The sequence below is a fragment of the Dermacentor silvarum genome, chromosome 7, assembly GCF_013339745.2.
Source record: "Dermacentor silvarum isolate Dsil-2018 chromosome 7, BIME_Dsil_1.4, whole genome shotgun sequence".
Lineage (NCBI taxonomy): Eukaryota > Metazoa > Arthropoda > Arachnida > Ixodida > Ixodidae > Dermacentor > Dermacentor silvarum.
In genome coordinates this window covers 76,824,977-76,969,155 of record NC_051160.1, presented here as the reverse complement: position 1 = coordinate 76,969,155, position 144,179 = coordinate 76,824,977, and the positions used below count along the sequence as shown (strand labels likewise).

General features: G+C 45.5%; 1 protein-coding gene across 1 annotated transcript; it reads left to right on the top strand.

Annotated features, from left to right (window-relative positions):
- The first annotated feature begins 28,617 nt into the window (after nucleotides 1-28,617).
- Nucleotides 28,618-103,568, top strand: LOC125946814 (uncharacterized). Its single transcript, XM_049670896.1, has 10 exons — nucleotides 28,618-28,696; nucleotides 36,666-36,802; nucleotides 36,881-36,969; nucleotides 47,490-47,576; nucleotides 69,216-69,315; nucleotides 69,388-70,022; nucleotides 89,594-89,730; nucleotides 89,801-89,892; nucleotides 94,914-95,003; nucleotides 103,417-103,568. Exons 6-10 carry the CDS (start codon nucleotides 69,825-69,827, stop codon nucleotides 103,566-103,568), a joined length of 669 nt encoding a protein of 222 aa, XP_049526853.1. The 5' UTR covers nucleotides 28,618-28,696; nucleotides 36,666-36,802; nucleotides 36,881-36,969; nucleotides 47,490-47,576; nucleotides 69,216-69,315; nucleotides 69,388-69,824.
- Nucleotides 103,569-144,179: the final 40,611 nt, after the last annotated feature.

The following is a 144,179-nucleotide window of genomic DNA, read 5'->3' as shown; positions in this document are numbered from 1 at the left end:
CATCACACGCAGTGACAACAAGCACTGCAAAATTTTGTTCCGAAAAACCCCTGCATATTGATCGGCCAACTGTTCCTCAAGTGCAAAAGTCTCGGACAGCATTTCTGCAAGCCAAGACAAGGGATTCAGGATAACAGCTATCGGGTATAAACATACGTTAACAAATTCCACCAGTGTAGAGTTTAGGATGTTTCCGTATCCCTATAGGAACACACGTGTTACCTTTGTAATTTGAATGTTGTGTATATAACTTTCACGAAATATCCTTCGAAATTTTCATTTGCACATGGTCTTTTCTTGAAGCACATTCCTTTGGCTACAAGTAAGGACGCATGTGTTTGTCGCAGGTGGAATTTCACATTTGTATAATGGCAGTATATGATGTTTTAAGAGTCAGTGTGTGTATAAGAAAACAAAATCGCTAAGGAATGCGGCAAAGGCTGCCCTATTACTTTCACTACGCCCTACACCGTCTTCTCTATGTGGAGACTGTAATTCATTCTGATACGGCGGATCAGCATCAGGAGTAGCATCGAAAGGTTTCCATATAACTTTTGAATATCATTGCTTCCGCTTGGAATTCAGAACACTCAAGGCAAAGCAAATTTCTATCCAGCGTAGTGTTCTACGAAACTCGCATTAAAACCACGGAGCAGAATTTTTTTTCAAATGTCAAGCATTGCTTCTTGGGACTCTTAACAATTTTTCTTTGTAGCTTCGTTTTACAGTCGATAGATGAAAATATGCAAATTTCTTGATTTCATAAACCTTCCTCCTGCTTGCCGGCTTCTGCAGAACTGATTCACCTCACCCTTGCGTTGATTTAGATTGACCCATTAAGACCCAAGAAAAATGTACCAGTTACATTTTGTAGATTTTTTTGTATGAGATGATTTTTTCACACTGTAAATAGATTGTGAAAGTTTCATGAGTGCCGCTTTATTCTTTAATACGCTTAAACTAGTGTGGTTTATTTTACTATTTATTACATGCTGCAGACCCTTCGGTCCAAATGGGTGGGTAGTTTCAAAAAACATTCATAATACAAAAAGCCACTCATAAAGTACGCTGGGCCTTTGTGGCAGCAAAACCTTATATATATGTACGTCACCAAATGTACATGCTAAGTTTTGGAGCTGCCAAAAAAAAAAACGTCTTCCAGCGAAGAGTAAAATTAAACATTGAGCAACCCAGCATCACCTTCTGGTAGTAAAATGAACATTTTAGCGCGAAATATTCTTTGCTGCGAGCTGTTTTTAATATTCAAGTGTGTAGCACGACTTCATCAAGTAGCGGAAACTGACTTTGATGTTTTCAGAGGTGCGCGCGATGAAAATATATTATTGACGCAGATCTAGACGCGATGTTTTGCGACGAATGCTGGTATTTAATATTAAAGTATTCAGCATTTGGTTCAGTGGTAGTTGAAACATTCGACAAACTTGGCATCGCCTCCAATAACAATCGGTTCTACCATTAGTATCCTGTTGTATGATTTGCTCGGCAACGTTTTCGTTAGAATTTTCTGACCTTTCAAGGGACGGGGTCTACGCCTGGTTCCCCACTGTGGGTTGGCCTGGTTTTATTGCATAATTTGTCTCAATTGACAGAGGAATATAGATCGTCTTTTTTGTCTTTTGTTTCCTTCCACCTATTTTCCAATTTGTAATAAAATCCTGCATGAATAATCTGTCTATTTAAATAACGTTCATATGGTATCTAAATGAATTTATTTTTACCTAAATTTACTGTAATGCTGCTCGCAATTTTATGGACTGAGAAGATAAGGGTGTCGTTATCTTTCTCCTCAGCAAGAAAGGAACCACGAGCAATAATAGCAATGTTGGCACAATCCCTAATATATTTTCACCTGCAACGACGTCTGAAGTTTAGGTATTCAGGAAAAATACTTTATTGAAATACAGGCAAAAAACATCATCGTGTGTGCTTCGAGAACAAGCACACCCCTCTAGCATACGCTTTGGCTAGTGTACTTTACAGAGTACACCTACATTCATTTTCTTGGGAGGCTGTAAATATGTATTGTATATGGAATGTCATTCATTCATTGTTTACGTCATTCTTTTTTAAAATTTCCACACAAACCTCAGCTTCGAGATGCACGTGACCTGCCGTGGTTTCTTAGTGGCTATGGTGTTGGGCTGCTAAGCACAAGGTCACGGGATTGAATCCCGGCCACGGCGGCCGCATTTCCATGGGGGCGAAATGCGAAAACACCTGTGTACTTAATCAGATCATGGTATTGGAACGTAAAACCCCATAATGTTTTTAATTTTTGGAGAAGCACGTGCTATGCTTGACAAAAAATGAAGACGGTGCATGCACAGAAGCACCTGCTATGTTCAGCACTTCTCCAAGTTTGGCGATGAATAGAGCAAATACGTCATGCAGCTGGCAAAAAAAAAACTACAATGTGGTCATCTTGGCAGGACCCTTCTTAGCAAAACGGCGTACTATGGAACACAGTATATTTCTTCTTTAAATGTTTACAAATTAAAATATCACGGTACTATTGAAAATACGCTAGCATCTAGTGGGTTAATATCACGTAATGTAGTATTAGATTATGGAGTGACATAGTACATCACGATATTTTTAACATAAGAATTTTTCATTAAGAATACGGATAATCGTAGCACAAAATTTTTTTAATAAAGCAGTTCTTTAGATTGCGGGTAGTAAACAAGTAAGCGCTAAAAACAGATATATGGCAGGGGCCAGTTTGAAGTATGGTAAATGTGGGAATTTGTGCCCGAACACAGGACAAAGTCGGACAGTGTTTTAGTACAGGAAACATGCTCAGGATAATATGTCCAAGGTCCTGAAAGCTATGAAAATAAAAGAGATTTAGATAAAAAATTACAATTTTATCAAAGGTGTTCTTTAAACACAAGAGCTGATCAGTGGACATTATCTGCTATTTTGTTTATTGTGTACTTTTATTAGCAAAAAATAACATTGCATCGCTGACTGAAAAATAACATTCCAACATTTCTTATCTCCTATACACATTTTAACTCGTCAAAACGTGTGCATAAATAAAAGAACAAAACCAGAGCAGCGGAGTGCAACATTCAAAAAGTTAAGCAGGAAATATTTTTGCAAAAGTGCAACACAGACTTGCAGAGGGTGCCACAAAAAACGCGACATTATTTTCAATAATACTGCAGAAATCTCTTTACTGGCTTATTATAGCCTTTACTGAACTTTAAAAGAAATACATTGTAGGTAGCCAAAAGCAGGAGTAGGAATAGGCCATCTACTAGTATGCGGAGATAAGGATGCATAGCTCTGAGGCGCAGCTTATGAAGTTTTCAAGATTTTCAGTAACATGTTGCGGTGTCATCAGATAGAGCCTCTGATGATAAGTCGATACTCTGTCCGCCTGCTCTTTAGAGATCTAATAATACCACTGCCATAGCACTTCAGAGCAAGGAGCGTAAAAACACACGTGCGTTTTAAAGAAAAGTGTGACGAAATACTGAAATTATAGTCGACGGCTTATTCTGAAATTATAGGCAACATATTTTGATCCAACTCACACACGTTTTAACCCTTATAATAGTGCCAATCTATAATATATTGAGCAAAACATTATTCTCTGTACGTGTGGAAATAGTTGCAGCACCCAGTGTAAGCTCTGCTAGATTATAAGCAGTGCAGTGATATCACTCGGAGCACAAAGCGAATCATTCTTACTTTAAAGGTATTTCAATGACTTTGTCATTACCAGAGTATTGGAGGAAGAAATTTCAATGAGCGTTCACGGTGAAGAAAGAACTGCGCATTGCTGCAGTGCAGTTCGCGCTTGATGTATCACAAACTGCTCCTGCAATTATGGTATCATTATGATATCAATTATGGTAAGCACAAAGGTATCTGGCTACAAGGTCAGCAAGACGCGTCACAGAGCCCCAGGAAAGTTAGATATAAACCCTTCCGGAAGCTTTTACGTGGGAACATCTAGAATATTCCTGTAAAAAAACTTTAAAACAAACTAGGGCAGAATCAACCTACTGTGAATGGTCATACGGTGCGTAGCATTGCTTATAATCATAAATTACGAAACTTATACTCTGCGCTTGAAACGAAGACAGCCGTATTTTAGGGGATAAGCAATTCCAAAAAATGTGGTTGATCCCTCTTATATAGGAATCGGTATAGAACACGAAAGTGAAACGTGTCTTCACAGAAGTAGTGTAATGTTTATTGCACATTGATATATAATGTCTATTGGTGTTTTGTGGCTAAAGCGCCCTTAGGCGTTGATGCACCCACGCTGACGCCTGGTGGCACGTCTCCTCCATCACGACTACCAACGTCGATGACCATGAGCAACCGTCGTGCATATGGAAGCTGCACTACGCTGCACACGCTAGCACAACGCGAAAGACGAAGCACGTAACTGACACACTAATACAACGCGCAAGACAAAGCACGTAACTGAATCGTCACCGAGTCAAATCAGCGCGTACAGCGCGTCGTAATTGCAGCCTCCGCGATCAACTTCAGAAACATTTTCAGAGCTAATTGTGGAGGCCACGCTCCGCTGTGCTGAGTACGGTGAACGCCACCTAGGTGGCGTTGGTAGTGCTTCTTGATGCCAGCGTCCCTTCGAATGCTGGCATCGAGGCGTCGTAGTGCTGAGACCACCGAAGCGTTCACTGTCGGTGCGCGTTAGTGTCATAATGCAGTACTTCTCTTTTCTGCTCGTAGGCGGCGGCACCGCCCCGAGCAAGAGCGTGGGTACACGGAGGAGTGTTAGATATATAAGGCGCGTCTGTGTAGCTCTCTGCAAATGCGTTTGTGGCGCAATGGGTTAAACGCTCGGCGATCTATCGTCGCGGACCGAGAGGTCGTGGGTTCGATTTCCAAATTTTCCATGTTTGTGGAACTTTTTCTTCTGGTTTCTTTCTTTGTATTATGTTCGTGTACATTGTAAGCTGACGTATTTCCGTGACGGAAATACGTCAGTGAAGTCTTGGTGGACCCCTGCATAAAACACTTTCGTGTTAAAAATACGACGCTCACTATGACGGTATCTGTAGTTAACTCATTGTTACTACAATTCTTGTGTTTGGTTAATGAAAGGAATGGTGGTCCGGCGGTACGAGTTTTTGGGAGACGAAACGGAAGGACAAACGGTACGGAGCAGGAAATGACCCTGCGCTCACAGCCAAATAATGCTGCGCATTAAAAGAACAGCCTTCGGTCTGCGCATGCATTCTTGAGAGTATTGCAGCCCGTGCGCAGAAGCGCGTATGAGACGTCATTATTTTTTTTTCGATGTGAGCAGAGCTCACAGAGCTACGTCAAACTTACGCATGACCACTCCAGTTTGTCGCATTAAATATACGGCGGAATGGTGGATCCATAAGGAGAACGACTTTCCGCTAGCGCATTCCGCGAACATTCGAATTGCCTACAAAATACAATGGTTAAAATACGTACAGAGCTGCATATCATACACGAATTCCTTCCCCTGATTACTTATACGAGCTAGCCACCTGCAGAAACATTAGAGAGGTGTACGAGCAGTATAGCGCACTTGGATGACAGCCAGTGCTTGCGCAGCGAAGAGCTCGCTATTCTAAGAAAAGAGACCTTTAGAACCGGCCCTAGGTGCTAAGTAAGCAATAGGACAAGAGGTTAGAGCAGAACGTGCGTAAAGCACTCGAAAATTCTCCTTCGAAATGCCGAAATCAAAAAAACTAATGTGGCAGAGGCCGGACACCGCTGGTGTTAGCCAGTTCGCCAGTTCGCTTTCCTAATTGTATATTAACTACTGACTCAAAACTAGTTCGGCTTCTGCCGCATTAGTTTTGTTGGTTTCGGCATTTCGAAGGTGAATTTTCGAGTGCTTTACGTACGTTCTGCTCTATCCTCTTGTCCTATAGCTTACTTAGCGCCTAGTGACGCGTCTAAAGTTCTCTTTTCTTAGAATAGCGAGCTCTTCCCTGCGCCAGCACTGGCTGTCATCCAAGTGTGATATACCGCCCGTAAACCTCCCGAATGTTTGTGCAGGTGGCTAGCTCGCATAAGTAATGAGGGGAAGGAATTCGTGCATATGACATGCAGCTCTGTACGTATTTAACCACTGTATTTTGATAATTGTTCATGGTATTTTGAGAATTTTGAGGCGCATTCCGCGAACATTGTAATGTTCGCGGAAAGCGCCACCGGAAAGTCGTTCTCCTTATGGATCCACAATTCCGCCATATATTTAATGCGACAAACTGGAGTGGTCACGCGTACGTTTGGGCGAAAGGGTACGCCTGCTGCGGCTTTAGCGCTTGGTGTTGCATGAGGGGAGAGGGCGCTGACGCGACGCGTCGCGTGATGAATATCGGCGTTAATTGGCAGCGCAAGTTGCGGCTGCTCTCTTGCTCGGACAGCGCGTACCGCAATGGCACATTACTCGCCACGTAAAACCCGAAGCACTCCTCAGCGCCGTTCAATTGGACATTAATGGTATCGCATTCACAACTCATAAGAGGTGCTAGGTGTACTCAGATTATTTTACAGCGAAGCTGTTTAGGGCACAGTCTCCGATGGTCGCGTCCGGATGTAGAAAAAAACTCTCATCGGCCGTATGCTTTATGTGCGAGTGAAAGCGCACGAGGGCCGCGCGCTTTCACAGGAAGCTAACGCACGGCGGAGAGCAAACGCGACTTCTTGCGTCGCGCGAGAGGCCGTTGGGGGGGGGGGGCAGGAGGGAGGGAGGGAGGGGAGGGGACATTTAGCTGCGGCACCAAATGCGTATCTTGTGACCGGGGGCAAGGGGAACTAGTGACTCAATCTCCCACGCGAAAGGAGGACAGCGGGAAGGCAGCGCGGGAGGGAGGGTTTGCGGCTTCTGCTCTGCGAGCAACATGTACTTTGTGTGGCGCAGGGCGGTTGCGCGCGCCGTTCCTTGAAAGCGATTTGCAAGACGGCTACCTTTGTATGTGATATGCTTTAGCCGCTCAGTTTCCGTTAAAGCGATAGACCGCATGAACCTTCGCTCGCTGCTGTTAGCGCGCTTGCTCACGCCAGTGTTTTGACAGCGGTTGCGTGCGGTCATCGAGTGTGATCTATTTGTTTCGCACTTTTAATATTTCAGTCCGAGAGGATTTACCATAAAAGGCATGCGCTGCTGGTGTTTTGTTTCATGACACTTGTTTATAGGCTGCCATTCTCAAAATTCTGAGGACCTGTAATAACTTGGGCATGTAGCTGCACCAGCGACGCCCAGAACTGTTGTCGACGGCGGCGGCGTTTTACCCGCGTTAGTACCGAACGCGCGCGGCATTGGCGACGTGTTTATGAAGAACGTGCAAACCTTTGCCATACACCCTATGGAGGCGTACCGTAGCGACCATAAGGCCATGGTCCTTGTGGTCAAATAAATAAATGAAAACCACCGGATCATATATATTTCTCATTCTTTATTAGTTCAAATAAAGCATCACATCTTAATAGTCATAACTGGAAATACATAATTCCCACCATAGTACAGCTTCGCTGGTCTTCCATCTCCCACCCAGGGGAAGGGCTCACACTTTTTTTCTTCTTTTTCTCTATTTTTTCGGCTGTGTTCATCGAGAAAAAAAGATCTTGACCAATTACATTAGACAATGGCAAGTAGCAGCAAGTCACGTGTCCTCACGAATGTTCGAAAGCCAGTTAACGTGTCGTCAGCGACACACAAAAGTACGTTTATTGCAATACGTAGTAGGACACCTTTCTGCAATACGTTATTGCAGCATTTTTACCAAGTGCTCTGTATTGCATGTAAGAAAAACATCTTACCCAAACGCGTGACCTGAAGTCCGAAGTGTGTGGCAGTCTGGCAGCCATGATGGTGCACTGCGTCCCGTCATCTTCGTTTGACAGATGTGAGTGGCAAAAGAGCTTTCACCAAGCCAGACAAGAAAATCGCAGACAAAAAAAAAGAAAAAAAGATCACCAATTTTGTGAATTGGTATGCAACCCAGAGACACAGCGTAGCAAAAGGACAACTTGCAATAGTTTAGGCACTTCGCTGCAAACTGTTCAGCTTTCTACCACATCATCATTTTTGAATTCGGGATGTCTAAGTACAAATTCTTGAGGGCTTTACGTACGTTTTACTCTAACATTTAATGTAAAACTTATTGAACACTAACAGCCGCTGCACGTTTCGTTAAAAAAGGGAGCCTTCAGCCGCATTGGCCCTCGTTACCATCGAAGTAAGCTACTATATAGGTAAGTACGTGTCTCACGTACATATTGAAAATCACGTTTGCCCAGAAGCCTATCTGTTCAGCATTCACCACTTTCAATAGACGAATCAGAATCAAATTAGACGTGTGAATATTCTACCGACACTACCGGAATGCTTTTGAACATGAACATAACCACGAAGTCTGATACGACGTCATTCCTCACGCTTTTATTAGTGGTCTGCCTAGAGGTACGATTGAAGCAGTTTCCCGAAGAAGCTTCAAGAAATGAATACTTGGAGCGATAAAGCAAATGGTACCACTAGAGTCACTCGCGCCTGTTCACGAGCAAGAACTGAAGGCGACTTGAAGATCGGTCATCGGATCTAACTGTAGAAGCGATCAGCAGATGCAACGGTTGAGAGCTAACTGTTGAATTTACGTAACTGTTCAAGAAGAGTTGCGCTTCTCGGCTTTAGCTAATTAGCCATTCTCTTTGTTGGAATGCAGTTTTCACTTCGATGTTTTCGTATTTTTTTTAATCCTGCCACACGAGCCACGAGCGGATTTCAACCAGTCATTTAGTGAATCCTTAACAAGCGTAATTGCATCAGTGCTCTAGTTGCTATAAAGCACGCGTTCTCCTAGTATCCCTTACTGGGGCACCAAATTGAGCGAGTTTTTTTGTTGTTGTTGTGGTGATGGTGGTTGTTGTGAAAGCGCGCATCAACACTATGAAAGCTGATGCGACAGTTGTTACAGCAATGATGAGCATGCCGATCTGCACAGCTGCACGGCCACAGGCCCGCTGCTCCACAACACACACACAGACAAGGGCTGACACGAGGGAAACAAGTATTTAACTGTTCAGCTTGTTCGTGCGCAATGTACCTTTACGCGAAAAATAGAAAAGTCGATGAGAAACGTTGGACCTACTTGTGTAAAAAAACACAGTCGGATCCGTCTAACGTACTTGCAAAGAAAGTTCGAAATAGGGCGTCAGACGTAGGTGCCGCCACAGTTTTCTTTTATTCATGACCTTTTTTGATAATATTTTGAAAGCTGTAATGGCTCTCTCAGAGAAATCTGCCCAACGTGGTTTAGTTATGTTTACATGTTCCCTGCCACACTGTGGGTAAGCGGATCTGAACAACTTTACCGAGAAAAGCGCCAAAAAATACACTCAGCAAATCGTACAAGATATATAGCAAACTTGGAAACTAAGAAATCAATAATAGTGCTTACATTACAAAAAATGAATAAGCAACCTAATGTTCTCATCGAAAGGTACAGTTATTCAGAGTTCTAGGTAAAGCACCATGAATAATCTCGACCTCGTGTGAATGATCTCGACTCACGGTTCTCTCTCTCTCGCTTCCACTCCCCCAACCTTCCCCATGTGTAGCGTACCAAACTAGACCAAAGTTTTTGTTAAGTTCCCAGTCTTTCCTTATTTTGCTCTCTCTCTCTCTACCGACTGATGAAGCATCTCGTACTATAGTAGTTTGTTTATAGTTATTATATGGTATTAGCCAAATTTGCTGAAAGATCACTAGCTTTTCAGTGTGGTATTGGCTTTCCTAAATGTATTTCTGTTTGATAGTTTCTTCGGTGTGGAAGTTACACAAGATGACACGTGGCACTGCTGTAACCTTCTACGGTAATTAATGCGAATGTATATATATATATATATATATATATATATATATATATACGCACATATATCACACCTAATGACTCTCCTTGAATTATGGGTGTTTTACATTGCATGGCCTGTATCTTTGAGCGAGTGCCGCATTTTGTTGTAATTAGTAATTATTTGAATTTCGTAAAATATTCCACTAGACGTAAAGTTATGGAATCCAGAGCCTTACACAACAGTCCAGCTATACCACGGGAAATTTTTACCACTTTTTCCAGCCCACAGTTAGACTTTTTGAATTGACTCGGCAATATATATATATATATATATATATATATATATATATATATATATATATGCCTCGAAGAAAGCAGTAGTTGTGGTGGCCGCGAGCGTTTTATCGACAAGTTGATCCACCACAAAAGAAGCAACTCTTTGTTGTGGACGTTTCAACGGCCGAAACGGGGACATAATAAACAGTTTTTTTAAGTGCATCAACTTTTCGAATACATAATTATACACGGGGCATGATCTTTAGGTTTCATAGAGTTTAAAAAAAATGCCAGTGGCAGATAGCATATTTCTTGCCTTTCAGCTGGATTCTTCGAAGAGGCATACATTGCGAGTACAAGAAATCCACACACATATCTAATACATCAAGAAAATTTCACTAATTAATTTCCGACCTATTTATTTACGGCACATGTTGCAATCCACAAATTGTAGTCGGTGAGCTTGCAAGGCCCCGTGCCCACTTTTAATTAATTTCCAAAACGACACCAGTTTCGAGATATTCGGGAAAATTAGAGGGCTTTGTGCAATATTTGTGCTTCAACAGAGGCTCAGACTTCAGTGACTACATCAATTCATGTAATCCATCTCCTTGCACGTAAGTTTCAAGTTTGTCTTGAATCACGTCAATTCGCTACCCAGTGAGAATGGCTGCAGAAACTCTGATATCATATGTAGTAGGCTTTCGCACTCAATTTCTCTGCTGCAGTAACAACGTAAACTGCGTTTTTAAAGCACTTGCATTCTTTGGGTACTTCATGCATTTCCCGGGGGCTATCTGTATATGTGTCTACCTATGTTCTCATGTAAATGTTTTTCACCTACCTGGGTCGCTACTTAGTGAGTGGTCGAATGTTTAGTGCATCGGGCTGCCATGCTGAGGTAACAGGGTTCGAAAGAAACCATCGGATCAATTTGGGTAACTTAGTATGTGCCGACGAGTACATACGTGCCTCCCTTCAACGAAGCTCTTTCACGCAGACCTGCGTCACTGCTGACGCGGTATTAGGTAGGCACCGCTGTTCGAAGGAACTCTTTGACGCCGACCTGAAGTACTAAATAGGCGTCACTGGGTCTGTGCTGCTCCTGAGTGAACGTCTTTCATACCTACTTGGGTCACTTGGTATGTGCCAGAAGGTGTGTGCCGCTCTTCAATTAACGTATTTGACGCAAACTTGGGTAACTAAGTATGTGCCACTGCGAATGTGCCGCTCTACGCTGACAAGAAAGATGCCTTAAATTTCTCCGACGCTTAGCCGAATCGCAACCACGTCACAAGGATTCCTCAAGGACTGCAACCCGATGCGTAAGCAGGCTGCGAAAAATTGCACTGGGTATGTGCCGCCGTTCGATATTTGCCTTTCACGCCAACGCATTAACGAGCTGCGCCCGGAATGTACCGGTTATGTACCGCTCTTCAATGAACCTCTCGCCAGCTTGGGTCACTGAGCATGCGCCACTCAGTGTGTACAAAGCGTGGAAATAATTCTCAGCGTTCGCAGGCACCGGAATGCAGCGCTTCTTGTCTCGGAGGCCACACGCGGGCTTCTCCGCAGTGGCACTAGATGGCGCAACGTGTCCAGAATGGAGCGAGAGAGAGAAGGCTGTTTGCCGCATGACGCGTTGCTAAGCAATAGCACGCACCGGCGCGCCATGCACTTCTGAGGCCACGCGGAGGCTTCACGGCGGCGGTGATAGAAGGCACCGAGTGTTCTTAAGGAATCCTGAAAAGGCAGCCCCGCCGGAGCAAACGTCTGACACAAAAGTGATTACGACGGGGACAATACGTTGTTTTGCTGTATTGATTCAATACTAATGGTTTGCCGTCAACCGTCATTGGAACAGGGGTTTAGCAGCATTTTTTTCTTTCAAAGAATTTTCAGTTTATATGAGCCACTAGACAGTTTTAGTATAGCGTACGCAACTAATAGCGTACGCTATACGCTATAGTACAGCGTACGCTAAACAGCGTACGTTTATTACAGTTTTAGTTGGCCTGCGAGATCTTCCGATCTCAGAGGCCACATGTCATCGTCGCGCCTATCTCTCGACTTCACCGATAGTTGGCGCTGACATATTAGCTTATAGCTAATATAGAGTTTTAGAATAGGGGCCCCAAATGTTTGGGGCCCCAAAGAGCTTTGCGGGTGTTAGCGTTGGGGCATGCAAGAGTCAAGAGTTTTAGAATAGGGCTTTGCGTTTGCGAATAGCGTCTTGCGCTTGCAGCGCCTCTACGGTGTCAAAGAAAAACTATTATAAATATTAAAATAAACTATACCATTTTATGATAGAAAGAGTAGTTTTGACTTTCGTGGTTTTACGTTTAATAACAATTGAGAGGTTATTCTATAAGCAGCAAACGATTTGTTGTGCCTAATTTTGAGTAACCAACTTGACGTGCCTTCACCAGCCAAGCTAATCCACGTTAGGCCTACGAGCCATTATATCGACAATAGAATTCGGAATCAGCGGCGTCTAATGAATCAATCTTCATTACACAAGTTAGTTGAGAGAAAGCGATAACCGCAGTCACTTCTCCTAGCTTACGAACTTCACGCGTTACCACGAATCAAGCCGAGTTTGGCACATGGAGAGCCGTCGCTTCGATGGGTGCCGCCATGTTTGTTGACGCCAAGCTTTTGGGGCTGCTTTTGGGGCTCCCGCTAAATCGGTGAAATAGCGTGCCCAACGCAAAACCCAAACGCAGTTAGCATCTCGCGCATGCGCAATGGTGTCGACGCTATTTCTTTGGGGCCCCAAAACGTTTGGGGCCCCTATTCTAAAACTCTCTAACATGTCTGCTTCGTTTCGTTAGCTTCGTGTCGTTCGAAACTAGAAGCGATCTCGAAAACTCAACAAGGTTATCCGTAATATACTGTCGTCGAAGCGGCCTGAGCCTAACTAAAGCCATTTACGCAGTCATTTGCTACGAACAAAGCGAATTCTACAAAAGCCCCGCCAAATTCAATTCGAAGCGGGCAGCGGGGACCACCGCAATAGACAGTTTTAGTTTCACGTACGTAGAGGCTTTGCGTACGTAGAGCCTCTACGTGTAAGCAGTGCGCATGCGCAGAACGTAGCGGCCGCGCGCTGGTCTCACGGACGTACGTGAGATTCGATTCTTTGCGTGCGTTTCTTGCGCACGTAGACAGCTTCACGTGGGCGTTTCGCGAGATCACGAACAAGCGATAGCGTGCCGAGCGCGCGCAGACGGCTTGCATCGAAATACGGCGACAAGATGACTGGTCATCTTTTTTATTCCAAGACAACGATGACAGCAGGTAACGCTTGTACAACACACTTCCAGGCATTGCGGAGACCATCGCCGGCACGCATCAATGCACATCACCGGCTTGGCTGAAATACTCATATTGGATTGAATTGGCTACCGCAGTGTTCATATTTCCCGATAGATGGAGCTACGTGGTTCCTCTTGGCGCGCGTCGCGTACGTGTAGCTAAAAGCGTTTTAGATTGCGTGCACGTAAGGTACGCAGACTTTTAACGTTTGCGTACGTGAAGTCCCTACGTACGTGTAACTAAAACTGTCTAATGTTTTACGTAAACTGCGCAAGCCACGCAAAGACGGTAACGCTAAATCAGATAAATAGCGTGCCTGCGCTATACGCTATCGGTCGGATAGAGTTCTGCGCATCCGCAGTGATGACCCGCTATTTTATAGTGTACGCAATGGCATAGCGTACGCTAAACTAAATCTGTCTACTGTCTCCGCAATATCGTGAGGTGCGGCTCCTCACTTGAAAATTCTGCCTGCAATTTTAGGTTTCTGAATAGCTTCGCTGTACGGCGTTCCGATATGTCAGCAACGGCCAATAACTCAACCTTAAGCTACTTAGATTCCTCCAGCCAGCTACGGCCACGAAAAGAAACTCCCAGCCGCCCTTCCTGTTTTCTTTTTAAGAAAATAACAACAGAGTGTCAGAATGCCAAGCAAAAGTTTCACCAGCAGTTGAAGCAAAGATTCTGGAGTCTGCCATCTTTGTCCGGAAACATCGTGCCGCTGCAACCAGCTCTTACATTTTCCACTGAGCAATGCTGCAGGCCGGTTCAAGACAATTCCGGGAACACAAAGAAGCTTTCAATACGGTATACTGGCCGACCAAAAGGAACAACAAAAAGTGAAAACTATGCTAATGACCACTTCTTGCTTTGCAAAGCAGAGATTTGCTGACTCAAGCAGCGAAAGCTCAACAGCCTGAAGAAGATTTGAATACGTGTGTCCTTTCAACCACACGTAATCATGATCATTACATCAACGTGATAACAACGGTTTTGTTTGTGCTACACTTTTATACAATACTTGAACATGTGCTTAATAAAAGCTAAACGGTGGATATATATTTTTAGGCAAGAAATGCAAACATCAAGAAGGCGATGTTTTTTGTTTTTTTTATGTGTTGCCATGTACAATACTGCCGGCTTCGATGTGACGCAGCGTCATTTCTTGCGAGCGGCAACAGTCTTCGAGATTCCTGCTTTTACCGTGACGTAGCGTCTCCGTTAAGAGACGTGCTCTTATTTTCAAGGGAATGCATATTTGCTGACTCTTACGCGTGCTGATAGGCTGTTAGGTCTTGCGTAATGTATCACCAACAAACTTCATGATTCGTTGAGAGTAAAGTCCAGAGGCGCGATCATTTTGATTTTTCATTGCTATAGCCAAAACGAAAGGTAGTTCCTTGACAACGTGCAATGGTGGTCAAGGAACTTGAATGAATAAAGTGAATATTCCACTTGAAATCTATCGCGTGAAGAAATGATTCACTAAGCCGCTAGAGGCTCTACAACCACCTAAATTGGCAAATAAAGCAAATGGTGGCTGTATGAGTTGTTCTCACAACTAGCCTTTGCACCAAAAATGTATTTGTTGCGTGTTTACTGCGTGACGTTGCCGACACACTTCGTGCAATCACTTAAGGTAGCTGCGATGCTTACATCGATTACATAAAACTACTAGATAATGTAACGCACTTTTTTTTTCAAGATGATTGGTATTTCGTGCATAGTTTCGATGACAAAATAAAAATTTTTGTTTATGTACACAAAAAAAACCGACCCAACGCCAGGTTCTCCTGCAGTGATTTTTATAAATTTGGCATTAAAAAATCCTTCCAAGTGGAAGTGTTTTACACCCCTTACGATTTTCCATAGTTTAATAATATTATGTTTCATTTGGTAATGTTTAATGTATTCATAATAATATGTCATATTGAATTTGAAAATAATATGTTCCTTCATAACAAGGTTGAAGATTAAAATGATATCACAGCTATTTCTGTACGCGTGTTGCAGTTCTTGAACACAAGTGAAAAAAATGTAGGTTTAGAACTCCAGTCAAGCTACCCAAATATCATGCAAGGTGGATGTCGTTCATAATGTAAACGAGAATAGCAGCTACATTACTAGATATTACTTACTGAACCTCACCGTATAAGCATACCTTTTTTTTTACAAAACTTGCTAACTCTCTACTTAACACAAGCGTTTCATGCTGCTTTTATGCCAGAAAGCACGATAACTTTCAGATGGATTTCCTGAATGATACACATTACAATGACAACAGTGGCAGGCCAAACGAAATGATGATTAGAGATCGAGGTAAGTAAACACTGATTTTTATGAACAATTTAGTATAATTGCACTGAGTGAATCTGTTTCCTTTCAAATTAACAAATATTCACGGTGTTCAAAAGGCAGAAACCTACAATCCAGGACACAACAATATACGTGTATACGAGAATAGTAACAGTGTCTTTATTTGCGACGAGGCAGTGCCCCAAACTACTGAACGATTTTATTTCCTTTGAAAGGACGCCAGAAACCCCGGGAGAGGAAACAAACGTAGCATTAGTGAAAGATGGAGGTAGCTTGTTCACATGAACAAGAGGTGGCCGATGTAAGAGATATGTTAATAGTGCTAACAGTATATAGCCGGCAGTTTTGATTGGAGGGAAGGCACCAAGAAATGAAAATGACAATCACTTTAAGTGACTTAGGGCCTTTCAAATAAACGATAAAATATAACAGCCTCAAACATCATGTATCAGGAGGTTGCAGCGGTTGAAATATCAAAAATAATCAATAGAAGCAATATAAGAGACAATAAAGATTAGAACAGTCGGAGAATTGAGCAATCAGTAAATGTTAGAGGAAGCATGAAAACCGCAACAAGGCTTGAACCAGGCAACAATACATATCCTCCCAAGCATGGAGTACAACAAACTTTATTCGGTAAAAAAAAAGAAGACAAGACAATCAGATTTCAGGAGTCCTTAGCCCAAGACTCCTGAAGCCCGAGTGCTCTTACTGGCCCGTCACACCTGCCTAAAATCATATGAAGATATTGTTATCACCATTTCGAAAGGTGCAATAAAGGCAAATCAGTTCTGCGTAAGTATACAAGAAGGAGGAAGACTTATGAAAAAAAAATATGCTGATCCACCAGTCTTTAGTGCGAAGCTACGCAAGAAACCCATACGGGTTCGCTGCAAAGAACGCTCCGCGTTTTAGAATGTTAAAATCAACTGCGGAGATTTCTTACTGAAAAACGCATATCTGTTCCTTTTATTGGTTCAGGCTACAGACGGCTGGATGACAATTGCTTTTTATTTCATAAACATACATGCACCAGCTAATCCACAAAGAATTATAGCTACGTCGCAAAAGAAAAGAGCCATGTCACCGGTTATGTAATTAAAAACTCTGACAACAGCGATTCAGCAAGTACTCAGCGCAAACATCTATCTGTCACATAGAATCTGTTGTCTAGGAACAATAACGATAACATTCAAAGCTCGCACGAATGCTCATACCCACGTGCAGTTCCCTGCAAATGACGCTTGATCATGCGAGCATGGCGGTACGACGGCACCATTTTTTTAAATTTCATGTTCCTCGTAGTAAAGTGTGCGCTGCACACTGTTCACTGCCGTAACTTCTTGGTCTCATGTATGTGTTTATGCGTGTAGGTTCGTAAGCTGATGCCACGTGGGAGGCATTTTCCCACAATTTTTAGATGTACGTAGTCATTGCTCTTTCACCGAGCATGCGCTGCTATATTCTTTTAATATTTTTTTATCGTCCCGTTCTTCCGAACAAAAACAGCTTTCATGTTTTGTGGGTCTGGCAGGTTACTAGTTTGCAGATTCTCCGCCACAGAACTCCGTCACCTAAGGAACGGTGTGGTCCACTGGGACGCAATCAGTGTATTTTATGTGTACAGCAACGTTATGGTGTCCCCCGGAAATCTTGAAATACTCCTTTCTGCCATCAGCCAACCGAATTCTGTGCAGGAAAAATAGCTAATTTTATCACTATGGTATATCTGCTGCCACACACAATTGGGTTTTCTTTCTCCATAGTCAGCCGAAACCTTGCGCTGATAACCAGCGGTTATCGAGCTCTACACCTTAAGTAACCTATCTGTCTTCACTCATTCCTCTTATTCTCTGCTTGAGTATGAAAAAGTCATTATTTTCCACGCCTAATACTCTGGCATTGCCTTGTCCGATAGCTAGATCGTGATGACACAAAATACACCGGTTTATTTCCTGGCCTAATCTTGCTTGCAGAAAGCTGAGTTGATATTGCAAAAGATAACAACGCTGACATTAAGCGTTCATTTTTTCTTGCGTAGTAACTTATCTTTGTTTTATTTTTTACGGTCTGCGTTTTGCATTTTAGAGGAATGCCCTTAAAGGATCCTGCAGCAACCACATTGTTTAATGTGTGAAATGAAGTCCAAAATATAGAGAAATACATTTGCCATAGTATTAGATATATATACCGTGTTTGCATTGCTCATTGCTGGCAGCATAAAGTAAGGAGATCACAGCAATTTTGAGATTGCCTATTGTATGTTAAATTGCAAACATAGGCTTGAAATGCTTTATTTATTTGGTAACGTTGAAGATACTAGTTGGTTGGAATAGTGGCTTTGTACTGGTATTAAGGCTCTAAAAATTTAGACGAAGCGATACACACAAACAGGTGGCGCTTGTCATATCTATGTGTGTCTCTTCGTCTCCTTGTTTTGCCGCCTCTACATAGGAAATCATATGTGCACAACGACCTCAAACAGCTCTGCAGATTTGTAAACCGCAGCCATCCTTACAATCCACTTTGCTTACTGGAACTTTACAAAACTAAACGTAGTGTACATGTGTAATTGTGGAGCAATGGAAATGCTATTTCTAGGTTTATATTACGCAACATATTTGTAATCTAATGCTACTATAGCATTTGGTGAGAGAGAGAGAGAGAAACTTTAATGAATAAAATGAAATTTGAGGTCCCGTGGTTGGGGCCCCTAGTCCAGGGCTTCACTGACACGATCGGTTCGCTGGGCTTGGTCCAGGAGAGCCAGTTGGCTATCCTGGTCCTCGTCCGCAAGCCGCGCCTCCCACTGCCTGTTAAAATCTTGTGTTTTTTATATGTTTCGGTCAGTTTGGGCATATCCACGTGATGTGCGGTAACGTTGGCATGTCCCCGCACCACGGGCATTCGTCAGTGTATCGTGCTTAGTGAATACGGCTAAGTGTATGTAGGTTTGGGTATGTGTGTGCTTGAAGTCGGCGCAAATTCCTCGCCTGTTGACTGTTTAACTTAGGATGAGGGCGTCCATATTGCCTCCGCTCCAGTCTTTGGTGTTCGAGGATGTCGCGCGGTGTAAAGGGAGGCTCGTCACTGGGTCGGTCCGCAGCTCGGATGCTTAGTACGCGAGCTAGCCGGTCCGCCCTTGTGTTGCCCTCCATGCCCTCGTGTGCGGGGCACCAAGTGAGGTTGTGGAATCCGGTAATTTGACTCCCTAGAATTTTTAGTACTAAGCGCGGCGCCGTCCCGGAGAGATACAGGCGACAGGCGGTTTGTGAGTCCGTGAGTATGGCAGCAGATACGTTCCTATTCTCCGCGTCCCTAAATGCAAGTGCAATCGCTGCCGCTTCTGCTGTGCTGGCAGATTTTGCCCTGACCGATGCAGCTATCACACGATCTTGGCTCGTGGCATTTGGTGAACTTTGCTGAAATTTAGTGGTTTGTTTTAACACATGTATAACCAGGGTCTTCCTGGTAATTTTAGTATTATTTGGTGAAGCCTGTTTCTTTACAAATTACAGTTAACAATGCTCCATTTGAGACACTGACTTACCAAAGCCCTGACAACGATTGCGCTGTTTTCTTTGTGAACTTCTTGACAAGCGTCTCAGTTATGCATATGCGCCTGTATCCTAAACAAATCAAGCACAACATTCAGAAACTTTTAAACGACATCGATAATAGTTAGATAATTATTGTGGATAAAATTCAAATTAAATGAATAAATTGTTCAGGCATTTTCAAGTCCACCCCAAATAAGGCGTGTTTGTCTAAGTAATAGAAATATACGAGAAGTGCAAAAAAAAAAGCTTGCCAACGAGTTTGCGCATGGGTGTGAAAATTACTTGAGTTGGATTATCTGTCTCGGAAAACATACTACTAGGTATTGCAGTCACAAAGACGCCCGCTGAAACGAATGTGGAGAACAGCGTCGAAATTAATGCTTTTCTTTAGCAACGAACGCTACATCAAAAACGTCTTTTTGCTCATGAGAAGGTGTACAGATCAAAAGAAATCATTAGAGAGCACGTATTGATTATTACTGATTACTTTATTGATTATTCCCGCATTACTCATCCTTTGTTTTTTTTTTCAGATTTTTCAGATTTTCAGATCTTCATGGTATGAACTTCGACTAAAAAAGCCTTCTTTAGCAAGTTGTCCTGATTCAGATTCCAGGCAGAATTATCTTGATAATCTTGCTCATGTAGAAGCCACGCATTTTAAGCATACGTCTCACTGCCAATGCATATTTCTATACGAGACTTACTAGACGTATATAATATTTATGTATTTATGTGTTGTGTATGACTTAACTCAAGCTTAAACTTCAACCAACTTCAATATTGAAATTTTTACACGCTCACCTCAATGAATCCATTCATGGGCTTTCATTCATGAATACCTCCTGCGTCTCAGAAAAACATTCAGCATGCTATAACGTAGCGTATAAACGAGACAACAAGACGACATGTGCACGGACAGCTAAATTGTCTCAACGATTAAACAAACAAATTCAGTAATTTTAACGGAATATCGCAGGTTCCGGCACATACTAAGCACCTATCAGGGTTTCAAAAGGCTGACAACCGTGCTTTAAAGAGACAGTTTACGCAGTCGTCCCAAGAGACAAGTGCCTTGTTGTTGGATTCTGGGTTGCGGAAGGCGCTTTCCGAGAGGGATGGCGTGCAAGAGCGCTCCTGTACATAGGCTTAGGCGCACGTTAGAGAATACCACATCATCCAGATAAATTCGGAGCCGCCGCACTACCGCATCCCTAATTAACGTGTTCTTAAATTCAAGTACACGAACGTTTTTTTTTTTTCGGCATTCCGCCAGCACCGAAATGCGTCCGCCACAACTCAGCATCTCAACGACGGCCGCGAGTACTACTGCAGTGCTACTGTGGTATGGCGGGTACGGAAAGCAAGGAGCACTGCGACCATGGAACAGGTAAAAATTGGACCTTATTTAAGTTAATAAAGTGTACGTATACAACTTACATACTGCTGTCTATGACCACCGCAGTACTGCCAGAGCACATAAATATAGCGCAGGATACTGTCTTCGGTGCTTCTTTTGTGCATACTGCTTATTATAATACTTGCACAATTGCAAATAAAATCTGTCCAGACTAAAGGCGACACAAAATTTGCTGCAACTACAAAGCGAAGAATGATTAGCACCAGGTAATAAACTAATCAAATGGCGCCAAAAGAAGGCTAACATTTTTATTTCAGAGAACGTTAAGTGCATTTATAGAACTCATATTTCGTATAAGACGATGATATTTCAGCTCAACTACTCCCTGGAAGCCCCACTGCCATGTTAATGCGGCCTCTGTGTGGAAGAAAACGGTTAATATTTTGCGCCAATTTGTATACACTCATAAAAAATACAAAAGAAGAAAAACAAAAAGTACACTAAATTACTCCTGCTACAATACGGCACAGATAGTAAGTTACAAGAATGAATGCTTGAGCTTGTTGGTATAGCGACGTACTCTGGTGTTCAGCTCTCTCTCGGTGCTTATGTATTTTGCTATCATAGTTTAGGAATTGGTAATTTATATCTTGAGTATATCTTATTTAGACACGTTGACAGTTTCACTTGTATGCCGTAAAACTTACACTTATACATGCAGTAAGGGCCCGCTAATCCATTTTTAATGTTATTTCAGAACATGCGCTGATGAAAAAGGTAATCACAAAATCTAAAACACAAGACGCTATTCGGATTAAAACTCCGGCTACGTGGATACCAACCATTGAATGTTGATGTACAGCGAAGATGTTGCCGACGTTAGACAAGCAGAACCGACGTTAGACAAGTAGCACCACCCCAACTGACGTTAGACAAGCACCACCACCACAAGCGACGTTAGACAGCCACAAACTGCTGACGTAATACCTTTACTTTGACAGTGTTTACCATAATGTCGATTACGGTCGCAGCAGGTTCTGTGCGACAGATGCAACGGGCAGAGCACCTACGCATCAAGGACAGATACATTGTGCGCGCACGTAGACCTGCAGAGGAAAAAGATTAGCACCAGTGACTGATCACCCGATCAGATAAATTGCGGCACGCGACGGTGTTCTCTAGCACGCCGAAAACGAGAGTGTAACATTAATCATGTGGAAATTTAGATACTAGTGTGCACGGGAACAAGAGCGTCGTGTACCGCAATGCACCTGCTCCAGCCATTGGCCACTTGTGCTAATCTGTTTTCCGCTGCAGCTGTACGTCAGCGCGGAAGCACGTGTGCAGAAGTGCATCAGACATCCTCATTCTACAAGGTCCTCCGCCAAGCGCAGGCGCCTTATTGAACTTATTGAATTTTCCAAAGTGCATTTCGTTCAACAATTCGTAATGTACGACTTACACACATACTGCAGACGTGATAGCGTCGGGTGGTAACTCAAATACACGAGAAAACGTAATTTTGTCCCCCATGTTCAAAACCGACCAGGGTCACTCCCAAGATTTACTTGACCCACTCCCTAAACTGACTCTGCAGAATTCGAAAAATTGAGTTGACCCACGTTCAAAACCGATATGGACCACTCCTACAATTTACTTGGCCCACCGCCAAAATTTGGGTGGCCCATCCTCAGAACTGACCGCCCGATTTGAGCACGTGACTAAGTGATAACGTCATGTGACCGAGTCATGTGACCAATTAAGAACGTTAAGCTGCAAGGCCACATGACCAAGGGATGACGTGTTGTGACAATGTCACGTGACATGGACGTCGGAATAGCATGAACCTCGATATAGTCGACACGTCCAGAATGCTTTCAGATTCACAACACGTAAGGACACTTAAGTGTCTTCGCAACTTTATCCTGTAAAGATTACGGCACTATGCCTGTACTGAGAGATAACGGCGAGATACCGTTTATTAAGCCACGCGCATGCGGGCTGTGTCAAAGAGAGAAAGAAAAGGCGAGCGACAGGATGAGAGGGCAAACCATGCCGCAAAATTTGCAACGGCTCGTGCAAAGCGCATGCGCAGCATGCGAAGATTTCCCGCCGCCTGCCCTAATAAGACTATGTTCCACTGTAGCCGATGCAGCAGCAAGCGTGTTGCACTGTCTGCTCTTGGGTGAAAAGGTGAGTGACTGAGCGTGCAAGCGATGACGGGGGCAAGCTTTTTCCATTGTTTCACCATTTCACTGAACCTAGGATTGTGCCTTCTAGGTCTGCAGAGTAGCTATAGTTCGGTGAGTAGGCTTTCAGTTTGATGATGTTTTGTGAGTTGCGATTACCTGAAAAACTCGGCGCTATTGCAGTTAATTTTGGCGCTAAAGAAAGGGCACAGCACCGCTTCAAACAACGACTTCGACGAAAGGCTCGAACATGAACATCATTCCCTGCACATCGGCTAATAGCATGCAGAAATGGCACATTCTCAGAAGGGTTCATTGGATTGTGTTGAATGACTTTCTCACTGTCCTGCCTGCCCGCGTTGACTCGGAACAGCCGCAAACAGAGGTTGGCTTCATTTTCGACAACACTCCTGCTCACAAGCGCGTCGAACAGGTAAATCTGGTCAGCTCGAACCAGTTCACCAATCATCTGCCGCCATACAGTCATTTCTTAACCCGACTGACGCTTTCTGCGGGTTCAAATCTCAAGTTAAAGAGTACCTCAGTGAGCGGTGAGACGCAGCGCTGGTGACCTCTCAAGGAGGCACACAAAAGGAGCACAGGCACTCGTTGCTTGCGAATGCTGCACAACACGCAATGCCACTTGTTCTACGCGTGGATGGCGCGGTATTCTATAGGCACAACTTCTCTTTTGTTTAGGCTGCGCAGTATTGTTTAGCTCGTTGAAAGCGTCAACCTGTGCAGTCGTGACGCATCGCAACAACCTCAAAGTCAGGGGCGCTGCTGGCGTGTGTTAACAGGAGGGCGAGAAACGCGCATGGACTCTCTCTGTCGTTTTCAACTACTCTCGTCATATAAATTAACATGCAGTTAACGCTTACTTTTCGGAAGGTTGCGCTGGCACGGGGTGAATAGGTGTCCCCAGAGTGTAAGCTGTCGGGATAGCACAAGCTACCCGGTAGCTATAATCGTGACAATTCTAACACTAGTGATTCCGCCAAACAACAGACTCACATTGATCGGGTAATGACACTCTGAGAACCGCTTCTCTGTATATGAATAGAGGACTGTGGGCTAAATTGTAACTACCGTGTCGTAGTTGGCTTACTAGCGGTTCAGTCGTTGATAAACTCAACAGCAAAATCAGCTCTTTACATTTTGGGCGGTCTACATGTAAAAAAGGTATGGGAGTGCAAGCCAAGGCAATCGCGAGGTGATTTCCCGTGAACCACTAGTGATAACGCCATGCGACGCTGTAACAGTAAGCACCAATTATTCTTCGTCGTTGAAAACAAAAGTGTGCAATCATTGCATTCTACCGGCATATGGGGCAGAAACTTGGAGGTTAACAAAGAAGTTCGAGGACAAGTTGAGGACCGCACAAATAGCGATGGAACGAATGATGTTAGGTCTAACGTTTAGAGACAGGAAAAGAGTGGTGTGGATCAGTGAGCAAGCGGGGATAACAGATATTCTAATTGACATTAAGAGGAAAAAATTAAGCTGGGCAGGCTATGTAATGCATAGGATGGGGAACCGGTGGACCATTAGAGTTACAGAATGGATACCAAGAGAAGGGAAGCGCAGTCGAGGACGGCAGGGAACTAGGTAGGGTGATGAAGTTAGGAAATTTTCATGTTAGAGTTAGAATCAGCTAACGCAAGACAGGGGTAATGGGAGATCGCAAGGAGAGGCGTTCGTCCTGCAGTGGACACAAATATAGGCTGATGATGATGACTCTTCGAAAACCATTTAATTTCTAATGCATGGCAGCATTGCATAAATAGTGCACCTCACGGTATGTGACTTCACGTGTATCACCAGCGAATTAATAATACTACTAAATAACATCGAGCAACCAATCATAATTTGAAAACTATTTTTTATATGCACATCGGCAGGTTACAAGAGTGCATGCTTGATAATGACCGTGGTGACGTCGCGTGATTCACTATTGATCACGTCATGGCACTGACTGATAGTGAGAATGTGGTTATGCTTTGAAAGCCATCTTACTTGATATGCATGTCGGTATGTTAGGAGCGTGCATGCTTAGGCATAGGTCGGCGCACTCACTCATAAGTTCACTCACTCACAATCACTCACACTCATATTAAATGCGTGAGTGCGAGTGCGAGTGTGTGCCAGTGAGTGTCAGTGCAGGTGGGTGTGAGTACAGGTGAGTGCGAGTGCGAGTGCGAGTGAGTGCCTGTGAGTGTGAGTGGAGGTGAGTGCTAGTGCGAGTAATGCCAGCGAGTGTTAGTGCAGGCGAGTGCGAGTGAGTGCTGTGAGTGTGAGTGGAGGTGAGCGTGAACGCGAGTGAGTGCGGGGCCTGGAAAAAATAATGGTGAGTGAGTGTGAGTGAGTATTCTCCCTACACTGCTGACCTAAGCAGCTTAGGTAGAAACCGTGGTGACGGGTATTAGTGTGCAGTTCGTTACGCTTTGAAATACATTTCATTTTATATGCATGTCGGTATGTTACGAGAGTGCAGTTTGGGTACGACGGGGGTGACGTCGACTGAGTCACTAGTGACTTAATTATGTGACAATAATATTGAGCAAACAGTTTGTCTCCGAACCCTTTCGTTTGATATGCATGTCGGGAGCATAGGAGTGCGTGCTAAGATGCAAGCTTAGTGACCTATCATGAGTCACTTAGTTTATGTCAAGTGGCTGGGTAATTGTGCGCAACTTTATACCCTTGCGAATCATATCGATCGATATGCACGACCATAGGGAAGGAAATCCTATGCCATGACGCAACCTCGGTCGCGCACTGTGTGTCATGATTGCGACTCACTTATATTACACTCTTGTCACTCGGAAAGGTGACTCGAAAAGAAGCAAATGAGTGATATACCACAAGAAAGTGTTTGTGAAGCGGCCGTGAATACACTGGTAGCGTGGAGACCGTGTCCTAAAGCAATGATCCCTTCAGTGATGATATCAATAAATAGACAGAGTCCATGACGCCTGCTGGGACCTATTATTGCAATATTTATTATTCCCGGATCATTTTGCATAAGAATAGAATTAAGTGGCACTGGACTTAAAATGTATCACACTGGGATTAAAGTGGCTGGCGCAAGGATCAATAAAATAAGTTGGCGCGCATATTATTCCCGATGGCGCTGGGATTAAACGTGGTTGCACCTGGATTAAAGTATTCATACTTGGATTAAAAATGAATGCACTCAGATTTATTTAGCTTGCGCCTAGATTATCCTCCATGGCGCTTGGATTAAACTGAGCGGGAAAACCTGTAGTCACCTGCGTCGTTCGGAAGTATAAACGAGCAATTTATAGTTTGGACGCTCAGGAGTATATGTTGCGAACGTAAGGGCAGTGAACTTTCGAGATGCCGGGATGGAAACTGCAATCTTCAAATGCGACAAGCAGATATCAATTAGCGCAAGCAGGAGAATTTGGCGGCGCTAAGAGGCTTACAGGTATAAACTCTACCATGCAACAACGTGTATTTCATGTAATTCAACACCCCTTGTACATAGTGAGAGAGGGAAAGCAGGTAAAGACCGGCATCAGGGGAAGTTATCTTATGAAGGCTGACTACTTGACGTTTATCTCCCTGCTGAGTTCGCTTTCTCCCCCCCCCCCCCCCCAAGCTTTCGCACTCCAAAGTGACGCTTTCTCATCCACACCATGGCATTTCTAGAAGGGAGAAATGTTATCGCCGAAATGCCGCGTCTTCAGGATTCCTCGAGAGGCTTCTGTAATCTTCTACATCGCGGCCGACGCTATGTATATGTCCGATGGTAGTTTTCTCGAGAAGACATTTTCCCCTATTAGTATGGATAAGTCTGCAAAATACCAATACATACGTAGAACTCCTACAACAAATTAACCTTGATATATTACTCATTCGTTCGGAGCGTTCAACGAGCCGTGCTATTCGTGCTATGTGACCATCCGAAATGCATAATAAAAAGTACAGTACTGTGACATTGCTGCTAGGGCACCATTGGCGTCAATCCACCCTTTGACGCAGCACCGTTCCACCGACGCGCTTTGACGTCATTTCAACAAAAGCATGCCAGGATGCAGCGAACTTAGTTATTTTTCCGAGAATTTAAGTAACATTCACTTTCAATGAATTCGTAGGCTTGTTGGAAATGTACTGCACCGGAAGCAAGGAATATTTTGATTCTGAGAGAGCAAAGTAATATTATTCACAACGTCATTAGTTTTTATTGCCCGGATATTTTGGATGATGGTTACTCCTTAGCAAGGTTGACTTGAATTGAATTCTGGGGTTTTACGTGTAAAAACCACGATTTGATTATGAGGCACGCCGTAGTGGGGGACTCCGGAATAATTCTGACCACCAGGGTATATTAACTTGCCCCCAATGGAGGTGATACGGGCGTTCTTGCATTTCGCCCCCTTCGAAATGCGACCGCCGCGGCCGGGATTTGGTCACGCGACCACCATGGCCGCTAAGCAAACGCGGCGGGTCCCCATAGCGAGGTATTCTTCTTCACCAGCTACTTGCGCAGCATACTTAGTTGTTTTTGGGAATGTGTCTTGTACCCGATATGCCGTCTTTGCTTTTTGCTGAAGAGAAGTACCGCATTTTCTCGACTGTAGTCCACAGGCCATACAAGTTGAGCCATACAAGTTCCAATTTGAAGGAGTGAATACCCTATATAGGGCCGACTATACATGATTTAATTTCGCAAGATTGGTCGCGTGTCTTGAGAGAACCAGGCCAGACTGCGCCTTAAATGTATTTGCGGTCTAAATCGCAAAGCGGTGTCACCTCCACAGTGAGCGTGGGTGGACATGAGTAATATTTCCAGCTCATACTGGCAGTTCATAAACGGCACATTATAATGCTGATAGAAATATTTCAAGTGACTTGTTTTCAGTGCTTGAATTCGTGTGCGCGCGCGCAAATGTTTCCTGCAAAATGTTGATCGTAATTATACGTACTTTTATACACGCAAAAAACACAACAGTTGTGCTTGGGAAAAAAATTAAGATTCTGGAGGCAATGAAGACACTGGGGATCTAGTTTGACATGGTTGACTTGTTATTGTCAATGGAGCCCCTACATTGGAGCTCCCAAAAAAATAGTAGAAAACCAAACATCTGCAGACATGCCGCTATACAAAGGTGTACCTAATCATTCCCTTTCCTGCACAACATACATACATAGAAACCTAAGAAAGTGCTTCCACTGTCCCGGGAAACTTAAAATATATGTAATGTAGTTTCCTTACTGAATGTGCCCGAAAAAAGTCATTTGTATGTTTACTGGCGGCGTCTTTCTACGGTCGTATAGAAGACATTTATGTCGTCTTGTTTTATTTCACCGAGCACAATATTAAAGATGTTTTAAGTGAAATTAAACTCAACGCAAATGCGTAGCCATGCCGAGATGGACCGCTAACAGGAAAACACCGGCAACTGTTTCTTCAATTGCTGCACGGCAAGGTCAACAACCCCATTCTATGGCAAAAACTTATAAGCAAAAAAAAGGACGCATAACGAATAGTTAAAGTAGAGAAATGTCGCGGTATATTTCGTCAACATAGAAATGGCAATATTCGGTTTCGCACAGGCGTTAACTGATATAAAGGTCTTCAGGATCCCATACCACTTAAGACCTCTGTGGAACGCAGCAATGTCATTACATCGCCTGTGTATAGCTTTTTTCTTGTGTATGGTAGTGACAACAGTCATTTGCAGCGACGGTGATGATGGGTATGATTACTATGACGAGACAAGTACATCGGAAAATCTATCTGCAGGCCATCAAACGAATAACGGAAACAATCGCAAAGAAGCCGACGTAGCCCTTGATATAGTGAAGGTAAATATATACATATATATGTATTGTTAAGGAGATAACAGACACAACACCCGTTCACTGGGCCAGCTGTTCTATTCTCTGCCTCGTCGTCTTCTGTCTCTGCCCACGCCCGCAGTGCCAGCGCACGTGCCCCAGTGCGTGTTTCTCTTCATTATACTCGGCCACGCTGCGGAAGATAGCTCAGGTGGTTGCGAGGGCGCGCTGGTGATGGAAATCTATAATCGACAAGACTTGGGAATGGAAGTCGTCATCGTTAGGCCATTCTGTGCTCAACCAGCTTCTCTGGGGGTCGGTACTGATTGTTACGCTCGGGTCGCATGTCTCGCCACCTACGCTCGCGTGCTCTTTTACGTAAAGTTTCTTCTGCTCTCTCTCTCACACCGATGATTATCACGTCGCATTTGGTAAAACATGGTAGGTGCTGAACCTGAACACTGAAGCGCCGTCTGTCTCGCTAAACGGGCATGGTTGCATTCACTGGTCGCCGTCATTCGTAGTGCGTCGGGTTGGTGTGCCAGGTGTCCGAGCTAATGGCGGGGCGAGCTTCCATGCCAGTGCGCGACGCGACTTGTGCTTGCGCAGCGTTGCAGCTGCCGGTCGAAGGCACTCTGAGGTGCTCGACCTGGCAAATCTCGGCAGAACGTCATGTGCAACCGAACTCTCCTGGCCAGAAGCCGTGCCATCGGAAGGAGATACCTGGCCTGCGATTTGGGTCGCGAAAGTAGAAGTTGCGCGTATTTTAATGCTGCGCCGTGTGTCTTTTTTAGTGTCTGTGCCGAAAACGATGGTATCTTGCGCGTGTGGTGTCTTGTCGGCCTCTTGCTGTTTCTCAGCGGTGTTTGAAAGTACCCGAATTCGGCTAATGGCTGCTTTGAAGTCATGAGGTGTGGTTCTTGTGTGGATCTTTGAGATTGTGTCACCAACTGCTGCGTATGGAATGTGATCTCGGGCTCTGGCAGTGATAGTAGGGCGCAGGATGCCGAAGCAGAGTCCGAGAACCACGGCGAGAAAAGTAGCTCGCTTCCGGGGTATACGGCGGGGAGGCCGCGAGCCTGTGGACCAAAACGTTGTTGTGTGCAGCTGCAGAGGCGAGATGGTGCTGCTCTCGAGCTTCGTGGAGTTGCAGTTGCATAAGCTCTGTTGGCGTAGATGGCCATGTCCAAGGAGGAGCGGTGGTCTCTATGCGCTTCCTACCATCATCGGTAGAGCCGCCGGCGACACCCGGGGAGCCGGTGTATGCGGTGGGGCAGCCTGCAGACCTCTCTATCCAGGAGTGGCTGGGCACCACTGGCTAGTCAAAGTGGTGCTCCTCAGAATTTCCGGCCGCAGAGCAGTGCTGGCAGGCAGTGGTCGTCGCAGGCCTCAGGAAGCCGGCCAAGAGAGCTATCAGGGCTGCGCTCCATGCAGGCCAGGACCGCTGCTCGATGCCTTCGAAGTTTTCCCATGCGTTGGCGGCACCGCAAAGTCGCTTTGCAGCAATCAGCCATCTCGTTTGTTCAGGCCAAGCATGATGATCACCCAAGACAATGATAGCTTCAATCCAAAGGATGACGTCGTCTTGAAAGCCGCGGAACACTGGTATTTCCACGAAAGCAGGCTGCAGGGAAGCGTGGACGGCGTTGCCAGGCAGGACGCAACCGCTGACGAATGCCAAGGTGGTCGTCATAACCTGGAGCGGATGTGTCAGCTTGGCGATGGCGTGGACGAGGTTATCGGAACATACCTGTCCGAGAGCCATCGAGGAGGCTTGGACGCCGTCCCCGGATGGTACAGCAGGTACTTGCGACGGTGGTAAGGTGGCGGGCTCCATACCTGAGGAATCGTGTACGGCGTTCTTGGGCGGGAGAGACCCAGCACGACGAAGAACCATGCGTGTAAACACTTAAGGCTGGAACGCCCTAAGGCAGGTTCATTGTAGACTGGGCCATTGTAAAGGAGAGAACAGAGACAGCACCCGTTAACTGCGTGGGCCGGCTGTTCTATTCTCTGCCTCGTCGTCTTCTCTTTCTGCCCGCGCCCGCAGTGCGAGCGCGTGAGCCCCAGTGCATCTTTCTCTTCATTACAACATATATATATATATATATATATATATATATATATATATAGTATATATACAGTATACAGTATATATATATATATACAGTATATATAGTTATATACTGTATTTTGTACTTACTCGTTTTCTGAGATATTGTTTGTATATACTGATGTCTGCGTAATGGGGCTGGGAGGGAGGGGGGCGGGCGTCAAATGAATTTTTTTAATTCCCTTGAAATGTACAAGGTATATCAGTTTTTTCAGCAGTCATAATTATTTAGTGCACTTCTCGTTTGCATATCGTCTTCCGCGCAGTGAACCTTTGGCACTCGAGTATAAGTGAAGGCGAATGCGGCTCTTCCTTCGCCCTGGTCTGAATTTCAATTTGACTTCTCTAGTAAGTCTACTTCATTCACGTGTCTAGATGCATCACTGCTCATTGCCACTACTAGGTCTCATTGCCTGCATTTGCTGTTTTTCCCATCCCTGCTGAGGACTCACAAATCTTGCCAGAGCTGTTCCAGTCGTAAAAGCTGCCTTTCGTTGGGATGTTATAATTTCTGCCGAGTGCATGCCAGTGTCTTCCTTTACAACATGTTTCACCACATCGGTTTTGGTATTCTTTCCGTTCGATCTCGCGAACGTGCTTTAGAGCACAAATACAAAGGGAGCCACCCCAAACCTCAAAAACAGCGTGTGTAGGCTATTGCCTTGCAAGGGCTCGGGCTTTTAAAAAAATTGTGGCAGAAGCCGTTTAACGATGAATGTAGACGTGCGTGTCCGACTTCGTCCGCTTTAAGCATGTCCATGTGGACATTGCGTCCCAGATCCAACACATCCAGCATATAGATGTATGGCTCTCTGCGTGTTTCGGCTCAAATTGGGAGTTCGTTCTTGACTGCTTGTTGTCGTGCGATAGGTTTCTGAAATAGGTCGCTCAACCTAAACACAACCCTCTCGACCCAAGCCCTGATTGCACCGAGATGGTGTTTCTGCCACCGTTGGGTGATGTCACCAGCGGTGATTCAGTGCTTGGTTCTTCGACAATGATGAAGACGATGTTATGGAAATCTGGTGTGCATCACGCTAACCCTACCATTGCAGCAACATTACGTGCCTTAGGTTGTAAATATATTGTTGCCATATAGTTTCTTCCCGTAACAATATATTCTACCAACATTGTCTTAATGTATATTCGCAAGTTCAATTGCGCCGAGCACTAGATAAATAATTTTTTTTGTCGTCATTGAAGAATGCAGCATTCCGATTGAAGCAAGTCTGTGTCTAATGACTTGATTGAAGAGCGGCAGGGGCGTCGCCGGTAAATGTTTTCAGGGGGGGGGGGGGGTTTCTCTGATCCGACCGGAGGGGGGGGGGGGGGGGGAGGGCAAGTGTCAGCTTTCAGCTACGTGACGTTATCGATAAATACTGGTAGTTTGAGCAGACTCTATACATGTATATCAACGACATGGGACCTCCCCCCTCCCCCTCCCCCGCGGGCGCGTGTGCTTGTGACGACATTCAGTAAAAAGTGAAGTAAGCGCTGTAAAATACAGTAAGTACGACAGCTAAGGTATGTGTTTGGAGCAACAGCGCCTTATCACGCCACCGAATGGACCAGTCTTCGAAAGCACATCATTGAGGGCACCCGCCCGGTCGGAGAAGACATCGTTAATCAGTAAACTCCATTAGGCGTAGATGGCGTCGTCCTCGTCGGGGCGAAGTGCGTTTCACAAGTCAAGGACGGCTATACACGTGAAAATGCACGTGTGACCAGGCTATACCTACTCACATAGCAATAGCTTGTTCGCTGCATCTTTGCGCTAGAAAACTCAAATGCGCGCAAAAACGTGCAATGCTTTTTTTTTTTCGAAGCTTTCGTCACCCTGTTCCCTCTAACAAGATTGTTGCATTTCCTGCGGCAAGTGCACAGGCCGCTGTCTCTTCCGCTGTGTACGAGCGTGCAGCCGTCATTTGCCTTTACGTCAACAGATTCAGAATTGTACGGAATATTTCACCGCACGGCATAGATATGGCATGTGTACGCAGTTTTAAGTAGTACGTGCAACTCATTACTACTTCAATTACGCCGGCGCGAACCGTAAGCGGCCTCATACCTCACCGAATCTCGACTGATCGGTCAAGATTCTGTGAGAAGAACAAATGAAATATTGGTTGTAATCGCTCTTCTAAACATCCACCGTGAAATTCAAGTCTGCCTGGAAGACGTTCTCTCTGTTCTCTACCGGGAACGTAGACGGCTTCAACTGAATGTGTAGTATGAACCACAGGCGCCTGCTGAAAATCAAGCAAGAAAGTTAAGTGAAATTATTCCCGGATTGTGATTTTTCGAACAGTCGTAAAAAAACAGTTCTTAATTGTTAACTGCGTGTTGGGGTACAACGTCCCAAAACCATGATATGGTTATGAGAGACGCCGTAGTAGAGGGCTCCGGAAAGTTCGACCACCTGGGGTCTATAACTTGCACCAAAATGTAAGTAAACGGGCCTCGAGCATTTTCGCCCCCATCTAAGATGCGGCCACCGCATTTGTTGCTTCCGAATTCGGTGGCCACAATGCGGCTCCCGCATTCTCGCCCGAAACCTCACAGAGTGCCAAAGCCTTGACATACGCCGCGACACGTTTTTTCGTATGCAGACTGTAAATTACCAACCCAAGCGGAAGTGCCAAGGAATGATATTGTTAAAGTAGCACCGGTTTCTGGAATCATGTCAGCGCGAAGCGACGAGACAAAAAGAGTAGGTGAGGGAGGGGGGGTGTTGCGAAAAAAATTTCGGCGAGAGGGGTTGAGACCCCCCTTGCTACGCCCCTGAAGAGCCGCACATTCCAGTAACTCAAGTTGGCGTCAAAATGTTGATTAAGGAACATCAAATACGCAGATGCGATGCCTAATGATCAAAGTTGATGTCTAAGAGGTTCATTAAACGTTGATCCAAAGGTTGGTGTAGAACATGGTTGTCTCTACAGAGCATTCGATACGCTACATACTGATTCAGAATGGGCCGACACGGCACCGATTTGGGTCTGCAGACTGTTAGCAACAGCGTTTTCTTTCCTTTAAACCGTTGGCTACAGCGTTTTCTCTGCTGTAAACTGCATCAATCGGCAGACCAATATCGTTCTCGTGTCGGCATAGTGTGAATCAGCCTATAGTGTGAATAGTGTGTGATAGTGTGAATCAGGTTAGACAACCCAGTGACAGAACAGCCAACCGTGTTCAGTCCTGCTTTACCTCTTCGCCTTTAAGTTCTCCTTTTACAGCGAAGCTGTGAGCCCATAGTTGTTCGGCATTTTTTGTGGGCTCGTCTGTGCTCACCCCAAATACCTAGCGGCAGCGGCCACTCAGACAGACCTCAAACGGCAGCTAGAGGAGGGCTTTGCCTTGGAGTTTCCGCGTAACAGAATTATGTTTTCTCGTATATTGGAAATACTCCCCAAGCTCTCAGGTGTGCAGGTTCAGTGTAAGTAGAACTTTATGAATTGTCTGACGCACTTTGAAAAATTCAGTTAATTCAATAAGTCCCTTGTGTTTTACGGAGGGCCTGTAAGAACAAGGACGCATGTTGCACTTCCGCACACATGCGGCCGCGTGTGACGTACTTCACCTGTGGTGGTGGCGCTTGTGTAACGTCATCTAACGTCAGCTGTGCTTATCTAACGTCGACAACAGCTTCACTGTCCATCCACTGTCACAGGGTGCAGAGTTTTGTGTGTGCGTGAAAGAAGTTAGATGGACAACGAGACAAACAAACCGACAGACTCATCCCAAACTAAGTTCAGCCGCTTGTACACACGCGACTGTCTATGGGCTTCGTATATCCCGACCACTGTAAAGTCAAGGCTTGGCTCTACTCGCCGGTTCTAAAATGGGGCTTGTGTCGAGGTTGCGCCTCATTTTTGTCCGTATTAGGTTTGGATATTGAATTTGTAAGTTCACATAACTGCGGACTATAAAAATTGGTACCGTTTCAGAAATTGCAGTTGTTGACGCATTTCCTTGGCGGGGAAAACCGGGTAGGCAGGCTATAACTCTGCGGTGACAAAATCAACATACGAGGGCGCATTATCAGCGTCTCTAGGTCTCTGTGAAAACAGCCCCGTGGACATACACACCCATATATTTCAAACTCTCTTTTTTGTGTTCGCGACGCTGTATAACTCTCATCATCGCAGTTGTCAGGCTATTCAAGACTTCGGATTGCTGGACGCAAGCTGCGCTCTCACATGAAAGCAGATGAACCGACGTTCGAACACATTTGGCGCGATGAATTTGATAATGACCTTGACCGATAACGATGGGATGCGAGTGGATAAATGAAAAAAGAAATTAAGTACACGTGCACACATTATTCGCTGCTGGACCATCTAGAAAACAGTTGCTCGTAATAAAACAATCCAGGTGACTTAGGCATCGGACGTCGTCAATTGGTTGATTTTACTAGATGCCAACATGAGCTGGTGTTGGCGCCGGTGCCAGCTACTGTCGGGGCGTGTTCACCCCAGTGTTAGTGTGCTGCCTGGTACGAATCCATATGGACTATGGAATGGCGAGCAAGATACTCTATGACTACCATGCCATGACGTTGACGGGTCGACAGCGCAGGACTGAAGTAGACGATATGACAACGAAGGAGTCATGATGATAGAGAAAAAAATTGAATATCCTGCTTGAAATCTATCGCTTACAAATTGATTCAAGCAGCCGCTAGTGGGTTCACAACCACCTATACAGGCAAATAAATGAAATGACGGTTGTATCAGTTGTTCTCACAACTAGCCTTTGCAAGAAAAAACGTATTTGTTGCGTGTTTACGGCGTGACGTTGCTGACACACTTCGTGCAATCACATAGAGTAGCTGCGACACTTACACCGATTAAATAGCACTCCTTTAATATTTATTGTCGTCTTTTTCAATTATAGATATTTCGTGCATAGTTTCAATTTGTGTCGTAATATTGATCACGAAGTTTTAGTATATAATAGAAAAAAAAACATCGAGTGCCACGTACTTCAGTGCTTTTTCTAAATTTCACAACAAACAATCCATCCAAGTGGAAGAGCTTTATAGCTTATAAATATATTCGTAATATTCAATAGTAGTATGAACGAGAAGAAAGGGTACCGAGGGGCCCGATTTTTATTATCATATCATAAGAAGCCAACCAACAATGACACCATGGAGAACATAGGGGAAATTACTTGTACTTACTAATTGAATTAAAGAAATGATAAATTCATGGAAAATAAAAACGGCTGAAAAAACAACTGTCCGCAGGTGGGGAACGAACCCACGTCTTCGCATTACGCGTGCGATGCTCCCACCATTGAGCTACCGCGAAGCCGCTTTCCCATCCAATTTCTGGGTTATGTTTTTACAACTAGAACTAACCCTGGGAGTGTTAGCCAGTGCCACCGCCCACAAACCTAGGGGCGGATGTGGAACATCCTTTCTGCCGCAGGCGTCACGAGCACGTGATCTATTTGGGTGATGGCAACTGGTCAATAAACCCACATATGTTACCTGAAGGCATCAATGTTGCCGGATTTGAGCCCTCGTTATATAATGAACGAGAAGAAAAGGAACCGCGGGGCCCGATTTTTATTATCATCTCATAAGAAGCCAACAAATAATGACACCAATGACAACATAGGGGAAATTACTTGTACTTACTAATTGAATTAAAGAAATAATAAACTCATGGAAATGAAAACGGATGAAAAAACGACAGTCCGCAGGTGGGGAACAAACCCAATAGTAGTATGTTACATATTATAATGTTTCATGTATTCATAATTATATGTCACAATGTATTTCATAATGACATGTTCATTCATAATGTATTTGGTTGCTGAAATAGAGCAACACAACCCTCCAAAAATATAACAGCTATTTCTGTATGCGTGTTGCAGTTTTTGAACACAACTGAAAAAATATGGGTTTATAACTCTAGTGAAACGACCCACTTATCATGCAAGGTGGATGTCGTTCATAATGTAACAAATAATAGCAGCTACATCACCAGGTATTATTTATTGAACCTCACCGTGTAAGTATATTTTTTCTTCTAAATTTACTGGCCGTCCCGTCCATGTTACACAAGCGTTTTATGCCGTTTGTATGCCAGATATAACGACACCTTTATAGCAGATCTTCTGGAAAATGAATATACTGGAGACATTGGCATGCCAAACGAAATGAAAATTAGGAATTGAGGTAAGTACACATTGCTTTTTATCGATAATTTAGTATAACTGCACTGAGTGCATCTGTTTTCTATTAAACTAACAAATATACACGGAGTTGAAAAGGCGAAATTTGCCAATCCAGGATGGAGCAATACAAGCATATCCAAGAACAGCAGCTGTGTCTTTATTTGCGAAGATGCATTGCTACAATTTGTACGATTCTATTCTCTTTGAAAGGACACCAGAAAACATCAGGAAGACACGCGTAGCATTGGTGAAAAATCGAGGTCGGTTGATCACATGAACAAGAGGGTACATATATAATAGATAATGTAATAAAGATAAAAGTATATATCCAACACTTTAAGTTGGAGGGAAGGCACCAAGAAATCAAAGTGACAATGTCCTTAGGCGACTTAGGGCCTTCAGAAGAAACGAGAAAGTACAAAAGCCTCAAACCTCATGTATCAGGCTGCATCGGTTGAACTGACAAAAATATTGAATAGGATCAAATTACCTGACAATAAAGTTTAGAACATTCGAATCGATGAATAAACTTTTATTTCCCTTTTTAAGAAAGTAGAGGGGGCGGCAGGGGGGGGGGAGATAGGGAGGGTCATGTGCTTCAGCCCCAGCAAGCGTCCATCGCCACCTCATTATGTGGCTAGATGTTTGTGTACCAGTAGTGGTAGGCCTCCGCTAGCTCCTCAGCCTTCCTCAACACTCGATCCTGTAGGGTGAGATCGGAGCTGTGCAGGGCAGTCTCCCACAGCTCCACGCTGTTAGTTAGTTAATGGATTGAGGGTGCGAGGGGGAGATTTGATCGAGCATTGCCACATGATATTGGAGAGATCTGCTGTCTGGACAGGGTAGCAGTGACACTTGGGTGTCCTGTATGAGATGGAAAGGAATAAGTGGAAAGTGCGCGGGGTAGGAATAGTTCGAGCTTCTAGTTGGCGCCACAATATTTCTCTCTGGCAAAGTGCTAGGCATAGAGAGAGGTGGATGCATTAGGCATTGGTCTCTGTAATCTGTGCAAATTTGATGGAATGTGATAAGTGTGTCTTTATTGGTGTGTTGTAGGGATTCATTGGGCTCTAGAGTTAGGCCCACATTTGGCCCACTCGGTCCCTGAATCCTCGAGCAGTGGCATGAGCCATTTCAATGCCTTGGAGTCGTTGAGGTGCTGGAGTCCAGATGAGAGACATGCCACCTCCTGGATGGGTGAGCGACAAGTAAGAGTGCGTGGGGTTGGTGATGTAGCCGCCACTGAAGTTCCCGATAGCAGTCTTAGAGTCACTGATGAGGACATCGCAATCAGGTAGCCATAAATGCGAGTGCAATAGCGGCCTCTTCAGCGTGACCCGCCGAGGTGGTCTTCATTCATGCTGATCGAACAGTGTTGCCCTGGTTGTCTACGACGGCTAGAGTAAAACGATGTTTAGTGGTGCAGGCTGCGGCGTGCACATAGTAGACTCCTTCTGCGTGTCCTTAGCGGCGTTGTTGCGGCTTGGCCCGAAGTTTCGGGCATTTGACGTTAAAGTCGGGGTGCAAGTTTCTGGGTAGGCGTTGGACGTCGTATTGGCCTTGTATGTTCGGAGGAAATTGATGTCGCTTGCTCTCGTTCATTGGTGGAGCGTAGTGAAGTTGTCTCAGGATCTCACACCCAGCTTCCGTGGTGGTGTGTCCGTGGTATTGCGATGATAGATGTGCTTCGGTTATGAAGTTCAGTAATGTGGAAAGTTGGGCTAGTTGGTGATTAATCATCATACTGTATTGGTGTAGCAGCGCACTGACAAGGACAAAGTGGAGAGACACAAGAATAAGAGACACAAGAGACACAAGACACGAGAATATAAAGATGAAGTGTTCCTTCTAAAATAAAATAGTTGCGAGTGCAGCGAGTGTCGTGTATTCTTGTGTCTCTCCACTTTGTCCTTGTCAGTGTGCTGTTACACCAATACGGTATGATGCTTCGGTTAATTCTTGAGGGTCTTGATTGTGGCTGTGGCCATCACCCTTTGTGTGGATGCTCTAATTGGAACACCAAGAGTTATTTTGTGTATCTTGCTGATCAAGCAATTTATAGTATCCTCTTCCTTACCAGAGAGCGAGAGAGATGGTAGTGCGAAGCTGATTTTGCTTAGGACAAAATCCTGGATGAGCTGAATTAGCTAGCTCCTTCTCTCGAAGAGCTCCGGCGTTGGGTACCTGGTCATGCTGGGATCGAGGGAAATGAGTATGTTCCTCAATAGGCCCGCGAAGTTAACGCCCCGGTGCCCTCGATTCCTGGCTAAATCCAACGACAGTGAATAACGCCGCCCCGTACAAAGAGCAAATAACTGAACACCACAAGAATATCGGGGAAAACTGCACTATTTTACCCCAACCTCACCCTTCACTAAACTTGGAACAAGCACATGTCGTTCGCACAGTTCAAACTAACACTCTCATCACCCCACTAATGTTCTACAACTTCGGATGGCGTAGCACAGCTGGCTGCCCAAACTGTCCCGAGATAATAGAGATAGAGAACACATCTTGTACAATGCCACAATGTAATTACCGCTCCTGATTTCCCTTATCCTTCCCCTCCTTCCTGGAATACTTATCTTCACTCGGACTCGGCGGATCATCAGCGGGCCTTAGCGGAGCGAGCGCTCTTCTTTACTAGGCCTTAGTGCTGGCCTTAGGTAAAGTTTTTTTCCTCCTCCTCTTCCATGCTTATTGGATGTCCTCCCTATGAGGCGGAGCGTATTATCTACTGTTGTTTGTGGTGCTTGCAGGGTATGCGGATTTGCTCGGTTGCGTTGGAGGTGTAGACCTAGTAGCCTTATCCTATGTACTTGGGGTATAGAGTGCCCTTCAACCACCAGTTGGATATTCGGGGGCGACGTCCTGGAGCGTCTCGTTGGTGGCAGAAGGAGAACCTCGGATTTTGTGTTGGAGCACCTGAGATTTAAGTCGTGACGTACGTGCTCGACCTGGTAAATGGCTACTAACCTATAACCCGTCAGAACCTCCGGTCATCCAAAAAGTAATATCATCCCCGTACATTGTGAATCGGAGGTCAGGAATCTTCTTGACAGTTAAAGCTTAACGTAGCATAGCCAAATTGAAAACGATGGCGGAGAGTCTTGGAAAAGTACTGAAAGTTGGGCGAGTTGGTATCTATTCATCTTGTAACTGCAGCGCGCACACGAGAAACGAGGACAAAAAGGTGAAAGTGACAGACAGGCGCTGACTCGCAATTCAGTTTATTTTGGAGGGAAATTACACACATATATATAAACCCAGTCTGACTAAAGTCAGCATGTGCAAGAGCATGCGGAAAAAATAATAAAAACATTATGAAAAAATGTAAACACAGAACTTTTACTTATCTTAACATCAGGTGGTGCTCAAAAAGGCAAATTCTTTGTTAGTTAGGGTTATAGATGGTTCACTTACGCACACATCAGCACGCTTTTTGATATGGAATGCCTCTGTTATTTCGCGTGTTAGTTTATCTCTATGAGTAAACAAAATCATGGTATCTGAATAGACAGGTTTACAATGACAGCTTTTGCAATGATTGGCTAGGTGTAAGTGGTTATCATTGTCAAGTGAATTTTGATGCTCCCTTAGACGAGTATTAACACACCGGCCGGTCTGGCCTATGTAAACTTTACCGCATGTTAGGGGCAACATGTATACTACACCAACTTTGCATTGTACAAGCTTGGAATGTTCTTTTAAGGCGCAGATGCACTTATTCTTGTTAGTCTGATCAATTTTTTTAGACACCGCTTGACATATTCGTTGCAGCTTGTCAGGGGCGCTGAAAACAACTTCAACACCAAACCTGCTGGCAACGTTTTTCAGTCCGTGGGAAAGGCGATGAACATAGGGCACGACAGCAATGCGTTTTCTCTGCGTGTGTTCTCTGCTTCTAGACTGCCCTGGTTCGACATTTGTTATTAGCCTAATAGTTTTTTCAGCTGCTCTACAAATAGTGTGATCTGGGAATCCTACTGATCTTAGTCTTGCAATCTGACGTGAAAATCCCAGGTTCATTGTGTGAAAGCACGATTTGAATAAAGAGGCCCTAAGGCACGATACTGCTATTCCACTTTTGACAATTTTTGAATGGCCTGAGCTGTAGTGAAGAATTGGTTTTACTGATCTAGCGTTATACATCCAGCAAGTGTGTTCAGATTGTAGTTGCAATGTTAGGTCGAGGAATTGCAATTCATTATGTAGTGCTACCTCGTGGGTAAATTTGAGGCCCAATCCACATTCTCGGAAAACTTTCTGAAAAGCTGGCTGCATCTAGAGCCATCTCCAGGCTGGTTCCTGAAGAAGAACGCCAAAGGTGTGTGTCTGAATGCGTAGATGTAGTAGCCAAGGCGAGGACTGCACGCACAAAACCTCAAAAGGTCAGGTCAGTAGCCACTGATCTCGCTTCTAGAGGACTGCGTGTTGTCACTGCCGACAAAGAAGCTTGTTTTGTGATAATGCCAGATGGTATGTTTGGTATAAAAGCGAGCGAGGCTATAGAAAAGAATTTCAGAAAAATAGAAGTTAAACCGGCTAAAACTAAGCAGCATGCCATAAGATTAGTGCAATCGCTCAATTTAGAAAGTTTGTCTTCTTCAGTTAAGAGAGCAAAAGGCTTACATCTCGAAGTGTTCTTTTCTTGTAAAACGCACAAGCAGGGTGATCCTTTTCGAGCCATTGTCACTGAGAGAAACACGTGGCAACAACAGATAGCATGCTTTCTTCAGAAACAGCTTTCAACACTAAAGATTTGTGACCCCTTAGGTATTCCTAATTCTGAAGTGGTTCTTTCATATTTAAGAAAAGAAATCCAGGGGGTTGTGGCGCTTTCAGTATCGATGTACAGGATTTATACTACTCGATTCCTCACGCAGAACTAATGAAAAGCGTCAAGATGTGCATTTGTGACGACTATGGTTCAGGAACCATAGTGGAACATCTGTTGAAAACTTTTTGGAAATTCTGTCTCTTTATCTAAAATCTACATTTATCGGATGGGAACGGGCTATGTATGTGCAGAATTCTGGGGTATGCATTGGCTCGAAGGTTGCCCCAATCCTCAGTGATATTTTTCTTGCCCGAGTGGATAGAAACATTCACAGTGGCTTACTAGGTATAGTTAAAAAGGTTTTCCGATTTGTCGATGACTATTTAGTCATATATGATAAAGCAGAACGTGGCTGCAGTGTTATTAATGTTTTGAAAGTTTTCCGAGAATGTTGATTGGGCCTCAAATTTACCCACGAGGTAGCACTACATAATGAATTGCAATTCCTCGACCTAACATTGCAACTACAATCTGAACACACTTGCTGGATGTATAATGCTAGATCAGTAAAACCAATTCTTCACTACAGCTCAGGCCATTCAAAAAATGTCAAAAGTTGAATAGCAGTATCGTTCCTTAGGGCCTCTTTATTCGAATCGTGCTTTCACACAATGAACCTAGGATTTTCACGTCAGATCGCAAGACTAAGATCAGTAGGATTCCCAGATCACACTATTTGTAGAGCAGCTGAAAAAACTATTAGGCTAATAACAAATGTCGAACCAGGGCAGTCTAGAAGCAGAGAAGACACGCAGAGCAAACACATTGCTGTCGTGCCCTATGTTCATCGCCTTTCCCACGGACTGAAAAACGTTGCCAGCAGGTTTGGTGTTGAAGTTGTTTTCAGCGCCCCTGACAAGCTGCAACGAATATGTCAAGCGGTGTCTAAAAAAATTGATCAGACTAACAAGAATAAGTGCATCTGCGCCTTAAAAGAAAATTCCAAGCTTGTACAATGCAAAGTTGATGTAGTATGCATGTTGCCCCTAACTTGCGGTAAAGTTTACATAGGCCAGACCGGCCGGTGTGTTAATAGTCGTCTAAGAGAGCATCAAAATTCACTTGACAAAGATAACCACTTACACCTAGCCAATCATTGCAAAAGCTGTCATTGTAAACCTGTCTATTCAGATACCATGATTTTGTTTACTCATAGAGATAAACTAACACGCGAAATAACTGAGGCATTCCATATCAAAAAGCGTGCTGATGTGTACGTAAGTGAACCATCTATAACCCTAACTAACAAATAATTTGCCTTTTTGAGCAGCACCTGATGTTAAGATAAGTAAAAGTTCTGTGTTTACATTTTTTCCTAATGTTTTTATTATTTTTTCCGCATGCTCTTGCACATGCTCACTTTAGTCAGACTGGGTTTATATATGTGTGTGTAATTTCCCTCCAAAATAAACTGAGTTTCGAGTCAGCGCCTGTCTGTCACTTTCACCTTTTTGTCCTCGTTTCTCGTGTGCGCGCTGCAGTTACAAGATGGAGAGTCTTGGTCCTTGGAGCGTGCCAGTGCTTCCTCAAATTATAAGACTAGATTCAACGCAGCCTAATTGGAGGGCCACAGTGCGCTTCCTGCGGAACCTGCGTATATAGCAGTAGATTCACTCTCCGCAGTTTCTACTCCTAACTTCGCATAGAATGGCCAAGTGGGACACTTTATTGCAGGCTCTCTTGAGGTCGAGGCTGAGCAATCCTTTCGTGTAACGTGCATCGCTCGGTTCGATAATGTCTTGTTGGAGCCTTAGCATCACATCCCGACAAGAAAGAGAGTTCCGAAAGCCAGCCATTTCCGAGGAGAACAAGTGATTATGTTCGAGGTATTTGGAGAGGCGTTGGTGGATTACGTGCTCCTGGATCTACCCTATGCATGATGTGAGTGATGTGAATTGGCTTACTCTTCTTGGAAATGAAGATCACCTTGGCTGCTTTCCATCGTTAGGGTATCTCGCTGTCTTCGTGACCGTGGTTGTAAGACTCGGGAGAGTTGCGTATGGTTTGCTCATCGAGGTAGCGAAGCGTCTTATTGGTCACAGATTCTGGGCCTGGTGTCGTCGGGGTTCGCCCTTGATTGAGGGCATGTCCAACCTCCGCTTCTGTGATGCGGCTGCACAGTTCCTCGTTGGTTTCACCAGCATAGTCGGGCATGGGGATTTGCGCTGGAGGGGGCATACGTTTGGAGGCCAGGTTGCTGAACATGGTCGGCAGGTCCACTGCATATTCATGTAGCAGTTTACTTATCTGATGCTTATTGTGCGTCCTTGACGTGGTGGGGTCGAGCAGGTGTCGGAGCAATTGGCAGGTCTTTTTAGTGCTAAGATGACTATGCGCTCCTTTGCAAACCTGAGTTCATTGCTGTGCCGCCGATTTCACAGAGAGTGTAATTTGGCGATTCTGCTTCGTAAATTTGTGATTGTAACGGGCTGTTAACCATTTCCTTAGTAAAGCTTGCTTTGCTTCCCACGTGCGTAGGAGCTTCGAATCAATTGTGGAAAAATATGTATTCAGCGGGAGAGTGGTGGTATGGGCCTCTACATCTGCTTGAAAGGCCTTCGCCCATTGCTCTATGTCGGTAATGTCTTCTTGGTTAGTAGTGCAGTGAGATTTTCTGAATTCCGTCCAATTGGTAAGCCTTGGTGGTTTCTTGGCTAGCGGTATGCGCTTAAAATCTACACTGAGTTCGAGGATGCAATAGTGACTTCCTGAGTGGTTTTGGAGGTTTTGCCACGTCATCTGAGTGATGCGGTGAGTAAGGGTAAGGTCGGGGGATGTATCCCTGCTGACGATATTTTCTAGCCGGGTACTAAATAGCAAAGTCATTGTGGATAATGAAACCTTGATTCTGTATGTGCTGCCACAGAGCTCTTCGTTTAAGGGTGGATGGGTAGTGGCCCCACATTTGATAGGGGGCACTGAAATTGTACATTACTAGAGGCTGTTTATTGGCGTTAGCTTTCGTTTGAGCAAGCCTGTGCTCAAAGTGGTGTTGTCGAGCATTGGGAGGGACATTCAACAGGTATAGGATGGGTTTGAGGTTTTGAAGTAGAATTTTGATGAAATCATAGGCGATGAGGAATCTCTAAACGCTACGGGAAACATAAAATCAGTCACAAGGCTTGCAACAGGCAACAATACATATTTTCCCAAGCAGGAGGACGAAGAAATTTTAATCGGTAACAAAAAAAAATTTAACGCACAATAAGGCTTCAGGAGACCTTAGTCCAACACTCCTGAAGCCTGAGCTGTCCCCCTGGCCCACCACACCTGCCAAAAGCAACAACATAATGTTATGGACATTTCAACAGGTAAAATACAGGCAAATAAGTTCAGAGCAAGTAAAAAAGGTTGAGGAAGATTTATGAAAAAAATATGGCTATCCACCCATATTTAGCGCGAAGATACAGAGTAAACCTTTAGGATTTACCAGAAAGAAAGCTCCGTATTTTAAAATGATAACTGCAACTGCGGAGATTTCTTACTGAAAAACCCATATCTGCTCTTTTTATTGCTTCATGCTATGGACGGCTGGTTGACTTTTTTTTTTTTGCTTTCATACACATACATGCACCTTGCCCGATACCACAGAACTGCTTTGCCATATTCAGTGCCTTTGTCCTTTGACTTTTCGATCAATTCGTACCCGCCCGGGAATGTCCTTGCCTCCTAGTTCGCTAATATATTAGAGCGACCGCCGTGGAAAGGTGTTGGTTCCGTGTTCAATCCCTCGACCAGGACAAATTTTTCTTCAAGATAAATTTTTAATAAAATCGTAGTAAAATAGAGAAATCATGAGCCAATAGAGTCTGAATCCGGATTTTACAACATAATTGTTTAAATTACTGTAACAATTCATGTAGCTAGAAAGAAACTATGGCTATAGACAGCTATTCCACAAAGAATGATTTCCATGTCGCAAAAGATAGCAGCCATCTCACTAGTTATATAATCGATAACTTGGATAACAGCGACTCAGCAAGTACTCAGCGTAAAGATATAGGTGTTACATAGAATTTGGTGTCTAACAACGATAAGATTCAAAGACGAAAAAAATCCTCTCCTGCACGCGTTTTCTGCAAATGACATTTGAGAACGCGAGCATGGCGGTACAACAGCACCAATTTTTGTCCTTCTCATGTTCCTCGTAGTAGAGAGTGTGCTGCGCACTGTTCACTGCCGTAGCTGCTTGGTCGCTTGCATGTGTTTCTACGTTTACATTCGTAAGCTGATCCCACCCGGCGGATGTTTCACCGAAATTTTTCGATGTACAGAGTCATTGCTCTTTCACCGAGCATGCGCTGCTACATTCTTCTTTTCAAATGTCCCGTTCTTCCGAACCTAAACAGCTTTTTCTATGTTCTTGGTCTCGCATGTTACTCGTCCGGAGATTATCCGTCACAGAACTCCGTCAACTAAACATGTGGTCCGCTGGGTCACAATCAGTCTAGATTGTGTGTACAGCAACGTTATGCAGTCCCTCGAAAATTTGAATACTCCTTTCTGCCATCAGCTCACCGAATTCTGTGCATCAACAATCGCTAATTTCATCACTATGATATGTCTCCTACCACACATGGTTGGGTTTTCTTTTTCCATGGGCAGCCGAAACCTTCCACTGATAACCACCGGTTAACCGAGCTCTACACCTTGAGTAACCTATCTGCCTTCACTCATTCCTCATATTCACTGCTTCAATATTAAAAAGTCACATTTTCTCACACTTTACACTCTGACATTGCCTTGTCCAATAGCTAGATCACGATGACACAAAATACACCTGTTTTCATCCTGACCTAATTTTGCTTGTAGAGAGCTTAGTTGAGATTCCAAAAGATAACAACGCTCACAATACCCGTTGATTATCTCTTGTATACTAACGTTTCTTTTTTAAAATTTTCAACGGTCTGTTTTTGCGCTTTAAGAGGCAGAACCACGGGCTCTCGTGGCTGCTCGTGGCGAGCATAGGTTAATCAACAGAAAACCTGTAAAGGAGTCTACAGCAACCAGATGTTTTTTTTATTTGTGCAGTAAAGTCCAAAATATAGGGAAAATATATTTGTCACACTAATATATCTATAATCCGCGTTCGCATTGCTTATTGCCAGTTGTATAGAGTAAGGAGCTCATAGCAGCTTCATGGTTAATTAATTGTATAATAAAGTGCAATCATAGGCTTGAAGTGATTTGCTTATTTTGTAATGTTCAAGATAATAAGTTAATAAACAATAACACATTACTAGCTAGTTGGAATGCGTCGTTGTAGTGGTGTTAGGGCGCGGAAAAATACAGACGAAGCAATACACACAAACAGGTGGAACTTATAATATTTTTGGGTGTATCTTCGTCTCCTTGTTTCCTATCCTATAGTTTGGAAGGCATGTCTGTACAACTACCTCAAACAAAAACAATGCCGATATGTAAACCCGCAGCCATTCTTACAATCCACGTTGCTTATTGGCACTTTACGAAATTAAACGTACTGTACATGTGTAAATGTGGAGTACTGGAAATGTTATTTTTAGGTTTCTTTTGCGCAACCTATTTGTAGTGTGAATGCAACTATCGCGGTAGGTGAAATATGCTGAAATAAATTGGTATTGTTTTATCACATGCTTAACCAAGGTCTGCGAGGTAATTTTAGTAACATTTGATAAAGCCTGTTTCTTAACAAATTACAGAGCACAAAACTAAATTTGAAACACTAACTTACCAAAGCCCTGACAACAAATGCGCTGTTTTCTTTGTGAGCTTCTTTAACGACTCAGGTATGTATATGCGCATGTATCCTGAACTAATCAAGCTTGATATTCGAAACTTCTAACGGCATCGATGATGGTTAGATAACTAAAGTGGATAAAAAGCTTAGGATCCAATGAATAAATTGTTCAGGGAGAGGTACAGGCGTTTTCATGTCCACCTTGAATAAACTGTCTTCGTCTAAGGAATATAAGTCTACAGGAAGTGAAAAAAAATTAAGTTTGAACATGTGTGTAAAAAGTACGTGAATACTGATCTCTTTCGAAAACATACTAATGCGGCATAGAAGTATTTCAGCCACAAAGACGTGGAGAGAATGTTGCGAACAGCGTCACAACTAATGCTTTCCTTTAGCAACGAACTCTACATAAAATCCACGGCTTTGTCCTCGTGAGAACGTGTAGAGATAAAAATAAAACGATAGAGAGGAGATTTTATTACTTTATTGATTATTCTCACATTTGTTATCCTTTATTTATTTTCAGATTTACCATCATGGAATGAACTTCGACTTAAAAATTCTTCTTTAGCAAGTGGTCCTAAATCAGAATGCACGCAAAGTTATGTTAATGGTCTTTTAGCTAAAGAAACCACACATTTTAACTATAGTTCTGAATGCCAATGCATATTCCAATAAAAAGGCTGAATATTGAAATTTTTACATGCCCACCTCAATAAATACACTCATCGCAGTTCATTCATGAATACCTGCTGCGTCTCAGAAAAAAAAAACATTCAGCAGCCTACAAAGTAGCGTATAAACAAGAAAAACAAAGATGGCAAAATCGGCCTAACGAATAAATAAATAAGTGCGGTGATTTCAACAAAATATCGCCGGTTCGTGCCCACATAAAGCTCCTCTTATGGTTTCGAATTCTAATAAAGGTGTTCCAAAACAATCGTTTACACCGTATGCCAAGCGGCAAGTTCCTTGTTGTCGAATTCTCCGGTGCGGCAGGCGGACTCTGAGAGGGATGGCGTGCGAGAGCACTCCTGTACTTAGATTTAGGCGCACGTTCAAGAATACCGCATCGAGCCCCCACTCTACCACGTCCCTGATAATCCTCGGTGTAATTTAGGGGCGGTAAACACCACATGAAAAACTGGTTAACTATCCTGTAAGCATTCACACTTAAATGAGGCTGCTTCCTTGACAATCTCGACTGACAACTGCATCATTCTGATAAGGATCTTCGCAGTAAAAGCTGCTCACCTAGCAGTCTTTTGTATTCACAATGCAAATCATGGAAGAAAAGGTGTACCACTCGTTAATAACGTTATGTTAACTCTGGTATGAACAAGAGTAAACCAAACCGTGTGTATCATTACGAAAATAGAATCAAAGGATGGGATAGATGACCGCGTAGAACATAGGCTCGGAAAGGCAATGTTACAATCTCGCTTGCATTACTCTTACGTCCTCTATCGGGCCACCAAAAGCACAACTCGATAAACTGAAAGTCGTTAACAGGGAAGCAATGAGCCTAATTACCGGCCTCTTATTTAGTGCGAACGAATCTGTCGGTTCAGTACGTCCGAGATAACACTAACGCAGACCTAATTATCGACCTAATTAATATCAATCCTGCCAAACGAAAATTATTGGCAGCAGTTTAAATGTAAAATTTCAACGTTTGTAAGCAGGGCACGCATCACGCGTATACTGATGCATCAGTGACGAACGAAGACTGGCATAGCCACGTAGTCGGACACACTTGGCGTGCGCAGTTTCCACAGGGTCTCCGTTAACGCACAGGCCACAATGATCCACTTACCTTGGAATTACTGTGAGTTCATTGCACATCGCATTTGCTTGTAACAATTCGTTACTAACGAGCAAATATACGTCATTCACTTCTACAGTGATTCAGCAGCAGTTACAAAACAAGTCGTGCATGTTTGTCCACTAAAATCCCAGGCAAATCGAATACATCCACAAGTCAAGATCATTAAACAAAAAAAAACATATCCGAGTTCTCGGTTCCCGCGCTCAGGGGCATATGTCGGAATAAACGAGCGCACACCTTGGTTACAACACTAGAAGCTTCAGGAGAAACGGGGGAAGAGCCACGTTACAACTACAACCTGAACAAAACTACCAGTTTGAACTAAAGGCAGCGCAAGAAAGCCACAGACAGACGTATGGCAGCTTTTAGATATGAAAGGCTGAGTTTTATCACAGCAGTCAGAGTACTGTTTTTTTTATTACAGTTCCGAATGTTTTTGGTCTGGTTTTATTTTCGTTTCACTCAAAAATGTTCCGTTCCGGTTCTGCACAGGAACGAAACAGCAATTATCCGTAACGGTTCATAACGGATTTGGTTCACATGCAAAACTTTTCGAAGCAACGTAACGATAAAAACAAGACGGAAACATATTGTAAGGAAGATGACGAACGTCGTCGCAGAGTCCGCAGCATCGGCAGCATCAAGCGCGCAGCAGCAGCTCGAGCTACGGGACTGTGCTCGGCGCATCCTGCGACCAGCTGTCGCTACGAACCTCAAAAAATATCCTTTATAAGTGGTGGAGCTGTGCGGGGTAACCTTCCACTCTACCATCCTGGAACTTCGTTCGCGGACGCTACCCTCTGCCATGCCGGACGCTGACCAGCAGACTCTTCCATCGACACTCGTCCCTTGCACTGGCATCGTTTGCCAGCGGAAGCCTCCCATCTTCAGCGGAACCGATGACAACGACGTTGAAAAGTGGCTGTCATCCTATGAACGGGTGAGCGTTCACACCAAATAAAATGGCTCGGACAAGCTGGGTTACGTATCCGTCTATCTTGCGGGCATCGCCAGTCTCTGGTTCAGAAATCATAAGAGGGATATCTGAACGTGGTCGGCATTCAAGACGTCGATTAGCGAAGTATTTGACCGACCCGCCGTCCGGTAACTCCGAGCCGAGCAGCGTTTGCGTACACGCGCTCAGGACATGGGTGAGACGTTCCCCAGCTATATAGAAGACGTTCTCGATTTGTGCAGGTGCGTGAACGCTTCCAAGACGGAAGCAGAAAAGATCAAGCACGTCATGAAAGGAATCGGTGATGACGCGTTCCAGATGCTTTTGGCCAAGGACCCGCGCACAGTTGGTGACGTTATCAGCTTGTGCCAGAGCTATGATGCATTGCGTAAGCAGCGAGCTCTGACAAGGCAATATCCCACACCTAATGCGGCGTCACTCTGCAGCCTGACCACGGGCCCCGAACAAGCCTTCCTGATAACCCAAATCAAGGACTTCGTCTGCGAAGAAGTCGCACGACAGCTATCTCTGGTGTCTATCACTACGGAGTCTGCCAGCACTTTGCTGTCTCCTCTCCGTAATGTGATCCATGAAGAGGTCGCGAAAGCGCTCCTAGCTGTTCACCAGCAGGATGTCGTGGCTACACTGGTCACTTATGCTGCGGTTGCTGCAATGGCCCCTCGCAGTGCGCCCGTACCACGCTTCCAGCAACCTGTGCACCACCCTCCTCCTCCCGTTCCCTGGGCCCGCACTGCCGTCGCTAACCCGTGGGGTACGCCGGACAATCGCCTCATAGGCTTTGCATGTAGGTATCCCGGTCACGTCGCAAGGTTCTCCCGCCGCCGATCGCAGGCTTTCGATGACGATCGACGAGCGTCCTATGTGCCACCCGATCCAAATGCGCCTTACGGACCCTTCGATCCATCACCAGTTCGCTCCCATACTGATCGCCGTCCTGACTTCGAACGCTTCCGGTCACCCTCCCCACGTCGCCGATCCCTATGCGTCACCGACCCGTCTCTAACAAAGAGGGAAACTAGACGACGCAGTTACTGAGGCAAGAACTGCGCAAGTGTCGACATGCCGAAGTCCTCCATCTTTACCTGCCAATGTCATTGATGTGTTTGTCGAAGATGTCGCTACAGTCACCTTCGTCGATACCGGTGCCGCTATTTAGGTTATGGATGCCAGGTTTTGCCACTTGCTTGGTAAAGTGACGACGTCTCTCTGTCCGGATTGTCGCTTCGAACGGCAAGTGCTCAACCCATTCGCCCTACCGCTGCTTGTATAGCCCGTGTAACCATGCAGGACGTTTTATACACGATTGAGTTCATAGTTCTTTCATCGTGCTCCCACGCCGTTATTCTATGATGAGATTTTCTCTCACGCCACAATGCCATCATCAATTGCGCTCGGGCTGAGATTGAACTTTCTCACCTTGGGAACCTGGCCTTGGTGGATGCTCATCCTGCCGCTAAACTTCTCGTGAAGGAAGACACCTGTATTCCCCCATGCTCTTCAGCATTCGTGCCCGTCTCGTGTAGTGCTATATCCGACGGGACGGTCTTATTCATGCCCTCTCATCTCTTTGTTAGCCGAAAAGCGCTTCTTTTGCCCTTTGCAGCTCTTGACCTCGCCGCCGGTGTCAGCACGATGCCCATATACAATCATCTTTCATCGCCGCTCTCACTGCTCCACCGCGAATGCCGTGGTTACGTCGAGTCGGTTGATTCAAGACGAATTGTCTCCGTCCTCGATGAAGCGCCTTCTATTGCTGTTCATGAACTGAGTGCCCTCTCCATAGCCGACTCAGCATGGACAGATGTGTTCAGCCCATTCATCGCCGAAGATCTGACACATTCGCAGCGATCTCAACTTCTCGCAATCCTTCAGCACTTCCGCCGTTCTTTCGACGTTGCGCAAACATCTCTTGGCCGTGCATCGACAGTCGAGCATCACATCGACACTGGCTTTCACTCACCACTGCGACAAAGACCATATCGCGTGTCCGCTACGGAACGTCGCGTCATTGCAGAGCAGGCCGATGACATGCTTCGTCCAAGCGTCATTGAACCTTCACAGAGCCCATGGGCCTCTGCCGTGGTACTCGTCGGAAAGAAAGACGGTTCCATGCGCTTCTGTACTCATTTTCGACGGTTGAAGAAGATCACACTGAAGGACGCCTACCCAGTACCACGCGTCGATGATGCTCTGGACTGTTTGCAGGGAGCCGAGTTCTCTTCCTCGCTGGATTTGCGGTCAGGCTACTGGCAGGTTAGATGGCAGAGGCCGATGACCCGAAAACTGCCTTTGTTAGACCAGACGGCTTGTATGAATTCACCGTCATGCCTTTGGGACTTTGCAACGCACCTGCTATGTTCGAAAGAATGATGGATAATGTTTTGCGTGGCCTGAAATGGAAAATCTGTCTTTGCCACCTTGACGACATTGTGGTGTTCGCCTCTGATTTCTTAACGCACCTGCTCCGCCTCCAGCATGAACTCACTTGCTTGACCAACGCCGGGTTGCAACTTAACCTGAAGCAATGTTGATTTGCTGTTCTTCAGCTCACAATTTTAGGCCATGCCGTGTCAAAGGAGGGCATTTGCCCGCATCTCGATAACCTACGTGCTGCTACTGCGTTCCCAATACCTACCACTATCAAAGAGCTACGCAGTTTCATCAGCCTCTGATGTTACTTTCGGGGATTCGTTCAAAACTTTGCGTCAATTATATAACCTCTCACACAGCTCCTTGGTGGCTCTAGAGATCTCTCATCACGGTCTCCAGAGTATGACGACGCCATCACAACCTTGCGCCGTCGTCTCACAACGCCACCCATTCTTAGCCATTTTGATCCTCAAGCGCCAACCGAAATTCATACTGACGCAAGTGGTGTAGGCCTTGGCGCTGTGTTGGCACAATGTCGACCTGGCCACACAGAATACGTCGTCGCATACGCGAGTCGCACGTTAACCAAGGCGGAGACCAATTACAGCGTAACAGAAAAGGAGTGTTTGGTCATTGTGTGGGCGCTTGGCAAGTTTCGCCCATATTTATACGGCCTATCTTTTGACGTAGTGACCGACCACCACGAACTATGTTGGCTGTCGACGCTAAAAGACCCATCGGACCGCCTTGCCCGCTGGGCATTGCGAATTCAGGAATATGACATCCGCGTGGTTTACCGTTCCGGGCGAAAGCACTCCGACGCTGACGCGCTATCCCGATCACCGCTTCCCCCGAAGGCCAGTCACGACTCCTCCTGCGAATGCACATTGTCATCTCTCGACTTTGACACTATAGCTGCTGCACAGCGTAATGATCCCTGGACTGCATCTCTGTTCGACCTTCTCTCGGATACGTCGAAAGTTCCAACGTCACGAACGCTTCGGCGCCAAGTTCTTCATTTTGCGATTCGAGACCAGCTACTGTATCGACGCAACTATGCCCCAGAGGGACGCACATGGGTACTCGTAATTCCGCGAACCTTGCGGTCAGAGATCTGCTCCGCGTTCCACGTCGACCCTCAGTGTGGCCACGCGGAAGTCTTGAAGACCTACGAAAGACTTCGACACCACTATTACTGGCGGGGAATGTATAATTTAGTTCGCAACTTCGTCCGCTCTTCTCATGAGTGCCAAAGCCGCAAAGCGCCACCGCACAACTCCGCTGGTGAACTCCAGCCTTTACATGCTCATCCCGACCCTTTGATCATGTGGGCATACATCTCTACGGGCCACTTCCGTTGACTCCTACCAGCAACAGGTGGATCATTGTTGCGGTAGACCACTTAGCACGTTATGCGGAGACAGCTGCTCTACCAAATGCTACAGCTCAGGACATCATCAGTTTCATACTACGCCGTTTTCTCCTTCGTCATGAAGGTCCACGTGAACTTTTAAGCGATAGAGGCCGCGCCTTCTTATCTGAAGTCATCGAACAACTGCTTGCAGCATGCGCGATTGTTCATCGTAAATACACTGCCTATCACCAACAGACTAACGGTACCACGGAACACTTTAATTGAACTCTTGGTAACATGCTCGCCATGTACGTCTCACCTATCACTCTAACTGGGACCTAGTTCTTCCGTTTGTTACCTAAGCCTACAACACCGCGACTCAGGCCACTACCGGATCCTCACCCTTTTACCTTCTTTGCGGCCCTCATCCTTCGCACACAATCGACACCATTCTGCTCTACCAGCCTGACCCATCCGAATGCCTCCAGATCTCGGAAGCAGCCAGACACGCTGAAGAATGTCGCCAGCTGGCCCGCCCATTCACCTCATACGACCAGATCGTCAAAAGCCGTTCACGAAGCCCAGAACTCGACTCCTACTTTTCTCCTGGGCGCCTTCTTCTGGGTGTTAGTGCCACACCGCCGCCTGAGCTCGCTTCAAAAGTCCTTTCGCAGTACGACGGGCCATACCGCGTTCTCGAGAGGACATCACCCGTTAATTACCTGGTTGAGCCGCTCACGCCACCGTCCGACATGCGACGTCGGAACCGCGAAGTCGTTCACGTTGAGCGTCTCAAGCTGTATCACCATTCTATCGTCCTTCCGGACAACTAAGTCGCCAGGATGGCTCCTTTATTTCCGCGGGGCCCTTGTAAGGAAGATGACGAACGTTGGCGCAGAGTCAGCAGCATCGGCAGCATCAAGCGCGCAGCAGAAGCTCGAGCGAGAGGACTGTGCTCGGTGCATCCTACGACCGACTGTCGCTAGGAACCTCAATAAATTTCCTTTATAATATTAATAATTTTTCTCTTTGAGAGAATTCAGAATTCTGAAATTAGGCTCAGTGCCTTGAGTCAAGGCACTGAGCATGATCTCCGAACCAGCACGTCATCGACTGTACTCACCGCAATTCGACACCGCTGTTCCGATAAATCGAACAAGGAGACACAATCTCGCCAATGCTATTCGCTGCATGCTTAGAAGACGTATTCAAGCTCTTAGACTGGGAAGGCTTAGGAGTGAGGATAAACGGCGAATATCTCAGTAACCTTCGGTTTGCAGATGACATTGTCCTATTCAGCAACAATGGAGACGAATTACAGCAAATGATTGAGGACCTTAATTGAGAAAGTGTAAGGATTGGGTTGAAGAAAATATGCAGAAGACAAAGATAATGTTCAATAGCCTGGCAAGAGAACAAGAATTCAGGATCGCCAGTCAGCCCCTAGAGTCTGTAAAGGAGTACGTTTATCTTGGTCAATTACTCACAGGGGACCCTGAACATGAGAAAGATATTCACAGAAGAATAAAATTGGGTTGGAGTGCATACGGCAGGCATTGCGAAATCCTGACTGGGAGCTTACCAGTGTCATTGAAAAGAAAAGTGTACAATCATTGCATTCTACCGGTGCTAACATATGAGGCAGAAACTTGGAGGTTAACGAAGAAGCTCGAGAACAAGTTAAGGACCGCACAAAGAGCGATGGAGCGAAAAATCTTCGGAGTAACGTTAAGAGACAGGAAGAGAGCAGTGTGGACCAGAGAACAAACGGGGATAGCCGATATTCTAGTTGACATTAAGCGGAAGAAATGGAGCTGGGCAGGCCATGTAATGCGTAGGATGGATAGCCGATGGACCATTAGGGTTACAGAATGGATACCAAGAGAAGGGAAGCGCAGTCGAGGTCGGCAGAAAACCAGATGGGATGATGAAGTTAGGAAATTTGCAGGCGCAAGTTGGAATACGCTAGCGCAAGACACAGGTATTTGGAGGTAGTTTAGAAGAACTTCTTGCTGGGCGAGTTGGTGCATAGCTGTATCGGGAAGCGTTGCGCGTACAAACGGACAAACACAGGAAAAGACGTGAACGGATAGAGCAGAAGCTCTATCCGTTCACGTCTTTTCCTGTGTTTGTCCGTTTCTACGCGCAACGCTTCCCGATACAGGTAATTGGAGATTGCAGGGAGAGGTCTTCGTCCTGCAGTGGACATAAAATATTGGCTGATGATGATGATGAATAAAGCGTTGTACCCGTATAAAACTAAACGATACGGTCCTAGCGCGCAAGCCCTGGGTTTTGCTACGATGCCGATCTGCTAGTGGACCGAGCGGCAGGCTCAGATTAGGGGAGCGCTCGACTGTGCCTGCCTCACTCACTGTGCCTGCCTGAGGTATACGCGCCAATTCTGACGTTCCCTGACATCGGTTGTTTCGAATTGCTTACTATCGCTTTGAACCGAAAATCGATCAAAATATTTCGGTTTCATTCCGAAACAAAATAATAAAAAACGCTTCGGACACGTTTTCGTTCCGGTCAAAAATATCGTTATGCTTTGTTTTTCGTTGTTGTTTTAGTTCCGCTGCGACACACTGCCTGAAAGCATTTTGGCCTACAACAAATGCAGAATGAACAGAAAACTAAAAGTCGCAGTTTTGCCTGAAAGGCGAAGCATCGACTGTGATAGCAAATTAGTGGAATGCTATACGACGTAAGGATAGTTGTTCTATCGGCAGTATAAACTTGTAAACGTAGGCATACTAGACCAATGACCAAGCATTGTGCCGCACGCGCACAGGCAAACGTGAACACATCTGACTCGATAACCGCGTAAACTCGCGGCCAAAACGCTGGAGTGAGGAAACATGGCAGCAGCAACGAGCGAATTTACCTTTCTGTCGCTTCTCTCATCAACGCGAACTAAGCCGCGAAAACTCCGCGCGTGACGGACTCTGTACCAGTCGCAGATGGCTTTCAAGATACAGCAGGCCGAGTGGGCGGGCGTGACGTACAATGTCCCCTCCCCCCACCCCTTCCTGTGTTCAGACTATTGAAAGCACCCCTTGTGATATCCATACGTCTACTAAGCCGAAACGGTAATATTCGGGCGCGCAAGGCTTATGTCAGCAGCGAAATATAGAACGCTTGCCTGGCTTCGTCGCTTTGGCCGGCAAACAACGGTTTCACATGCACCGGATGCCGTCACAACACGACGGCAGCGGCAGCAACGTCTGCGCGCACGTGCATGGTATGCCCGAATGATTGCTATCGCCATAAATGAGACCTTTCTCTCGTCATGACCTTTAAAAGTCCACGAAGCCGAACGTTTTGAGTCAGCGTTGGTGCCCTTAACGTTTACGTCACTTAGCTGGAACGCGAATGTACTGGGTTTGACGATGATATTGTTTTGTGCTTATAATATTTAAAGGGGGAGAGGGAGGTTCAGTGCAAGAAAAATAAAAACGAGAAATGTTAAAAAAGTAATATAATGGAGAAACAAAACACATGCCCGCAGAAGAATAAGGAAGCCGAAGCGCCATCTATTGGGTGGCAGCAAAGCGCTATCGACACGGAAAGGAAACTGCTCGCTCCTTAGCATAGCTACACAGCTGCTGCTTTCGCAATTGGTTTTTCTGTTACTGCAGTTGGCTGTTTTGAACGAAGCGAGGGATCCGTAACTACGCCGGCAGCATCCTACAAGGCTTCTTTTTTCAGCAATGCGCAGAAGAAAAGGAGCGAATAAACGCAAATTCGCATGCTGAAGCGGCCAACGCATACGACGTTGCGAGCAAGCTGGTGAGGTTAGCACGTGCCAGTAGCATTGAACCGATACCTCTTTCCCCACTTTGATTCTCATGAATACAACATTCTCACCGCACAAACACAGACGACGTCACCATTTGGTGTACCGGAGGCAGAGATGGACAGGTGGAGGCTGCGTTGCAGGAAGCCATCGAGATAACGGAGGAATATCTTAAGCCGACCGGCCTTCGGTGTTCCCCTCGGAAATCAGAACTGCTCATTTACAGGCCCAGGCGAAGGGGGCCCAAACCGAAGGGTTGGAAGCCTGTAGAGGACGTCGACATCACTCTACGGACAAGTGAGGACGGTGTCATCCCCAGGGTGGACTCCCTCCGGGTCCTAGGTATGACGATCGAATCAAACGGCTCCAATAACCTGACGGTGTCTAAACTAGCCAAGAGAACGGATAATGCCATCAGACTCATATGGAGAGTTGCCAACCGGCAGCAGGGTCTTGGATAGGACAATCTTGTGAGACTGGTGCACGCCTTTGTAATGTGTCATTTTACCTACGTGGCGGCCATGCACAATTGGCAAAGGTCGGATAGGGACAAGCTCAACACGTTAATCAGGAAGACTATCAAGAGGGCCCTCGGCCTCCCCATGTACACAAGCTCGGAGAAACTGATGTGTCTCGGCATGCACAACACGCTGGAAGAGAATCGCGGAAGCGCAGGAGACGGTGCAGTACGCCAGACTGTCCACCACCGAAGCGGGTAGGAGCATCCTGCGGGAGCTGGGGGTTCCTCCGGCGGAAATCGAGCCCCGCTTCTGCGGTCTCCCTCGAGAACAGCGGGAACGCATTGTCGTGGCTCCAATTCCACGCAACGTTCATCCCGAACACAACGTGGGTCGGAGACGAGCTAGGGCCAAGGCTCTCCTGGGCAAAGCTCGGGCAGAGGCTCCGGATTGCTGTTTTGTTGATGCTGCCCGGTACCCCGACGGGAGGGTGTTCGTAGCGGTGGGCATCGATCACGATGGGAAAATCACGAACTGTGCGACTGTTCGAACGAAGTCGGCCGAGGTGGCGGAGCAGGTGGCCATAGCCCAAAAGGACCAAGATCTACAGCGACTCGCGGACGGCTGTACGAGCTTTCGCCAAGGGCACCGTTTCGGAGCAGGTCGTGCGCATTCTACGGGACAAGGACATCAAGTCGCACACGATCATCTGGTTCCCTGCACACATGGGACAGATCAAGGGCGCCCCGCCCAACCTCAACGAGTCGGCCCACAGAGCTGCGCGAGGAGTCGTTGACCGCGTAGCTACCGGGTGGCGCGACGCTGAGGTTATGGACAATCGGGACCCTCCCTCCTCATATAACGAACTTACCAAACATTTTTACATGGGACGGAGACGATATCCTCCGCCACATAGGAAACTAAACAGACCACAGGCGTTGACACTCAGATTACTCCAGGTCGGGGCATACCCTAACCCCGCACTGTTACACAGAATATACCCAGACATACAATCGACCAATGCTTGCGAGCTATGCTCAGACCTAGCTGACTTGGAACATATGCTCTGGCGGTGCCCCTCGTTACACGACGACGACGATGTCACGTCGACCAAATGGGAGGCTGCCCTAAGCAGCCCCGATCTTGAAGCACAGCTATGGGCTGTCCATCGGGCCCGCGACGCAGCAGAGAGGCTCAGCCTTTTTGTGCCGACGTGGGAGCGGCCCGCTACGTGCTGACGCGCGTTCCGAGGGACAATAATAAAGTTTTACCATACCATACCATACCGCACAAACACGCACACATACACAAATCCGTCAGTGTTCATCATGTCAGCTTTGTTTAAATTTTCGTGAATGGCAACTCTAGCTTCCGTAAAACAGTTTGAAAAATATTCGTTCAACCTATGTTTGCGGCTATATTTCGTTTTCTATTTTCTTTTTTCATTCTTTTTGTGATGGCACTTTTCTGGTATAAGAGCGTCCATCCACATCTAAAGCGCTTGCAGCATTGGAGCAGCTAAAATATTGTTTGTAAATTAAAATGAAAAACACTTCGCGGAGTAGTCTTGCACACATTTGTCTCTATTTCTTGCTGTCATCTTGTTGGGTTCTTTCTAGTTGGAGGAACTTTATAAGTGATTTCTTTGTTCTCAAGAGTAACATTGGTTCCAGAGCGACGTGCAGACTAAGTGAAAAAGACTCTGGGAACTAAATAACATGAAAAATCTAGTGCAGCATCTGAATCGTCATGGTTCTTTTTTATTTTTGAAGGGGGGGGGGGGGGCAACATTTTACCGACATTCGCATTATTATAGCGTGGCTATTTGTTCCATGGCCATCAGTGTTCTCAGAGCTTATGTCATAACAGGCGACTCTATGCAATGAAATGTAAGCCGGTGCCAAAATACGAATGCTTGCGGTTGGACGTTCTGGCAAGCATGAAAAATGAACACATTGAACAAACATGTTTTTCGACAGTTTCTTGCAGAAATCACTGCACGCTACATCTTTGTGTTAAGAAAATTACGGCTGAAGAAAGGCGGCAGAGTTAGCATTTTAAAAATTATTACAGAGCTACCGGTCTCCTGTAAGCCAGCATTCAACAAAACATTAAAAAAGCGAAATGAAAAGCAGCAACGTGTACACGGGCGCGATAACTCGTCTGCGGTGCTTGAACCAAAGGCTATTTTGCAGGGTAAATGACTTGCTGTATACGTATGCGATATACTTCGTTGTGGGCCCTACTGAAGTTTCTTGTACGGTCGAAGAAAGCTGGGGCCTACGAGTTCAATGTGTACCCGCCGTGGTTGCTTTGTGCTTATTGTGTTGGGCTGCCAAGCAGGATGTCTTGGGATGAAATCCAGGCCACGGCAGCCACATTTCGATGAGTGCGATATGAGAAAACATCCGTGCACTTTTATTTAGGCGCACATTAAAGCCCTAAGAGGTCCAAATAATAGTCGGCGTTCCTCATAAACAAATCTTCTGTTTTGCAAGTAAAACCCCGTAATTTCAATTTATTTAGTTTTTTGTAATAATATTTGCATGCACTCTTTCTGGCATTTGGATCCGGCATTCTAAAATAATTTGTAAAAATGCATCGTTTTTCTGTACGGTATGACATCATTTGAAATAAAACCATGAAGTTTCCAAGGTACAAACAATTTTAAACCCACTGGTTGTGGGTACAGTAAAACTTCTGTACTTCAAACCTGGCGCATTCTAAGCAAGTAACCAGGTGTCAAAGATTTTTCTTGTCATTCACCACATGATACCATATGGAATGTGGCAAGCAGATATCAGACAAGAGACACTTTATAATAAGTATGATTCTCGCCAGCAGTCTCTTACCCGGCCAACTTTGTAACATATATCTCATTAACAATATACTGACGTATATGAAGATGAAACTAACCTTGGAGGCGTAATATGTGAGCACTGCGTTTAATTGTATCGCAAATTTATGTCCTAAATCAATACTTTATCATAACTATTATTGTTTAGTGGTGTTATGTTGACGACATGTCAGACAAGAAACCATGAAAACGTGGATAAAGTTACCGCAGTATCATATTATTTGAAGGTGGGATACTATGTACTTAAGTGATCGTTATAAGTCAATATATATAGGCCGAGTACTAAGTTCACTTGGAGAGACTCTCATCTTGTACATGTTACAAGATGATGATGATAATGATGATGATGATGATGATGACTGTGTGTAAGGTCGAATTAGTTGACCGCTTCGTTCTTTTTGTAAACATGAAAGACCGCGAATAAATTTAAAAAAGTGTATTACCAAAAATTAACGAGAGATGTATTGACATTAACCTCAAAAGAGTCATTCTCGGCTAGTCATTTAATTGCTAGGGATGAGGCACTCCGTTCAGTTTATAAAGACTTTTATTTACTGGGGTGCAGCTCAAAGGTGCACATTATACCCCTTTGAAAGGGCATTATAATTTATTGTAAACAATAAATAATAAGTATTGCGTATTTCATTACAAAGCTTCATTTTAGAAAGATGTTACTTTCACGTATTTGTTGACTAAAGCCAGCAAAAACTTATATGCTGCAGAAAAAAGAGAAGCCGTCTAGTATAAAAAACTGCTGTTTTATTTAGAAGTCTCGTGGGCGAAGCCGCGGATGAAAGCCCCAGGGTGATTTTGATGGCCTTGCGTATTATACTGTTATAAGCTTACATTATAATAAACACGACATTATTATTTTAAAAAACACTGCGGAAATTTCTTTACTGGCCTATAACAGCATTTACTGACCTTTAAATAAAAAATGGTAATTATTCAAAAGCAGGAACAAAAGAAATCATCTACGCTGCTATGCTGATATTGATGCATAGGTCCCAGGCGGAGCTTATGAAGTTTCCAATATTTGCAAAAAAAATTTGTGGTCTCACCAGGCATCTGACGATAAGTCGATATTCTGTCCATCTGTTCTTTAGACACATGATACTACTACTGACCTAGTACTTGAGAGCAAGGAGGGTAAAAACACACGTGCGTTTTAAAGAAAAGTGTGACGAAATAATGAAATTATCAGCGACGGCTTATTCTGCAATTGTAGTAAGCCTATGTTATTAGACCTAACACAAGTGTTAACTTTACTACAGTGCCAATATGCAATATATTGAGGAAAGCATTATTCTCTGTTACGTATGGGAATAGTTGGAAGTTGACGTAGTGTAAACTGCAAGGATCGGCAGCGTAGTGACATAAATAGGGGCACGAAGCCAATCATTCTTAATATAAAGGTATCACAATGACTCGGTCAATAGCACAGTAACGAATCAATCATTAAGTTTATTGAGTGTCCATGGTGAAGAAACAACTGCGCATCGCTGAAGTGCAATTCATGCTTGGCGTATCACAAACTGCACCTGCAAGCACAAAGGTATCTTATCTGGCTACAAGTTCATCCAGGCGCTGCATTGATCGAGCCACTCGAAAGATAGATACAAACCCTTCTACAAGTTCTTGTGTGGAGACATCTACAATATTCCTGTAAAAACACTTTACGACAAACTAGGGCAGAAACTCCCTACTGGGGAATGGTCATATAGTGCATAGCATTCCTTGTAACCATAAATTAGGAAGCCTATTCTCATGCCATGAAACAAAGCCTGTCATATTTTAAGAGATAAGCCACTGCCGGTCTCCCCAGTAAACATATTTTTACTACCAATTTTGTGTATTGTAAATGAAAGAAGTAGCGGTACGGTGGTATGGTTTTTTGGGACGCAAAACGGAACGACGAACGAAGCGGAGCAGGAAATGGCCCCGGGCACCTAGCCAAAGAATGCTACGCTATAAAATAAATGGCCTTCGGTCTGCGTATGCATATTTGACAGTATAGCAGATCGTGCGCAGAAGCGCTTATGAGACGTCATTTTTTTTTGCAAGTATCTAGAGCTACGTCAGACGCACGCGTGGACAATCCAGTTTGTCGCTTGCGGATTCATGAAGAGAATGTTCTTCCGCCAGCGCATTTCGCTAAACTTAAAACTGCCTTCAAAATACCGTTGTTAAAATACGTACAGAGCTACATTTCACACACGCATTACTTCCCATCATCACACATGCGAACTAGCAACCTGCATAAACATGAGGGTGGTATACAGGGCGTATAGCGCGCTTGGGTGGCAGCCTGTGCGAGCGCAGCAAAGAAAAGACCTTTTGAACGGGCTCTATGCGCTAAATAAGTTATAGGACAAGAGGTTAGAGCAGAACGTGCGTAAAAAGCTCGAAAATCGACGTTCGAAATGCCGAAATCAACTCAACTAATGCGGCAGTAGCCCAAGTATTTTGAGGCAGTAGTTAATACACAATTGGAAAAGAAACTGGCAAGCTTAAGCGGTGGCCTTGAAGTAACGTTGTTGCCTGCCCGCTGAAGTCCAGGGTTAAATTTCCCGTCCGAACCTATTTCTTCTGCTGCTTTATAATTTTTTTTTCGCATGCGAAAGCGCCAAATGACAGATTGGACGAAAAAGCCAGCGTCTGTCTCTGTAGCAGCGAAATGACACCTAATCTTGAATTGCCGTTGGCTGCGACGCTACATCACGAGCTGCGCCTTGACGAAGAAGAGCTAACAACGCCTCAAAGATAGTAGGCCTGGGCATTCTTCGTGATGACGTTATTATACTTGGGGCGAAATTTCTACTGTCAAGCGCGGCGTGATGCAATCGGTGACATCAAAATTGCCGCGGCTTACTCGGCAGCATGCCCATTATATCCTATAGCAGTCGGACAAGGTAGAATGACGTCATGAATCAAAGTGCACAGACCTGGTGGCAGAGGGGGTGAAAGGGGACACCTCCTGCGCCATTAGCGCGAGGTGTTGCGTGAGGGGACAGGGCACCGTCAACGCTAGCGTTGCATGTAGGCTCCCTAACCCGAAGAACCACTCAGCGCCGTTCAATTGCACATTAATGCTTACGCATTCACAACTCGTAAGTGCTTAGGTGTACTCGGATTTTAAGTGCGAAGCATTTCTTGCCGGCGGCTCTGTCTGTTGTCCCGCGTCCCACACCCCCACAGCTAATGCGCGTCCCGTCCCCCTCTCTCTCCTCTCCTACGCTCCCCCCCCCTTTCTCTCCTCTAGGAATCCGGAGCGGCGCGCTAGACAGGTGGTGCGACAGCTGCATACTCCGCTGGAGGCGCCATGGTAGTTCCGTGGTATGAGAATGACGGAGCGCGCGCCTCATTATCTCTCCTGTGCCGCGTCGCGATGAGCGCTCGGGCCGCTGCCGCGAAACCATCTCCCGCTCCAGCTAACCATCTCCCCGCTGCTTCGCATCCACACATGGTTCCCTTTAGCGGGAGATGGACTAATTTTGTTAACACGACTGATTTCCCGCAACAGATGTAACGGATGTGATAGTCGCCATCTAGGAGCGGTGCAGCGAAGCACTGCATTGTGACACCAACGACCACCGACAGGGAACGCTTCGGTAGTCAAAGCACAGCGGAGGGTCCAGCGCGGTGTAGCCATAGAATAAACCAAGTGTAGCCTCGTGCATAGTTTCATAGAATAATTATACAATAACCATACCATAAAAAATAATAATATTGCCCCAAGGCAGGATTCGGACACAGGAACTCTGGAAGAAAAGCCAGGTGTTGAATCCATTACGCCAAGGACGAACGCCTCGACACGCGCCATCAACAGCCCTTATGGATTTATCACGGGCATGTCAATGCATTGAGACGCTTGGTGCGTTTTGATTTGGCCACCTCGCCAAGCTGAACCGTTGTAATCAGTGGCACTTGTGCGTATTCGCAGCGTCTTCTGCACATTCAAAAGTATACATTACTCGGAAATTTACGACAATGAAGGCATTTAAAGCGCAATAAATAAAGCCGCAAGAACGTCTAAGTCCAAAAGCGCGAAGACCAGACAAATCTATGGGCAGCGTCGGATTAGCCTCTGGCGCCTCGTCACATGTGGATTGCGGCTTCATCATGCATCAGCAGTGCATCGCCTACTGCTTCGCTTGCGATGGCACCACCTAAGACAACTAACTGCTGCGCTAAAAGGCGCAGAAAGGCAACGACGTCGTCGGGCGAATCTCGCTTTGCTCCGGTGAGAGACACGCCAGCGTGAAGCAGAATGCCTTTGCGCGGTCGCGGCGCATGGTTCGAACTCTGCCACTGGCATTCCTGCAGCTGAGCGTGTCGCAGCTCCACCGGCTACCGTAGCCACTACGGATCCGGACCAGAATGCTTGCACCCTCACCGAAGCCATTCGCCAACAGGTCGCCGCGCGCCAAGCAAATCTGCAACATGGTCACCAACTCGCAAATCGTGCACATTTCGCTGCAGTTGACCGTGAGTTCACGAAGCAAAAATGCAACAGATTCTGCGAAGACAGGTTTCACTTTCGTTTTCTGTTGATTCCTATTAAAGAGGGATCAACCATCAATTTTTCTTTTTCTGAATTTTTTTGGCTGTGCCTATGGTGAAAACAATGTTGACTCATTACATTTCACCATGGCAGACTTAACGCACCGTCAGCCATACCTAAAATTACGTTTATTGCAATACGTAGTAGAACGCGTTTCTGCAATACGTTATTACCTCTGTTTTAACAACTGTAGTGCATGTAAGAACGGTGCAAGAAACTTACTTGAACGCGTGACCTGAAGTCCGATGTGTGTGGCAGTCCGGCAGCAGTGATGATGCACTGCCTCCCGTCGTCTTGTTGTTACAGATTTGAGTGGCAAAAGAGCGTTCACCAAGCCAGGCAAATGACCGCAGACAAAACAAAATAACAAAGAAAAAAAATTTAATTGGTACGCAACCCAGAGACTCCGCGTAGCAAAACGCCAACTTGCAATAGTTTAGGCACTTCACTGCGAACTGTTCAGCTTTATGTCACATAATATTTCTTGAATTCTGCATTTCTAAATACACATTTATGAGTGCTTTACGTACCAGTAATGTAAAGTGAGTGCTCTAGCCTTTATTGTATAACCCATTGAACACTAACAGCGCCGGGTGACACTCCGGGCGCGGCGGAAGGGGCAGCTGGGTACAGTGGCGATGCTAGTTGCGCGGTAGGACCAGGAAGGATCGGTGGACACGGCTCAGTAGCGAGGCGCACGCTTGTCTTGGTGAAACTCACCTTTTGTTCGTACTGAAAAGCTGTGGTCAGGTCTGCCGCCAGGTCTGCATCCGTGAGCATCTCTTCAATTGCGCGGTTGAACGGTTGAACGGTTGAACGGTTGAAAGACGAGCTCGAGGTGCGGGTGCAGCACCCACTCAGGGGTGGCCTCATCTGACAGCAGGGCATTGATCGTTGAAATGGCTGTGGTAATGGCCCTCCGGACGAAGGTGCGCTTGGTGCGGAATTGCTCCATTGCCAGAATGCGAGGGCCAGACGACAAGGTGGGTTTCCGCACCAACTTGTAATGTAGCAAAATAACGACGGGTATTAGAACCGTACCCGGACGCCTGACTCGTTCGTCATCTGGTAGCCACTAATCTGCTTCAGAAGCGCTCGTGGCCGCCTTGCGAGCTCGGCGCACCTTCTTCTTTATTTGCAACAATACGAATAATGAAATTCACATCTAATGATCTACAAGTTGGTGCTATAGTGATTAGAGGGTATTAGCCACAATATGCTGGAAAAGTGCCTCTGTGTTAACTGCACTTGTTTAGAGAATTGCATCCCGAGTGTAGATAGGCTGAACATTGTCAAGTGCGTGGTGAATGATCTCGATTCACGATTCTCCATCTCTCGCTCCCACTCCCCCATCCTTCCCCACGTTTAGTTTACCAAACCGGAAAAAGTCTTAGTTAAGTTCCCAGTCTTTCCTTCTTTTGCTCTCTCGCTCTCTCTCTCTCTACAGATTGATGAAGCATGTGCCACGATGGTAGATTGTTTATAGAGATTAGAGGGTGTTATGCACAATATGCTGAAAAATACTAGCTTTTCAGAGTGGTATCGGCTTTCTTAAATGTTTTTGTTTGTTAGTTGCTTTGTTGCAGAAATAAAGAAAGATGGCACATGACACTATATATATATATATATATATATATATATATATATATATATATATATATATATAATGTTTCAGCGAACATTTTAAAAAATTCTGAAAGGTTGCCTATGGCAGATAGCACAATACTCGGTCATGAGCTGGTCTACTCGAAGAGGCGGACATTCCTTGCACGAGACATTGAAATGCAAAATCAAGTAATTACCAAAAATTTACTTATTAAGTTTTTAATTAATTACCTGATGGCCCATATTGCAATGGACAAATCGTAGCCGTGCAGTTCGCAAGGCGGATCCACTTGGAACGCATTCTCAGGATGACGCCAGTTTTTAGATATTCATTCCCGAACTTTCTGGAGAAATGCATGGTCGTTGCAGTTAGTTTCTTAACAAAACGTTGCTTTATGCATTCAAGCACAAAATTAACTGGAACACCAATGCATTTCTCCGCAAAGTTCGGGTATTAATACCTCGAAACTGGTGCCATCCTGAGAATTTATTACAAGTGAATCCGCCTTGCGAACTACATGTCAAAAATGTGTAAATTGCATTTATGGAACATCATGTAATTACTTTAAAATAATTAGTGATTTTTTTATTCATTGAATATGCATTTCAATTTTTTTGTGCAAGTAATGTCCGCCTCTTCGAGTAGAGCAGTTCATTAAGTATAATTGGGCATTCTGCCACAAGCAACCTTAAATAAATTTTCAAAGTGCTCGCTTAAACCCCCTGTATATGCCTTGAAGGTACAAGTAGTTATGGTAACCGCAAGGGTTTAATTGAAAAGTTCATCCACTTCTTAAGAAACAACTGTTTGTTGTGTCGACGTTTCACCGGCCGAAACGGTGACACATTAAAAAGTTTTTTTTAAGTGCATCAGCTTTCCGAATATATAAGCATACACGGGGGGATCCTTTTGAGGTTGTATATAAATAAAAAAAATTGACAATGGCAGGTAGCATAATTCTTGCCTTTCAGCTGCATTTTTCGAAGAGGCATACATTGCGAGCACAAGAGATCGTAACACCTATTTAATACATTGCCAAAATTTTACTAATTGCAGTTGAAGCACAGCTTCTGGAGTCTGCCATCTTGGTCCGGAAACATCGTGCCGCTGCAACCCGCTCTAACATTTTCAGCTGAGCAATGCTGCAGGTCAGTTCAAGACAATTCCTGGAACACAAACAAGCTTTCGATACGGCATACTGGACGACCAGAAGGAACAACGAAAGCGAAAACTATGCTAACGACTACTTCTCGCTTTGGAAACCAGAGAGTTGGTGACGCAACCAACGAATGCTCAACAGCCTGATGAAGATTTCAATACTTGTGTCCTTTCAACCACACGTAATGATGATCACCACATGAACGTGATAACAATGGTCTTGTGTGTGCTACATACAATACATTTTATACAGTACATGCATCTCTGATCACTCTTACGCGTGTGAATAGGAAGTTAGCTCTTGCGCGACGTATCACCAACAAACGACATTATACTTCGAAAGTAATGTGGATTACATCGTTCCACTTCGGTGGTCAAACTTGGTTCACGAGCGCTTTGATTTTTTATTGCTCTAGCTCGAAATATAGGAAGCTCATAGACCATGTACAACGGTGGTAGATTGTTCAATTCAAAAAGTATTTTAAGGCAGAAATCTTCAACTCAGATTGCATTTTCTCGGATTTACTATGTGGCATATCAAAGCTCCAAAACGGTGTGATGCATCAACCAATTTCACGTAAAATAAACAAATTGTGGTCCCTATAGCGCAGACTTTACATAGCTACGTCTTCTTTGCGGCTATTTGCCATTCTTGTTTTCTACGCTATTGTGAATGTGTATATCTCAGTTTGATTTCTCTTTTTACTTGGCTTTTAAGGGAAGCACCGTAAGATGTCACATTTATCCTTGGCCAGGAAGTGCTGACAGAAAATATTGCAGAAAGAAACATATATCTGCAGACATGTCAGTATACAAAGGTACATAAAATCATTCCCTCTCGTGCCCTACATACACATTTACCATATTAAGAATGTGCTCCCTTTTTCCAGGAGACTTAAAATGTATACGATGTGGTTTCTGCAATGAAGGTGGTAGAAAGAAGTCATTTGTGTGTTTACTGGTGGAGTCTTTCTGCGATCGTATCTAAGAAATCTATGATGTTTACCTTATTTCACTAAGCAGAATAATAAAGAAAATGTTTTAGTCAAAACTAATCTCAAAGCAAATGCGGGACTATGCTGAGATTCAGTGCTAACAGGAAAACACCGGCAACTGCTTCTCCAATTGCTGCATGGGAAGGTCAACAACCAGATTTAATGGCAAAAGCTCCTACGCAAAAAATGACGCACAGTGAATAGTTGAAGTAGAGAAATGTCATGGAATATTTCGCCGACGTAGAAAAGGGAAGATTCAGTTTGATATACGCGATAACTGATTAAAGGTCTTCTGGATACGATACCGCTTTAGAACACTGCGGAACGCAGCAATGCCATTGCACAGCTTGTGTATAACTCTTTTCTTTTGTACGGTACTGCCAACTATAATTTGCAGCGGCAATGTTGATTACGATGACGAGTATTATTACTACGAAGAAACAAGTACCCAGGAAAATGAATCTGGAGACCATCAAACGAATAACGGAAAAAATCCCCAAAAGGATGAAGTGGACCTTGATATAGCGAAGGTAAACATGTGTATATATATATATATATATATATATATATATATATATATATATATATCATGTATTTTTGTTTCTTTGTTTGCTGATTAGACGGAGGACACAACTTTATTTTGTCAATTTGGCTTAGTGAGAGGCGGCTGCCAGGCAATGCCTTGCAGCCACCTCCTCGGCTTTTTGATGGCCCGAAGTTGAACCTCCAGGTTCGGATCTTGAAGTATTGCTTTCCACGCTTCAGGCTAGGGAGCGGCCAGGAGATCAGCTGGGGGAGGTTCTTCCCTGCAATCTCAGAGAATAGGATTTAAACAGGCTATGGACTCACATAATGAGCAGTGTGGGTCTGTAAAGTCAGGGTAAAACGTGGGAAAGGAGTGCGTTTGGAGTCGGCGCCAGTGGACTTCTTTACTCTGTGTACTGATGTATGCCTAATGGGGTGTAGGGTGTGAAATGAAAATGTTTTCTAATGACGTTGAAATGTACAAGGTATCAGTTTTATTTTTCATCAGTGATAATCATTTAGTGCACTTCCCGTGTGCATGTTGTCTTCGGCTCAACGAAGCTTCGGCACCTCGAGTATATGCGAAGACGCATGCGACTCTTGCTTCGCAACGGTCTAAATTTCAACTTTATTTCTCCAAAAAGTGAACTTCGTTCACGGGCCACGGCGCTCCACTGCTCATTGCCACTACTAGGCCCCTTTGCCTGCATTCATTGTTTTTCACATCCTTGTTACGGACTCACGAATCTTGCCAGAGTTGTCCTAGTCGGAAAAGTTGCATTTCCTCGGGAAGTTAAAATTTCTGCCAAGTGTGTCGGAGCTAACACGAGAAAGATTCAGCCCTGACAGCGTTGAGTTTTCGAACTGATATTTTTTTATTCTTGCTCTGCACCTGCCGCGCGTTCCAATGCCAACTTCGTCTTCCTTGACGGGCGCCGCATGCTGAGGCGCTACAGGGCTCCCCCCCGTAGAGCGTGAGCCATAGGAGTCGCCCAGTGAACGTGCTTGGATGTGGAAGTCCAGACTTGAGATGGAAGCTCCGCGGACGCGAGAGCGGCAATGTATGCAGGTTTTAGTCGATCGGCAGCCACGACGTCTTCACGGCCGTTGATGTCCAGCGTGAACGTTTTAGGTGTACGATGGAGGACACTAAATGGGCCATCATAGGCCGGTGTGAGTGGTGGCCGTATTTGGTCACGCCGAACGAAAACGTGACTGCAGTCATGCAGATCCTGGCTGACGAAGACAGATTGGGGGTGTCGGTCGGCAGGAATTACAGGAGCAAGGTCGTGAAACGTGGTGCGCAGCTCTCGAATGTACGTAGTGGCATCATGAGTGGAAGGGGGCGACGACGGCTCAAAGAATTCACCTGGAAGACGCAGAGACACGCCATAGACTAGTTCAGCTGACGAGCAGCCGAGATCCGTCTTCAATGCTGATCGGATGCCCAGAAGTACGAAGGGGAGGTGATCAAGCCAACGTTCTCTTGGCTGGTGAGCAGTGAGGGCAGCTTTCAGTTGTCGATGAAGCCGTTCGACCATGCCATTGGCTGAAGGATGGTAGGCAGTCGTGTGGATGTGTCGAATGCCCAAGATATTGGCAAGTGCGGTGAAAAGGGCCGATTGAAATTGACGACCGCGATCAGTGGTGACGACAGAAGGGCATCCAAAGCGTGATACCCAGCCGTTTGTGAAACCTTGGCCACTGTCGGTGCTGTAATGTCGGAAACGGGAAACGCTTCCGGCCATCTGGTGAAGCGATCCACACATGTCAGTAGGTAACAGGCCCCTTGTGATGGTGGAAGAGGGCCGACGATGTCGAGATGGACGTGGGAAAACCTTGCGTCGGGAGGCCGAAAGAGGGATGGTGCAGTGACCGTGTGACGGTGAATTTTAACACGCTGGCACTGAAGGCAGGTTCGCGCCCAGCGTCGGACGTCAGCATTGATACTTGGCCAAAGGAAACGAGATGTGACTAGCTTCTGGGTCGCACGAATACCCGGATGGCTCATGTTGTGCAATTGATCAAAAATTGCACGACGAAACGCTTTAGGCACGAAGGGCCGAGGAACACCAGTAGACGTTTCGCACGTTATTAATGAGGTAGAAAATGGAAGTAGGCACTCCGTGAAAGATAGAGACGTGGATGAAGAGCGAAGACTATGTAGCTCAGGATCGTTGCTCTGGGCAGCTGCTAGCTCTTCCATGTCTAGTGGTGGCTGGGTCGACAAGGCATCGATGCGTGAGAGTGCATCAGCGGCGGCATTTTCCGACCCGTGTACGTGTCTGAGATCCACGGTGAATTCGGAGATAAAGCATAGTTGACGGATCTCCCTTGCAGTGTAATTGCTGTGATTGCGATGGAAGGCAAACGTCAGGGGCTTGTGGTCTGTAACGACGTAAAGGTCCCGGCCCTCCAGTAAATGGCGGAAATGCTTGATGGCGAGGTACACAGCAAGGAGTTCTCGGGCAAATGTACTGTATTTTACTTCCGTTGGTTTGAGTTTTTGCGAGAAGAATCCAAGGGGCTGCCAACCTGATGCGTGCTGCTCGAGAACAGCGCCAACTGCTACACTCGATGCATCGGTGATGAGACGAATTGGGGCATCAGGAACGGGATGTATGAGCATGGTGGCGTCTGCCAGAGCCTTTTTGGCAGTGGCGAAGGCAGATGCGGCGTCGTCGGTCCATTCCAGTGGCGCAGCCGGGTCTTTTTTTATAGCTAATAGGTCGGTTAAGGGCTTTAGGAAAGTGGCACACTTAGGAAGAAAGCGGCGATGGAAGTTTAGTAGGCCCTGGAATTCTCGGAGTCGTTTCATTGATGTCGGGGGTGGAAAGTCTTGGATAGCCTTCACTTTGCTGGCGAGCGGTTGTATACCCTGTGGAGTGACAAGGTGGCCTAAGAACTCGATTGTAGCGACGCCGAAGACGCACTTATTGGGATTTATGACGAGGCCGTAATCATCCAGACGGTGAAACAGGGTGCGCAGGTGGTATTCATGCTCAGGGCCCGATGAGCTTGCTACCAGGAGGTCATCAAGGTAGGCAAATACGAAATCGAGACCTCGCGTGACCTCGTTGATAGTGCGCTGAAAAGTCTGTGCTGCGTTGCGCAGTCCAAAAGGCATCCTTACATATTCGAACAAGCCAAATGGGGTGATGATGGCCGTCTTCGGAATGTCAGCGGGTTCTACAGGAATCTGATGGTAAGCCTTCACTAAGTCAATCTTAGAGAAGATCGTGCACCCAGCCAAATTTGATGTGAAATCCTGTATGTGAGCAAGTGGGTAGCGGTCTGGTAAGGTGTGGGCATTGAGAGCGCGGTAATCCCCACATGGTCTCCAGTCGCCAGGATCTTTCTTCGGGACCATGTGGAGTGGCGATGCCCAGTTGCTGGAGGAAGGCCGCACAATGCCAAGTTCAAGCATGTGCTCAAACTCACGGCGGGCGATGGTGAGGCGTTCTCCAGAAAGTCGACGAGGCCGTGTAAAAGCGAGAGGTCCAGTGGTCACAATGTGGTGAGTGACGGAATGCTTCACCGGTGACTCTCTGGTGTGCGGCTTCGTGAGGTTGGGGAAGTCAGCGAGAATTTTTGCATACGGCGAAGCAGGTGTGAGAGCTCGAAGGCTCGTTGACGAGGAAGTGCAGGGTATACCGTTGATGGATAGGCGCGTGTTGAGATCGATGAGGCAATGAGCATGCATGTCCACAGCAAGGTTGAAAAAACTGAGGAAGTCAGCTCCAAGAACAGCTTGCGAGATGTCAGCGAGGATGAAAATCCAGCGGAACGTACGGCGTAGTCCAAAGTCAAGTGTAAGAGAGCGTTGGCCGTATGTGGGAATGGCGGAGTTGTTGATCGCTTGGAGTGGGCAGGTCTGTTCGTTGCGACGGCGATCTGCACAGGAGGCCGGTATGACGCTAACCTGGGTTCCTGTGTCGACGAGGAAGCAAGCGCCAGTGATCTTATCGGAAACATAGAAAAGGCGGCATGACGTTCTACCAGGACCACTCGCCGCCGTCAGTGGCCGGTCGTCGCATTTCCCGACCAGGAGCACGGGCGAGTGCACTTGCGTGCAGAGGCCCCAAATCGGCGGTGGTACCAGCACATGGTCGAGGACGAGTCGTCCCGTGGCGCGTCGGTTGTCTGAAGTCCCGGAGAGCGTGGAGACGTCGAGAAGCGACTGTGGAACTGGAACCTGGATGCCGATCGGCGATGCGCAGGTACGCAGTCATCGAGACGTCTGACAATGGCGTCCAAACGGTTGTCGATGCTCGCGAGCGCGGGGTCTGCAGCGGTGGCCGGTGGCGACGTGGTCATGGCGTTGAGGCTATGTGCCCGCGAGTAGTCTGCCACTCGATCAGCCATTTCAGCGAGCGTGTCTACTGGGACATCTCCTGCAGCGACGAGGACCGGGACCATGCTCTGCGGTAAGCGCTGAAGGAACAACTCACGCAAAAGCTTCTCCTCTTGAGAGGCGGAGGTCCAGCCAATGAGCTGGCGCATGTGTCGCAGGAGCTGGGATGGGCGACGGTCACCGAGCTCTGTGGCCGTGATGAGCTGTTGGAGTCTGCTGTGTTCAGACTCGGACTTGCGGGAAATGATAGCTTCCTTCAACGTGTCGTAGGGATGGCTCGGGTGCGGCGAAGCTAAAATATCTGTGAAGTCTTCGGCTACGTCCGGAGGTAAGGAGGACACCAGATGTCAGTACCTGGTCTGTTGGCTGGTGATTTGCCGTAGACGGAAGTACGCCTCGACCTGCAGTAACCATGTGCAGGGATTGTTTGGCCAAAATGGTGGCAGGTTGACGTGTTGGATCGCAGCCACCGCAGCACTGTTAGGTCTGGCGTCTTCTTGGGCGTCAGGACCGGTAGACTGGGTGGAAGAGCCGGCGGGATCCATGCGGGATGGTTGGGGTTGCGTGTTCATTATCGGGTCACCATTAACTGTCGGAGCTATAACGAGAAAGATTCAGCCCTGACAGCGTTGAGTTTTCGAACTGATATTTTTTTATTCTCGCTCTGCACCTGCCGCGCGTTCCAATGCCAACTTCGTCTTCCTTGACGGGCGCCGCATGCTGAGGCGCTACAAGTGCATGCCGAAGGCGCCAGTATACTGGCTTTGCTTCACACGTGAGCTACTACTTTGTTTATGCATTCATTTTAGCCTAAGAAAACTGCAAACGCCTCACTTTCAACCATCGCTATCGAAAACGATAACGTCTTCATTAGATCTACTTTCCGCCCAGTGTCTTCCTTGAACGCATGTATCGCCGCATTCATTTTGCTATTTAGGCGAAAACCTAAGGTGTCTATGTTAGCGGTGCCCTTGGTGGTGACCTTACAGTGACCTTGCCGAAACTGCAGCGTAACGAAAAATGGCCGACGCCGCAAAAGAGTAAAAACACGTCTAAAAATGCTCGGATTGACGTCACATTTCTCGGGGAAATTCCTGTAAGCATAGTAAGCTAGCTAGTGACGTTGAAAAGAAAATTTGGTAAATATCGGTCTGGGTGGGAATCGTACCCAGGCCTCCACGGTGCGAGACTAGAACGCTTGCCGTGGGCCACGGCTGCTCCACGTGTAAAACTTGATACGGCCAAAACAGTCTAGAAAAAGTGAATGTGCGGATGATAGCTTCACATCCCCTACAACTTAAGCGAACTTCAATTAAGCTCAAAGGTTAATGATGCAAACTGAATCAGGTCGACCTGAATCTTGTTGGCCTGGGCCGGTCACGCAGTAGGCTAAAACCAATGGGCTTGACTCTAGTAGGCATAGCAAGGCACTTTTGGGTTTCGGCTGATCCCGATATGACCAACAGTCCACAAGTTTACTGCGCATCAATAGTTATAGTTTCCTGAAGCGGACAATACTTATTTGTGGTGCTTCAATAACGAGCGGTCTAGAAATACCTCTAAACTCAATAAAAATATTTCAACACATGACTGAAGATTTTGTTTACATCTGAAGGAGAAAAGGACGATAACGTGTGCATATAACGATCAAATACATTGACATCTGAGCTTGTGCCGACGAGCATAGGGTGGTTCAGGCTTGTGACTATACTGGGCTTGCAGATTCTGTCTGCACTTTGTGCTACCAGGGGATTCGTCCTATAAGTGTCTCAAAGATGACACGACCGTCAAACTGATTCATGCAGTACATACGTTTTCAAGAAAGCTATTTTAAAGACAAGGTTTTCTTAGGTGACTTCAGACAGATTTGGCGTATCTGAGAACTGGGCATCTTGTACCAACTTCTAGAAAAAAACTGTAGGTTAGGTGAATTTCAGTTGTATGTACTTTATAATGATATTAACTAATACCTTGTTTTGCCGAAAGCATATAGCAATAGCCAACAACGAAGAATATAGTAAAAACGAGTGTATTTAGCTTTGAAAGGCAAGTGACGAGTATGTATGTCTGGGCTGTGGCCCGCTGCTGTGCCGCCGCCTTCTTAGCTGCTGCGCTCTCCGCCAGAGGGCGCGGGGGGGAGCAACTTTGGTTCTATAAGGAACATGTATAGTATACCTGATTAAATCAAGCAGGCTAGGCTACTGTTTGTCACCGCCCCGTTTCAAAGGGGATGCCAATAAATCATCATCATCTTTATCATGGTCGCCTTTTGAATAGCATTTGCGAAAAAGACAAAGCCGCACAAAAAAATGCCAGGCCAGCGCAGCATACGCAGCACAGTCACAGCGTAAGCTAGACGAGCGTTTCGACAGTAGTACGTAGTAATTTGAGTGAATGTGTCAGGAACGCGCTTGGGACGCCGTCGCGAGTGCAAGCCGACGCGTTCCATCGCCGATGGCTAGCGCCGTTTGGCCCAGCCAAGCGGCCGACAATGCAACTACGGCTGTCACATTCGCTCTCATTGCAAAGCGCCCGACGCGGCTAAAGTCCCTAAAAAAATTTTAGGGACTTTAGACGCGGCCTGCTTGGGGCGCCGTCGCGCGTGCAAGCCGACGCGTTCTATCGCCGATGGCTAGCGCCGTTCAGCCCAGCTAAGCAGCCGACAATGCAACTACGACTGTCACATTCGCTCCCATTGCAACGCGCCCGATCTAGTGCAATCAACGTGATCCCGAGTGTCCGTCGGTATGTTAGCGCCATCTAGTTAAGGCGGCAGCAAAATTTACAGTGTCTGAAAGGTTGCGTTTGCCAGCGCCTTAACTAGATGGAGCCACCATACCGACGGAGGCTTGGGACCGCGTTGTTTGCGTTCCGCGTCTGAATCGCATCTCGTCGTCTGCGCCTGCGCGCCTGCATAGGGCGCATTTATAGGCGCGTTTCCCGCCCTCGGCTAGCAAGCGCTTGCGTGGCTCAGCATTATATGCGTTTATGCATATACAAATGCAGAACAGAGAAAAGAAATGTTTGGAACTATCAGTGACTACTGTGTTACAGATCGGTTTGTAATTGTCATTGGTGACTTCAATTGCGTATGCATGGCAAACGACAAAACCAGCTCGACCCCTTATAGGGATATCAGTGTTGTTTTCTTAAATAATATCATCAGCCAGCATTGTTTGGAGGACGTGGGTGAATGTTGTGGGTTTGGGAATGATATTCGCTTTACCCATTTTCAAGATAAAAGCCACGCGCGGTTGTACCGTGCCTATTTATCTGCCGATTTATTACCGTTGATCGCAGAATATCGGGTTCAGCCAGTATCATTTAGCGATCATTGGCTCATAACATTTCGTGTCGGAAAAAGAAAAGATAAAACGTGTAGATTTGTTTGGGAAAATTGGAAACTTAATGATAAGCCTTTAAAATACGACGTTTTTATAAGCTATGTCAAACGCAATCGCGAAATTTGACAAAGGGTATTATAAAAAAATTGGAGAACACTGGGAGCTCTTTAAGCAAGAAGTGGAAATGAAGGCCATTGAAAGGTCAGGTACCATAAACTAAAGCAAGAAAGTGTAGAAAATGTGCTCCAAGTCAAGCTAAACACGTTCATTTCGGAAGAGTGCAGACAACCCAGGAACGTTTAAAGAAGACATAAGTACCATAAAGCAGAAATTGGAAATCTTAGATAGGGAGAAGTATGAAGGCGCCGTAGTCAGAGCTTGGTCCGAACGCTTAATGGGTGGGGAGTTTCCTACCAAGCGCGCATTGGGATTGGAAAAAAGTCGCGTGTACCTAAACCAAATAGCAAAAGTAGAGTGGAAAAACGCTGTTATTGCATATAAGGAAGGTATCTAAAGAGCGTTTTATGAATATTACAGTGCATTATATTCGTGCATTGTAGTCAACATAGACGCCTTTAAAAATAATTTTCTCCCTCTAATGCCGCGAGTAAGAGATGAGACGAAAGAAAATTTGGAAGTGCCGATGTCACTGGAAGAGGTTAAGGAAGCTATTAATGATCTCAATTCTGGGAAATCCCCGGGCCCAGATGGGCTTACAGCATCGTTGTATAAGGTTTTAAAGGAAAAAGTAGCTGTAGTATAAGTGTCACTCTTTAACGAGGCTCTCGATATGTCGGTACTTCCACCATCATTTCTTACGTCAAACACTGTTCTTATAGCTAAGGTTAAAGACAAGAATAAGCTCATGCAAGTTACTTCGTACAGATTGATATCGCTTGCAAACATAGACTACAAGATATTCATGAAAAATTTTGCCAAGAGGCTGCAAACTGTAATCCAAGAATTAGTCGGTGAACATCAAACTTGTGGCATAAAATGTCTATCAATAGTTACAAATATACATAAAGCCCGTTCCGTTCTGGAGTGTTGTGATGCTAATTCGGACAGCATCGCAATGCTACAGCTAGATCTTGAAAAAGCGTCTGATGGAGTACCTCACGATATACTATTGGCTATATTACAACACGTGAACGTTGTATCCGTTTTAAGAGAGGGTGTCGCCATGGCGTATAGAGGTTGCACGGCGCGTTTGATAGTAAATAAGGTGGTTGGAGCGCGCATCAAAGTGGAACGCTTGGTACGTCAGGGATGCCCGCTACCGCCATTGCTTTCTTTTTTCATATACATTGAATCTTTTTGTTTGAGCATAATCAATAGCTCCACTATACGAGGATTCCGTCGCCATGCAGCGGAAGTACGTCTGCTTGCATATGCAGACGACATAACACTTTTTTGTGCTGATCATGAAAGCATCACTAATGCCGTTAAAGTAGTTACAGATTTCTGTGGGGTTAGTGGTAGCGCAATCAACTGGGGAAAGTTCCTGGGATTTTGGCCTGGAAACTGGCCAACGACCCCAAACATTTTCTGCAACGTCAGGTGGGATACGACTGCAGCACCCTATTTAGGCGTGCTGTTGGAAAATTACAAGGACAGTCTGTCCCAACTCTACATAAGGCAGCTAGTTAACCGATTCATGTTTTTTTTCGCGATGTATCAGACCCCTTTTTACGAACTGTTTGTCAAGTTAGACTATAGGCAGAGCATTACCAAACTTTGTAGTCACGTCGGAAAGTAAGCCGGTAGGCCTGGGTGGATACCTAAAAGAGGTCTACCTGTCATGTGTATTTTTTTTTTTTGCAGGCTCGTTCTTCATCGAACTATCTTTGGACTGTGTCGCGGAAAAAACTATACAAGGATCTGTGCGACATTGTCTTACCAGTTCCTCTGTATAGATCTCAATATTGTGCCCGACCATGGGCAAACGTTCTTAAACGTGTGAAAAGCACGAGTGTACCAGGAGGAGTTAAAAGATTTTTCTTCAAATCGCATACAAATACATTAGATGTGAATACTTATTTGGAAGAAAAGGGATTTTGCATACCTTGGGGCACTCACGGTTTCATTTATTGGAAGCCAGAAACAATCGAGCATGTATTCCTAGACTGTAGGGAAGCATTTTTCTTCTGGGACATCTTACAACGTACTCTCAAGAAAGACCTACCTGTGGACTCTAGGATGTTTTCCAGTTGAACATGAGGATGGTATTCCATTTGACCTCATTATGCTCTTGGGCCTTCACAGCATTTCTTAATCTAAGATGGCAGTGCGGAACGCTGACAAAAACGCGAAACCGATACGGCTATATTTCAAGGGGAGCATTAATAGAATTATTACTGTGTACCATTTTCAAACCCCACAGCCTGAATGGCTCGCAATAGTTGAAGCATTGTTAAACATGCCCGAATATCAACGGGACAGCACAAAGCCCGTTCCGGGAGTCTGTTCCCTCGAATGTATGTTTTTGTGTAATTGTGCTGTTCAATGTGGCAATACAGAAAAAAAAGCTTGCGTGGCTCAGTGGTAGAGTATCCGCCTCCCACGCAGCGGGCCTGGGTTCGATCCCGGCGGAGAGCGGGTAATTTTTTTCGCATGCGATAGCGGCTACGGGGCGGCGGCGGCATCATCGCGACCCGAAACGGCTATTGGAATGAGCCCATAACAGCTTACGCTGTAAAAAATTGTGCAACCTTGTATCGGCACTCACAACTTCAACTAAAAACTAGAAAACGGCTATATGAGCTAAAGAGGGTAACATTACACGCAAAGTGCCTCGATCAGCCGGTTACGCGGCAATTTTGCGTGTATTCACGGGCTTCTTTCACGCTCGTAAAAACGCGTTTTTGTAGAATGTATTGAGCAACAGAAGGCTGTAGCGGTAGTTTATATTGCACTACAATTTTCTCATTGACACTTTTCCTCTAAATATAATATTTGAGCAGTGGAATAATTAAGACTAATTGTTTATTTACGCGACATGCAATAAATAATCTGAGTATCTCCAAGCGAAGGCAAACAACATTACCTTGGTTCTGTCCTGCCACGTGACATTTGCATATTGCTTAGTCTTGCTGCATGATTGTAGGGACGCCATGAGGAATGGCAATGCAAGCCATAAAATTACCACTGCCGACGTGGGTGGAGAAAAATATTATAGTTTCAAACGCCTTTATAACGAAGTGCTCAAGACATCATGAATTATTCGTTATCAAGTAACTTCGTTGTGAAGGTCGCACACTATACCACTCACAATAAAGCAGGTGAAGCACGTTCAACAAGAAACAAGATATTTAACGTGATTGCAAGAGAAGCTAATTGAAAGAAGAAGAAAACTTTATAAAAAATGCGTGGAGAATTATGGTTGGGGCCCTATGTAACACATTTTCTTGCCAATCTAGGTTCACAGCATGTTCAGTGGGGAAACGCAGAAGATATTTATATGAAAAGTAAACTTAACTATCGGCGAATGCCGCTATTTCTTCCCTTGCAGGGAAAGTTATCCGTCCATTTACACGGATTTTCATCAGTGCTGCTTTTGTTGAAACAATCCTCTTTACCGCCATAGATGGCTTTGAAGACTTCGTCAGTCGTCAGTTACAATTCTAGCATGTCGTTTTTATCAAGCCCGACTGATTCGGTAGCCTTTGGACTCGGTTATGCGCTAGAAAAAGCTGCGTAAAAATTCATTCATTCATGAATCAGTGCGGCAGGTACGTTTCTGACACCACTCGGCTTATCAAATGAGCAGCTTGTGCTGCCGGTAGAATTAGCGCAGAGCGTAGCTTGGTTAGGTCTGCGGAGAGTAGTGCTGGCCCCGTTATTTGGCATGTATTGTAATGCAACAAATCACCCATCAGGGCCGCCTAAAATACTGCGCTGTACAAGCAATTGCGTTTAAGTAGTCTTTGTTGTAGAGGAAGCTCAAACGCGCGAATGCTTCTCGCACTCGATGGGCCAATGAGAGATACAGACGCGTGTAGAGCTCGTCTCGCCAAAGCGCACACCCGCCACGCCGAGAAGACGGCCCAAGGTCGCGAGGCTTATCTCGACCGAATGCACCAATCGCATGCAATCCGCGAGGAGTGGCGGAACATCGAGCAGCGTTTAGAGGTCATGGAGTGGAACAGACCCGCTCTACTCAGACGCGTGGCTGACGAGGCTTCTCCTAATATGCAGGGCGGCGAAGAAGACACAATGAGGATTGAAGCACTTGCGCGTGAAATGTGGTACGATTAGGATACGTTATACGTTAATAATAAACGTTAACATTAAAAAACATAATAAACACATAAAATTTATATTTCTTCAACGAATCATTTGAATAACTATGTATACCTTGTCTTTTTCTCGCTTGGACATTCGGTTGCTTTTTTTAAAGAAGCCTATAAAACTTCGTGCTCTGGGTTGCTGTCTCCTATATAAGCGAGTAGTAGTAGTCTCGGTAACATATTAGTGAACACTCAGTGGCACCTCACAGAATATGCCTTTAGTCGCAGCAGGATTTGCTTGGTCAATGTAGATGACGTCAGAATATAAAAAAGATCACCGCATATGCACGAAGTGAATCATGATGAGTGGGTCGAAGCAGTGCGGTGTGTGATATGTGGCGATATATATGCGGTGTGTGATATGCAAAAACGGTGTGTGTGACATGTGGCGATATATATGCGGTGTGTGATATGTGGCTGCATTGCTGGTAACTTGGCGACTACCAAGGAATCTTTTCACGTCGAGCAAACCACGTACTCACTAGCTGTGATAACCACCGGAGAACTCTTGCTGCAGCACTGCGACGGCGTTGACTCGCGACTGTTAGTTTGGCATGTTGCCGATTTTGGTCACTGCGATCGAGGAAATAGCGCTTGAACCGCGCATCGGCTCCTCCCGTCTCCGGCAGACAACGCTTCTGACGTTTAGCCACCGCTTCCCAAACTCTCACCTCCAGTGTGGCAGCTGATGATGGTAAGTGGTTCTTGAGGGAAAGGGAAAGGTTGGCGCTATCTTCTGCAGCCCTTGAGGGAGCACGGCTCAGCGCCAACGGGGAGGGGTAAGTGGGAGCGAAAGAAGTGTGGCAGCTTGTTGTCGGCGTTGCCGCTTTGCCACCGCTTCCCTCGCCCTCGCCTCCGGGGTAGCTTGCTGTCGGCGTTGCCGGCGAGCTGCCGCGTCCCGCGGCCTGAATACCGGGTCCGCTTGGCGTTTTTGCCGCTTTGCCGATGCTTTCGTGCCCTCGCTGCCAGAGTAGCTTGCTTTCTGTGTAGACGCTGAGCCGCAGCATGCCGCGTCTTACGTTCGTCCATGGCAGAGAGAGATTGTTTGGTTTGGAACGCGCCGTGCACAGCGGCGCCATCTCGTGTATAGACGTTGAGCCGCTGCATGCAACGTTTCATCCATTACAGACAGATCGCGTGGCAGTCGATGTGAGCACGGACGACGCCGGATGGACAAGGCTAGACGCTAAGGAGCTTCGCCCCTAAAACATTGTGTAACTCTTCTGTCTTGGTCATGCTGCTCGATCCGTGTCTTTTCTCGCACTGCCGCGTCTTCTTCACTTCTTGTTGACTCCTTTAAATTTCCACCATCTGTCTTTTATTATTGGCTAACTTTGCATTATAGATGCCCGACTACTGCTGGTCATAAATCGCTTCAAAAGATGCTCCATCGATATTTCTATCAAGAAATGGTCGAAGTTATCAACATAGATATTGTCAAAAGAGCGGTAGCTTGTGAAGAGATTGAAGATATATGCGTGCAGCTGTTCACGAACACGATTATGGCAGCCGATTTGGCCCCGGACAATCCATCGCGAATCAATGGTGTCCACGAGGAGACCGTTGCGCTATAGTGCCTAGAATATTGGCTATAGTGTGCCGAGCACGCTTCCTTTACAATGGCGAAGCGTTGCGCCGTCTGCAATGAATGCCCACGTTGGCCGGCAAGGGTCGCAGCCGTGTAAATGGGGGCAGACTGCACTTGTGTGCTTGGCTAGAGCAGTTTAGCAGTGTTTGCGTCGACTTCAGCGTTTGCGTTTTCATTGTCATTACAGTGTTGCGTGTTTGTTCTTGCGTCATAAAAGTTTCGACTGAGTTTGTGGTTGCTCTGCTTCCGTGCCTGTGAGCACGAGAACTATATGACGGCGGTGAAAGAATGTTGAAACAACAGCGACCGTGAAGAGAGGTTATGCTTTGCGTGGTTGTGCTGGAGTATTTACTGCTCGAGCGAAGGGCTTCTATTCTTTTTCATTGCACCATCTGAAGGCACACGGCCCAGCACAATGGGAATGAACGATAAAAAAACGACAAAACGCTTACGCCAGTTACTGTTGTGTGAAAAGTATTTAAAAAGCCGTTTCATCGAAGACGCGTTCACTGAACGTATATTTTTTTATTTATTTAAAAATACCTTGCAGGCCCAAAGGGTATTGAGCAGTTGTGATGGGGGTTTACTTATTACAATGAAAGCACAAGCAAACTAGCGTGGAACAGGGTTACAATGGAAGTGAACAATAAAACGCAACGCAACGAAGTAAATTCCAAAATACAAAAGAAGCTTCCAACGCAAGTGAACCAAAAAAAAAAAAAGAAAAATGCAGCACAACAGAATACGTTTCCGAAATAAGCAACCTTTGAGTGCAAGTGAAGAAAAAAAACGCAACACATCGCAAATTAAACAAAACAATAACTTCAAGCGAAGAGACCATGTTACAGCACTGTTTAAAAAAAAAAGTATGTACCACAAGCTTGTGACGAAATGTATTCAGGTCACTATCATCGTGAACGGTGTTTTCAGCGATCTTCGCCGAGATAAATCGCCTCTTGAATCGATGCGATACGTAGGATATTCTCAAAATATCCTACATACCTTGTACCTCAAAGCAGAAAATTCAGAGGGAAAAAATATATCTCTGTGCGAAACAACTTCCACCAAAGTGGCACAGGCGCACCCAGTCGGTGGCCCCCTTGTTGTGCGCAGCCGTTGAGAGCGCTGAATTGGAGAACTTCGAAGGATCTGGTGTCCACAGCAATGCTTATGCATTAGAATTAAGAGTGCGCCCAACGCTGTAGTTTAAAATCCGCGAGTGCTGATGAATTGCAAAATGATGGTGCTCGACGGCCGCAAACCACCAGTGAAGGTCGCCATCTGTACTGCCATCTCGATCTATACTCCAGTCGCGTGGATGAAAATGCCATCTGGGCCAGTGGAATCATTAGCTTATGCCTACTGTGAAGGTGAAATGAACAACTTAAAATAATTTATTTGCCACCTTTATTTAAAGAAAATTGTTGTGTTCGGAATGCTGTGATAAAGACAGAAGACAAAACAGGTCACGCAACTTGTCATGAGGTATAATCCGATTGATCAAGAAATTTGCCTTATTTACCAGCTCCAGCTTGTTTATGGTGGACTCAGTTTAATTAAAGCCTGCTTCAAAGAAGCAGTACTATACAGGGTGTTTCAGCGAACACTTTCAAAATTTCTTAAAGGTTACCTGTGGCAGATAGCACAATTTTCGTTCATGAGCTGGTCTACTCGAAGAGGCGGACATTCCTTGCACATAAATTGACATGCATAATTGAAAAATTACCAATAATTCACTAATTAAATGTTTAACTAATTACCTGATGGCCCATATTGCAATTTAGAAATTGTAGCCGTGGAGTTCGCTAGGCGGATCCACTTGGAACGAATTCTCGGGATGACCCCAGTTTGGAGATAATAATTCCCGAACTTTGCCGAGAAATACATTGGTGTTCCAGTTAGTATCTTAACAAAACGTGGCTTTATGCATTCAAGCACGAAGTTAACTGGAACGCCAATGCATTTCTCCGCAAAGCTCGGGAATTAATATCTCGAAACTGGTGTCATCCCGAGAATTAATTCCAAGTGGAATTTACAATTTACGAATTGTAGCCGTGGAGTTCGCAAGGCTGTTCGCCTTGCGAACTCCACGGCTACAATTTGTAAATTGCAATATGGGACATCCCAAAATTAGTTAAAACTTAATTAGTGAATTATTGTTAATGATTCGATTATGCTTTTCAGTTTCTTGTGCAAGTAATGTCCACCTCTTCGAGTAGACCAGCTCATTAACTAGAATTGGGCTATCTGCCACAGGAAACCTTAAATAAATTTCGAAAGTATTCGCTGAGACACTCTGTATATAGAAACTTGGTTCTCGCTGAAAAATGTTTGTTATATCTTCTGAAAGCACGTACACCCTTGAGCAAAAGTATATGGACCACAGGGTTGCCGAAAAAACTGAATTTCCTCGTAATTACCAATCATAAACTGGAATTGACGAGTACAGTGAAAAGTTCCCAATGCCAAGTTTGAATTGCAGTCCTCAATTTCAAGTTGCGTTCACAGGCAGAGGAAAAAATGGGCTTTATCGCGCAACCCCTGGTCCGTATACTTTTGCTCACGGGTGTACAAGGTACGGGGAACATTGCATGTGTTTTCTGCATGTACCAAACAGTTGTCATAATCCAATCAAGCCACCACACAGTTCGGCTCACCCTCGCAAGCTTTCGCTCCCAAATACATATGACGGGGTGCGGTCGCAATGTTATCGCACTTTGACTTTATATACGGAACATCACGGCGACGGTGGAAATTCGCCCGGAGTGTCAACACAATTGCTGTCACAAAAAAAAGCGAAAGTGCAGGAAAGTATGGAGAAAACGAACAATCGATAGGAATAATTCCATATAGAAACATTCTGGCAAGTGAAGCAAAAGCTAACATTTTACCCTGAAAGAGCAGCTCGCAGTCAAGAGCTATAACTGTGCCCTTGCTGCACGACCTAAGTCGCATCACGGCATGCGACACAATGGTGAGCTTGTCAAGCGTATGATGATGAACGTGCGAAGCACACACACAAGCATCTTCAAGGAGAAGTTATATACAGGGTGTTTTTTTAAAGGACAATCTAGATTTTTTTCTAAAAAGGCTATAAGCGCAGAGAAAATGGCGTTTTGCAGATGAGTTCCCAGGCGAGGCGGACATAAATTGCCGCTAATAATATTAGGTTCAGAAGAACAATGAACAAAAATTTTATTGTCATTTTTTATACAGTTGTTGGACTGTCGACTATGCAGGCACTCACATTTTAACGCACCTTACCTTTTTTTTTACTCCGAAGTCGCACCTAATTCTAGAGGTTTATCATCGAATTTCAACGGTAAATTCAGGCAATATCGAAACTGAGCGCCACGGGAGCGCAGAAGAGGCGGCCCCGCTATCATATCAGTCCGAAACGCCGCGTGAGGACAAGCTGGATCAAGTGGCAAACCGAACGTCTCGGCTGTAGTCGCGGCAGCTACTAATGCGTCACATACGCTTGTGTGCGGCTGCACATGTCGGGTTAGGATTTGCCACGCCATTCTATCATTGAAACTTCCCCGCGCCCTTCTTGATTATTTTGAATGAGTTGCGATTTTCATGGTCTTTAAAAGATGGGTGTGCGTGGAAATGCCACTGCCTCCTAATTTGTCATTTAGAAAACTGTCCCCAAGGCACGAATAAAAAATTTCATCACTAAATTGTTGCTAATTAGTCTTCTGAAGCTCACGTTATTACCGGTAATGTCCGCCTCGTATAGGAACTCGTCTGCGAAAACGCCACGTTTGCTTCGTTCATTACTTGTTTTGACAAAAATCTGTATTATCTAAAAAAACTATATACAGCCAGCTTCACAGGTTCATATTAATTAGGCATTCTTATTCTCTCTTAGAAAAAAAGTCGCCGAGTAAGTATACTTTCAAAATGCTACGTTGCAATGGGCTAAACTTTCTTATAAAACAAATGTAGTGCTCCGTTTTCCTGAATTGAACCACCGGAGGTTCGAGACTCCAAACAGAGGTAAGCTGGAACGTAAGCTCATACGCAAGCAGCAAGCAGTAAATATGCCTTCTTATTGTGCACTTAGTAGTGACGGTGAAGAAAACAGTCGTAAAACTGCGAATGATGAAGCCGATTCTTTATTGGGTGAACCTGTGCCCACAAAAGCAAGTTGCACTCGAAGCAGAACGATAGCGGCGAACACAGTCGGCGTTCGTCGAAAATCTGATCAGCGGCGAAACGCGACGGCTGTTATACAGGAGTCATCGAAGGTTCCAGAGTAATCCCTGGTGCCCGCGTGTCTTCCAGAAAGTACTAGACAATTCGCGTGGCTCATACAATAAGGTTACATAGGCGTCGGTGATAACATACAACGGATAGAAGCGTCTATAATGTTCAAGAAACTTCCGATACATGCAGGCGCGTCCTACACCGAGCGATAACGTTTCACATTTGTTAGCCGGGGAAAAGCGGTCACCGGTAAAGGATAAACATTCAGACGTATCAATATAGGGTAGTGTCATACTTACACGATTTCTTAAAACTCCTAGATTATGTACCCTCACCTTTTTTTGAACATGACTGGTATTTCGAGCATAGTTTCAAAATTAAATTATGGGGTTTTACGTGCCAAAACCAGTTGTGATTATGAGGCGCGCCGTGGTGGGGGACTCCGGAAATTTCGACCACCTGGGGTTCTTTAACGTGCACCTAAATCTAAGTACACGGGTGTTTTCGCATTTCGCCCCCATCGAAATGCGGCCGCCGTGGCCGGGATTCGATCCCGCGACCTCGTGCTCAGCAGCCCAACACCATAGTCACTGAACAACCACGGCGGGTAGCATAGTTTCAAATTATCTCGTAGTTGTGATCGCAAAATTTTTGTGCATAATGAAAAAAAAATGTGGTTGATCCCTCTTATATAGGAATCGGTATAGAACACGAAAGTGAAACGTGTCTTCACAGAAGTAGTGTAATGTTTATTGCACATTGATATATAATGTCTATTGGTGTTTTTGTGGCTAAAGCGCCCTTAGGCGTTGATGCACCCACGCTGACGCCTGGTGGCACGTCTCCTCCATCACGACTACCAACGTCGATGACCATGAGCAACCGTCCTGTATATGGAAGCTGCACTACGCTGCACACGCTAGCACAACGCGAAAGACGAAGCACGTAACTGACACACTAATACAACGCGCAAGACAAAGCACGTAACTGAATCGTCACCGAGTCAAATCAGCGCGTACAGCGCGTCATAATTGCAGCCTCCGCGATCAACTTCAGAAACATTTTCAGAGCTAATTGCGGAGGCCACGCTCCGCTGTGCTGAGCACCTAGGTGGCGTTGGTAGTGCTTCTTGATGCCAGCGTCCCTTCGAATGCTGGCATCGAGGCGTCGTAGTGCTGAGACCACCGAAGCGTTCACTGTCGGTGCGCGTTAATGTCATAATGCAGTACTTCTCTTTTCTGCTCGTAGGCGGCGGCACCGCCCCGAGCAAGAGCGCGGGTACACGGAGGAGTGTTAGATATATAAGGCGCGTTTGTGTAGCTCTCTCCAAATGCGTTTGTGGCGCAATGGGTTAAACGCTCGGCGATCTATCGTCGCGGACCGAGAGGTCGTGGGTTCGATTTCCAAATTTTGCATGTTTGTGGAACTTTTTCTTCTGGTTTCTTTCTTTGTATTATGTTCTATGACGTATTTCCGTGACGGAAATACGTCAGTGAAGTCTTGGTGGACCCCGGCATAAAACACTTTCGTGTTAAAAAAACAAGATCGAACACCACGTACTTCTTCAGTGATTTTTTTCTAAATTTGGCAATTAATAATTCTTCCAAATGGAAGTGTTTTATAGCCTTTGAATATATTCATAGTATTTCATAACATTTTTCATATTATATTGTTTTAGTATTCATAAGAACATGTCATATTTCATTTGTTCATTCACATGTTTGGTTACTTAGATAGAGCAGCACAATCCTAAAAAAACATAACAGGTCTTTGTGTATGCGCGTTGCAGTTTTTGAACACAACTGAAAAAATATGGGTTTATAACTCTACTGAAGCTACCGATATATCATGCAAGGTGGATGTCGTTCATAATGTAACGAATAATACCTGCTACTTCACCAGATACTACTTATCGAACCACACCCCGTAAGTATTTTTTCGCAAAATTCATTGACGGTCAAGGTGACACAAGCGTTTTATGTTGTTTCTATACCAGAAAACACGACGACTTTAGTGCAGATCTCCTGAAAAATCCGTATTCTCCTGGTCACAGTGGCACGCCAGACGAAATGAAAATTAGGGACGGAGGTAAGTAAACATTGCTTTTTACTGATAATTTAGTAAAAGTGCACTGCGTGCATCTCTTTCCTATGAAATTAACAATTATACAGGGTGTTAAAAAGGTGGAACTTGACAATCCAGGAAATGACAATACAAGCGTGTCCAATAATAACAACTGCGTCTTTATTTGTGACGAGGCATTGCCACAGTTTCATCCCCAATTCTATTCTCTTTGAAAGAACAACAGGAAACATTCGGAAGAGGAAGACAATCATTGCATTAGCGAAAGGTGGAGCTGGCTTGTTCACATGAACAAGAGAGTGCATATGTAATAGATAACGTAATACCGCTAAAAGTATATAGCCCGCAATTTAGGTCGTAGGCAAGTCACCAAGAAATGAAAGTGGCAAGTGCTTTAAGCGACTAAGGGCCCTAAAACAAAACGATAGAGTACAACAGCATTAAACCTCATGTATCAGGCAACGGAGGTTGAAATGCCAAAAATATTCAATAGGAGCAAAATAAGACAATAAATTTTAGAGCATTCGAAAAATTGAGGAATCAATAAATGTTAGGGGAAGCATGAAAACTGCAACAAGGCTAGAAACGGGCAACAATGCATATTCTCCCAAGCAGGAGGAAGAAAAAACTATTCGATAAAAAAAAATAAAGAGAACAATCAAGAACTCCTGAAGCCTGAACGGTCTCCCTGGCCCGCTACACTTGCCATAAATCAGGAAGATAACCTTATCAGCATTTCGAAAGGTGCAATAAAGGAAAATCAGTTTTGCGGAAGTATACAAGGTGGAGGAAGAATAATGAAAAAATTGAATATGGTGATCCACCCTCAGCGCGAACTTACAGAGGAAAGCCGTCCGGTTTCTCATGAAAGAAAGCTCCGTATTTAAAAATGACAACTTCAACTGCGGAAATTTCTTACTGGAAAAACCCATATCTGTTCCTTTTGTTGCATCATGCTACAGACGCCTGGATGAGAATTTTTTGTTCTTTCATAAACATGCATGCACCTTGGCGGATACCACAGAATTGATTTGCCACATTCAGTGCCTTTGTGTTCTGAGTTTTCAATCAATTCGCACCCGTCCTGGAATGTCCTAGCGTCCTAGTTCGCTAGGATGTTAGAGTGACCGACCTGGAAAGGTGCTGGTTCCATGTTCAATCCCCTGACCAGGAGAAATTTTTCTTGAATATAAATTTTAAATGAAACCATAGTTTTAATAACATGGTAAAATAGAAGAATCATGGGCCAATTAGGTTTTAGTACGTATTCCACAGCATATTTGCTTAAATCACTGTAACCGTTCAAGTAACTAGAAAGAAAGTATGGCTATAGACAGAGCTATTCCACAAAGAATTATACGCGTATCTAAGTCGCAAAGGACAACAGCGATGTCACCGGTTATCTAATTGAAAATGTTGGTAAGAGCGAGTCAGCCAGTGCTCAGCGTAAAGATATAGGGGCCTCATAGAATCTGGTGTCTAGGAATAATAACGATAATATTCAGAGATCACACAAATTCTCACATCCAAGCTCATACATCCATACATCCATTTCCCTGAAAATGACGCTTGAGCCTGAGAACATGACGGTACAACGACACGAATTTTGTCCGTTTCATGTTGCTCGCAGTAGAGCGTGCGCTGTGCACAGTTCACTACCGTAGCTGCTTGGCCGCTTGCATGTGTTTATCCGTATATATCCGTAAGCTAATCCCACGTAGCAGACGTTTTCTCGCGATTTTCCATGTACAGAGTCATTGCTATTTCACCGAGCATGCGCTGCCACATTCTTTTAATTTCCTTTATTCGTCCCGTTCTCCGAACATAAAACAGCTTTCGTGTGTTGTGGGTCTGGTATGTTACTCGTCCGGAGATTCTCCAGCACAGAACTCCGTCACCTAAGAGTGTTACCCACTGAGTCGTAATCAGTCTATTTTATGTGTACAGCAACGTATCCCTCGTAAATCTTGAAGTACTCCTTTCTGCCATCAGCCGACAGAACTCTATGCATGAACAATAAATAATTTTATCACTATGATATATCTGCTGCCACACATCATTGGTTTTCCGTCTACATAGGCATCGAAACCTTACGCTGATAACCACCGGTTACCGAGTGCTACACATTAAGTAACCTATGTGCCTTCACACATTCCTCTTATTCTCTGGCCGATTATGTGTCGTGTCTGACGGAAGGACAGCGCAACGGTGGAGCGAAATCAATACGGCTTTATTTAGCCATCAACTTAACAGCAACGGGCGAACTGCACGGTTCAATGTTACAGAAATGAAAGCACGCGCCACCTTGAATGCCGGCGCTTTTAAGCACAACCAAAAGGTGATAACGCTGCGCCGCCACCACAGCGCATGCCTAGCTGTGACGCCTCATCGCCTAGGCGCGCGACATATGATTATGAAAAAGTCGTATTTTCCCATGCTTTATCCTCTGTCATTGTATTGTCCGATAGCTATATCATGATGACACAAAACACCCCTGTTTATTTTCTGACCTAATTTTGCTTGTAGAATGCTCAGTTGAGATTGCAAAAGATAACACTGACACTTAGCGTTCATTGTCTCTTGAGTACTTCCGTTTTCTTTATTATGCGTATAAGCATTTGTATGGTTACCCAACGACAAAACTGTCCGTGCGTCCGTCCTTCGCGTAAGATGATCGCTTTCAAAATAGAGCCAGCTCGAATGTTTCGGCCATTTGTGGAAGAGGACGACTACAAACGCGCGAGCAGTGGCATGAACACGAGGGGCAGTATGGGAACGCTGGCATGGTCAGCGGCACTTCCTTTTCACAGCCACAATCTGTCTCGCGTGGCGCCAGCTGCGGAAGGAGACGACCACGACGAACGCGCCCGTAGTGGCGCGGGCGCGTCTCTGTGACCACGTGACATGCGCAATGAAGCACGCACTATGCATATAACTGTGGAGCAGCCATTCATTCGGATCGGAACGTCGTCAGTGCACCTGGCGCCGCCACCTTTAGTAGTTTGCTTGCCCCATCAGTTCACGTTGCGCCGCCCTCCGCAGCAGTTCGTGTCCCCTCAGCGCTGTCGCATCTACCGTAATGGCGCCAAGACGACCGCAGCCACTGAGCAGTGCTAGGATAACCAACAGAGTTGAGTGCGAGCACCACGTCGTTAGTACGAAATGCTTACGCATCAATATGATAACTCCCTGACATTCTATGTAATTTTTTTTAAACAGCGGAGCTCTTTAAGCCAGTTGCGCTTGTCGTATACAAAAAATGTGGGCTGATCCTGGCGGTTGTGCAGAAAGGGTCCAACCACAATGGCACATACTCCTGTGAACTAGCGAGGCTGAACCTGGATAAGTCTAGCTAAGCATTCTTGCGACTACTTAAGCTTAGTCAGTAATTGATAGCCAATCGATAGCTAATCAATAGCTAATCGGTCATCGATCAATCAAAAATAAATTCCGCAAAATGCTAGGGATGACTTGGTAGTGCTTAGCCTAGCCGAAAAGCCACGACTAGCTAGGTGCCCATCAGCTCCGCTCACTTAAGCATTGCGCCGTCAGTGCAAGCTACGCAATTTTTTTTTCAAGGATCTGTTTGTGCAACCTCGTGCTTATAGCTGCTCGTGGCGAGTTTAGGATAGCCAATACGAAACCTGTAAAGGAGTCGACAGCAACCAGATTTTTTTTAACAGCGGAGCTGTTTAATTTCGGAGGTTGGCCCGTATAGCGTAGACCAGAAAATGCGCCTGGCGATGACGTCACCGCGCGTTGCCTAGCTTCTACTTGGCACAGCTGCGCCTCGTTTCACCGTCACTCCACACCGCCGCGCCGAGCTGCTACGACTGCGCACCTGCTCCGTCTAGCCATGACGTCACTTCGCCTCGCCTAGCAACCACATGTGCCTCGCTTCGCCAAGACATGTGAACGCTTTGCAAGGCCGCGTCTTGAAGCGCGTCGTGCGACCAAGTGAGAATCTGCGCGTCGGCGTCGAGCCGATCCGGAATACGTGCCGAAGCTGCAGCCATGAAGAGGCGTCGTCGATTCTAAGATCCCGAGTTTCGAAAACGAGAACCTGACAGTCTGCGTTTGGGTATTCAGCGTCGTCGGGATAGCAACCCTGGCTGTAGCTTGATTGATTACTAGCTCAGTTGTTTGCTCCAGCCTTGCACCACTAGTGCCAGCTGCGCTCATTTTTTTATCGGTGCATTAAAGTCTAAAATATAGAGAAATTAAATGTGCCACACTAACATATTGTACAAATGAAAAGGACCTCCACCACTTTATAAGACCGAGACCGACCGAGCTGTAAAGCGCTTTTTATTCCAAAAAGCAAACGCTCTAGCTCATGCGCGAAGAAGTAGAAGAACAGGGAAGGTGATGATGGCTATGTACAAATGAAAAGGACGAAGTACGTTAATAGTGCTTACAATATTTATAATCCGCGTTCGCATTGCTTATTGCCAGCAGTATAGAGAAAGGAGGTCATAGCAGTTTTGTGATTAATTAATTTTATCTTAAACACTAGTAATAGGCTTGAAGTGCTTTACTTATTTGGTAACGTTCAAGATACTAAATTATTAAACAATAACACATTACTAGCTGGTTGGCATGTGGTTTTGTACTGGTGTTAGGACGCAAAAATATGCAGACGAAGCGGTACTCACAAACAGGTGGTGATTCTTATATTTATGTGCGTATCTACGTCTCCTTGTTTCCTCCCCTACACTTAGGCAAATATACCTGTACACTACCTCAAACGAAAGCTACGCAAATTTATAAACCCGCAGCCGTCCTTACAATCCACTTTAGTTATTGTAATTTCACGAAACTAAACTTCGTGCACATGTGTAATTGTGGAGCCGTGGAAATGATGTTTTTTAGCAGTATTTTTTCAACACATTGGTAGTCTGAATGCAGCTATAGTGGTAGGTGAACTATGCTGAATTATATTGGTATTGCTTTATCACATGACTAAGCAAGGTCTTCCTGAAAATATTAGTAACATTTCGTAAAGCATGTTTCTTTACAAATTACAGATCCCAATACTCCATTTGAGACACTAATTTACCAAAGTGCCGACAACCTATGCGCTGTTTTCTATCTGAACTTCCCGAGCAACATGAGAGGTATGGATATTCACCTGTGTTGTAAATGAATCAAGCTTGACATTCAGAATCTTTTAACGAGTTCACTACCATGGGGAAAATAGGCGTTACAGTGAAGATATTAAGGACTCATTCTTCCATGGTCGCGTCCGGCAATAGAAAGAACTATCATTGGTCGTATGCTGTATTTGCGAGTGAAAGCGCCCGACGGCGAGGGACGCTGTTTTCACGGGGAGCGAACGCACGGCAGAGAGAAAACGCGACTTCTCAGTGGAAGAGGAGGGGTGGGCGAGTAGGGCATCGAGGCACCCTAGACTGTGCGTGTGCGTGCCGCGTGCGCACAGCCCTGCCGGCCTCTGCCGCCTGTGACGCCGACACTATCTGGGCTCTCGCCCGCCTCTCCTCTAACAGTGTGGACAACGGCGTTAATTTAGCCTATTCGTCAAGTAGCCATCGTTTTGACAGCCGTTGTGTGCGGTCACACAAACAACGCGCACAACTTTTGTCGACGGCGGCGACGTTTTGCCCGCGTTCGCACCGAACGCGCGTGGCGTTGGTGAGGTGTTTATGAAGAACGTACCAACCTTTGCCATACACCCTATGGAGGCGTACCGTAGCGGCCATAAGGCCATGGTCCCTGTGGTCACTAAATAAATGAAAACCACCGGATCATACATATTTCTCATTCTCATTCAGTCATAATTGGAAATATAAAATTCACACCATAGTACAGCTTCGCTGGCCTTCCATCTCCCCCCCAGTGGAAGACTGACAGTTTTGTAGCGAGAGCCACATTGGCCGCATTTTCGCCGTTTCGCTGTGGCCGGTGGCCGCACCGCGAGCTGAGCCGTTGCCTAGCAACCACCACAGCTGGCAGCGCCACTCGCGGTGCCATCTGGCGTCGTCGGCTCGAGTTACCACTGCGCGGCCACGCGCCACCGCCGCCGCATTTGTGTTGCAAGCGTTCGCCGCTTGCACCTGGCATGACATCAGAGGAGGAGCCGGTAAAACCGCGTTGCAACAGAAGCGCAGCCGGCGTTGCATCGTATATATAGAAGGGGCAGGCTTGGTAGGATTCGTCGACAGATATGGAAAGTGAGTCGGATAGACTGAAAGAACCCAGGCTTCGTCGTCGGAGCGAAACCAAGAGGAGGCAGCGAGCCGGGGAGATGCAGGAAGAACGAACCGCACGCCTCGAGAAGCGTCGTAAGTACGAAGAGGCCAGGCGAGTGAATTCAGATGAGGATAGCACCCGAAACGTGGTCAAGTCACTGGACGAGAACCCCGTATCCTCCCACCTCACCGACCATCGGGCCGGGCCGTCTTTGTGGCAATTGAGAAACAACAAGATGAAGATTTTCACAATAAATGCGTTACACTTTAAAAATGTCTAGTCTTTAAGGTAACCATAATTTAACGAGAGGTAACAACCAAACCTAAACACTCAGACGTACGAAGCTAAACGATAAAGATGTAATCGTAGAGAGAACCAAGCTAAACAATAAGATTAACCGTACCTCTCGCTACGCACACACAGGCATAACTAAGTTAAGCCACAGCCAATTCTTTTTGTACAAGTTGCATTGATCTCTAGTTTCTTTTGCGTCGTGAATGTTTAATAACTCTCAGCGCGTCACTGAGAGAAATAATATACGCTTGTGTTTCGAAAATGCAGCACTGCACCTCAGCAATTAAAAATCTCATTTTAACATTTAGTAACGTAGAAACAGTGGCTTAAAGGGACACTAAAGAGAAACAGGAAGTTCAGCTGGAATAAAAGAGGGACCTTCAGGAATGCATGCACTTTTTCTTGGGTGCAAAAATATGAGGTATTAGCGGAGGAATTCGTAAACAAAGACAAAATATTTCTTCCTCAATTTCTCTCACCACAGATTCGGCGCTGAAGCAGTGCCGTCACGGATTTTATTGCTCTCAGCGAATCTGAGGGCGCCATCATACGTCACCGCTTGCGCAAACGGCCGAGGCGCTCGCTCCATCATAGGCTGCATGGCCGCTACGTTTGCGTTTGCTGCGACTTTTGCTTAGGTGTTCTGTGACCGCGATGGATACCGTTGCTGACGCTGAACCTTGCAACGAAGAGCTCGCCAGGGAAGCAGGACTGCATTTGAGCGACGTCGGTGAAACGGAGCACGAAATGGTCATCCGTGCTCGCGCGGTAGTTGTTTCCGCGTACGACGGCGGTGAGCAGCCGGCCGCGCTGTTTTCGTCGACGGAAGGAGAGGCGGCCGGTCGGCCAGTCGACGATGCTCCCGACAGAACAAGCGCAGAAAGTTGCGCGCGTACTCGGTATGGTTTTTTTTTTTCGTGTCTTTTTTTAATGACATTCATCACTCACCGAGCCGCCAGTTTGCTGCTACAGGGGCATCAGTAGGGGATTTGATGAAGGCGACATTGGTGGTACAGCTGCTCGAGAAAGGACTGGCCTCTGGGGCACGCCAAGATACTTTCCGAGCGCAGGATTATATACATATTACGAGGGCGAGAAATTCAGAGAGCACACCATCGGTTTCTCTGGCTCTTTTGCCGTTTTATAATCAGCAGAGCACTGAGCCATTGTGAACGCCGGGGCTAATCGCGTGGCACCACAAGAAAGGACACAGTCAGAGGCGTACCAACTATTTCTCGAGTGGGGGGGGGGGGGGGGGGGGCAAACCGCAGATCTGACTCTCTCTCTCTCTCTTTCTATATATATATATATATATATATATATATATATATATATATATATATTATCTACTATTATAATAAGTCACAAAGCGTGGAAATGCATCTGTCAGGTATTTTAATTTGTAACAATAGACCTATTTCTCAATAACACATGGTGAACCAACGAGGCCCGACAAATTATTTGAATTTGCATTTATTTCTTGTCGCTATAAAATCTATATGTGAAACAGGGACAAATGGCATTGAGTGCCCAGAGGTCGCTGATCCAACCCACTAGCAGCAGTGCAGCTCAAAAAAAATGCACATTTGTTTTACAAATTTTACTAAATAATTAAATCAATTTTACTAATTAAACAAAGAATTTTACTTGGTGTTTAAGTCTACAGCATAAATGTATCGATAGTTAAGGTAATAGTACTGTCGAGGTTATACAGAACGAAGTACGATCAACATAAATTACTATCAATACTAAAAAGACAAAGACGGCAGAGGTGTGCGAACTTGGTGAATGAAACCCTATTTTTAGTGAAGCTGTTTTTTTTTTTTCGGACAGTTGCACTAAATGTTTCAGTTTCCTGTAATTACATCGCATACTTTGAAAAGTTACCCGTGTGTTCCGTTTTAAACCTTGTCGCCGTGTAATTCTTTGAAGCACTTCTTGCTGGAAACTTTAAAAAGCAGAAATTCATGAATACACATCTTACTTCGTCAGAAAATTTCATTATCCCCAGATATAAACAAGATGCCTTGTTTAGCTCACCGAGGACACCGCAGAAGCAACCTATATGCATCCCGTATGGTGCACGGGAACAAATGGGAAAACAAGGGTTTAGTAATTATCTGCAACACTTGAATTTAAAGCCGGAAAATGAGATTTTCGCAACGCATTGCGCTTAAAATTCTCCCTATTTTCATGAAATTTCAAGTCCATATCTCATGCAATTGTTTTAGGAGTCGGGGAAAGCGGTGGTATGGCACCCTGAAACACTTCAATATGTAACTTTCTACACAGGCTTGCAATGAACCTACACAGAAAAAAAAAAACATTTATCGCTTGTCACCCAGGATATTGTTTCGTACTTCGAATAAATATTAACACCGTGCCCCGCCTAGTTTACTGAGCATACCGGAATCAACAATTAAATGCCGTGTATAAAGCAAAAAAACTGGGGGAGAGCGAGTATTCAGTATCGGTTTTTCGAGTACGTAAGCAACCACTGCAGATCGAATTTTCGGAACACGTCAGAATAAGGTGGTCTTCATTTCTTCAAAATATAAAATATCTGCTGTTGTTGCTTCTCCCGGCAAACGAGTAGTAGGGTAGCCCTTATTCAGAAATGGCCTGAAAATGAAATCGATAAAAGCAGAAGTGACACAGGCCTTTAGAAAAAATTCAGTTAAGCGTTCTATTGGCAGTGAAATGGCTCTGCACGTTCGACCGAGGTCAATTTCAGCAACGTATCATCTCGCAGACCCTCATGTAATGTCCCGTTCCGGGACCTTTGAGGTATCATGCATAAATTAACTTGCATATAAAACCCTAATCCGTTCTAAACTAGAATATGCCACTGCTATCTATGACAACCACCACGTTAATAGGATTAATTCCGTTGAATCGGTTCAGAACCGTGCTGCCAGGTTCATTCTCTCTGACTACTCCTATAATACAAGTGTCTCAGCTTTAAAATCCCGGTTGTGTCTTCCCTCGCTCACCTCCCGCCGCAAAAGTGCTCGTCTTTCTTATTTTTTAGGTTCTTTCATTCGCTGCCCGCAGGTAACCAAATCATCATTCCAGCGCACCATTTCTCCCGTTATACGCATCCCAATGCTGTGTATGTACCACGCGCCCATTCCACCACGTATCAGCATTCTTTTTTTCTGCACACAGCCCGAGAATGGAATACCCTTCCTTCTGACATCACCATCATCCCCGACATTTCCCGTTTCAAAGCTGCTATAGAAGACCATCTTTCAAGTCATGCCACCAAACCTGTCCCGCCATTTTTCTCGTGCCCACCCCTCATGTAATGTCCCGTTCTATGACCTTTGAGGTATCATGAATAAATGAATAAATAAATAAATATGCAATAAGTCGTGATTACACAAAGAAATTCGGCAGTTATACCTCTAAGTGGTTTGATTAGATTTTTGATTGTGATAAGATATATATTTATACTGCAACGCTACGTAGACTATCTCTGGACGGAGATTCAGTAGTTCCAGCATTTGATAATCCAACCATTTCATGCAGTAAGGCACACCCATCGTTGGGAGCGGCTGATTAAAATACTTTATCCAGACCTCTGCCCTCACCCGAAGGTTAAATATATCAAGCCGATTGTTTTCTTTTTTCAAGTATGGTTAGGCGGTAATTTGTAACTGCGGGAACTGTCCAGCACCAGGACTTCTGCGTCGCCCGCTACAGCGCGTCACGAGGAGGCACAATACTCGCTGCCCAAACCGGGGATACGTAATATAGAAAAGCATTACTAACGTGGTGAGTCTATTACGCAAGAAAATTTAGCTTCAGCTGTAGTTTTGTTGGACTTTCCAGTGTGTAGCCGAAAGTGCCCGCTTTCGAAAGTGGGGGGGCAAATGGCATACTTTGCCCCCCCCCCCCCCCCACTTTTGACAATGGGGGGGGGGGCAAGTGCCCCCCCTGCCCCCCCGGTAGATACGCCTATGGACACAGTTGGGTCTACACTGTCGCTGCCCCTGAGCAAGCACCTTGCGCCGTTTATGCAACCCTCAACACTACACACACGAGGCATTGTCTGGCTGTTTCCCGCGAAGTCAACGTTTTTCCAGCCACGGAACACGCAACGAAACACTGCAACACTGCAGAGCGGAACAGGCGCGTGCGATGATGCATGGAGCAAAAACTAAACTACGAAACTATCACGACTGCATGTAGCGCCACGCCATATTTTCTTACTACTTATTTAATTTATGCTAAACTTGTACGTCCTCGCTTGAAACGGCTTGAAAAGTTGGCAAGTGCTGTTTATGTACGTTTAAGGTGTATTTAATTTTGCGTTTTATTAACAGCGCTAATTCGCTCTCGACAAGTCGTGGGCGGGCTGCGTTTGTGATCTCCGACTTCACTAACGTTTAGTGCTGGAAATTCGAAGAGGCGTCAGCACCTATCCTTCAGTTTTTCGCTATTTTCTAGCTTATTAAACCTGTGTTCGTTGTAAGAATGGTATGTGTGTGATCGTGATAGGATAATCTACCATTAAAGCTAGATTTCCGGTTTCTCTTTAGTGTCGCTAAAAACAGTAGCAGGCACTGTAAAAAAATTAGCAGTGGCTTAGCTCGACTATGCGAGGATATATGTAGCGCGAGCTAAGTCGGCCACATCGTTGAGAACCGGTAGCCCTGGTGGCAAGGGCGTGTAACAATACCCATTGGTAACGAAGACTGCAATCTTCGGCTAAACGAGAAAGTTCTTGCACGTTGTACAAACCCGCGCCACGGTTTCACCCCACTCAGGCGGCGCCGCTAAACTCAACGTTTCACGCATGGCACTACTGATCGGCGTCGTCTTTCATGTGCAACAGTCTTTCACACACGTCGCACACATATCCAAAGGGATTGTTTACGAAGTCCGTCTCGAAGGTCCGAGTCGCACTGGCGCTTTCGCTAAGTTTCACCGTATAGTCAGTCAATCGGCCAGCCTTGACGTCATCGACGGCGTCTTGTTGTTGCTGCTGCTACCCTTCTGTTCGTTCTTCCTACGCTCAACCGCTAATTGCAGGCAACTACTTCGGGATCCGATGAGTTAAGCTTCTCTGCTCTGCTGCGCCGCTGAGCAGCAATTTCGCTCTCCTTCTCCACGGCTATACCACACTGGCTAATGCTCAGTGCAAACGTGGTGATGATGATGATTTATTGGTATCCCCTTTGAAACGGGGCGGCGACAAATAGTCACCTAGCCTGCTTGATTGAATCAGGTATACTATACATGTTCTTTATCTAGCATATTTGTATACCTCTCATTATTATTTTTCTTTTTCAAAAATTTACCTTGTACCGCTGCCAATGACTTCAAGAGATCAGGTCGTATCCATCTTTTCCCTGCTTTTTTTCCACCAGTACTCTAATCGTCACTTGCTGATCTCTACGGCTGATCTGTTTATGTTTCCTTCCATTTTAAACCCAAGCGCTTCTGGGAGTTGCACGTTACCTGCGGTTCTCGCTGGGTGGATCCCGTCACATTCCATCAGGATGTGCTGAGTGGTTTCTGGATCTTTACTGCAGCATACACATGTCTCATCTACTTCCGAATATTTGTTCCGATATGGTTTCGTCCTTATGCAACCAGCTCGAGCCTCAAATATCAAGGCACTGCCCTTTGTGTAATCGTACAGATTTTCCCTTCTAATTTATTTCTTCTCATTCTTGTAAATCTCCATTATCAAACGCCCGGCGCGCCAGCTGTGTGCCGGGGACGTCACTGCTCCTCGCGCATGCGCAGCACGGCTCTCCAGGAGCCACGCGAAACTCCTCAACCACGGCCAGTGTAGCTCACGCTACAAAACACATACTGCAAAGCGTGGTCCCAGCACGGTGGCCAGGGAATTTCTGGCCCCTCAGCCCCCCACCCTCCTTTACAGTCTCCTAGTGCGTGCGCCCCCTAGCGGCGGCCCAACATTTGTGAGACGCGCCGCTCGCTTCCGTCGGAGCACCTGTTCTTCTTACACCGTGGTACTAGTGGGTACGCCGCTCGCCTTGGGACCGTGGGTACGCAGGTTCGAATCCCGCCTCGCGAAGAAAGTTTATTTTCGTTTCTTTCTTGATAGTTTCTTGATACAAACAAAAAATTACGGCTGGAAAAAACATTTCATTGAACGGGTATTCCGCTACAAAAATTTTACTGCAAGCACTACAGTTGGGCGTGCTGGGCTGCGGCCGCCGATGTTCTGGGCTGGTTTGCGTCGTCGTCGCTTTCAGACTCAAAGTCCGACAAAACGTCAGCGTCCTCTGACTCGCTGCTGTGTGATGTAATGATAAGATCAGCTGCAGACGCAGCGGAATCGCGATATCTGAGATATAAGCGCACGCTGTTTCCGGAGCCGGACATTTTGCGTTATGCTTTGACGATCGCGAACCTTTGGAGCGCGTTTAAAAATCACCGCCTGATGGGAAAAGAGCGAACTGCTTAGCAAAGAAATATATAGTTCTCCTCTTTGACGTTCGATGGCGCAGTGTGTCCGTGAGCGGCGCGGAAGGTCTCGAAAGCGGCGTTTCACACCATCGATAGACAGGTAACGATGCCCAATGGGCGCGGTACGGAGAGGGTTAAACGACATCAATGTTAGCTAGATAATTAAAGAGGATAAAACGCTGAGGATCAAATGAATAAATTATTCATGGAGAGGTGCAGGCGTTTTCAAGTCGACTCTGAATGAAGTGTTAGTCTAAGCAATATAAATCTACGAGAAGTGAAAAAAAAATGTTTGTGAACGGGTTTGAACACGGGTGTGAAAAGTATGTGAGTACTAATCTCTTTCGGAAAACATAGTAATGCGACATGGTAGTATTTCAACCCTATAGACGCCCCCTAGAAAAAATGTTGAGGACAGCGTCATAACTAATGCTTTCCTTTGGCCATGAACGCTACTAAAATCCTTGTTTTTCTTTTCTTATGAGAAGGTGTGCAGCTCAAAAAGAAACGTTAGAGATTACATATGCATTATTACTTTATTGGCAATTCCTACATTTCTTATCCTTCATTTCTTTTCAGTTTCATCATGGTTTGAACTTCGACTGAAAAATTCTTCTTTAGAAAATGGTCCTAATAAAGAGTGCATGCAGGATTATGCTGATTATCTTTCTACTAAAAAACTAAACACACATTTTAACTATACTTCTGAATGCCAATGCATATTCCAATAAAAGTGCAGCATATTGAAATTTTTCACGCATACCTCAATGGATCTATTGAAGGAAGTTCATTTATGAACACATCCTGCGTCCTAGGAAAAAAATCAGCATGCTACAATGTAGCATACAAACGAGACAACAAAACGAGAGAGACATCAAAATTGTCTCAACGATTAAATAAACAAATTCAATAATTTTACCAAAACATCGCTGCTTCGTGCCCATGTTAAGTACCTATCAGGGTTTGAAAAGACTCACAGTTGTGTTCCAAAACAACTGTTTATGCCTTTTTCCCAAGCGGCAAGTTACTTGTTGACGGATTGTCGGTTGCGGTGGGCTCACTCCTAGAGGGATGTCGTGCAAGAGCGCTCCTGTACATAGGTATAGGTGCACAGTAAAGAATACCAAATCGTCGAAATAAATCCGGAGCCCCCACTCTACCGCGTCCCTGATGACCCTCAGTGCAGTTTAAAGACGCTGAATCCCACATTAAAAAACTGGCTAAATATCATGTGCGCGTTCACACTTAAATGAGGCTGCTTATTAGACACCCTTGATTCACAACTGCTTCATTCTGACAAATATCTTCGTAGTAAAGGCGGCTCACCTCGCAGTTCTTGTATGCAGAATGCAAAAGCACTGAAAAAAAAAAGATCTACCACCCGTTCTTGATGTTATGTGAACTCTGATTTTCTGTAGCTACTGTCAGCCCAGGATTTCTTCGCAATTGTCTCTGTTCAGAGTAACCGCAGAAAAAAATGTGCAACCATCACCTACCCTAAAAACACGTTTTGCTGTGGCAAAACACAATTGCGAATAATATTTATAAAATAAATGTTAAAAAATACGATGGCCAAGTAGCACCACACATTTTACGGAAACAGGGCGGAGCTTGTGAATATTATTTTTCCTAGTATAGGTGGAGCTCACCAAGACTAACATTCATTTTAGTTATCAATGCGCGCACTCGTTAGAGAGTACGACGACCAAAGTGGTTTACACATTATGTTACGGAAGAATACGAAAGCTGTGCGTTTCCTCAACTGCCACAATATATTCGAGCGAATTACTATATTATGTATTTTTTCTAAGCGGCTGCGAAGCCGCTAAGAAATCCAGTGTAATTGACATGTTCACGAGCGATTACGCAGGAAAATTATTATAATGTCATCACGCCAAGAAGAGTTACTCAACGGAAAACATGCCAAGCCTTGTTTTCAAGGCATCGACAACAAATAAGGAAAACATGAATTAGCTACTGAAAATGAACATTACTGTGCCTTGCAAAACAATTTCTATACGGCATTCTATTATACCTAAGTAAATCGGAATTATGTATTGAGCTGGACAATGCATATTGTGCTAGAAAAGGCATAACGAACTCGAAGGGATGAGAGTGCTACATTTATATACCTTCGGAAGCATTGCAGGAAACTACGCGCTGTTCATGCAGTCATTGTGAGGCGACAAAACCCGAAACAGTGGCTCATCGGCATCGTGCACAGCTCTTGCAAACCGAGGCAGCGGAGGTCGGCTAAGGCAGGCAATTTACGTGTCACCAAGTTATCAAACATGGCAGCGTCCGAGGGATCGCCGCGAAATTGGTCTGTATTATATAAGGCTCAGTCGCGCAATTGTTACGACAGGTATGCCAAGTTCGAAATCAGGTGGTTAAGCACACTTGCCCCTGACTTGCCGATCCAATAGGCACAAGTTAAATTGTTCTGTCTTCTCCAATTTTTATCATCCCACGCCTTCTTTTTCCAAGTTGGGTTTAACGGTTTTCCCTTCGCTGGACCGCCGAGTAATCTAGTCGGCACGCCCAGATCGCGGCCGCAGAACCACCGGCACGTACAACAATTTCGGCTCCATGTGCGTGGCGGTTTCCCGCCAGTTGTGCCTTGGCACCGGTGTCAAAACAGATGACTAACATGACTGATAAGTCATCACACCAATAACATCACATTCTCGTCAGTTACGTCAATATTAACGATAAAAAAATCACGTGTGGCGCATACGGGCATGCGGGTTTGAGCCAGGGATATGCGGGTATGATCCAGCGACATGAAAGAAAGATGAAAGGAAGGAACGAAGGGAGGAAGGAAAGAAATAAAGAAGAGATGAAGAGAGAAAGAACGAAAGAAGAAAAGAGAGAAAGAAAGAACGAAGGTAAGACAGAAATCACGTCTGGCTCATACCCGCGTTGGATATTTGGGTATGAGCCGCCGAGAGCAGGAACGGGAGAGATCTCACAGGATCCTGACGCTGCGGTGCAGTGTGCCGCGGCTATGAACGCTGTGGCTCATACGCTAGTCTATGACGATGGGTGGACTTGGCGCAGCAGACGCACTACTTGGCCATCGGGCCTCGCGAAAACAAGACGCCCGTATCTTAGCTCTTTGAAGGACATGCCGAAGACGCTGAATATAATCAATGCTGATAATACATAAATTCACTATAGCAATATTCACTACAGCAGACCCACCATAGTCAAAACTTCACTGGCTTACATCTTCAGAGTAATGTAAGGGCTCTGAATTTTTTTTCTTTCTTCGATCATTTTTTAGAAGTATTGAATTTGGCGGCACTAGGCTTAAAATCTATGGCACTTAGATAAAAGGGGCTGTCGCAAGGATTAAATTAGTTGGCACGCGGATTACTTCCAATGCGCTGGGATTAAACGTGGTGGCACATGGTATAAATGATTGGCACTTGGATTAAAAATGCTGGCGCTCAGATTTTATTGGCTGGCACCTAGACTATTCTCCGCGACGCTTGGATAAAATTCAGCGGGAAAAGCTGTAGTGACCTGCGTCGTTCCGAAGTATTAACCAGCTAATCATTGTTTGGACACTCAGGAGTAAGTGTTCCGATCGCAAATGCAGTAAGCTTTCGAGAGGCGGGGACGAACACTACAATCCTCAAAAGCGACAAGCCGGCATCAATTAGCACAAGCATAACTTTGCGGCGCTAAGATGCATAAAAAAGTATCAACTAAATTAATCAACAAGGTGCGGCTCATATTTTTCAATGACCCCTAGTACATAGTCGGAGAGTCAAAGCAGGTAAATACCGGTATCAGGGGAAGTAATTGCATGAAAGCTGACTGCTTGACGTTTATCTCCCCTGCCAATTTCGCCTCCCCCCCCTCTCAAGCTTTGGCGCTCCAAAGTGAAGCTTTCTCATCCTCGCCGCGGCATTTCTAGGAGGGCGAAATGTTATCGCTGAAATCTCGCGTCTTCGGGATTCCTAGAGACACATGTGTACCCTTCCACTTCATGGCCGACGCTATATGTACGTGCCCAATGATAGTTTTGTCGACATGACATTTTCGCCAGTTAGTATGGCTAAACTCTGCAAAATACCAATACATACGTAGGACACCTACAGCAAATGAACCTTGATAAATTACTCATTCGTTCAGAGCATTCAACGAGCCGTGTTCTTCGTGCTATGTGACCATCTGAAATAAAACATCAAAAATACAGCACTGTGACATTTCTGCTAGGGCACCAATGGCGTCAACCCATCCTTTGACGTAGCACCATTCCAGCGACGTGCATTGACGTCATTTCAAGAAAGGCATTCTAGGACGCAGCAAACTTAGTTTTAAAACGCGAAGCATTTCTTGGCGAACATTTGCTACTTTGACAGTATCTATGTATCTAGCCACCTACGACTTTGTGCTCTCATGGTTGTTTCGTTAACATGGTATGTACCAAAATTGGCATACTATGACAGGATCATATGACGAACATAAATGATCAGTCATCACATGAATATCATGACATGCGTGTCATGTAGGTCATGAACCAGCCGACTACGTCATGGTGCTCTCATGGTCGTTTCGTTAACTTGATAGGTACCAAAATTGGCATAGTATGGCAGGAGTGTCTGACGAACATAAGTGAAAGGTCATGACATAAATGTCTTGACATGCGTGTCAAGGAGGTCATGACAATGACTCCGCGAAAGATATTAACACTCAAAAACCACTTAAATGGATTCGGACGTGGGTGAAGGAAACACTACAGGATGTGAAGGAAACACTACAGGATGCTGAGTGAAGTCATAGTCATGAGCATGACTCAGCATAACTGACAATTACTCAGTGAAAAAATATTAACACTCAGAAGCCACTGAAATTGGTTCTGACGTAGATACTAAGTGAAGGAAACACTAAGAGATTGTGGTAGAAGTCATAGTCAGTAGCATGACTGAGAAAAAATAACAATGACTAAACAAAAAACATTAACACCTAAAGACCACCGGAATGGTTCGCACGTGGGCAATAAATGAAGGGAACACGAAAGAATGATGGTAGTAGTCATAATCATGGGCATGATTCAGCAAAAGTGACAATGACTCAGCAAAAAACGATTATTACTCAAAAACAACTGAAATGGGTTTGTAATGCGGGCACTAAGTGAAGGAAACACTAAATGATAGTGGTAGAAGTAAAAGTCATGACCATGACTCAGCGAAAATGAGAATGACTCACCGAAAAAAGATTAACACTCGAAAACCAATAGAATGGGTTTGGATGTGGTACTAAGTGAAAGAAAAGGCTAAAGGTTGATGTTCGAAGTCATAGTCACGAGCATGCCTAAGGCTTTCGCCTTAAGCTCTCTTAGATGTAGCTAATGGGACTCGTGAGTACTCATGACATAAATGTCATGAGGGGCGTGTAATGTAGGCTATGAAAAATCCGCCTATGTCTTGGTGCTCTCATGGTTGTTTCGTTAACACGGTAGGCTCCCAGCACACTGCTTCGCATAACATCGATTCCCACAGGGCGTGGGATCTGCCGGTTTTTTTCCAAGAATTTATGTAACATTCACTTTTAATGATGGGGTAGGCTTATAGTAAATCAAGTGCACCCGAAGCAAGGTATATTTTATTCTCAGAGCGCCAAAGTAATATTACTTATAGCTTTATTATTTTTGATTGCCCTGATATTTTAGATCATGCTTACTTCTTAGTCAGTTTAACTTGAATTGAATTATGGGGTTGTACATGCCAAAAGCAGGATTTGATTATGAGGCACGGCGTGGTGTGTGACTCCGATTAAAATTTGACCGCCTTTCATCTTTAACGTGCCCCCAATGCACGGGACACGGGTGTTCTTGCATTTCGGCCCCTTTGAAATGTGGCCGCCGCAGCCGGGATTCGATCGCGCAAACACCATAGCCGCTAAGCCACAGCGGCGAATCCCCTTAGAAAGGTACTCTCAGCTCTTCCCCAGCTATACTCGCGCTGCATGCTTAGAGGTTTTATAGCGATAGCCATTATATGGACACTCCAAGCGGATTTGAGCCGTCGGCGTCGCGGTCGCCGTGAGGTTCTGTATAAAGTCCAAGGTCGATAAAATCGTCGCTGCCCGCCGTATGCTGTATGTGGGAGTGAAAGCGTGCGACGGTGAGCAGGGAATCGCGGCTCGCGCAGACAAGGGCAGTAAGTGGGTAGGAAGCGCCCAGTCTTCCAGTCGCGCACAACGCTCCGAGGGGGGGTAGGGAGATAGAGGGGCGCGCGTTACTGCGGCCGCGCGCTCCCACTGGGCCGGAAGGCTCCGGGGGGAGCGAGGACGAGGGGCGCGGTCTGCGCCAGGAGCGTCCGTCCGTCCCACGCGGCTCTATCTGAAAGCCATCTGCGGTGGGGGCAGAGTCCGCCCTCCCTGTGTTTTCCCTGCTAAGATCGCGTTGATGCGAGTGCCGGCACGAAGCACAACTCGTAAAACACGGACTATGATATCATAAGCGACTACGTGTTATACAGTTGTACGTACCTATGGCTATGTCATGGGTTGTATGTTGATGTGACGATGGCATTTCTACTCCGGCGAAGAAATTCTCTAACTTGATAAACCTAGGGTAATCACGAAGTCGTTACGCCTGTCGCACAGTTTGTACGTAATGTACACTGCTATGAGGGCAATACTGGGAAAAGTAGACTGGACCGGGATGTATTGCCATTGTAGGATTCGGGAGTCAAGGTCTCGGAGTCTGACGTCAAACTGAGGGTCGTGCTCTAGCCTACGCCGCCGGTGCGTCTCCTAACGGGTAGCTGACCAATTCTACCAGGCCGTCACACGGAGGCTTAGCGGGCCCACGCCGTCGTCCGAGCAGAGTTGACGAGGGCGTGGACCCTCGTCAACGACGAGGGCCCACGAAGCAACTCGTTGACGAGTTCCTTCGTGATGAATGTGAGGTCGAGAGGTAGGGTAACCGGAACAGGAGGTTTACTTACAGAGACGAGGCAAACTTATATACATAACAAGGGATACACGTACTGGCCGCAGTACGGAGCACAGTACATCGTAGCACATCAGCGCTGCTACATTTGACCAGACGACATCGTTCTGGGAGAGCACCATCAAAATGTCAGAGCATATGGGAAAGCACTGAGTTACATCTCAGAGCAGAAGGGAGAGCAGTCTAGATGAGCCGAAAAGTCCGCTTAGGAGCCCTTTGTCTCCCTAGATCCATAGGTCAGGGAAAGCTTCGGGCAAATCTTCCTGCAACTGGAGGGTCGAAAGTCACCGAAGGTTCCGCCTTGAGGACGAGGCTAGGGCATAATCACTCTGTCACCTTTGTTCCCTCAACACGCTTGGAAAAGTAGCTTCGGGCGCGCACGGCTCACTGTCCCAGAGAACTGAGGGGGCGCGCGTAGACAGACGGAAGTGTCACGCTTGACCCAATCTGGCGCGTCTCCGTTCCTGGGATGGCCCAGCCATTTGCGGGTTCGTATGTCGAACGGCCTTGGCGCCTAGCTGCGGCCGTGGGGAAGCGTCGCACGCACTTTCCCAGGCATTCCTTGGTACCAGCGTCGTGGTCGGCGGCCGGATAACATCCATCAGCCCCGTAGCCGTCAAACGTGTCTCGCCTTCGTGTCGCCGCTTGTCTGTCCGATGCGACGTATTGTGGACCTCACTCAGCTGATTCGTCTCAGGAAATCAGAAGTGGTTTGAAGGTCGCTTCCCCCGCTGGCCGATAATAAGAGCGCCTCCATGGCCCGGGAAATCTCGACTAGCCAGCGCTGGCATCCGCTGGTTAGGATGCCGTTTAAACGGCGGAAAGCTGCGATGGCATGCCTCCGAAAACAAATTTCGCGCCTTTGAGAACAAAATGACGTCACTTCTGTTTTTAACGAATATGATGTCAAATTATTTTTTTCTTCCTGCGGAAGTGTTCCCTCCTGCACACAGATGGCGCTGAGCCCCATGAACCGCTGATGAACCGCCTGTTTTGAACGTATGGGCTAGCTTCGCTACCAAGTATATTTACCTTGGTAATTCTTTTTGTAAAGCAGGCCGTCAGACATCTTGAACGGCGTGGCGTGACCTGACGTGCGAGCAGCCTCCAATAGGGGTATCAGTGTAGGATCGCGATGTTGTTCACATTTAAAGTACTGACGAAAGGAAACTCGGTGATGCTGGCATGATAGTCGTCAAAGTCGTCGTCGTTAGCGTTGGAGTGGGGCGACGGGAGACGAGACAAGTAATTGGCATCGATATGACAGGACTGTTCTTGTAGGTGACAGAAAATTTGTATTCCTGAAGGCGTAACCAGGCAGTGTTCAGTGGGGCTAGTTTTGGTATTGGCAATAAAGCGTCGCAATGACACTGGTAGCCAAAGGAAAATTCAGTAACTTTTGCATATGTGGCTCTATCTTTTCAACCTACATAGCAATGAAGTAAAGTGATGCACTTATCATATCATCATCATCATCATCATCAGCCTATATGTATCTCCAATGCATGACGAAGGCCTCACCCTATGCTTTCCCTGTCTTACGCTAGCTGATTCCTACTTGCGCCTGCAAATTTCCTAACTTCATCACCCGACCTGATTTTCTGCCGTCCTCGACTGCGCTTCTCTTCTCTTGGTATCCATTCTGTAACTCTAATGATCCACCTGTTATCCATGCTACACATTACATGGCCTGCCCAGCTCCATTTTTCCCGCTTAATTTAATATTGTTACAGGGATGTTGGGTGTATAGACTGGATGCTATTTACAATATATACACAAGTAGGGTTAGTGTGGTCAAGATGGCTGACCAGCAACAACATGCAGCAGCCAGTGTCTCTCGATCTTCTTCTTCTTTTCTTTCCTCCTATCCTTCCGTAGTAATATCAACTTTATGCAAATTAATTTATTTTGATTTCAGTATAACCTAAAGGCCCTCAGTTGGAGGGTATTACATAGGAGGGAATGCAACATCATCAAAGCTAACTTTAAAACAATATACAAGGTAAAAAAAGAGAGGCGAGAACACATTAATGGCAATCACACTCAGAAAATAGAAATAAAACATCTAAACAAAAAAAAAACACATCGTAAGCACAACTTGTGGCAAAGTTTCGTTTTGAGTAATGAGGAACAATGCAGTGGTTATACAATGCAAAACACTGAAATTTAGCACTACGAAACAGTTCTTTTTACCTGTAAGTAAATATAAAAACCTAGAAAAGAAGAGGAAATAAACTGGGAGAACGATAACAGGGAGAGCACGGTTGAAGAACATTTAGGGCATAAGATACGACCGAACAAGTTTCTGAAATTGATTAAAGTCTAGTTCTGTTGCAATGTCAGATGGTAGGGTATTCCACTCGGTTGTAGTGCGTGGTATGAACGAATGAGCGTATCGTGATGTGTAGCAAAAAAAAAAACGCGTTTTAGTTTGAAAGGATGATCATGACGAGGAAGTATAGCGGATTGGGTATGAAAAAAATCTTCATGAAAGAACGGGTGGTGATAAAGCTTATGTAAGAGTTTTACACGTGCTATTTTGCGACGAGCTGACAAATTCTCTAGTTCAGCATGCTGTTTTAACTGTGTGACGCTAGTTGTTCGTGAATACTATGAAAAAATAAATCTCGCAGCACGATTTTGCAGAGCTTCAATATCATTAACAAGGTACTCTTGTTCTGGGTCCCATAAGGCCGACGCGTACTCTACCTTTGGTCGAATTAATGTAGTGTATGCTAGTTTCCTAATTTGAGGTGAGGCGTGTGTTACACCACGTTTGATGAGGCCCAGACAGCAGTTAGCAGATGCTAGAATGGTTTCAATTTGGCTCTCCCCCGTAAGATCACTGCAGAACCGGAGCCCTAGGTACATATAACTAGAAGCAAACTCAACGTTAGTGTTGTTTAATACGTAGGAAGTCTGAAGTCTAGTAGTTCGATTAGTAAAAGACATAAATTTAGTCTTTGAGAGATTTAGTGACATTAACCAAGTATCGCACCAAGCGCTTACAGGGTTAAGTTCAGTTTGAAGCACCCCTTGATCAATTACAGAAGAAATATTACGATAAATAACGCAGTCATCTGCGAAAAGTCTGATTCTGGATGAAACGCTGTCTGGTAAATCGTTAATAAAAGCAAGAAAGAGTAATGGCCCAAGAACGCTGCCTTTAGGTACGCCAGATGTCACCTGGCCACATGAAGAGTTAAAATTGTTTACCGATGTGAACTGCATCCTGCAAGATAAGAAGTATTTAATCCATGCGAGAACTAGAGGATGAATGTTATACCTTGCTAACATTGTCAGAAGACGATGGTGTGGAACACGGTCGAATGCCTTCGAGTAATCAAGGAATAATGCGTCGACCTGAATACCATCATCTATGGATGAATGCAGGTCATCAATAAAGCCAGCTAACTGAGTGTCGCACGAATATCCCTTGCGGAAACCATGCTGATACTTAAAAGTTAAGTTGTTCTCTTCCAAATAATTGATAACCTGTGAGTGTATGACGTGTTCTAATAGCTTGCAGATTGTACTTGTTAAGGATATGGGTCTGTAGTTGAGGGGTAAAGAACGCTCGCCGGACTTGAACACTGCAATGACCTTAGCCACTCGCCAATCGCTAAGAATGCTCAAGTTAGACAAGGATTGTGAAAATATTGCGGAGAGTATACGCGATAGTCCTTGAGCTGTCTTTTTAAGAATGTTGTGATTGGATCCATTGTGGTCACACGTAGATGTACAATTTTAGTCGGCTCACCAAAGAAAAAATACCTACTTCGTCAATTACTATTTCAGACATACCCACATCAGAAAGTGCGTCCAATGTAGGACATGTAGTCATATCTTCATGACTAAACACGGAGGAAAACGTGTCATTTAGAATATGCGGACACATAAAAGTCCGGAACTACCTCGCCATTTGAATCTGCGAGGATAACATCTGGATAGGAAACCGGATTTATTGTGCGCCAGAACCTGTCAGGATTAGTGATAAGCATCGATGCTAAGTGATGACGAAAAAAATGCCGACGTTTGTTTTAAGCAGGGATTGGTACTGGGCATCGCATTTTTCGTATCGTTTCCATGATACAGAGTGTGTTTCTTTGTCCGCGTTTCGATAGAGACGCTTCTTTTTGTTATTGAGACGTTTGAGTTGATTAGTAAACCAAGGTGTGTTGTTGCTGCATTTTATAGTAATAACTGGTATGTACCTCTGAATTAGTCTACAATACGTATCCCTAAATAATACCCAGTTTTCTTCAACTGTTCGTGAAAAACGGTCCTCTAAAAATTGGTCATTAAACAATGACAACTCCGAATTGATACTTGTATAATCAGCTTTTTTATAGCATCGTATGCGCTTAGACGTAACTTTGTTTTTGTTTGGCGTTTGCGTCAGTTGACCATTGATGATCGCATCATCGGACAAGCCATCAAGAAGAGTAATATGCGAACAGAAGGCGGAGTCATTAGTCAGAATGAGGTCAAGGATATTGGCTGACGTTGTTGAAGAGCGCGTGGGGTCTTTAATGAGTTGTGTTAATGAAAAGTCTAGACATGCATGAAGGAAATCACGTGCTCCAGTTTGCGAAGCTGGACCAGACTGAGCGTTCCAATTATTACAAGGGAAATTGAAATCACCAAAAATAATTATCACACAATGAAATTCGCTTGAGAAATAAGTGCTATTTGGCGGGCGATAAAATGTTCCAGCGATTACAGTACCATTTCCCTTCGTTCTACAGTGAATACAGATGATGGCGCACTCAAGGAACGAGGTGATATTGACAGGCGAAACAACGTAATCTTTTTTCACCGCAATGAGCACACCACCGCCTCTTCTTTGCTTGCGATCACAGCAAAAGAAATTGAATTCTGATGATGTGACAAGTATACTGCTATCAGGATACGTGTCATCCAACCATGTTTCGGTAAGAGCTACAAGGCACGCCGACCTTGAGTCAATAAGTGACGAAAGAGCGATATGTTTAGGTATCACGCTTCTGATGTTCGTGTACAGAAAGGTGAAGCTGCGCGATTTCTCTGCACATGATGACGAAGATAAGTATATGTAGAAATAAAATGTGTTCTTGGCTATTTTCGTTTTTAGCATGCTATATCTTTATTTAGTCAATTCACTTGTTGCGCCAACGGGCGGCGCTTTCGCTCTTATCGCTTCGGCTGCCATTTCGTTCGTCTGCTCCTGCCTCTCTCTGCACCTCTGCGCACATACAGTCGCAATCTTTTTGAGGGTGAACACGGGAGCGCGTGGCTTTATATATCACCAGCGCCGTCAGACGGCAGCCACAATATCTGCGCGCATGCTCGCGGAGGGTAGGCTCCTTTCGTGCGCATTACATCATCGTAGCGCGCTTGTGTCGTCTGCTAGCAGTTTTTCCCCTCAATACAGACCACGATTTTGATGCATTTAATTCAGAACGTTGTGCTTCTTATGATTGGCGTTATTGTAATTACTTCAACTTTTCACTTTAGTTTTCCTTCTGCTGTGTTCTTGTCGTACAACGAACACGCAAGGGAACACAAACATCCGAACTTCTATTTGGTGCAAGTTCAACAAAATATTGATCCGTTTAGAAGTAGTATTAGTAAGCAGGAATAATATTCTCTTTGATGATGTTAGTATTTTCTCATACAACCCTTTGCGTAAAACGACTGCTGCCGTCCTAAAGGGCAGTGACGCGTACAGCGCTGGCACAAAGTCATGATGCGCTCGAAGGTCCTCCCAGTCTTGTCGAACGGCTGCCCACAGCTCGTCCCCAGTCGTCGGGGACAGGTTTTCGCACCATGGCTGCTTTGATGTACCCCCATATATTTTCGCAGGTGTCCATGTCAGCGCCTTTGGCCGGCCAGGAAAGCATGCTGATTCTGCGATTTTCTATATATTTCTTGACAACTTTTGCCGTGTGAACCGGCGCCAGGTAATGTTGATACATAAAGTCGGCATCGGGAAAGACGCGGTGGGCGTAGGGCAGCAACACACTGTCCAAAATTTCTGGCAGTATCGCTGCGATGTAAGGGCACCTTCTATGCGATGCAGAGGCCCGATACCATGCCTTGACACCGCGCCCCACACGTTCACGCAGTTTCGGCCACTCGCGGCGACTCCCTGCACATTGGCTGGCTCATAACTGCATGGAAATCGTATATTTGACCATCCTTCACAAAATCAAACGCGCATTAAGAAAAGTCTCTTACCGTGTGCCTCTGGTTCGCCAAACTCGCATCCGTTGGTCTTGGCGAGTTGTAAAAGTCGACTCATCCGAGAAGATCACTCGGCCCCAATCATCGTCCATCCATGAGGCGTGTGTTTCGGCAAATTGGAGACGTGACTTCTTGTTCGACGCAGTGACGACTGGCTTTCGTGCAGCTACAGAAGTTTGCAGTCCAGCACTTCGGAGGCGTCGCTGGACCTTAGCAAGGGAAGCGTCTACATCTAGCTGCTCTCGCACTTGCCTCGCGGACTGAAACGGGTTCTCAGCGACAGCAGCTACCATAAGCGCGTCTTCATCCTCCGTCGTTGCCTTTGGTCGACGCCTGTGTGGGGCATCACAGAGTCGGCCTTCCTTGCTGAATTCCTGAATAATCCTGTTGACGGTCTTTAGCGGCCTGTGCACGAGAGCACCGATGGAGCGCTGTGAATATCCCTTGAGCGAATATTCTACGATTTTCCACCTCTCTTCTTCGGGAACGCGGTCCATGCTGAAATTCAGTTGCTGCTCTGACAGACGCGGTAATGTGCAAGAATATATATACGCTCCTCAAAGACGGAAGCCGCTTTTTAAATACGCCCACAAATGTCATGAGCATGCGTGGCCTGGCTACAGATAAACAATGATCTTGAGAACGCCCACAAAGCATTACATATATTTTCAAGTTTATTGATGCATCGCGGGGAGCGTAATGAGAAGTTCAACATCGTCACCAATCCCGAACCGTACGGCTACCTTATTAGACAGTAGACAGTTAGTTACACGTACGTGGAGACTTCACGTACGCAAACGTGAACAGTCTACGTACCTTACGTGCACGCCATCTGAAACGCTTTTAGCTACACGTACGCGACGCACCACGTAGCTACATCTATCGGGAAATATGAACACTGCGGTAGCCAATTCAATTCAAGATGAGTATTTCAGCCAAGCCAGTGATGCGCATTGATGCGTGCCGGTCATCGTCTCCGCAATGCCCGGAAGTGTGTTGTGCAAGCGTTATCTGCTGTCATCGTTGACATGGAATGAAACAGATGACCAGTCATCCTGTCGCCGTGTTTCCATGCAAGCCACCTGCGCGCGCTCAGCACGCTATCGCTTGTTCGTGGTCTCGCGAAACCCCCGCGCGAATCTGTCTACGTGCGCAAGAAACGCACGTAAAAAATCGAATCTCACGTACGTCCGTGAGACGAGCGCGCGGCCGCTACGTTCTGCGCATGCGCACTGCTTACACGTAGCAGCTCTGCGTACGCAAAGCCTCTACGTGCGTGTAACTAAAACTGTCTAGGTTTAGTTACACGCACATAGAGGCTTTGCGTACGTAGAGCTTCTACGTGTAAGCAGTGCGCATGCGCAGAACGTAGCGGCCGCGCGCTGGTCTCACAGACGTACGTGAGATTCGATTTTTTACGTGCGTTTCTTGCGCACGTAGATAGCTTCGCGCGGGGGTTACGCGAGATCATGAACAAGCGATAGCGTGCTGAGCGCGCGCAGATGGCTTGCATGGAAACACGGCGACAGGATGACTGGTCATCTGTTTCATTCCATGTCAACGATGACAGCAGATAACGCTTGCACAACACACTTCCGGGCATTGCGGATACGATGACTGGCACGCATCCATGCACATCACTGGCTTCGCTGAAATACTCATCTTGAATTGAATTGTTCATATTTCCTGATAGATGTAGCTACGTGGTGCCTCGCGTACGGGTAGCTAAAAGCGTTTCGTATGGCGTGCACGTAAGGTACGTAGACTGTTCACGTTTGCGTACGTGAAGTCTCCACGTACGTGTAACTAAAACTGTCTATTGCGGTACGCGCGCAGCAGACGACACGCACTTGCTTGCGTGACGCAATGCGCGCGACGGGAGAATTTGCGCACGCCGGACACACTGCGCATGAGCAATGCCTCTCGTTGCTGCCGCTGAACCGCGCTGTGAGCTCAGAAGGCCACGCGTTCCCGTGTTCACCCTCAAAAAGATTGTGACTGTACACGCCTTTGCCTTCTACTGTGCGCTGCAACATTTTGTTTCTCTATCGGCCGGTGGCTCCAGCGATGTACGAAAAACAGAAGAAAGGCCGCAAGACGTTCCGCGCGGCTCTGTGGTGGACGAGCACGGGAAGGGACAGCAGGGCCACATTTTTCCGCTTCCAAGAGAATCAAAGGTAAGCACGCTTTTATGTAGTTGTTATGAGAAATTGCCGCTAACCTTATCGAAACGGCTGTAAGACGAAAATAAGGGTATTCCGTACGCGGTATATTTCTCTGTGGTGTGTAAATACGTTGAAGCTACCTATCGAGAACAGCTTCTGAGACGAGTTGGTGCTAGCTGACCCGCTGACGGAAATTGCGTTTTGTTATATCTCGGTGACTGCTGTTCGCTTTATGGAATAAACTGATAACTTTGACGAAGGGGTTAAGTTAGAAACTTGCCTGTTCTTGGTTAGACATTTCAAACCACCTAGAGCTTCACAAGGTGTGGAAACCAATTAAAGGAGTGTTGCGCTAGTGCAGAAGGCACTGCAAGCGCCATTTTCTTCGCCTTTCTGATACGGCGCCGGGTGAATTTTACGTCGCGCAGCGAAATGAGTCGCGAAAAGAAGAAACAAATGAAAACGCCTGTCTGTCTGTCTTTCTTTATCGAATATTCATCTGCGATGTGCGATGTTCGCGCTTGTTAACCGCGAACTAAGCAGGCAACCAAATTTTGTTCAGAACGAACGACTTCACCTTCGGGTCAAGTCGCACTGGTGCGCAGTGCGTACGAAGGTGCTTACGTCGGCGCTGAGCCAGCCACGTGCTTCGTTGCTTCCGCAAAGTATTGCTCCCCCTGTGCAAAACAAATTCTTCCTCCACAACGGCCAGCGTCATAATCACTGATTCGAAAAGTGCGCTTCATAAGTTCGCTAAGGGAACGGTCTCGAAAGAGGCGCTAAGAATCATGAGTAACTTTCGCGGGCAGCGTGGCGTTCAAACATGTCATATGGACGCCCGCCCACTCCTCCCTCCCGGGCAACGAAACCGCACACATCCTACCTAGCTCGAGAGTTAGGGAGCCGAGCAGGAGCAGAAACAACGCGGCGCCCGAGTGCGGAGAGAGACCGCATGGTCACTTACAATGAAATCGCCAAACACTACAGATTAGGGAAGCAGCATTACCCTCCACCACGCTCCTCATTAAATAAACAGCAGGCGACAGCATGGCGCCTAGTACAAACAAACAGCTTCCCAAACCCGATCGCTCTTAATCATTGCTATCCAGAACTCTACTCAGGTAAATGCAAAGACTGCAATCAGCGGGCGGACTTCAGACCCATAATCTGGGCTCGCCCCAACACAGTGGAGGGGCCAAACAACACATATACGAAAGCTGAGCAGTGGGAGACCGCGCTGCTTAGCTAAGACAGCGAGCATCAACGTAAAGTCATCGGGCAAGCCGAAGATGCCGCTAGGACCCAAGGGCTCCTGGCCGCCATCTAAGGGAGGGGAGATAAACTCCTCTTACACTTGCCGTTTTCGATAAAAGTTGTTTCTCTCTCTCTCTCTCTCTCTAATAGCAAATGCTCATAGACCGTTGACCAGTGAGAATGGCCAACGCCAACGAGCCAGCTGCAGAAGTAGACTACGACGCTCGAATCAATGCTGATAGATTTCTGTGCACATGCGATTTAGCCTAGACATATAAAGTTTCGCTTTAAAAACATGTTTGGCATAGCTGGTTAACTCAAGCAGGCTAAGTGACTGTCACCGTCCCGTTTCAAATGAAATTCCATTAAATCGGCATCATCATCATTAGCATCGTATCGTAACATTTGACACGCGATGCAACATAACCGTTCCGTTATATTCCACCAGGTTTCATGACATGTAGCAATTGCATATAGCAGTTGCATGCTGCATGTAGCTGGACCTGGTAAACTTGAGTAGGCTAGGTGACTATTGCTCGCCAACCCGTGTCGAAGGGCCTGCCAATAAACCATCATGATCATCAGCAACGTACAGTGCAACGGGTCAAGGGATGTGACTTGTGCGCCACGCAGTTTGGATACCTGTGTTTACTCTTCAGTGCACGTTATGGTGCCTCCTCGCAAGTTGCGAACCGCTGCTGAAGAAGCGAATCGTAGAGCTACGCGCGCGGCTGCAATCAGACAACATCGGGCTGAGCAGATCGCTGTGCAGAAAGCTGCATAGACCGCGGCTTGCCATCGATGCCAGGCGGACAGTTCAGATCGCTCTCGTGCAAACGATGCGAAAAAAACTTCCCCGCGAAGACCCTGAAGTGTGCCGTGCCGCAAATGAAGCTCCTATGGAACCGCTCCTCCAGATTAAGCTGTGACTGTAATGCGTATGCCGCGCAGGCTTGTGACTTTTAAAGCGAAGCTTGTATTGCCTCACAAGTGTCGGTGCCGTTGTAGGTGTGGTAGCAAAAAAAAAAAAGAAAAAGAGTCGTCACGCACAAGGGAAGCCAAACGGCGGGAAATGCTAAGAATAAATCGCTGGGGGGGGGGGTGAAACACGTGAGGCGCGTGCCCGTAATACGTGAATGGAGCACTCAATCAGGAGCGGCTGCGTGCATGGCAAGGGAAGGAAAGGGCCTCGTGCGCCTTGCGTCGGGTCACCTTTTCATTGCACGCTAAGGTAATGCTATTCACTGCATGCTTAGAAGTATTCAAGCTCTTAGACTGGGAAGGTTTAGGAGTGAAGATCAACGGCGAATATCTCAGCAACCTTCGGCTTGCAGGTGACATTGTCTTATTCAGCAACAATGGGGACGAATTACAGCAAATTATTTGAGGACCTTAACCGAGAAAGTGTAAGAGTGGGGTCGAAGATCAATATGCAGCAGACAAACATAATGTTCAATAGCCTGGCAAGAAAACACGAATTCAGGATCGCCAGTCAGCCTCTAGAGTCTGTAAAGGAGTACGTTTATCTAGGTCAGGTACTCACCGGGGACCCTGATCATGAGAAAGAAATCAACAGAAGAATAAAATTGGGTTGGAGTGCACACGGCAGGCATTGCCAAACCCTGACTGGGAGCTTACCACTGTCGTTGAAAAGAAAAGTGTACAATCATTGTATTCTACCTGTGCTAACATATGGGGCAGAAACTTGGAGGTTATCAAAAAAGCTCGAGTACAAGTTAAGGACCGCACAAAGGGCGATGGAAAGAAAAATGGTAGGCCTAACGTTCAGAGACAGGAAGGGAGCGGTGTGGATCAGAGAACAAACGGGGATAGCCGATATTCTAGTTGATATTAAGTGGAAAAAATTAAGCTGGGCAGGCCATGTAATGCGTAGGATGGATAACCGGTGGACCATTAGAGTTACAGAGTGGATACCAAGAGAAGGGAAGTGCAGTCGAGGACGGCAGGAAACTAGGTGGGGGGATGAAGTTCGGAAACTTTCAGGCGCTAGTGGGAATCATCTAGGGCAAGAGAGCGGTAATTGAAGATCACAGGGTGAGGCCTTCGTCCTGCAGTGGACATAAATATAGGCTGATGATGACGATGATGATGATGATGATGATGATCGCTACGACCAGCACACGAGCCGACACGGAACACAAAATGAGGCGACGAGGACTTTATTCCGCATCTTTACGATTACTCTCCGGTGCGCTTGTGCAAACCATTGTTCTAATGGAAGTAATGAGCCGTAAATGAGGGGACAAAGAAGAACACATGGGCGCAGACAAGTGTTTATCTGAAGAAACACAGATACTGAAGCAAGTTGCTCAAATAGTTAGAAATCAGTTCACTGCGACGTCATATAGCCTACGTGGAACGTGAGCTGGCTTTAGATCTTTGGCTAAATATAATGAACAGATGCACTACACTTATCCCCCTGCGCAACAAAAGCAAAGAGAGTTCGCAGTTCACAAATAAAGCTCCATATATTCTGAGAATTGTCGACTAATGCATAAACATTGTTTCGCTCGGCTGTGATTTCTCTTGTGTACTTTTGCTTACTTGATTTTCCAAGCTTATGCACTCCTACCCATGGCCATTCCGGTGACAAAGGAACCTTTACGCTTTAGCAGTCAATTGTTAAATTTTCTGGCCGCATTCGGCCCCGTCAAAGCGATCGCACCAATTAAGCCAAAACGCCGGACACGAGCGCACTTCTGCGGAGAAGAGCAGGCGAAAGAGGGCACAGTTGCCACAGGAGTGCGTAAGGTGTTGTGTGAGGATAGAGTGCACCGCCGCGATGCCACGCCACCCTCGCTGTCCCTCTCGCAAGCCTGTGTTATGCGCGTGTACCTTGTCCACGCAAGCTCTTGCCTGTGTTCTAACTGCGCCTCGGTAAGGCTCAATGAAAACGCGCCAAGCGCCTCAACGCGCTCGCCTGCCTACGAGGAGTTCATAATCCAAAGCATGCTCAGCAGCATTCAATTGGACATTAGGCCAGCCCACCCCGCAGGGGCGTCTGCGTAAGCAAGCGTTTGGTGTGTTGCGACACCATGGACCCGAGCACACGAGGGTTGGCCCCTCCCGCGTTTAACCGTACGTAGCTTACCCGTGTCCGGCGAAAGGAGATCCTGGAGGTTGAGCCGAAGACGGGTGTTTGGACCTTTATGGCCCCCCGGCGGAGGCAACACACCTCTTTGGCCTTCGCATCACGTAGACGGCACCACCGGACTGATCCACCCGGGAGAAATCAGTAGTGGCCTTTTCCTATCCTTCTCTCCAATCTTCGTCTTTCTCTCTCACTTTTAATCTTTCCTGTCTTCTCCTCTCTTCTACTTACTTCGAACTTTCCTACCTTGGGTATACATGTTAGGTTATAGTGGCGATGTATAGCTGGCGTCTGCAGGTTTCGAGAAACCTGCAGCGTCCCCCTGTTGGGCGTGGAGGTGGATGGCTACCCCCGCTACCGAATATCAAAGAAACTTTATGGATACATCATCCCCCCCCCCCTTAGCAGATCGCCGTCATAAAAGAGGGCGCACCGATGCATCATTTGAATTTACATTTAGAAGCAAAGTTCCAACATTTGTAAAGTACCATGTGATCCATAGTGTAGGAAACACTTCCGCGAGGAAGCTTTCCACATTTTTGATGTCAAATATCCTAACGCAAAAACTCGGACCAACCTACAACGCTTCAAAGATGTCAAGTGGAGATATACTCCTAGAACTGAACGACAAACAACAAGTAGAAACGCTTTCGGATGTCACCAGTATCGGTGACGTAGCAGTAACGATTCCACCCCATCGCTCACTAAACACGAGCAGGGGCGTGATCTCGGAGGAAGACTTCATGAATTTGAGTGATGAGGAACTCCTTGAGGGTTTCCAGGAGCAAGGTGTCACAAAAGTCCAAAGAATCGTCCTTCGATGAAACAATCAAGAAATTCCCACAAAGCACGTCATTCTCACATTTGCCACCAGCACATTGCCCAGTTTCCTTGAGGCTGGCTACGTTAAGGTCAATGTCAGGCCGTATATTCCCAATCCCGGACGATGCTTTAAGTGCCAAAGGTTTGGCCATGCTTCTCCTTCTTGCAGAGGCAAAGCAACATGAGCAAAATGCAACTCCAACGATCATGAATCCGACAAATGCAATTCTTCTCCATAGTGCACAAACTGCAAGGGTGGTCACCCTGCTTACTCACGGTCATGTCCCGTCTGGAAAAAAGAAAAATAACTCGTTGCAATCACAGTCAAAGAAAAACTATCGTTCTATGAAGCTAGAAAACGCTTATCACTTTTACCGAAACCGAATCAAGGCCTGAGGCACGTGCCTCAGCGTCAACCCTTCGGCCCTCCAGCGCTTCTGGAATGGAGGTCGATACCAAAACACCGGTGTCATTGACACTGAAGGACCAGCACTCACTCGAGGGCGCAAAGAGGGATAAACTCCCAGTAACCACTGGGAGTTTATCCCTCTTTGCGCAGGTCAGGTAACCTGTTCAAATCTACTGCTGACTTTTAAAACTTATGTCTCCTATAATTTGCATTTCAGTACTAATTATCATTTAAGCATTCTCACTTCTGTTCCATCGTGGCTTTTATTATACAGTGGAACTGCAGAGGTCTACTACATAACCTAGGTGACACAAAAGACATCATAAATAGTTTTTCCCCAGTTGCCTTTTGTTTGCAAAAAACAAATCTAGGCCCCCAAAATCAAAATATTTTAAAGGGCTTTCCCTCTTTCTAAAAGACCGGGCAAACACTAGCCGACGGTGCGGAGGAGTTGCCGTTCTTGTGAGAGGCGGCACTCCCACCCGAGAAGTTACACTCAACACTCCATTCGAAGCGGTTGCTGTCACCATCCTCTCTTTTAAAGCTTTAACAGTTTGTTCCATATACATTCCACCCCGCGAAAGTGCATACCTTAATGAACTTGAAAAGCTCATTGAACAGCTACCAGACCCGTTTATACTTGTAGGAAATTTTAATGCTCATTGTACTCTTTGGGGAAGTGACAAGACTGACAAAAGAGGATAACTCATAGAAAATTTTATTGTATCTAACAACATCTGTCGTTTAAACTCAGGTGCACCGACTTACTTTTTACCTACATCACGTAATTTTAGCTGTCTTGATTTAGCTTTATGTTCACCTTCTCTTATCATTGATTATAACTGGGAAGTGTTGGACAATCCATACGGCAGTGATCACTTACCTGCCATAATTAAACTATCCTCAACTTTACAATTATCACCTGCAGGCCGCGTAGTTGGAAACTCCAACTTGCAGACTGGACGCTTTTCACACAAACTGCAAAAGTAGAACACTTTTCAGCCGATCTAGGTGTCGATGAAATTAATGATAGATTTACGAGTTGCATAATCACGGCAGCTGAAAGAGCCATACCCCAATCTACTGGACAACATCGGAAGAAACTAAACCCGTGGCAACCAGAGGAATGTACCCAAGCAAAAAAATAACAGAATAAGGCCTGGCGCAATCTTCGTAGATACCCGACATACAACAACCTAATTAATTTCAAGCAGAAAAAAGCCCATGCACGATACATCCGTAGACAAGCCGAAAAAGATTCTTGGCGGAAATACGTCTCCTCAATTAACAGTTCAGTCTCCTCCAAACGCATGTGGGAACAGGTAAAGAAATTCAAAGGGGGTTACTAATCCTACACAATTCCCTTACTCTCAAATCATGGTACACGAACAACGCCCGACGAACAAGCAAACATTCTGGGGGAACACTTCTACAAGTATCAAGTTCAGCCAACTACACAGACACAGTTTTAACATACGAAAACTCTGCTGAAAAACAAAGATTACCAACAACAGGTGTATCTGATGAGACGTACAGTGCTCCCCTCATGCTCCCAGAATTAAATAGTGTACTCTCTGCTGGAAAGAAAACGGCAGTCGGTATGGACCGTATTCACTACACCATGCTTGCCCTTTTGTGACAAACGTCTATGAAAGCATTACTAAAACTCTTCAACAAGATTTGTAAAACTGTATAAATGCCTAAAGCATGGAAAAATGCCGTAATCATACCTTTTCTAAAATCTGGAAAACCACCAACATCCCCCAACAGTTACCGCCCCATTGCTCTCCCCAGCTGTTTGGCAAAGTCATACGAATGTGTTGTGAACACCAGGTTAACTTTCATCCTCGAAATAGAAAAGTCCTGAAACATACATCAATGTGGTTACAAAAAGGGTTGCTCTACAACTGATCACCTAGTCCGACTTTAACATGCAATACGCAATGCTTTTTTACACAAACAACACTGCCTAGCTGTATTTTTCGACTTGGAGACAGTATATGATACCACATGGAGATACGGTATTTTGAGGGACTTGGCAGACTTAGGGATTAGGGGCAGAATGCTGAAGTGCCTGTCTGATTTTATGTCCGATCGAACATTTCAGATACGCCTTGGTAGAGTTCTGCCACGTGTATTCACCCAAGAAAACGGTGTGCCTCAGGGCTGTGTTTTAAGTACAACACTGTTGTAAAGATGAACTCTGTTAACAGTCATACCATCTACCCTTATGCACTCTTCACGTTGATGATCTCCAGATTGCTTTCGCGCATCTAACATGACAACGTGTGAATGGCAGATTCAAATCATCCTAAACAAATTGACACTATGGGCTAATAAAAACGGCTTCCGTTTCTTGTTCGAAAAAACTGTTGCCGTGGTGTTTTCTCAGAAGATGGGTTTACAACCTGACCCCATCCTGAAACTAAATGAAATAGTACTGCCAGTTAAACAGGACGAGAAGTTTTTAGGGGTCATATTCGATAAAAAACTAAATCTTTTTCTTACATTACCAATCTAAATCTTAAAACAAATAATCCACTCAATGTCCTGAAATTCCTGTCCCGGAAGCACTGGGGCTCTCACCGCAAATGCCTCCTTCATATTTATTGTTCATTTGTACGCAGCAAATTGGACTATGGTTGTATAACATATGGTTTAGCCAGACAATCATATCTACAGCGGTTAGATCCCGTTCATAATAAAGGACTACGCTAAGCAACCGGTGCCTAGAGGGCCTCACCCATTCAAAGTTTGTATTCCGAGAGCAACGAGCCCTCCTTAGACCACAGAAGAACGCAACTCATGGTGACATACGTTCTTAGAGTTCGCTCATCGCCAGGCCACATTTCCCATAACTTTATTACACACTGCGACAAGTGACTACACTACACGAAGAAGCCAAATGCTATAAGACCACTCATACTTAGATTTGAAGAAAAGGTCATTAGCTACAATGTCCCTACTGAAACGCGTTCTGTCATGCAAAGACCAACCAGATTAGCACCTTGGAATGATTTCACAAAATTTCTTGATTTTTCATTAACACATCTAACAAAACAAGATATGTCTCGTGAATTTATACTACAGGAATTGCGCAGCAGTGCAAGACACGTACGACACTTATACGAAATTTTACACCGATGGCTCGAAGACGCCCATTTATGTCAGGAGCAGCGGTTGAAGGTACGTGGGAACACACAGTTAGACTACCACAGTTTGTATCAGTTTTCACTGCTGGGTGTTATGCCTTATGGACTGGAAGTACAAAAAATTATAAGCACCAAGCACGAAAAATCAGTAATTTAAACAGACTCCTTAAGTGCACTTAAAGCCCTGAATATAAAATCGCAATACGAACCCATCATCGGCAATATCCTAAACACACTAACACATCTAAATGAAGGCCAGGCTATTCGTTTGTGCTGTGTGCCAAGCCATGCTGGGATCTCCGGAAATGAAAAGGCGGATGAATGTGCAGCAACGGCAAAAAATATGAATACTTCAAAAGTTAATATACATGCTAGAGACGGGATACAACCTCTTTGCAAGGCACTCCTTTCTAACTGGCAACGCGAATGGAAACTAAAAGATAACAACAAACTTCAACTTATTAAACCTGTCCTTGGGGAGTGGAAGACATGCTATCATCAAGAACGTTTCATCGAAGTCATACTTTGTGGACTTCGGATAGGCCACCCGCACATGACACATAATTACCTTTTGACAAAGGAGGAACAACCAACATGTGATAAATGCCATGAACCGTTAACAGTAATACACATTTTAATCACATTTCCGCATCTCGAAATGCTTGTAGTATTGTACAGGTCACACACTCCACTTCATCCGATGTTGCTGTTAGGAGATGATGCACTGGTATCTTTAACTGACGTGATAAGTTTCCTTGACGAAACAGGGTTTTTAAATAAGTTTCTTTACTACGGTGTATGCTCCATCTAGAAAGGAAATTTTATCACCTTGTGTCTGGTGCAGCATAGCCGTAGCCACTTTTGCGCCAATAAATCCAATTTAGCCACCCCAAAATCTGAAGTTGACCCAAACACAAATTTGAAGTTAGCCCAACACCACATTTCACCTGTGCCGGCCCGAACTTTCACGTTGGCCCACCCTGAAATTGAAGTTCGCCCTACTTGCAATGTAAGTTGGCTGGCCCCAGATTTTAGTTAGCCCACGCCACACCAAAACTTCAAGTAGGCGGTCTTGGAAGCAAATTTCTACTTGGCTCACCCCCAAATTTCTGTCTGCCGGCCTCCAAGTTCCAAGTCGCCCACCCCCAAATGTGACTTAGCCCATGTCCCAATTTCAAGTTTACCGACCCCGAAATGTAAGTTGGCCCACCCCAAAATTCAAGCTCATCCTTTTGCAGATTTCAGTCTGCCCTCATCTAAATTTATGCTGGCCCGCACCTCAAATTTCAGTTGGTCCACCCTCAAATTTTTAGTTAGCCACCCCCAAACTTAACTTGGCCAACCACCCAATTTAGGTTGTCCCAGCCAGAAATTTCAACGTGCCCAAACCCAAATTTCACGTACACCCACCCCAAAATTTTAGTTGCCCCAATGTCCAAACTTCAAGTTGGCCCATCTCAAAAACAAGTACCTCCAAATTTTAAGATGACCAAACCCCAATTTTGTAGTTGACCCGCGCCCAAATTTCCTTTGGCGTTTCTACGGAGCCCTAAGTATCTCTATCGGTATTCCCTGCGACCTTCGTTTTGTTCAAATTGATCCTTGTCGCGTATTAACTCTCAATCATCTACCTGTATACTATTATCATCATCATCAGCCTATACTTATGCCTACTATAGGACGAAGGCCTCTGCCTGCGATTTCCAATTACCGTTGTCTTGCGCTAGCTGATTCCGACTGGCGCCAGCAAGTTTCCAAACTTCATCACCCCACCTTGACTTCTGCCATCCTTGACTACGCTTCCCTTCTCTTGTTATCCATTTTGTAACTCTAATGGTCCACCGGTTACCTATCCTATACATTATAAGACCTGTCCAGCTCCATTTTTTACTCTTTGTGTCAACTATAATATGGGCTATCCCTGTTGCTTCTCTGATCCACACTGCTCTCTTCCTGGCTCCTAACGTTAGGCCTAACATTTTTCGTTCCATTGCTCTTTGTGCGGTCGTTAACGTGTTCTCGAGCTTCTTTCTTAACCTCCAAGTTTCTGCCCCATATGTTAGCACCGGTAGCATGCAATGATTGTACACTTTTCTTTGCATTGACAGTGGTAAGCTCCCAGTCAGGATTTGGTAATGCATTCCGTATTTAAAACCCAATTTTATTCATCTGTAAATTTTGTTCTCATGACCAGGGTCCCCTGTGAGTAACTGACCTAGATAAACATACTCCTTTACACACTCTAGAGGCTGACTGGTGATCTAGAATTGTTTCCTTGCCAGGCTATTGAACATTATCCTTGTCTTCTGCATAATAAACTTCAACCGCACTGTTACACTTTCGCCGTTGAAGACCTGTACACTATATTTACGATTACATAGGATAACCTTGCTAATTCAGCATTTTTGTGCAGATACTTTTCAGGTGACGGGGCTCAGGTACTTGCCAAAGAATACTTACGCATTAAAAAGTCTGGCAATCGCCTTAGTTGTCAGTGGTCTCCTAAAGGTTACTGTTGGTTCATTGGGACTTGCATGGGGCGAATCAGGAGCTACTTGTAGGTATGATGGTTACAGTGTAGGCACGAGTTTCCAGAGAAAGTGATTGTGACGTTTTGTGTTCGGCAGGATGTTTGCAAGGGCTTTTGGTCAGTGAATATTATACTTTTGGCTCCATGGACACCACAAAACCAGGAATTGCAGAGCAAGTAGCCATTGCATGGAAACTTTTGGACCCAAAGATATCAAGTATCCATCGTGATTCTAGGGAAGCCGTCTGAGCTTTTGCCAAAGGAGTCATCTCTAGACAGGCCTTGGCAATTCTCGGTGGAAAGGTTGCCAAACCTCACACGATCATCTGGTTTCCGGCTGATATGGTAGAAATCAACGGGGCTCCCGCGAGCCTAAACGAATCTTCACACAATGCTGCACGAGGACTTGCCAACCGTGCAGCCAAAAGGCAAAAGATGCTGAGGTTACTGATTGCAGGGACCACCTCCTCACGTACAACGAGCCAACCAAGCACTTCTACCTAAGACGCAGGGCCTTCCCCCTCGAAACAGTAAACTAAATAGAGCTCAGGCTATTACGGTAAGGCTCTTACAAACAAGAACCTATCCGAACCCACTATTCATCAACAAGATATACCCGGACTTCTCTACTCCTACAACATGCGATAAATGTAACAACACAATAGATTATAGTCATATGCTCTGACGTTGCTCCGCCTTACGCAGCGACAAGGACAACACTCAAGAGCGGTGAGACGTAGCTCCACACAGTATCACGTGAGATCAACAGCTATGGGCACTCCCACAGGCCCGCGAAACGGCCGAAAAGCTAGACCTTTCGGTCCCAACGTGGGAGCGGCCAGCTTTGCGCTATGAAACTAGCGCGACCTAATGTACCCCAATAAAGTGTTTCCATCCATCCATGCATCCGATTAGCTACAGTCGAAAGTGTTTATTGCCTCAAACAGCTGCAATTATCTCTCGTTTCTTCTGAGAACAGCGACGCTCAACTAGAGTAAGCGATTTGATCACGTCCGCTATTGCTGAAACGCTTGGGAGAAACCTACGGAATTGACGACAAGTGCATACGCCCTTACATCCACAAATTCTGTAGGTCTTATTAGATCAAAAAGGAAGGGCCAATGCACTATTATCCCTAAGTGATAGCCACAAAAATTCAATGGCCATTTTTATTTACTTAAAATGTGTAGTGGTCACTGTGAGACTTCCGTTGGTTCGGCTATATGCGATATACCCTCTCTCCGGTATCACCCCACTTTGCTATGGCACTTGCCTACCACCGTCGCTCATGAGCACGACGGTCTGACGATGACTTCATGACACGACGAAGCATTGACGACAATAAAACAACCAAGAAGGGATGACGTTGATGGAACGACAAGGGCATCATGATGACAAAGCCATGACGACTCTAAGACGACGATTCGGAAGTATTGACGATGCAATAACGACGATATCGGGACGACGACGGCGTGACGGTAACTGGATGAGCAATCACCGTGGCGACGGTAAATTTAAATAAACGTTGCATAATCTACGGTGTGCCAATACATTAGTTGAACGCTATTCACATTACAGTTGACCGTCGTCGCGAAATGTTCCCTGCCATTGTTTTTCTTTTCCACAAACTGTTGAATTCTGTGTTGGGCAAATAGGGATGCATGTCAAGTTTACTTCTGGGAGCAATAAATGATGCAGGCGCAGCGCTCTACCAGAATCTAGGGTGTTACGTAAACAAAGGAACATCAACTTTAACAAACGCAAACAAGAAACGTCACCTGTAACAAAGAAAGAAATAAACTTCAACTTCAACTCGGTAAAATAATCTTCTACCAGAATATTTATACTGATGAACAGATAAAAACCTAAATTTCGCATGATTTCTGTCGCTAACCAAGCTTTTATTGCATAATTTTGGAAGAACTGTAAATTGGGCTAGTTGATATTGATTTATAGCTACTATACAGCGCAAACAATGTCCTGTCGTTTCGTGTATCCCATTCGTCTTCGTTGTTTGCGCTGATGTAATCATAAAATTTGGAAGTTTTGTGGTGTTTCTACTTTTTATGTACTGGGAGAGAAGCGAGAAAGAACAGTTTCCTTCGAAAAGGGGTTTTTCTTTTTGTTTTCTGAGCAATCACGTCTCCGCAGCTTCGTTTAGATCGACCCCAGCAGTATATGAGAATGTCATTACTTGAAATTTATTACAGGAGGAGTTTATACCCTCTGTTGAGTGTACGAGCGGAGATGTCGTGCGTGAGCTGCCGTTGCATACGATCTCCGTCACACTTGCGTCATTCCATCGTCGTAATGTCGCTGTCATGGTTACAATGCCATTCCGTCTATGCAAAAACATTCGAACGACAAACACACCTACGGCCCTTGGTTGCATGCTTCGAAAATATTGCCTTGCCTGTCCATTTGAATTTGGCACTCCACACAAGATATTGACTCTCTTTGACAATCAGCTTCGACAAATCTTGAAAATGTGTTTTTCTCTAAAGAGTAGACCCATAGTTAGCTTCATTTTTTCATAAACTTTGAACTGTCTATTAAATTTGTTACTCATAACCCACCCTTATACCGACGCGCTCAATATCTTACCCTTTGTTTGCCGCCTTTGTGATGGATGTGACGGCGCCTGCAGCAGTTCTCGGGAACCTTTCCCGGAACTTAATTCAACGAACCTTTGAGCAAATTATTAGTACTTCGGTTTAAAAGTTAGTCCACGACCTCGCAAACCACACCAAAGATCAACGAATGGAGCAGTGACATTATTTTTCTGTTGCGAAGACTTCAAGTTTGTTTTTCATAATCCTTTGGCAAGCAAATGACTCTGCCCGAACTTTATTGCTCAGCACCGAAAAAAAAAGCCTAAAGTACGCATTTTTTATTTTTCTGAACACTGCATAGTATCCTATCTTGTCTACACAAAGTGCCGCAAATGTCGAAACTACTAAACCAACTGCGCACTCAACTGACAGGAGCATTTCGGTGAAGTCAATCTTCAGAACCAGTGGGAACCCGTTTCTGTTCACTGCTCTTTACGTAAACCTGATTCTGTTTTCCTATATTACACAAAAAACGACAAACCAGGAATGCCGCAACATGTGCCTTTGTAGATAGGAAATTCAGGCAAACACTCGCATGCCTTCTACGAATGCCTCCCAAAGCCGGTAGTTCCCGCGCCGCAGTTTTCCTACGTGACTAAAATGTGGCTGAAAGTCGGAAGGGCTCTTGCTTATTCTGACAGAAGTGGCTCATCATTGTGCGTGCTGCGCTTTTAATCCATAACACGTTGGATGCTACAGTTTCTCAGAAAAGGACATTAAAGATCGTGGAAGTAAGTTCAACAACAGACTGCAATTTGTTTATAAATTTCGTGAATCATAAGCGGTACTATGCGCTAAAATTCAAGCTCCTCATCTAGTGTACCTGTTAACAAAATAAACTTGTATTGTTTACTGGGGGGACAGATGTGTCATCGGCATTTTATTTAATGTAATTTACTACCAAGCTGACATTAGGATAAAGAAATGGATCTGGGTAGGCCATGTAATGCGCAGGGTAGTTAACCGGTGGACCATTAGAGTTACAGAATGGGTGCCGAGAGAAAGCAAGTGCCGATGAGGAAGGCCGAAAACTAGGTGGGGTGATGAAGTTAAGGAAGTTTGCAGGCCCAATAGGGAATCAGCTAGCACAAGACAGGGGTATTTGGAGATCGCAGGAAGAGGCCTTCGTCCTGCAGTGGACATAAATATAGGCTGATGATGTTGAGGATGATGATGTTTCTGAATGCTTTAACATTTCTGCCTTTCACCTCTATAGTAGATTTCATTTTCCTGCGCTTCACCACCACGCCTGACACGGATGGTTCCTGCAAAGGGGAATGAAGCAACGCTGTGCAAAGTTCAGAAGGTGGTAGTAAAGTGTGTGACTGCAGAGGCTTAGGCAGATATTCCGACTGGTATCACCCCTGATCGGCCGTTATCAACCTTATCGGACTAGATCCGACCTTTATCAGCACTTATCGGTCGTTATCAACATTTTCGAAATTGAGACAAATCTGACGAAATCCTTATCTGTTGTTAGCAACCTCTTCGCATATAATGCGATCCTTATCAACATTTATCGGCTCTTTTCAACCTTATCATATTTCATAGGTAAGATTAGGCAAGCAGAAATTGCGGCTGGTAGACGCGCTCCTAAATACTACGTATTCTCTGTGCAGATTTTCTGCACATTTCCGTCACAGCATTGACGTAACGTGCTTCCAATTTAGCGTGGTCTTACGGCATCCGGTGCGTCTCAGCAGTCCACTCATCGAGGCAACGATTATCTGAATATTCCCTTGGCTTTATCGACGCGTTCTGAAGCCGTTGTTCAGCGTGATCTCACTGGACCTGGCGTTACCGAGCAATCTGCGCTTGGTGGCGGCCATACAAGCATACTTAAGGACGCCAGAAGCGCATCGCCTACATTGCTAAGCAGCAGTTGCGGTTGGTCGACGTGCTCCTAAACACTTCGTATTCTTTGTGCAGGTTTGTGGCGTTTCATTGGCCTTTTTATCACTACTTGCCTTCGTAGCAGCGGCTGCTAGCCCTGTCTCATTCTTGTATACGGCACTATGCCTTCCAATGCTGAGCTTGCTAGGCAACTTGAAGGTCTTGAAGTTCTGTTCGGCGGTAAGCTTGACGGTTTCGTCAATAATCTTGTGTCGAAATGCACTGAGAAGCTGCGTGAACTTGGATTCGACCAATGCACTACATTGTCGGAAAGGGTCGAGCACCTGAGCAATGATTTTGATAGGAAGGAGAAGCAGGATGAGTTGATAGCTATAAACCGCGCACTCAGCGCAAGAAATGAGGTGTTGGAAAAGAAAGTTGCCGATCTGGAGCAGTATTCACGACTGAATAATGTAAAGATCAAATTCATTGCGGTCACGCCAAATTAAACGAAGATTGCTCTGCAATTTTGAAAACCATTAGCGATGCCAATGCCATCAACTGCCCTGTTTCTGCCTTTGACTTGGACGTTGTCCATCGAGTGGCCACGAACTCTAAAGAAAATAATATTATCGCCCGTTTGTGTTTCCGGGAGAAGAGTGATTTTGTTCGCAAGGCCCGTGAGGCCCCTCTGCGCACTAGTCAAATTGTTCTTCTGCTAACTGAGTTTGCAGTGTACGTTAGCGACCATCCGAGTATTGCGAACAAACGTTTGTTCTCAAAAGCGCTAGCTCTTAAGAAAGATAAAAACTGGCAGTTTGTCTGGACGGATAATTACCAGATTGAGGCTCGTCAGATTAGCAGCATCATAGAGTGTTCCTTAGCAAGTCCATGACCGACTTCCGCGTTTTCAACTAATTCACGTGTCACTGATCCAACAGCCTTTTATATGTATTTTTTTCGGTTATTTTTTTTCGGCGCAACTGCCTTCTCATGTATTTTCAGCAGTCGAGTTGGTTTCTTTGCTTTCTGACAAACATCGTACTCTAGTTCGTTTCAATGCCCGTAGCATTCGGAGGAATATTGATAGCATTAGTGATTTCATTCACTCAACAAAGGATTCCATATTGGGAATAGGCTTAGCTAGAAATTGAGCGGCCTTACTTTACATATAATCGAAAGAATCTCATTCTTGCTAACATCTAGCGCTCTCCTTCGTGATCACTTGCTGAATTCTTAGCAGCTCTTCAGAGCTTCCTGAAGAATGCATCTCTAAAAAAGAAGAACATTTTGATTGTAGGTGGTATCAACATAAACTGATTAGATCCTAATACGAGTAGCATGTCTGTATATACTGATTGCCTTTCAGGGTATGGATTTACGTGCCTCATTGACTCCTAGACTAAATGTGTCACGCGTGGTGCACACACTCTTGTGGATCATGCTTTTTCTAACTTCAACGCTCAGGCGTCTGGCGTAGGTAATGTAGATATTACTGATCATTATCCAATATTCTAGCATGAACACAACATTAAATATAACACACTTTAATCACGAAAATTTTATTAATGCTAATTCTCATTGTGGCTAGTCTAAAATAATATCCCTAACTGATACACAACATGCGGTGGATGTCTTCTGCCCCTTTTTTTTTTTGAAGCTGTTTCTTCTAACAGTTCTACTATTGCATGCTACAAGAAATACCAGAAGACTAAGAACCGCTGGAAGTCATCTGCTCGTTTAACAAGCCTCAGAAAAAAGAATAGTCTCTACGAAAAATTGAAGATGCAACCTTTTAATGGCGTCTTGGTACTTCGCTATAAATGTTATTGTAATATCTTCTTAATTTTTACTTAAATATGCCAAGAAACGCGACTATGACAATGAATTCGTCAAAAATCGGAATAACCCTAAAACACAGTGGGAACTTTTCAATAAATTTTTACATATGCCTGCTTCAAGCTCATTTATAAAAAAAATAAGGTACAATAACGTCACGTATCATCTCTCTGCTAATATTTCATGCACATTTTCTGAATGTTTCTGTTTACCGTCCTGTAGTCCCAAGGGTGTTTATTCATCTTGTTTGCCGCGTTCGCCTCACTCATATTTCTTTCTTTCCTACTTCTTCAGACGAAATAGTATCGTCCATTTGTAATATTAAAAACACTTCTTCCGTTTTGGATAACATTAGTGCACGTCATTTAAGGTGGTTGATCAATTGATTTCCGATCCCGTAAGGGAACAGGGTAGGGTCTATACCTCCCATGTATAATAGCCTATGTTTGTGACCCTTTTAATCCCAATCTGCCAGGCGAAAAATACTCATTGTGGTACCATTGGATTCAGCTCTTTGCGATCTCTTTAATGAACTAGAATTATATTTATAGGTTGCTTAGTGTTTTTTACTCTTGTTTTTACTGGATGCCCACAATTTTCAAGCCAGAATGGGCACTAAGAATCTTGTCAAGCAAAATTGCCTGCATTAATTTGCATTATTCCAGTTCAGTAGACTCTGCCTTGGGTGCTCTTAGTAGTAGTAAAAAATAATGTTCCTTTCTCTTGTGGTTTCAGAAAAAAAAGGGTCAAACGTCGGAAAAAATGATGTTTTAATATAATCGGTCTCGAAGTGAAAAAAAGCGTTTTATTACAAACTTCCTCTGTGGAAATACACACTCAAGTATCAGTTCAGTAGCCACCAGCCAGATAGTCGCTATAGGCATAGGCATAGTTGCTGTTTTTTTTTTTTTCTTTGTCTGCTGCCTTGCTTTCCGGGCCTCTTTTGTGACTAGATGTGTGGCCCTGTATGCAAAGTAATGTCTTCGCCGGTCAACATTGCGCAACCTCTGCACCGTGAAGCATCCTGGTGAAATGCCAAACAGCCTGAAAACGTCGGCTCGGGCAATGCTACCATCATTAAAAGTCAACACAGCATCCGTCGTGGCTATTTGCAATGTGTGAAGTCCAAGGAACACATTCTTCGGAGCGCGCTCCCAAACAAAATTGTTCAAGGACTCATTCGCGTTCTGAGTCTTCCTATGCAGGCATTTCTGGAGATGTTTAGGTTTAGATAGTTGGAAAATAGGTTTCACAGCCTCAAGAACGGCTTCCAGGAGATAATTATTGTGGATGTATGGCTTACCATTTATCTCACTCTTGTTGAAACTGCACCATGTGTCAGCACCCTTTGGACACAGGCCATGGGATGGATGTGCCTCTGTGGACGCCATGTGGAAGTACGTGGCCCACACGGCCCTTCGCATGTCGTCCAAACTTCCAACATGTCTTCGAATGGCCAAGCCATAATACGTCTGAATTTTGTCGATCATAGCGTCAGTCAAGCGCCCCCAGCCAGAGATCACTTTGCCATCGGAGAGCTTGTTCCCTTTGTTTTCTTTTTTCAGCCTCCGCTGACGAGTGCCCATTCTCTTTGGAACATGGCCAATACATTCTAGCTTGCAAATTTCAACAAGATCGCCATATGGCTTTGCTGCCTGCACGGCGAGGAAGCCTTTGTTATCGCCATCACCTAGGTACTTTACGTACCGACCACCATGCAGCTCCTCGCTTCTTTGAAAGATTGATAGAGCTCCTGCAGTCTCCATGCCACCCATACAACCTTCATAGTTACGCTTGCATTTATGTGCGCTTTCCACACGACTAGAGGTGCCTTTGACGCACACACAGAACAATGCTTTGTCATGACTTCTACATCAAGAACATTCCCAGAGTCAACACTAGTGGCAGACACAATGCCATTATTAGAGGTGTGCCCTCGTTTTTGCCAGCTACCGTCTAAAGCAACAGCGATATCCTTATGCCAGGCATTCAGCTTCACTACGTCTGTTGTAGCACGTTTCATTGATCCTTCAGCAGCGGCCCTGACGTGGACGACTAGTTCTGCATTGTACCACAAAAAGTTTGTTGGCGGTTTCGGTAGGTTGAGCATAGCACACAAACTACCCCCTGCAGCTGCACCTTTCCCGATGCCCCGTAAGGCGCACGTAATCCTCACATTGACCTCATAGAGGTCCGAAGATGTCCGTTTTGAAGTCTCAAATCGGTGTGCCGAACAACACTTTTCACAAGTGAGAGAGACTAGGTGCAGGCGACGCCAGCTCTTCGACCGGCGTTCTCAACAAGCTCCAAGGACCCACCGCACACCTTACACACACAGCTTTCGGCAATGGTAGAGGATAGGAGGTCAACGTCAATTAGGGCATAGCCGCGGTCATTAACACTTCCGTTGAGCTTCTCCATGCGAGCTGCTGAGTGCGACAGTTTGGAAGAGGACGTACACGGTGTAGATGCTGCGCTCGGCGTCGGAGTGCGTCATGGGGACTCGGCGGCATGCGGAAGCGACTTATGTAGATTACCGTGAAAGCGACGCTTTTGAAATACCTTGTTCGTCTTCGTCATTTGACTAACATTCCAAGTACAGTCTCAAAGTAAACAATAAGTTACCTTGTTCATGGAAGCAAGCTGAAGCAGGAGCAAAACAACACGACGGTAGCAAAAGAAAGTGCGTCTCGAGTGATACCGACAGCGTCTCAGGATTTATTTGGCTAAAAAACAAAGCAGCTTATCGCTGTTGCGAGACAGAGTAACCATTCTGCTAAATTTAGAGAAAACCTACGTTTTTTTTATTTTTTAACACAGGAGCGGTACCGATCACGTAAAGCTGTAAAAGGGGGCGTGGCCGGAAACACCTTAGGTTTCGAAAAAGGCCATTTTTCTGGCGAATAAATTGCGCACGTGCTAGTGACGCAGTCAGAATTGTTCCGGAAAGACTGTAAACTGCAAATATCCAAAAAACAAAAAAATCGAATGTTTTTCAAAATTTTGCCCTCCCTCTTCCCATGTAATCTACCTTATTTTTGCTAAAGGTTGTTTTCCTGACTCGTTAAAGCATATCAAGGCCACACCAATCTTAAGGAATGCTGACAAGGAAGCTGTTACAAGTTATAGGCCCATATCTTTTCTCTCTTCATTAGGTAAAATAATTGATTATTTCTTTGTTAAGCGCCTTCATACTTACCTAACGAAATTTAATATTACATAATCCTGCGAGTTTGGTTTTCACCAAGAAAGCTTTAGTGCCCATGCTTTACTTTCTTTAACTGACTTCATCAGACATTCATTTGATAATGGTAGCTTCTCAGCTTCTGTATTTTTACATTTAACTAAAGCTTGTGATACGCTCAATCACTCTATTCTATTCAGCAAGCTTGATTCTTATGGTATCACTGGTCCCGCCTTACATTTCTTAGAGTTATCCTCTTAGCCCACAATACGAGATCTTCATGGGCGGCTCTTCGTGAAACACTAAGATTGCTAATCAAGAAGTTCCTCGGGGGTCCATTCTTGGTCCCCTACTCTTCATCATTTATATTGTTACGAGCCAACTCCTTGGAATATTGAACAAGCTATAGATGACGATCGCCGGGACGTTACACGTGTTACGCCACCTTGAACATCTCCGTAAATAGTCTGTTTATATACCGTGCTTCTCTTTTCATCTATGTGGCGCCCCGTCACACATTGGTGGAGTTGCGGGGTATTCTCGCCAGACGACGGAGCTCCGAAGCGGTCAGCACTGCGGTGCGACCACCATGGCACACCAACCGGAATCTGCTTCTACGCCGCGGACCACGATTGTGTTAGCTCACACTCAAGTCCATGGAACGTTCACGGTACCGATGGCATCGACGTTGAGGAGTGGCTGATGCAATACGAACGGGTGAGCGATCAGAATCACGGGACCTGACGGTCATACTGGCCAATGTAGTATTTTATCCTAATGCAACAGCGAAGTTGTGGTATGACAATCATGAGGGCGACCTTAAGAGCTGGGACACATTGAAACAAAAGCCCCCTGACCTGTTTGTAAGGCCGCCAGTCGAAAAATATCTGCCAAGCAACAGCTGTCAACTCGAGTCATACCTGTCGTACATAAAGGATGTGCTGACGCTGTGCCGTAAAGCTGACAGCGACATCCCACAGTCTGACAAGGTTGGCCACGTCCTGAAGGGGCTTGCGGACGACGCATTGAACCTGCTCATATGCTGAAATTGTGCTACTGTCGATGCCGTGATCGAGGAGTGCCACCGCTTCGAGCAGGCCAAGAGCCGCCGTATTGGACGACCCTTCGCCCGGCTTCTCAACACCGCCGCTACCTCTTGGAGGTAAGAGCGGCCGCAATCTCACCTTTCACCACCTTCGGCCGAATTGAGGATTGTCCACCGCGTAATCGAAGCCATGGCTCCAGCTTACCTTTTTACCAGCTCTAACACCGGCGACTCGAGCACACCATCGGTTTCACTCGTCCAAGCTATCGTGTGAAACGAACTCGCGAATCTACGGGTTCTCGCAGCTTGTGCCGCAATCAGTCCTAGGTCCGTTTTTAAGACCCCGACATCGTCTCGACGAACTATGCTGGACGTTGATGTTGATGGCGGGACCATGTATGCACTGGTCGACGCCACGGCTCATATTTCTGTCATGACCTTTGGTCGTCACCGTCGCCTAAACAAGGTGGTCACACCTGCTGTATCCCGCGTTGTAAGAGTGGCCGATGGAGGAACTCCCACCGTCCTTGGAATGTGCACCGCCCGCATCACTAACGCCGGTCACCCAACTTCTGCTCTATTTGCCGTTCTTGAGCAATGCAATATAAAAGGCCGACATCGAGACGAGAAAATAAATGACCTCCTAAATAAATGAATCTTAAGTTCTCGACAATTCATGTTATATGCATACGTCACTACGGTATCTTACAGTGACGAAACGGTTCCCTCGCTAACAAAACTAAACTGTGTACGAAATGAGGTTGCTAACTGGGGCAAGCATAACAATCTAACTATAATACCCTTCTAAAACTAAATTCATGATTTTCAGTTCCTTTCAAAAGCCGATATTTCTTCCGGTAATTCTGGCTATATGTCCTAATACAGGGTGTTTTTTTTTTTTTAGCTGCACCAAATTTTAAAAATGAGAAAAATGTAAACCTTGGTCACGTTATGTTTACCATTCGAGTGTACGGATTGGCGGCCTCTAGATACAGAGCAATTTCCGCACTTACGTGCGTAATTAGCGAAGTTACGCTAATTAACTTTCTAATTATCAACAATAGGTGGCTATAGCAAATGAGTACTTTGGGGCCCGACCTCAACACTACCTAGCCCAACGATCAAATTTGGAATAGCGGAGTTGATGTGAAAGCTACTCAAACAATTAGTTCCCCTTGGCAGGCTGCTTGAAAATGAAACTGGCCGCAGAAAGAGCGTCTGTGTCGTCGATGTCGCCGCCCTCCTGCCTTACGTAACGTCTCCGACGTCACCGCCAGTCCGGCCCAACGAGCAGCTTGCGTTATCTCTTTGCTGTCTGCGGCGTTGGCCTAGTGCTTCAATGCCGGCGGGCCGCCAAATTTACTTCGTCATTCCGTCGGGCGACAGGTTGAGCTGTAGCGCCAGCCCCGCTCCTTGGGCTTTTAGATACTACAGGCACGGCGTCATATCAGTCTGTAGCGTCGACAGCGAACGCCGCGGATAGCAAGGAGATAACGCAAGCTGCTCGCGGGCCGGACCGGCGCCTACCTCGGAGACCTGACGAAAGGCAGGGGGGCGGCGACATCGTCGACAACGACGCTCTTTTTGCGGCCAGTTTCGGTTTCAAGGAACCTGCCAGGTGGAACTAATTGGTCGCGTAGCTTCCACGTGAACTACGCTATTGAATATTTGATCGTTGGGATAGGTAGTGTCGAGGACGGGCCCCAAAGTACTCATTTGCTGTAGTCACCTATTGATAATTAAAAAAGTAATTAGCGTAACTTCGCTAATTACGCACGTAAGTGCCGAAATGGCTCTGTATCTAGAGACCGCCAATCAGTGCACTCGAATGGTAAAGATAACGCGACCAAGATACATATTTTTCTAATTTTAGAAATTTGGTGCAGCCCCGCAGGGGCGTCTGCGCAAGCAGGCGTTTGGTGAGTTGCGCCACCACGTACCCGAGCACACGAGGGTTGGACCCTCCCGCGTCTAACCGTGCGCGGCTTAGCCGTGTCTGGGGAAAGGGGGATCCTGGGGGTTGAGCCGATGCTGGGTGCTCGGACCTTTAAGGCCCCCCGGCAGAGGCAACACACCCCTTTGGCCTCGGCTTCACATAGACGGCACCCCCGGACTGACCCACCCGGGGGAAATCGGTAGTTGCCTTTTCCTATCCTCCTCTTCAATCTTCGTCTTTTTCTCTCACTTTCAATCTTTCCTGTCTCCTTCTTACTTCTTATATTCTGATTTTCCAGGCAGCTAGGGTTAACCTTGTGTGAGATAGCCAACCTTGGTTATATCATATTTGGTTATAGTGGTTGTGTACAGCTGGCGTTGGCAGGTCTTGTTCATAACAACCCTGTCGCGTCCCCTTGTTGGGCTCCGCGGTGGGCGGCTGGCACCGCTGCCGAAGTCACTAATTTGTATGGCTTCCTCGTACCCCAAACTCTCTGATCGCCCTCTCATAAAAAGAGGGCGCACCGATGAATCATTCAACTTCTTCACAAAGGCCACCGAAATTTTTCCACGTTTCCACGTGATTCACTGTGAAAACGCCGACAAAAAAGCGACAAACATTTCACCCTTCTTAGTGTCAAAATGTCTCACGGAGGTCATTGGAAGTGGCTACAAAGCCACCAAGATGGCAAGTGGTGACCTTCTGATTGAGGTAAAAGACAAAATGCAGTACGAGAAACTCACAAACCTGGTGGCATTTGGCGATAAAACCATATCTGTCAGCGCACACCGAACAATGAACACCGTCAAGGGTGTGGTTTCAGACAGCGACCTCATGGATTTGACTGACGAAGAACTCCTGAATGGGTGGAAAGAAGAAAACGTTATAAATGTACAACGCATAAAAATCAGGCGCGATAACAAAGAACTACCAACCAAACACATAGTACTTACTTTTGGCTCTAGCACACTCCCAGATGCAATAGAAACAGGCTACCTTAAACTGCGTGTAAGACCTTACATTCCGAATCCACGACGTTGCTACAAGTGTCAGAGGTTTGGCCATGCCTCTCAACGCTGCCGAGGACAACTAACCTGTGCGAAATGCGCTGCAAAAGATCACTCTGCTGATGAATGTACTGCTGAGGCCCATTGCGCAAACTGCGATGGCAGCCACCCTGCATATTCCAGATCTTGCGCAGCCTGGAAGAAAGAAAAAGAGATAATTACGATCAAAGTCAAAGAGAATATCACTTTCCGGGAAGCACGACAGCGTCTTTCGCCTTCATTTTCCATGAAAACTTCTTTTGCCGAAGTGGTGCAACAGGGGGCAGCATCACGACGGACCCCGGCGGTCGCCCAAGGTACGCGCAGCGTACTGAAGCGACTGCCACCCGCCCCCATGGTGGGAGCAGCTAAGGCTGCCCTGCCCTTCTCGAAATCGGCCACACCAGAGGCCTCTACTAGCGCTGGCAGCAGCCATCGCAGCTCAGAGGCTAAGGAGGACCCATCGGCCTCCGGGCTGGTGGGTCCACAGCCTTCGTCCCTCGAGGCGAAGGCTACACGACGTACACATCGCTCGTTAGAGCGAGTGTCCAGCGCTTCGGAAGAGGCTATGGACACTACTCCAAGCAAGGTGGTGCAGTCAGCACCTAAAGAGCGGCCAAATTCTTTGGACCGCTCTAGAAAAGACAGAACCAAAATTACAGGGCCGCAAACGGCTCTGTAGGCTAAAACACGTTCTTCGTACACACAGCACCAACTTACCTTCACTATGGACACGCAAATTATGCAGTGGAACGTCAGAGGCCTTCTTAGGAACCTCGACGATATCCAAGAACTCCTTTACCAACACAATCCAAAAGTGCTGTGTGTACAAGAAACACACTTAAAATCAAAACATACAAACTTTCTCCGACAGTATGTTACGTTTCGTAAAGATCGGGATGATGCTCTCGCGTCATCAGGCGGTGTTGCCATCATAATACACAAAAGCATAGCATGCCAACGTTTGCAGCTACAAACGCCCCTTGAAGCAGTGGCAGTTCGACTTGTTCTTCTAAACAAACTCATCACCATTTGCTCGCTTTACATACCCCCACATTACCACTTACACAAACACGAATTTCAGTCCTTTATAGACGAATTGCCAGAACCTTATCTTGTTCTTGGCGATTTCAATGCGCACAGCAGTCTGTGGGGCGACTCTCGTATCGATGCGCGAGGTCGTCTTCTTGAACAATTTCTTTTCTCGT

Excerpts from the sequence above, each read along its gene's own strand:
- LOC125946814 (XM_049670896.1), top strand. The coding sequence starts at position 69,825 with ATGCCATTGCACAGCTTGTGTATAACTCTTTTCTTTTGTACGGTACTG. Across the intron at positions 70,023-89,593 it reads TGGACCTTGATATAGCGAAG|TTTTTGAACACAACTGAAAA; the intron begins GTAAACATGTGT and ends TGCGCGTTGCAG. Across the intron at positions 95,004-103,416 it reads CTTCCCGAGCAACATGAGAG|TTTCATCATGGTTTGAACTT; the intron begins GTATGGATATTC and ends ATTTCTTTTCAG.